This window comes from Ovis aries, chromosome 25 (assembly GCF_016772045.2).
Source record: "Ovis aries strain OAR_USU_Benz2616 breed Rambouillet chromosome 25, ARS-UI_Ramb_v3.0, whole genome shotgun sequence".
NCBI classification, from domain to species: Eukaryota; Metazoa; Chordata; class Mammalia; order Artiodactyla; family Bovidae; genus Ovis; species Ovis aries.
Window position 1 is genome coordinate 836,933 of NC_056078.1, and position 129,376 is coordinate 966,308.

General features: G+C 46.0%; 2 protein-coding genes and 1 long non-coding RNA gene across 20 annotated transcripts; 1 reads left to right on the forward strand and 2 right to left on the reverse strand.

The window, feature by feature from the left end:
* Nucleotides 1-3,738: 3,738 nt before the first annotated feature.
* Nucleotides 3,739-23,830, reverse strand: CCSAP (centriole, cilia and spindle associated protein). 3 transcript variants are annotated; one of them, XM_012105588.4, is made up of 4 exons: nucleotides 23,523-23,830; nucleotides 22,587-22,991; nucleotides 9,633-9,898; nucleotides 3,739-7,578 (listed from the first exon to the last, which is right to left on the reverse strand). In XM_012105588.4, exons 2-4 carry the CDS (start codon nucleotides 22,939-22,941, stop codon nucleotides 7,402-7,404), a joined length of 798 nt encoding a protein of 265 aa, XP_011960978.2. In that variant the 5' UTR covers nucleotides 22,942-22,991; nucleotides 23,523-23,830; the 3' UTR covers nucleotides 3,739-7,401. The 3 variants fall into 3 exon arrangements, with proteins under 3 accessions (XP_011960978.2, XP_060262487.1, XP_042097050.1); XM_060406504.1 differs by lacking the exon at nucleotides 23,523-23,830 and having other exon boundaries at nucleotides 22,587-23,033; XM_042241116.2 differs by lacking the exon at nucleotides 23,523-23,830 and having other exon boundaries at nucleotides 3,739-7,668; nucleotides 22,587-23,033.
* Nucleotides 23,275-79,941, forward strand: LOC132658632 (uncharacterized). Of its 16 annotated transcripts, XR_009598505.1 has the most exons (8): nucleotides 23,275-23,401; nucleotides 23,542-23,646; nucleotides 49,732-49,885; nucleotides 53,978-55,225; nucleotides 70,503-73,358; nucleotides 73,912-74,070; nucleotides 74,765-75,228; nucleotides 75,335-79,941. It is a non-coding gene; the product is annotated as an uncharacterized LOC132658632 (long non-coding RNA). The 16 variants fall into 16 exon arrangements; XR_009598513.1 differs by having other exon boundaries at nucleotides 70,503-75,228; nucleotides 75,335-75,448; nucleotides 75,818-79,941; XR_009598514.1 differs by having other exon boundaries at nucleotides 70,503-75,063; nucleotides 75,157-75,228.
* Nucleotides 79,942-125,018: 45,077 nt separating this feature from the next.
* ACTA1 (actin alpha 1, skeletal muscle) lies at nucleotides 125,019-127,774 on the reverse strand. The gene is made up of 7 exons (XM_004021341.4): nucleotides 127,685-127,774; nucleotides 126,760-126,900; nucleotides 126,330-126,654; nucleotides 126,066-126,227; nucleotides 125,773-125,964; nucleotides 125,496-125,677; nucleotides 125,019-125,410 (listed from the first exon to the last, which is right to left on the reverse strand). The coding sequence occupies exons 2-7, from the start codon at nucleotides 126,886-126,888 to the stop codon at nucleotides 125,267-125,269; spliced, it is 1,134 nt and encodes a 377-aa protein (XP_004021390.1). The 5' UTR covers nucleotides 126,889-126,900; nucleotides 127,685-127,774; the 3' UTR covers nucleotides 125,019-125,266.
* Between the last annotated feature and the right edge of the window lie 1,602 nt (nucleotides 127,775-129,376).

The following is a 129,376-nucleotide window of genomic DNA, read 5'->3' on the forward strand; positions in this document are numbered from 1 at the left end:
GGCTTGTTCTTTTTTGTCAAGCTTGCTAGAGGCTTATCAATTTTATTGATCTTTCAAAAAAACAGCTTTTGGCTTATTTTTGTCCTCAATTTCATTGATTTCTGCTCTTTTCTTTTTCCTTCATTCTTGAAGATGTGGTCTTGCTTTGCTTATTCTTTTCTAGTCTAAGATGGAAGCTTAGATTATTGCTGAGACTTTTCTTAACATAAGCTGTCAATGCTAATCAGTTCCTTCTAAGCACTGCTTTAACTGTGCCCAACATTTTTAAAAACTTCAAAATTACAACATTTCATTTTTCTCCATTTAAAATATCTTCTGATTTCTCTTGAGACCATCTTTTTGGTGGATTATTTATGAGCAGGTTATTTAATTTCCAACTGATTTGAGATTTTCCCTTCTTTACGGATTTCTAGTTTAATTCCATCATAGTCAGAAACATGAGTTGTATGATTTTTAATGTAAGATTATTTTAATAACCAGGATATGGACTTGCCTTGATGATTGTTCCATGTGCAGTGAAAATTTTTTGTTCTTTTTTTCGGTAGTGTTCTGTAAATGTCAGTGAGTTGGTTAATGGTGTTGTCTAGCCCTTCTAACGTCTCTATTAATTTTTTGTCTACTAGTTCTATTCCTGATGGGAGTATTGAAGTCTTTAACTATAATTGTAAATTTGTCTAGTTCTCAGAGTCAGATGTGTTCCTTCATAATATTTTGCCTCAGGACAATTTGCTTTGTAGTTTTAAAAATTTTTAATAGAGTAATAATTTTTATTTTATTGTATAATCCATATTAAAGACAGTGATTTAAATGGCTCCTGTGATGTATGCAGTATTAGATATATCAAAGGCCCTGAGTCCCGGCTATAAAAACCTTAGAACTTGATGACTGGCATGTATTTTAACTATTTATTTTTCCCCTTTTACTGGAAGACCCGTTTATGAGACTGCACTAACAGGACAGAGGAGGATCGGTGACATCCGTCCGCCCGAGCCACTGTGTTCCCTGTCATCACGCTGCTTTCCCCATGCGTGCAGAGAAGGCCAGTTCATCTCGCATTCTGCCACTTTGTAGAGATGCTCTCTGCCATGCTTCCCACAAGAGTCTGCCAGACTTTAGGAACAGCCACACTCTCACTGTTGGCACAGATGCTCATCTCTTTGGAAGCTCTGTAGTTAGGGTCTGAGTGGAAGCCCGCTGCTGTGTCTCCTCCACTATGGAACTCTTCCGCCTCTGACCAACTCTGACCCCAGGTGAGAAGAGGCTTCCCACATATCAAGCAGTTTTTCAGCCTCAGCCGAGTGTCCTTCAGTTCAGCTCAATTCTGACTACATACTTGGAGAGTGGCAGGCCCCACGAGTTAAGGGCTCAGCCCCATGGGCCTGCCCCTGTCCCAGCTTCAGATGCCAATCACTGGTCCAGGCTGTCAGCTGTGCTTCTGAGCAACCACCCCAGACCCCTCCTTGGGTTCAGCTAATTTGCTAGAGCAGCTCACAGAAGTCAGAAAAACAAATTACTTACCTGATCACTGCCTTATTGTAGAGGATATAATTCAAGAACACCCAGATGGAAGACACGTAGGGGGCATGGGAGGGGAAAGGGTGCAGTTTCCCTGGTCTGTGGACACCATTCTCACATCTCCACCTGCTCACTGACCAGAAAACTCCATGAACCCTGGATTTGTGGGGTTTACAGAGGTTTCATCATATAGGGTGAGAGATTAAGTCATTGGCCATTGGTGACTGACTCAATCTCCAGCCCCTCTCTCCTCCCTGGAGGTCAGAGGTCGGGGGTAGGACTCAAAGTCCCAACCCTTTCTTCCCAATCGGTTTCCCTGGCAACCAGACAGTATTCTTAGGGCTGGCCAAAAGTCACTTCAAAACTGTGTGTTGAAAAGGGGGCTTATTACGACTGACAAGGCACTCCTTTCGCTTTCTGGCTCTGGAGCTGTTTCTGGGGCCGAGACGAGTGACCACATTCTAGAGCTGCTGTTCTCCTTCCCCCACGCTCCCAGCTTCCCTTGGTATCACTTCTCTCCTGTCTGAGTACATCCTTTGGCTGTTTCTTTAAGGCAGGTCTCTGGCCATCAATTCTCTTAGTTTTCCTGCATCTGAGAATGTCTTTATTTCACCCTCATTCCTGAGGGATATTTCACTGCATATAGAATTCTAAGTTGGCAATTCTTTTCTTTCAGCACTTTAAGAAATGTGCCACTTACTTCTGGCCTCCATAGTTTCTGATTTAAAAAAATGCACGTGCAGATGAACTGTCCCCCTGTAGGTCACCTCTCACTTTTCCCTGGCTGCATTCAAGATGTCTGTTAGCTTCCAAAAGTTAAGGATGTGTCTGGGCTTGGATTTCTTGGGTTTATTCTGTTTCAGCTTCACTCAGCTCACCTGGAAGGATTTTAGCCATCATTTCTGCAGATGATTTTAAAGCACTACACTCTTCCTCTTCTCTTTCTCTGATTCCTATAACACAACCTGGAAACTTTTCTCCAGCCCTTTTCTGTTCTTCAGATTGGATGATCTGTGTTGATCTATTATCTTTATTTTGTCATCTTCAACCTGCTATTCCGTCTATCCAGCAAGATTTTTTAAATTTCAGTTGGAGTATTTTTCAGTTCTAATATTGTCAGTTTTCCTATTATCTATTTCTCTACTGATAATTTCTGGCTTAATACTTATTTCAAGTATTCATTTGAACTTTTCAATAATAGCTTCCTTCAGGTCTATGATGGCAGCTACTGATGACAGCCATTTCCATGGTTTCATATGCTGAGTAATCTGGAGTGCCTCTCAGGTATTTTGAATATTACATGGTGAAACACAACCAAGTCCTGTGGAGAATGCTGGCATTTTTGTTCTATCGAGTAATCAATCTGTTTAGGCTCATGCCCCAAGTCCTGGCCTGCTGGTTCCAATGCCAGTTCAGCCTTCAAAGCTTTTGCAGTGCTCTTTGGACCTGCCTCACATGTACAGAATTTTGTGGTCAGCCTGAGACCTGAGGAGGGGTCTGCCAGGCAGCCCACTCTCAAAGGTGCTTGGCTGGCTAATTGGGATCAGGGGGACAGTGTGAACAAGGACAGCAGGTGAGGGAAGGCTGGGGAGTTACAGAATGTGTATAGCATTATTCCATATTTGTGCAAAAAAACGAAACAGTGTATATGTACCTCCAAGTGCCTGGAGAAAAGGCCTGGTCTCCTCTAAGAAGGGATGCAGAATGTTGGTGAGGGGTGGTACTACTTGAAGGAACTCTCACTTTCGACTCCACACTTCACTTTGAGTTAGGGCTTCTCTAGTGGCTCAGTGGTAAAGAATCTGCCCACCAGTGTAACAGACTCGGGTTTGATCCCTCGGTCAGGAAGGTCCCTAGAGAAGGAAATGGAAACCCACGCCAGTATTCTTGCTTGGGAAATCACATGGACAGAGGAACCTGGTGGGCTACAGTGCATGGGTTCACAAAGAGTTGAATGCAACTAAACAGCAAATCTCTTTAAGTTTCTTTTGCCCATGCCCTATCCCTAATTTTCAAAGCAATAAGGTTGAGGGAAAGACTGGGGAAAATGTGGAGTTTAATTCAAAGTATATACACAGAAAGTATCTTTTCCTGGATGTAATATACCTTACTGAATATTTATCTAATGAAAAATACATTTAGGAGTCAATATAATCACTGAATTCTCTTCAACCATTAATGTACTAATCAGAATTACTGCCCACAAAACAGAAGCTTAGCCTGTAGTATTAATGAACTTTATTCACATTTTTCCAAGTAACTACAATATTAAATACAAGCTAAAAGCAACACACAGTTCTTAGAAAGCACAGCCCCGAATGCCCACCGCCTGAGCCCTGTGACTGTAGGTGCCTGGCCTTAGTGCCTTCAGAATGGCAAAGTGAGTGCAGTGCTCAAAATAAACAGACAACAACAAGACAGGGGGACAGCTCTGAAACCAGTTCTGCTGATTATAAAGAAATCCAAAAAGAAGCCTCCAGTGTCTTCACTCAGGTGTCCTGACTTTCAAAATGGAGAGAATAAAGGAGCAGCTTTCTCCTCTCACACCAGCAGGCTGGGAGGAAACCTGGGCCTCAACCCTGGACATGGCTCCTCTCACAATTTGGTACTAAGCAAACACTTGGAGTGGACAGCTCCCTATTCAGCCTATTGTACAAAATCCATTTCAAATATTATACATGGTTACACTTTTAGGATCACTTTTTAAATCCTATTTAACTGATCACAAGACTATGGTAAGGACCCATGAGTCAGGCGTTGGTAATTTGATCCCAAACCAACTACAGAATCAGACTGTATAAATATTAGCACCATTTTTTATCCAGTCCAGTAAAATGTAAAACTGCCCACTAAGCTATTTTTCACTGAAGTAGTCAACAGGACAGTTGTTTTCACTTTTAACATATGCTTGGCCCCTCTTCCTCCTTGCCAGTAATACATTTGAATACTTTGATGAGCAAGTACTAACATTTCTGCTGGTAAAGTTTATGTCCAGCACAGCCTCAGCACTCAAAAGCCACCTTTCTGTTGTGCACTTTAGCTGCGTCATGCAAACTCAGCCCGCTAAAATGCACAACAGAAAGGTGGCTTTTGAGTGCTGAGGCTGTGCTGGACATAAACTTTACCAGCAGAAATGTTAGTACTTGCTCATCAAAGTGTTCAAAGCTTTCAAATTACTAGTAATCTATGTCTGATGAATCAATGACAAGGCTTTTCATAAGAAGCACCACAAATGTGTGCTTACTACATTACAAGCAATTCAGATAAACTATACCCTCTTTTACTTTTAGTAGACTTTAAAAGAAATGTATATAGGTACTTGGGAATTTTCTGGCAGTGGGGGAGAACAAGCATTTTGACACCTCATAAATAGAGCAGTCTTTTAGGTTTTAAAAGGAAGAAAAAGGACAGATTCCTATTCTCATTCACCTCAGTCCAGAAGTATTCAGGTGTTACTTAATATTTTATTATTGCTTTTAGTAAACACAGAAAACAAGTTACAACAAACTGTTTTAATTAAGAACTTAAAAACTAAAATTTTAAAAGGAGACTCTTATGCAGCAGTTATTTCAATCTATATTTTAAATATCACTGGATTCTCAGTTTCAAACTTTTCAAAGTGAAAGGCAATTTTAAATTACCTCACTGTTTCATAAGCTGTCTTAAGGAATAAGAACATGATCACAATGACATTAGTGAGAAGGAAAAAAGTAGGACATCAAGTTGTTACAACTTAAAAAATTTTGTAGGTTCAAAAGACCATCTTTACCCCTAAAGAGAAAGAAGAAAATGAAACCCTAACCAACTAATGGCTTGGACACAGGAAGGGGACTCCCAGTTACTTCCTATTGACTCATTCATTGTTCATGCACATTAAAAACACTTTAAAAAATCTTGTTCATTGGTCCTCTACTTAAAAGGGGGGAAATACTGGCCAATATCACCCTCTAGGTTCTTCCAGATCTGCATGTGGAGTTTGCAGTAGTAATTAAGCATATTAAATATAAGTCTGTGTTTTAAAGGACAGAGTCTGGCTTGCTCAGGGCCTTGAGGGGTCGGGTTTCTAAGGCAGTCCATCAGTGTAGACCTGAGCTACTCCCACAGCCTCTTCCTCAGACTGCAGGCTACAACGGGAACAGAGCACTGGAGCTGGTGGTTGGAAGTACACATGCAGGAAGTGCTCTAAAGGAACGGTTTCCACTGCCACATTACCGCAGAAATTTCATCTTCAGGTTCCTGCAGTATTTAAGGGTTATAATAACAGCAAGATTCACCAGAATCCCTAGCAAGGACATTTTGGACAACACATAGACCTTTCTTTTACTAAACATACACTGTAGTGACTAGGAGAGCTCTCTATATATTCACCTCAAAATAATGCAAATATTTTAAGTTTTTTTTAAAAGCTCATGATTCTTCAATAAGAATTTGCAAAGCTTAATATGATTGTGTAAGATGATACTGTGGGAAGATTTTACATGTAATAAAACATTTTTGTAGAAATCAACCATAATACTTCAAAGACCCAGAGTAAAAATATCAAGGAAATGCTCAAATGCACATCAAACACCAAATTTTCATTCACACATCTCTACATGGTAAGCTGGCAAAGAACTTTTTTCTCTCTTATCAGGAATTTAGCATTCATCCTTACTGTAGATTCCTGTCTCTACTAAATGGAAAAAATGCTTCTCAAAACCACTTTCTACCCCAAAAGCAAATGTGCTGGAGAGAAGGAAACACTTCATTGAAACGCTCACATCTATGCCCATACACACAGCAGTATGCCCTCACATTAGCTTCTACACAAAATCTACCAGCTAGGAACCTATGAAGAATGTATTTCAACCAAAAGTCTGAACAATGTACATCATCAAGGCTTTGTTATTGGTACGTCCCATGGAGGAGAAAAGCAGGGGTGGTCCACATCTCTAATCGGTAGCTCAAAATCTGTCCCCCATCCCCAGTAAGCAAGACAATCTCAATTTACTAAGTGAAATTTCAGATTTTAAATTGTAGGTATCATTGCTAAACTCTTCTAGAAGAGGCAAAGTCCACAGTGAGTGAGTGCCAAAAGGCCAGGCTGCAACAAGTGACTGGTACCCCATTAAGTGTCCTTAAAAAATCTTAATTAAAAAGTGAGTCTTTGACTCAAAAGAAACTTCAGTACTACTTCTAAACACTTCATTTACTGGAATGCACTTGAACTAAACTATTAATATGTGCCTAGATGACAATTTAAAGAGAAAAGATGACCCTCACCCAGCCCAGATAGTTCTTAAATATCACAGGCCACATGAAGTGGTACTCGAACTGAAACGCAGAAAACATTTAATTGTTTAGGAACTACCAATGTTCTACAATGCTTTCACTATACATGGAATCAAAGGTAGTGTTGAAACTCACTTTTATCTTGATGTTCAAAGCAAACTACACATAAGGAAAAGGAATCTTCTGTGGCAAGCTGGCGTGACCTTACCAGCTGTAGAATCTGAGAAGCTGTTCAGAACAGGAGGAAAACAGGCTTCACCTAAACTGAGCACAGATACTGAAGTTAAGCATCTGTCAGCCATTTAAAGGCATTTGGTGTCAGTATCTTAAAAGATTGAGATGCTTTAAAACAAAACCCTTATAAGAATATCAAAGATTTAGGGAATTCTCCTCATAAGTAACCAAGTTTCTATGGCTTCAGCTGCCACCCTACTGCTGAGGTAGGTGACCAGGATTCATCGAAAGAGACAATCTTTTGGAAATTCCCCAAGAAAAATCTTGCATAATCAGTTGGTTTCTTAAACCCGTGTCCAATTTCTTTTGATAGTTTTTGTCTTGTTCTTTTCTTTCATTTACACTTTTAAAAAGAGGTTGTCCAAGCAGCTGTTCCTTCCCTCAAGCTCTGGCAGAGTAGCATCTCATATACTCTGTCATCCAAGGGTTCTCCGAGGAGGCAGGCTTGACCCGCCTATTTTTCTCCACATCAGCAGAGTGAGCCCGCTGCCTCTGAGCTGCCAGCCTCCTCTTCTCCAGCTGCCTTCTGCTCTTGGCTCGCAATGCTGATTCATGGATCTAAGGGGAGTCAGAATGAATGAACAGTCACTCAAGTGGCTTTGGCACTAATTTTCCAGAATATTCACAATGAAGCTTCCTCCAGGTCACCTGCAGCAGGGCAGAGGCAAGTCAGTCTCGCCATATTCAGGACTTCTGTGAATAAAAGTTTCTCCAGAAGAGCCATTCCCCTGAGTTCTGTCTTACCCATTGTCAGCAATACAGAAACTAGGCAACAGAAAATGTCCACCAGACTAAATTTCAGTTTAAATGGTAAGCAACTAATCTACATGTGCCTTGAGAAACTGGCTCTGGAAAAGGATTGGAACTCCTTTGCATTAAGCAAGAATAAGGATTCCATTGAAGGAATTTATATATTTTATAGCAAAATACTAGCAAATTTCAAGATTTTACCACCTAAGATGTTTAATGAACCCCATTCAACTTAACTCCACAGGACTGCCAGAGGACAACTCTGTTATCTCAAATATCGCTCCGAACAACACTATCTGCTAGAGTTCAGAAGTCTGTTTGGTAAACTTGGACTGCGGTATTTAATGAGAATTCAAACAGCCTGCACCTCTGCTTCTCTTCACCCCCTCTTTGCTTTGGGCTGGTGGATGCTGTTAGCACTAACACAATCACTGCTGTATGACCCCACACGTGAGGCGCCCTCTTCTGCCTTGTTCTCAGGTCTTTGCCTGGGGACATGCCAGGCCTGAGTCCAAGGAGAACTAAACCTTGGGGGAGGGATGAGCAGGGGACATGCACTCTAATTTAATCCAAAGAGAAAACAGGAGTCTAGATAGTTATGGAGAAACACAGGAGATGTGATCTGATAGACAGACAGCAACAAGGGGCTGAGGCGTGAGATGCCAGTTATCACGTCCAACAGAGCAGGAGCTTCTCAGGAGGCCAGAGGCAAATCCAGACCGGCAGCTGCCAGCCCTGGCTGTGCCCCTCGGCCATACCTCCTGGGCCCCAGGAACTTGAGAGCCCCGTGTCCTGCCCCTTCTCCACCTGGCTCGGTGTCAGTAAAACCTTCCAGCTACCAGTTCAGTTCAGTTCAGTTCAATCACTCAGTCGTGTCTGACTCTTTGCGATCCCATGAATTGCGGCACGCCAGGCCTCCCTGTCCATCACCAACTCCCGGAGTTCACCCAAACTCACATCCATCGAGTCCGTGATGCCATCCAGCCATCTCATCCTCTGTCGTCCCTTTCTCCTCCTGCCCTCAATCCCTCCCAGAATCAAGGTCTTTTCCAATGAGTCAACTCTTCGCATGAGGTGGCCAAAGTACTGGAGTTTCAGCTTCAGCATCAGTCCTTCTAATGAACACCCAGGACTTGTCTCCTTTAGAATGGACTGGTTGGATCTCCTTGCAGTCCAAGGGACTCTCAACAGTCTTCTCCAACACCATAGTTCAAAAGCATCAATTCTTCAGTGTCAGCTTTCTTCACAGTCCAACTCTCACATCCAGACATGACCACTGAGAAAACCATAGCCTTGACTAGACGGACCTTTGTTGGCAAAATAATGTCTCTGCTTTTCAATATGCTGTCTAGGTTGGTCATAACTTTCCTTCCAAGGAGTAAGCTTCTTTTAATTTCATGGCTGCAGTCACCATCTGGAGTGATTTTGGAGCCCCCCAAAATAAAGTCTGACACTGTTTCCCCATCTATTTCCCATGAAGTGATGGGACCGGATGCCATGATCTTCATTTTCTGAATGTTGAGCATTAAGCCAACTTTTTCACTCTCCTCTTTCACTTTCATCAAGAGGCTCTTTAGCTTCTCTTCACTTTCTGCCATAAGGGTGCTGTCATCTGCATACCTGGCTTGGTGTCAGTAAAACCTTCCAGCTACCAGCTAACTCCCAGCAAAACCCCAATCTCTAGGCAGCTAACACCCTGCATCCTGTTTGTGATCAGATGCCCAGTCCTGGGCTTTCCTTGGCCCATCTGAGACCTACCATGTCCTGAAACATCACAGCAACCACAGGTATGATAGCCAGTGACGGCCAGGCCAACCCCACCCTCCAGGGGAAAGCAGAAAAGCCCGTTCACTGGCACCTACCTCGCGCATGGGGGCAGAAGCACAGACGTTGTGAGTCTTCTGGCTTCCTGTATCCGTCTGTTTCTCTCCCCACCCGTAGAGGGCAAACGGGTGCCTGTGTTCTTTTATTCTCGCGGATGACCTCTGGGGACTCTTGGTTCTCCTGCCTCCTCGGGCAGCTAAGGCACCTGGTGGTGGCTGAGGGTCGGTGCTGCTGGCTGCTTTCTCAGGGCCTCTCACCCGGATCTGCCGTTCAGGCTTCTCTTCTACGTCTTTCACTGGCAGCGCTTTTTGAAAAAGGGGATAAGACAGGATGAATGCTTTAAATTCAGGTGTACATATAATTACACACAGTTTAAATATCTGGGATGGAAAATTCACAAAGCCTAATTAAGTCAGTAACTGTTTTACTTACAGCTCGATTCTACACGTTTCACTTAAAATGGACAGACAGAAACAAGTTAGTCTGTCCCATTGTAAAATCAACAGTAAATACCAAGATTGAACCAAGCCTATTCAAAAGTAACAACCATCATTCACATTCTGAGATTATGAGTCTCAATTGAATACTAAAAGCTAAAAAGCTAGAAAACACCAGGGCCTAATAGCTTTCCCCATGATAAATCCAGTCATTTTACCATCTTGCTTCAGGGACAGACCTGGATTTGTGACAATCATTCACCAGCTGCAAAAGGTTAGTTTTTAAGTTACTCAACTAGAGCTTCAGGATTGTACTGCTTTGTCATGCTCCAAAACTATGGAAAATGCTCCTTTCAGCTCTCCCCAACTCGTTATAAGAGCTGGCTGGTGACCTTAACACGAAAAGCCCTCCATCACAATAAGGAGTGTTTTCCATAGCTCCTCACCTCCATGTACAACTGGGTGCACCCAGGGGGAGGAGCCGGGAAGAGGGCTTTTATTCATGACAACATGAACCAGGGCCCCTGGCCTACACAGTCCTAAATCTGGCAGCAAGGCTGGTAAAACTCTGGTGGGGAATGGACTGCACATCTGAGGTGTACTCAGATATTCAGGACACACTCCAGAACATAGCTATTTCCCCTGATTACTCTTTATGACTATCCAATCATTATTTTTATAACCATTTGTATAATCCTATATGATCTGATTATCTTAATGTGATCTTATACAGGTTGTATTCCTTGTGTAAAGCCCTAGTGAACCTATGTTTTATCTCTGTTCTTTGGAAGGAATGATGCTGAGGCTGAAACTTTGGCCACCTCATGCGAAGAGTTGACTCACTGGAAGACTCTGGTGCTGGGAGGGATTGGGGGCAGGAGGAGAAGGGGACGACAGAGGATGAGATGGCTGGATGGCATCACTGACTCGATGGACGTGAGTCTGAGTGAACTCTGGGAGTTGGTGATGGACAGGGAGGCCTGGCGTGCTGCGATTCACGGGGTCGCAAGGAGTCGGACACGACTGAGCGACTGCACTGAACTGAAAGAGCTCCTTGTACATCCAGGGCACCACTTTACAGACCCCCCTTGCTCAAACCTGTAGAAAACCCCTTGCTCCCGAGGCTCCAGAATCTGGCTCTAGGTGGTGATTTTACAGGTTCCTATTCCCAAACCCCATCATTTTTAGGACATACTCATGTCCCTCACTCATAGTGAACACTTCCCTGATGACATCCATGTAATCCAGACACAGTGCACATGTGTGAACCCTGACACATCACCTGCATTTCTGTCTTCAGCAATGACCTTTATCTACCAAATCATTTCCTTTATTATTAAGCATTTTAAGGAGTAGACAGCACACGTCCAGCCCTAGGGTTCAGCGCTTCGCACGGCTCTGCACCATATCTATAAACCCAGCACTCAGGCTGTCTGGGGACACGTGAGATGCCAGTCTTCCACTGAATCCTGAGAACCCAAGTCCCCTCATCACTCACTCTTCTGAGTAATGTGTCCACACCTCATCCTCTTCCCTCCCCTGGATCTAGGTAGAAGGGAAAGAGCCCATCAGGACCTAGACAACGGGAAGTAGAAGGGGGTCCATGCCTGGCGCAGTTACGACACTGAGAGAGGGGGAAACAACTCATCTTCAGGGATTCATTTCCTTCTCTTCCTCTCCAGCCCCCATATGCCTAACTCAGACCTTCCAGGGAGCATGTCCACAGAAGATGATAATGATTTGGTTCACGGGACAAGCTGAAGCCAACCAAGGAGAGATTAGGAAAGAGAATTCCAGCAAGTGGGGAACTGGCTTCTACAAAGACATGAAGAGAAGAAAGAATAATTAAAAATGACAGGTACATAGAGTCTATGGATGAAGGCATGAGTGGGTAGCAGTGGGGAAATAGAGACCTTCTATGCCAAACACAGGAGTTTTATTTTTTCCTAACAATGAAGAAGAATCACTGAAGGATTTTAGGCTTAAAAATGCTATGGTCCTATCTGCATTTCAGGAATGAGGCATCTAGCAACAAACTTTCCCCCAAAGAGGTGGGGGCAGAAAAGATGAAGAGTCCAGGGTAGGGGGCAATGCTGGCAGGGGCCAAACAGGGAGAAAAGGAGAGAGTGCCCACCATACCTGGCTGGTGCTCAGACTCACCTGGGCACCTGTGAACTAGGAGGTGGTACCCTGGCCTCTCCAGATAGCCACAGAGGGCTAGACGGGCAGCTGAGTGGGTGACAGACACAAAGCAAATGCTGGGAGGCAAAGAGGAATCTTGGGCCCCTACAGGGGTTGGGAGTGGATGGTCACACTATCCTCCAGCAGAAAGCCATCAAAGATGGGGAAAGGGTACTTGACGACTCAGGTATGAGACACCCCTGGGACCACCAAGCAGGCCACAGCAGGACCCTTAATCAGGGGCCCTAAAGAGAATGTGGAATTGGAGAGAGTCATAAGCAGGTGGGTGGGGGCTGAGCCTCAGATGCAGAGCAGATCCCCTAGAAGGAACAGAGTCAGCGGAAGGGGAGCAGAGGTTGGCCCCCTGGACACCAGCACCTACTGAGCTGGTAGAAGGGATGAGGAGAGCCAGAGAGGGAGCCAGGGAAAAGAACAGCCAGCAAAGTCTAGAAGCTTCCAGGAGAGAAGGTGGGGAAGGATGTTCAGAAAAGGACAGAGCAATCAACAGAGCCAAATTCTACAGAGAGGGCCGGAGAATGAGGACAAAACAAGACTGGGCATTCTAGGGCTTAAGAGTCACAAACTGCTATGTAAACACGAATAGCTACAAGGGCACACTGCACAGCACAGGGAATACAGCCAGCACTTTGTCTAACTCTGGATGGAAATTGTGGATCACTATGTTGTCCACCAGGGCTTCCCTGATAGCTCAGTTGGTAAAGCATCCGCCTGCAATGCAAGAGACCCCGGTCCAATACCTGGGTTGGGAAGATCCACTGGAGAAGGGATAAGCTATCCACTCCAGTATACCTGGGCTTCCCTGGTGGCTCAGCTGGTAAAGAATCCACCTGCAATGCAGGAGATCTGGGTTTGATCCCTGGGTTGGGAAAATCCCCTGAAGAAGGGAAGGCTACCCACTCCAGTATTCTAGCCTGGAAAATTCCATGGGGTTGCAAAGAATTGGACATGCCTGAGCAACTTTGACTTTCATGCTGTACACCTGAAACATAAATCAAATAACCTCAATAAAAAAACTGGATGGTTAAGTGCTATGTTAGGTGTGCTGCACCACAATTAAATAAAATGAAGGAACATGAGATAAAATATTTACACAAGTTTTGTAAAAGACAGACTTGGGTCTGGACAGTCAGGCTGTCTCACATGACCGAGAGGAGCACAGGCAATAGGGAGAGCCAGGTCGCAGCAGGCTGCAGATCAGGGGGACCCCAGTGATCTCCTCACCATGGATCACTGAACGTTCTGACATTAAAAACACCAGTGTCCACCAGTATCCAACACAAGAAACTAAAATCCTCTCTAGGGAGCCTGGGTCTCAGATTATTCCTACAGATAATTTTCTGAACACCAACAGTGAGTGTCCTGGGGATGATGACCAGTCACTCAGGAGACAAGACAGTAAGGAGGTCCAGCAGGAGCGAGAGACTTGGGGAAATGGGGTTATCACTGACAGATCATAAAACTAACATGTATTTAAAGAAGGAACACAAGCTCAAAAATACCTGTAGCAGGAAAAAAAGATGGAAAACACAGAAGAGAGAGAACTTATTACTATAAAATTAATACTTATAAAGCTCTTGAAACAGTGCCTGGTACAAGATAAGTGTATATATGTTTCAAAATCCTATTCAAAGTTTTAAATAAAGCCATTTCCAGGCAAATAAAAGCAGTGTCATCACCAGTTATGGTGGAAGATTCTAATAGCACCTTTCTCAGTAACTGACAAAAATCAACTCAGCCTTGATTTAGGACTATGCTGTTCATTACAAAAGCCATGAAGCAGAGGTGACTTAAATTTAAGTTTATATTAATTAAAATTAGCTAGAAACAAATTTTCACTTCCTCAGTTATACCAGAGTGCTCAAACATGTGGCTCATGGTTAGCATGTTTCACGGTCCAGACAGAGAAACTGCCCATCATTACAAAGTTTGACTTGAACAGATTGATTTTTTTAAACTATTTGAACAAAATTAACACATTTGACCCAATGGGTACATACAGAATACTGCACTGAAAACCGCAGAATACACAATCTTATCAAGCACATGCGAACATTTACAAGAATTTACCCAGCCAAAGCTATAAAGAAAATCTTAATATAGTCACAAAACTGGAATCATACAGTATGTATTCTCTGACTCCTGTGCAATTAAGCTAGATCGTGCTCATGCTCAGCCACTTGAGTCATGTCCAACTCTTTGCAACCCTATGGACTATAAAGTCTGCCAGGCTCCTCTGTCCATGGGATTCTCCAGGCAAGAAGACAGGAGTGGGTTGCCATGCCCTCCTCCAGGGTATCTTCCCAACCCAGGAATCAAATTCCCATCTCCTGCTCACAGATGGATTCTTTACCGCTGAGCCGCCAGGGAAGCCCTAATTAAGCTGGATACAACAGCAAAAGTATCTTGTACAATCTCCAGCTAGAGGAGAATTCCCCGGCGGTCCAGTAGTCAGAACCCCATGCTTTCACCACTGAGGCTCAGAGTTCAGTCCCTGGTTAGAAAACTAAGATCCTGTGGGCATCGTGGCGTGGCCAGGAGATAAATAAAATCTCCAGTTATAAAATTAACATTTCTGTTTTTTTCTTAAATTGAACTACAATATGGTATTAGTTTTAGGTTACAGCAAAGTGATTCAGTTATATAGATATATTCTTTCAGGTCACTTTCTACTATAGGTTATTATCAGATATTCAATATAGTTCCTTGTGCTATACAGTAAATCCTTGTTGCTTATCTGTTTTATACATAGTAGTTTTTAATCTGTTAATCTCATACTCCTAATATATCCCTTTGCTTAAAAACATTTCTAAATAATGCATGGGTCAAAAATAAATCATATGATTTCACAAAAATGTAAATGTTCTCCATGTCATTGAGCTATACACTTAAAAATTGTTAAAATGATACTTTGTGTTGTGTCTTTACCATAATTTTTAAAAATAAAAAAGTAATGGTGATAGAGAGCATAATCCCATTCTTATTAGAAATATTTCTAAATTTCTTCATTAAGTATGATGCAGCTAAAGCAGTAATCAGAAGTAAATCTAGAGCCTTAAATCAATATATCAAAAAGAAAAAAAGGCAAGGGAAGAAAAAAATAACCAATAATAAGCATCCATCTTAAAATGTTATAAAAAGGGCTTCCCTGGTGGCTCAGTGGTAAAGACTCCGCCTGGCAATGCAGGAGACATGGATTCAATCCCAGTCCAGGAACATCCCACACACGACGGAGGAACTAAGCCCGTGCACCTCAACTGCTGAGCCTGTGCTCTTTAGTCTGGGAGCCCCGGCTGCAGAGCCCGCGTGGGACAGCAGCCGAAGCCTTTGAGCCCTAGAGCTTGTGCCCCACAAAGAGAGAAGCCACTGCAACGAGGAGCCTGCCCACGGCAATGAAGAACAGCCCCACTGCCGCAGCTAGAGAAAAGGCCATGCAGCAAGCAAGAACCCACAGCCAAAAATAAAAATAAATTCAAAATAAAAAAGGATGTTAAAAAATTATAAAACTAAGCACTAAAAAATGAAACTAAGGGAAAAAATCGTGAACTAATAAACACATAATTAACAAAACCGACATGGAACAAAAATGAACAGAATTCACAAACCCCTAGCAAGACTAATACAGAAAGAGGGTAAAAAATAAAAATAAGTAAAAACAGAGCAAAGGAGGTCATCAGGTTAAATGTGCACTGGTGACACAAGATTATAGTCCCTTCCTCTCCAAAGCCACTAAAGGGAAGGAACAAAGGCCAAAGAGGGAAGGGACGACAAGCAAGCAGCCAGAGACACCAGACAAATTTTGGAAGGTGCAAGGTGATGAAGATGTAGAAATGACTCACGGGACTCAGCAGAATGATGCAAACTCCCTGCTGGAGAAGGGCCCACAGGACGCCGTGGAGCCATGCTGTAACTGGCACTGAGGCACCAGACTTCCCAGAAGGCTAGGCCCAGTCAGTGCCCCAGGCCATGTGCTCCAATGACAGCTTAACAAGGATGTGCCCCGGCTGGGAACCAGGGTCCATGCTGCCTGCCCTAGAACCTGGGCAGATTTCTGTGAGCAGAGAATGGGGTGAAAGAGATGCCACATGGCTCCTGGAAATAAGTCATGATGGGCAATACAGCAGCTGCCCAGCTCTCTCTCAGGAATGCTCACTGTTGGAGGCCGGCCTGCCAGCGATGAGAAGGGCCAGGCACATGAAGAAGTCACCTGCAAGTGTCCTAGCAGACAGCTGCAGTCAGCACACAGCAGAGATAGGGCACACCCTGTGCCTTGGCCAAATTCTAATTTACAGAAACCATGAGCTCACAGCTGAGAACGGGAACCTGAAGTACTAGTTTCCAGGTTAAGCCTGTTGTGCAGCAATGATACTCCCTCAACAGTCCTTGCTGTGGTCCTCAAGGCCCGTGGCTGCCGCCCACCCCACCCCATATAGCCCAGGTCCCTAAAGGAGGAGGACCAGCAGGCAGAAGGCACAGGAGAAGTGAGGGGGGGCAGGATGAAAACAGGATGGCATGGTAAAGAATGGGGTTCCTCCTCCTTTCCCCCAGCTCTGTTCCCGGGATGCTGACAGCCAGGCTCGGGCCCTCCCAGGCAGGAGGAAGGAGGAGCAGTGTCTGGTAAGCTGACACAGGAACAGGCGGGTGCTGATGTGGGCAGCCCCCAGAAAAGCAGCCGAGTCCCCCTACAATTTACAGTCACAAGCTCCTCCATGCACACAGCTCTCAAAAAGCCCTTCAAGCTTCCCTCTTAAATAAGCAGATAGGCTAAAAGCAAGCATTCGAGTACATCCTTTAATAAGAAAAAGACCAAAGTATAGAGAAAAAAACTAGGCTTGGACTATAAGAGAGCTCTCAAAGGATATTTATGGCTTGGCGAGGGTGGGTGGGTCAGGGGGGAGTGGAGGGGGAATTAGAGAAAGGGATGCTATTTTTTGTCAATTTTTAATAGAACATTTGGGACAAAAAAGCAATCTCTTTGAAATTAAAAACCAGAATGGTAGAATTTAAAATTTCAACAAAATTTAGAAGATAAAATTGAAGCATTCTCAAAACAAAACCAAAGTTCTAATTTTTCAAAAATAAATAAAAATACTAGAGGTTTGCTCCAGGAGGTATACAAACCAGCTAAAAATAACTATCAAGAAAAAAATGAATAGAAATTTTAAAAAAAGTTTTTAAAATGTCTTTTGGCCTCTCTGAATGGCATGTGGGATCTTAATTCCCCGACCAGGGATCAAACTCATACTCCTTGCAATGGCAGCATTGAGTCATAACCACTGGACCACAAAGGAAGTCCTCAGAACAGAAATTATTTTAAACAGTGCCTGAAAATAGATGTTTCTAGATTTAAAAGGCTCACCAAGGGATTCCCCTGGCAGTCCAGTGGTTAACTCTATGCTCCCAAGGCAGGGAGTATGGGCTCAATCCCTGGTCAGGAAACTATATCCCACACTCCATGCCATGAGGTGTGGCCTAAAATAAGCTTATTAAAAACCTAAATAAAAAGTCCCACCAAGTTATCAGCCCAATGAATGAAAAATGACACATAGTATTTTAGAATACCTATGATAAAGGGACTGTCCTAAAACTTCAAAAGAGAAAAAGGTCACATATACAAAAGAAGTGTCAGATGACATGGTACTTCTCAACAATAAGACCAAAACCTAGGATTCAATATAATACCTTCAAATACTGAAATATCTAACCTAGGACGTCTCTGTCTTGCCCAAATGGCAATCCAGCCTTGGATAAAGGCATTTTTAGACTTCAAGGTGACAAAACCTTTACTTCCCTTTCAACATTTCCCAGGATTTACAGAAGATATGCTCCACCAAAAGGAAGGGAGATTGGAGGCTTCTAGAACAGGGATCAGATAAAGGAGGAAAGCAAAAAGAACACTTGGCAAACATGAAGAGAAGTTCGAGCATGACAGCAGTGTCAGACCTGGACAGCATAAAGTCTAAATTAAAACAAGAGCGTCAAGGGCCCCCCAAAATTACTTCCCCAAGGAGGATAACGCAACAAGTAGAGCACCTAGCGTGCCTGGCATATAACAAGTTCTACAGTCCCCCAGACTATTTCTGGCTACGTTATAAGAGAAAAAAGAAAAGCAAATATACAAGTAAAGCAACAATTACCTCTAGGGAAAACATAAATAACAAAGAAAATGTAATCAAAATGTACTGTATGGATTATCTGCAAATAACACAGAGCCATGATCATCCAAATATAGAATAGTACTTAAATGAAATAGTCATATAGTTAATACTGTGGAACAAAAGAGGTGCTTGCGTATGTCTAGGTGGGAAGAAGGGAGGGTTTGAGGAATAGCTAAGCTAAGATCTTAAACTAAATCATCTCCCATTATGGGAAGTCAATATACAATTTTCAAAATAAAAAAGCCAGCATTAGTCTGAATGAGACAATCATTGGCCACAGCGCTGAAAAGAAAGGTAAAGAGTTACTCCAGGGAGCAAGGGGCATGGGTGGTGAATGGGCCAAGATTACTTTTTCATTTTAAGCATATTTTAAAAAATTATGCATATGCATAAGTGGTTTAAAACTAAAATTTAACTTAAAAAGAAATGTGAAGAAAATGAATTGGAGACATTCTGGACACTCTTGAAAGCGTGTTGGCTACAGAGAGAAGGCATTTCACAGTGAACAAGCATTCCCACACCTACACCCCACACACAGGCAACTTCCCAAAAGCTTTTTAGTACCATCTCTTAAATAAGAACAAGAAGCCAAGAATCATTAGACATTTGAGGAAAGCTGCTAACTTGAAATACAGGATTACAAATTAAATTAAAACACACACACATCCAGATAAAGGGAGGGGAAACCTGTGCCAAAGAAACATGCAAAAACTAAAAATTCCTAGTCCTCAGCAGGACAAGTGAGGATACTATATGTAAAAATCAAGAACAGAATACTATTTTTTAAAGAGGATTAAAAGAAGGAGAGAAGGAAGGAAAACCCAGAAAACAATTCATCAGTTCTTAAGACAGATGGATTGGAAGCCAAAGTAGAAAATTAGAGGATATATTTGTAAAGTCTAGCATCCAACTAAGGAGTTCAGAAAGAAAAGAGAAAAAAATAATAGTAATAAGAAAACAAGAAAACTTCCCAGGATTACAAGACAGAAGTTTGATTGCAAGGATTCGTGAAGCACATTAGAGGAAAACAGGCCTAGACAGAGGATAATTTTCAGAACACAGAGGACAAAGAGAAGACCCTAGAAACTTCCAGAGGAGGGAGTATGTTATCCACGAGGGATTTAGAGTGAGAACGACACGGGAGTATAACAGCAACTGCAGAAGTCCCAGTACCAGACAGCACTGCCTCCAGATTTCTTAGAGACAAAAACTTCCAACCTAGAATTTCATGCCTATTCACAAACTTACTGAATTGTGAGGGTAGAATCTTTTGACATGCAAGATCTCAGAAAATTAAGCCTCTCACACACCCTTTCTCAGGAAGGTACTAGAAGATAATCTCTGCCAGGAGAGGATAAACCAGGCAGGAAGATGATGTGAGACGCACACAACAGAGGGTCCTACCAAGAGGGAAGGCAGGGAGTCCCTGGGGTGGCGGCCAAGAGCCCTCCCGAGACGAGACAAGGCAGCAGGCTGCCAGAGCAGCACGCAGGCCCGGTGGAAGTGGGTCAGAGGCCCCGGGAGGGATGTCTTACGATGGGGAGGGTGGCAGTGAACCTGATGTGTTGGTGGTATTGCAGCAGAAGAAAAGGGAATCACAGCAAACAATGCAGGGTAGCTCTAAGCAACCTCTTCAACAGGCCCTAACTGAATCTAAGTAATTCTATGATGACTATACCAGAAGGGTGAGGACGGACCAGATGTATGGGTTAGGAGACCACTAAAAAGAATTAAGGGCTTCCCAGATAGCTCAGGGAGAAGGCATTGGCACCCCACTCCAGTACTCTTGCCTGGAAAATCCCATGCACAGAGCAGCCTGGTAGGCTGCAGTCCATGGGGTTGCAAAGAGTCGGACACGACTGAGCGACTTCACCTTCACTTTTCACTTTCACGCACTGGAGAAGGAAATGGCAACCTACTCCAGTGTTCTTGTCTGGAGAATCCCAGGGAGGGTGGAGCCTGGTGGGCTGCCGTCTATGGGGTTGCACAGAGTCAGACACGACTGAAGCGACTTAGCAGCAGCAGCAGGTGGCTCAGTGGTAAGAATTCACCTGCCAGTGCAGGAGACATGGGTTTGATCCCTGGGTCAGGAAGATCCCTTGGAGGAGGAAATGGCAACCCACCCCAGTATTCCTGCCTGGGAAATCCCATGGACTGAGAAGCTTGGCAGGTTGCAGTCCATGGGGTTGCAAACAGTCGGACATGACTGAGCAGTTGAGCGCACATACACAAAAAGCATTAAAGCCAATAATAGACGGTACTAAAAACTCAACAACAACAATCAACAAATCTTAATAAAAGCCATGTTACTTGGAAAAACAGAATTACACACCAAGGAAAAACCAGAGGACTGGGAAGTGGTCACCTAAGGAATAGGTAATTGGTGTGGGGGTGGAGGGCTGCTGTATCTCTGTACTAAGCCATATATAACCATATGATTCTATGTGTACATATGGCTTCAGTAAAGACAAGAACTAAAGGTCTATGTTTCATAGAAACTCAAAAGAGTGCTCATCATTCTGTCCACTTAAAAACAAGGACTTTCAATCCTGCCAGACATAGGGATGAACAAAAGTTGTGATAGGCATGAGCAAAGCAAAAGATCCTGGGATGGAGAGTCCTGAAAGCAGAAACATTTTTTCTTCCCAGCTTCCTAAACCAGAAATAATAAGAAATAACTACCTCAGCCAGCCCCTGGGAGGATCCGGTGTCTCTAAGGGAACAAAAATAATCATGAACTCTTACAAACACAAGCCCCATACTCCATACTACAATGCTATCTAAAAACTGCATTTATATACACCTGGAAATAACTGACAGCTCTTTCATAAGCAATGAAGGGGACGAACCAAGGAGAGAGAAAAGCTCATTCAGTCTGATAAAGTGCATCTCATAACTGAGCTAGTAACTCAGTGCCCCATACTCTCCCCATCTTCTGTTATTCAAACTTCTAGCAAAGGTCAGGAATGAGTGGGAATTCACAAGTAACATGTGAGGACGGAGGGGCAGCCCTGCCACATGATGGGCCGAGAACAGCTGGAAACAGTATAACAAGACTCAACTTCCTCTCCTCCTCAGCATCTCACAGACAAGCTAGGATGAGAGTCAAGAGACAAATCTGATCAGAGTACCACTTACAAGGCAGTAAACAAAAATAGTCACCAATCATTGATTCTGAGCTTCTGCTTCTTCATCTATAAAATGGAGGTAAACGAGGTAAAAACAACGGTCCTCCCTCTTAGAATTGTTCTGAGTGTTGACTAAGAAAATATATACTCTAAGATCGGAGACTGGATGCATGACAAGCTCTCAGGCCATTTTAGTTATTTGGCTCACTGGGATCTCTTTAAAACTGAGTGACGTCGGGTGGTGCCTGGCCCAGGTCAGAGTAGAATAGAACCCCACGGGGTTCCTCCAGGCTGTATCTGGGGCATTCATTCAATTGGGCCCTGAGCACCAGCGGCCACTCGGCCCTCCCCGCTCTCCGGGAGCCCGCCTCTGCGACCCTCCGGCAGGAGAGAAGGCGCAGGGCCCCGCCGGGAGCAGCAGATGCACCACCCCAAAGAGCCATTTTCCAGCTGCCGCTCCCCAAGCTCACAGCAGCAGCTGGAGGAGAGGAGGCGAGCAGCCGAGCGGACCCGGCATTTAGAAGGATTATCTCCCAGCAGCCGGCACTTATGCAACAGTCTGTGGAAACACATACAAAATATTCCCAAGGGAAAGCGCGGCCAGGTCAGGGAGTTAACACAGAAAACAACAGCCCCAGTCACAGGACAATGCGCTTAGCTCACAGAGGTTAGTTCCTAACCTCTGGCCGTCTAATGAAAGCTGGGCTCCTCTCATAAAACAAATGAGCGTTCAGAAATAAACAGATGGGAGTTTATTGGTCCAGAGGCCATCAAGGCTACCTGGTGAAAACCTGGACTTCGCCAGCGGCACGTCTACGGCGTTCACAGCTGGCTCAACCCAGAGACACACTTTACGGAAATACAGGGTGGGACGGCGGGTGCGGGGCCGCCGCCTTCCTTATTTTGTCAAGGGTGGCGTATTCTCCGCCTACCAAAAATAGATTAAATAAAATTAAGAAAGAGCTCGCCCTGAGCTCTCACTGCGAGAAACGGCTGAGCGGTTCAGGAGACGCAAGCGCAAATCCAGCCCCGCGCGCTGGCCCCTCGCAGCCCCCTCCCCGGCCCGGTACCTGGCAGCGCCGCGCCCTCTGCGTCCCCGGCGTCCCTGGTCTCCGCGTCCCCCGCGGCCTCCACGCCCCGCTCCTCCGGCCCTGCGCGCGCCTCGGGCTCCGCGGGCGGCGGCGGCGAGCCCGGGGCGCACTGGGGCGCGGGGGCCCCGGTGCCCGACGACGCCGAAGACGCCGAGTCGTCCGAGGCGCCGGCCTGGCCCCAGTCGTCCCAGAGCCAGGGCGCGTGCGCCTGCTCCAGCAGCCGGCGACCCAGGCGGTAGTGGCGCAGCGCGCGGTAGCACGGCCCGAGCTCGTCCCAGCGCGGCTCCTGGTAGCGCTTCATGTACTCGCTCTTCACGCCGCTCCCCGGGGACATGGTGCCGCGCGTCGGCCCCGGGAGCCCGGCTTTCCGCGCCGCGCGGTCGCCTACAGAGCCCAAGACACGACACAGAGGCACGCCCCACCCCTCCGCCGGCCCAGCCCGCCGCGACGTTTAAACCCGGGGCCCCGCCCGGCCGCGGCGGGCTGGGGCGGCGCGTGGGGGGCGGGGGCGGGGCGGGGGCGGGGAGGTGGGGGCGGGGCGTGGGACGGTGGGGGCGGGGCGTGGGGCGAGGGGCGGGGCGTGGGGAGCGGGGGCGGGCGCGGGGAGGTGGGGGCGGGGCGTGGGGCGAGGGGCGGGGGCAGGGCGCGGCCCGCCTGGGGAGGGGGCGGAGACCGGGAGGGCGGCCCGGGGGCGAGGGAGGGCCGAGCGGCCCGCGCTGCAGGGCGCGGGGGTCGCCCGGGAGGGCGGCTCGCGAGCGCAGAAGCCAGAGGCCGCGGGAGCCCGCGGATGGGAGGTGGAAGAGGGAGGCGTGGGCGCGGGGAGCGGCGCGGCCTCGGGGTCTTGGGCGCGGGGAGCGGGGCGGCCTCGGGGTCTCCGGAGCGGGACGTGTGGGCAAGAGGGGCAGCCCCGATTACCTCCTTCTTGTACCTCCAGCCCCGCGGCTCCGGCGGGTCCTCGGCGCGAGTGGCGCAGCAGCCCGGATCCGCCCGCTCTCCCAGCGCTTTCCTGCCGAGCAAGATGTCGCTCCTGCAGCAACCGGTAGGGGAAGGCGCCGCCTCAGCCCCGGGAGCAGTCGTCTCCCGCGCGCGCTCCCGGTCCCCGGCCCCCACCCCTCTCGGCGGGGGCGGCGACTTCGGCGCCCGGCGTGTGATGCGGGCGACTCGGCTGGCCCAGGACCCCAGCCAGGTCCCCGCCCGCCCGAGGCGCCCACGAGCCTGGTTGTGGGAGGCGCTGCCCCGGGCCCCCGCCGCATCAGCAGGCGTCAGGGAACGGAGCCGCCCACCCAGCGACGTTGTGTGTTCTCTTCCCGCCGCTTGCAAGGGTCGCGCTTCCCAGAAACAGCCCCACGTGCGCGCGTTGGCTCTTGCTTCCTTTCCTCTGTTCACAACACCTGTTACTCTGGCTTTAACTCCTTTCAGTGCTTTGGTGTAACTCCTTTCTTGTCTACACCCCCGAACATTTTTTGAGTAAGTGAGTGAGTGAAGTCGCTCAGTCGAGTCCGACTCTTTGCGGCCCCATGGACTGTAGCCTATCAGGCTCCTCCGTCCATGGGATTTTCCAGGCAAGAGTGCTGGAGTGGATTGCCATTTCCTTCGCCAGGGAATCTTCCCGACCCAGGAATCGAACCCGGGTGTCCCGCATTGCAGGCAAACGCTTTACCGTCTGAGCCACCGGGGAACATATTTTTTTGAAGCTATTGATGAAAACTGCCAACCCACCCTCCCAGAGACCCAGGTTCACAGAAAACCTTGGCGGACTTGGTTGCTTTATGCTAAGTATACAATGTTGCGCTGATTGTTACAGTTTCCAGAGCGGTCCCGAGCAGATTCTTCCCCTTTATGAAAAGGAGCCTGGATACATTAGTAACTCAGATTTGAAAGAAAAGAAGTTCAGTTCAGTCGCTCAGTCGCGTCCGACTCTTTGCGACCCCATGAATCACAGGCCTGCCTGTCCATCACCAACTCCCGGAGTTCACTCAGACTCATGTCCATCAAGTCGGTGATGCCATCCAGCCATCTCATCCTCAGTTGTCCCCTTCTCCTCCTGCCCCCAATCCCTCCTAGCATCAGGGTCTTCTCCAGTGAGTCAACTCTTCGCATGAGATGGCCAAAGTGTTAGAGTTTCAGCTTCAGCATCAGTCCTTCCAATGAACACCCAGGACTGATCTCCTATAGGATGGACTGGTTGGATCTCCTTGCAGTCCAAGGGACTCTCAAGAGTCTAATTCTTCGGCACTCAGTTTTCTTCGCAGTCCAGCTCTCGCATCCATACATGACTACTGGAAAAACCATAGCCTTGACTAGACGGACCTTTGTTGGCAAAGTAATATCTCTGCTTTTCAATATGCTATCTAGGTCGGTCATAGCTTTCCTTCCAAGGAGTAAGCGTCTTTTAATTTCATGGTTCACCATCTGCAATGATTTTGGAGCCCCAGAAAATAAAGTCTGACACTGTTTCCACTGTTTCCCCATCTATCTGCCGTGAAGTGATGGGACCAGACTCCATGATCTTAGTTTTCTGAATGTTGAGATTTAAGCCAACTTTTTCACTCTCCTCTTTCACTTTCATCAAGAGGCTTTTTAGTTCCTCTTCACTTTCTGCCATAAGGGTGGTGTCATCTGCATATCTGAGGTTATTGATATTTCTCCCAGCAATCTTGATTCCAGCTTGTGCTTCTTCCAGTCCAGCGTTTCTCACGATGTACTCTGTATATAAGTTAAATAAGCAGGGTGACAATATACAGCCTTGACATACTCCTTTTCCTATTTGGAACCAGTCTGTTGTTCCATGTCCAGTTCTAACTGTTGCTTCCTGATCTGCATACAGATTTCTCAAGAGGCAGGTTAGGTGGTCTGGTATTCCCACCTCTTTCAGAATTTTCCACAGTTTATTGTGATACACACAGTCGAAAGCTTTGGCATAGTCAATAAAGCAGAAATAGATGTTTTTCTGGAACTCTCTTGCTTTTTTCATGATCCAGCAGATATTGGCAATTTGATCTCTGGTTCCTCTGCCTTTTCGAAAACTAGCTTGAACATCTGGAAGTTCACAGTTAACGTATTGCTGAAGCCTGGCTTGGAGAATTTTGACATGACTTTACTAGCATGTGAGATGAGTACAACTGTGCGGTAGTTTGAGCATTCTTTGGTATTGCCTTTCTTTGGGATTGGAATGAAAACTGACCTTTTCCAGTCCTGTGGCCACTGCTGAGTTCCAAATTTGCTGGCATATTGAGTGCAGCACTTTCACAGCATCATCTTTCAGGATTTGAAATAGCTCTACTGGAATTCCATCACCTCCACAAGCTTTGTTCGTAGTGATGCTTTCTAAGGCCCACTTGATTTCACATTCCAGGATGTCTGGCTCTAGGTGAGTGATCACACCATCATGATTATCTGGGTGGTGAAGCTCTTTTTTGTACAGTTCTTCTGTGTCTTCTTGCCACCTCTTCTTAATATCTTCTGCTTCTGTTAGGTCCATACCATTTCTGTCCTTTATTGAGCCCATCTTTGCATGAAATCTTCCCTTGGTATCTCTAATTTTCTTGAAGAGATCTCTAGTCTTTCCCATTCTGTTGTTTTCCTCGATTTCTTTGCATTGATCGCTGGGAAGGCTTTCTTATCTCTCCTCGCAAAGAAGTTGGGGGAAGTCAAAACATTAGCAGTTAAAAAGCAGGCCTAGATTCTGGCTTCCATACTGGATTTCCACCAACTTGCGTCTGTTTTCCCTCCTGCCTCCATGTCCTGTGCCACCCTGCATCATAACCAAAAGATCCATAGGTAGATGCTGCCCAAGCAGGATGAGTCAACCTGTTCTGAGAACTTGAAGGTAGTTGTCCAGAAGTCATTAACACTAATTGTTAATGGCAGTTTTCTGGAAAAACGCTTGTGACCTCCGCTGTTGACACCGGCATGGTGGCCCTGATTTCTCCCCTCAACTTTACCTTATATAGGTTGAAATATCCCAGGAACCTGCTAATGCATTTCTCTTTAAACTGGTTTCCCGTGGCTGCAAACAAAAGAACCTTAATAAATATATTAGTAATGCGGGGGGAATGACGATGTGCAGTTACATTAAAAATTCAGAACACAATCTGTTTTGGTTAGCTTTGGTTGCATAATTAAGTACCGTAAAACTTGTGGTTTAAAACAAAGATGTATTACTTCTCACAGTTCTATGGGTTAGCTAGGCCATTCCGAAGCTGGTTTCACTCTGCTGGTTTAGACTCAAACAGTTGCATTCAGCGGGAGGGAGAACTGGTCTGGAAGGTTCAACATGGCTTTACTCACATGCCTGACACTGGAGCCGGCTGTGGGCTGGGCTGTCTTGATATCCTCCCTGTATTCTTGTCCCCCAGGAGGTTAGCCTAGCTTCTTCACCGGGCCCTTTATTCTAAGAAGTTAATAGCGGAAGTTGGAAGGCCTCTGAAGGTCTTATACATCTCTCTGCTGCAAGCTAATGCTCAAATAAGTCCCAAGGCTAGCCCACATTCAGAGAGCAAGAAACGCTACCTCTCCCTGAGAGGAGTAGAGGCAAACTTACACTGCAGAGGGGTGTGCATACTGGATGGAGGAATTTGTGGCGGTATTTTACAGTCACACAACCACACACACACAGTATATGAGATATGACACCATTTTCTGTATAACCGAAGAATAGGGTTAGGAATGATTTTTTTGTTTTACGTTTCTCTATTGTGCAGATAGGTGCATGCCATTCATTCTATTTTTTAATGTATTATTATTCAGGGCTTACCACTTGGAAGTGACAAAAACCTGATTCAACTAGCTTAAACAAAAAAGGGTATTGATTGGCTCTTGCAAACCTAGACCCAGGAATCCAGTGAATATCATTGGGACTCTGCTTCTCTCTCTTGGTCTCTGAGCTTTCCTCTGGGGGCTAGCCTTTTCTCCCACTACAATGGACTTCCTCTTCACAGCTGGAGAAAGTGCAGCTTATACTCCAAGCTTATGTTGTCTTAGCTGAGGACCACCAGCAACAGACAACTTCTTAGTATTCCAGTTATAGGGAAAGATTCTGGCTGTCATCAGGGGTAGGAGGTGACATGATTGGCCAGGAATGGGTCATGTTTCCAACCCTGTGAATGGGGATAGGGTGGGAGGCTGAAATTGACAGCCCCAGGAGACCCACGGGGAACAAGGAAGGACTGGCTCCCCAGAGGAAGGAGCAGTAGGCAGACAAAACAACATATGTTCATCCATATATTCGTCTTTGTGTTAAAAAAAAAAAAAAAAAAAGCAGGATGAGAAAGATCTAATTTGACAGCATGTGTGGGGAGAACCTTCTGGGTTCTAGTTGACCTAGGTGCAACTGTTAAGACGTTGAATACAATCATAAGCAGTAGCCACAAAGTTGTATTTCTTTATCAGGGCAGTAAACCTTTCCTGCAGAGAATCCTCTGTTCCTAGAGCACTGAAGGACTGCCTGTGTAGAAGACAGTGTTGTTTTGTTTTATAAATAGAATCAGGACCAACAAGCAGAGAATATAAGCTACAACTGTGGCAAATACGGACCTGCAACTGGTTTCTGAAGCAAGAGGGAGACTTTAGGGCTGGCCTGTGGAGCTCCCAGAACAAACAGTAGAAAAGAGACACCAAAGGGATATCAGAGACTGGACAGCAGGGTCCCCATAAGGGTCCCCATAAGGCAGCCCTGGGTGGATCCCTCTACAAGAGAGAGCGGGAGCTGATAGAAAGGAAGGTCAATGCTAGACTCCTGAAAGATCACAGAAAGATAATCGAGATTTGCTACCCGAATGCACAGGTTCCATGTCTGAAAACCTGCTAGTGACTTCATCTGGCGGCCTCACAGAGTGGCAAGCCCCGCAGGCTGGCCTCCTTCAGGGAAGCTGGGCTGGACTTCCTGGCTCCCTGCTTCCAGAGTCCTGCATCCTGAGGCCCCAGGCACTGCCACTCCCTCCCCTCAGAGTGCCATCCCGTCTGTCAATGTCTGTGTCCTTCTGAGCTAAGAGAGACCATCTTTCAAGAGCGCCCCCGATTCACCCTTCCTTCCCCCAGGTGTTCTTTCCAGGAATGCGCCTCCTGCCTTTCCTGACCCCTCCCACCTGGTGCTCCATACCCTCCTCCAGGGGATCTTCCCAATCTAGGGACAGAACCCATCTCTTATGTCTCCTGCATCAGCAGGCAGATTCTTTACCGTAAGTGCCACTTGGGAGACCCGTGGACGCTACAGATGCTGGATATTCTCCATAGCAGCCTTTGCAGCTAGAATGGAGGCCTGTGACCTGAAAGGGAAAGTCTCTCAGTCGTGTCCGACTCTTTGTGGCCTCATGGACTGTACAGCCATGGGATTCTCCAGGCCAGACTACTGGAGTGGGTAGCCTTATCCCTTCTTCAGGGGCTCTTCCCAACCCAGGGAGCGAACCCAGGTCTCCTGCACTGCAGGTGGGTTCTTTACCAGCTGAGCCACAGGGGAAGCCCAAGAATACTGGAGAGGTAGCCTATCCCTTCTCCAGCAGATCTTCTTAACCCAGGAATTGAACCCAGGTCTCATGCGTTGCAGGTGGATTCTTTACCAACTGAGCTGTAAACTCTGCTAATCAGATATTCCTGCCCCCAGGCTTGTAATCAGGGTCTGATGGTGCTGAGAAGGAAGGACCAAGAAGGTTTCTCTTTGGCTGAAATGCCAGTTTCAGAGCCAAGTTCCTGGAGCAGCAGTGGCCCCAGCACTTGCAGAAATGCCTTTGTCCAGAGCCAATGGGGTCAGGGATGCAAGCTCCATTGGTCTCCACTGGTGTTCTTCCTCTCAGAGCCCCAAACCTGTTCCAGAGATTCTGGAAGCCACCCAAGCAGTGTTTAAATATTGATATATGTCTTTTCTCCTAAAATTAGCAGTGTTGATTTCTCTGAGCGAGCACCCTGATGCACTGGACTGTCCTAATTCCTTCCTCCTTGCTGACTGGTATCTGGTTTCTTTGGCAGCTTCCTATTCCTCCTCCTCTGTTTGTTTTCTTAAATGTATCTACTGATTTATTTATAGGTGTGCTGAGCTTTGTTGCGGCGCTGGCTTCTCTCTAGCTGCAGAGAGTGGGGCTTCTCTCTAGTTGTGGCACGCAGGCTTCTCATTGTGGTGGCCTCTGTTGTTGCAGAGCATGGGCTCTAGGGCACACAAGCTTCAGCAGATGTGACTCCCCAGCTCCTGAGCACAGGCTCAATAGTTGTGGTACGTGGGTATGGCACGTGGGATCTTCCCAGACCAGGGATCAAACTTGCGTCTCGCATTTGGCAGGCAGATTCTTTACCATTGAGCCACCAGAGAAGCCCTCCTCTTCCTCCTCTTTTTTAAATTAAGTATTCCTCATTCTTTCTGCACCTCTCCCCACCTACCATCTCTGCACAAGGGACCGCTTGTGCAGAGCAGTGATCACTATGTATACTGTGGCATCAATACCTCTGTGACCCCCAGCCCCCGAGCCAGACCACTGTGCAGCTCACTGGACATTCCCCCTTGGTGCACAGCTTGCCAGAAGCTCATATTCAGTGTTCATATTTCCCATCTTACTCTCCCCACCAATCCCTTTGTCTCTGTTCCCCATTTCGTTAATGGCATTTTCATTCTCCCAGTCATAGAGTCAAAATGTCAGGGTCATTCTAGAGCCTGGGTGCCCACATGCTAGGCTAGGGTGATCTTGTCCATCAGACAGTGTCTCTTGAGTTCATCCCGCCTTATCACATTGGTCAGGGATGGGAAGTACAACTCACAAGCATCAAGCGCCCTTCATGGCCTCGCAGAGAACAAGGACCCGATCTAAACGAAGGGTCTGCTGCAACAGTGGGCCCGGCTGTGTTACTGCGCCCTCAGCCCCACCCCGTGATGACTGCCGAGGGAAGCCACTCCTATGGCCTGGGATGGGATGGGGCCGTCAGAGCCACAAGCTGGTCCAGGCTGCTAAATGTGGGCAGAGAAAAATCACATTTTTAAAAAATCATCAAATACAGCTCAGTACTGTTTAACTGCCCTTTTTCTCTCCTTGTCTACAATGGAGGTAGTCAGGGACTACAATATAGAAAAATATATATGAACAGTTCCTTTTTTGTGGATAAGATCTGGGTGAAACATTTGTTTCACTGGATCAGTCCTGGTGGTCATAACCTTATGTCTGAACGTCGTACCAGCAACAGAAAAAGTCAAGAATACGCATTGAAAACAACAAAATATTTAGCTTGAGTTCCTGCCAAGAAGCCTGGGGAAATACCCCCAAGTTGATAGCCTGGAGCCTGTTCTTGAGAAGAGGATTCCCAAACCGCAAACCTCAACCTGTGTGCAAAACCGGCTGTCTATGCAGCAGTGAGGTTGCCCAGACTCCTCCTTATCTCTGGGGCTTCTGGAGTTGTTCACTTCCCGAGAAGAGGAAAAGAGAGGTTCTGTGCCAGGACCCACTGACTGCAGACCCTGACCTGGGCCACCAGTTGAGCTGTGGCCTGATAGGCTACTCAGCCCTGGGACGGCTCTCAGGTGAAGACGCGTCTCAGTCTGATCAGGCCACTATAACAAAGCATCACACACTGGGCAGCCTATCAACAACAGACCTTTATTTCTGACAGCCCTGGTCAAGCTGCCAGAATGGACAAGTTCTGGGGAGAATCTAGTTCGTCCCTCACAGACTGTGTCCTCATATGGTGAGAAAAGGGGTGAGGGAGCTCTCCAGTATCTCTTATAATAGCAGAATCCCATTCATGGGGGCTCCACCCTCAGGATTGAATGGTCCTCCAAAGACCTTACTCACTTCTTAGAATCATCTCCTTGGTGGGGAGAGGTAGGTTTCAACATATGAACTAGTGGGACAAGGACATTCCACCCATAGCAACCCTCCTCCTCTACTGTTCCTCCTACCCCTTGCTGCCTCTTATCTTTTAGGGCCTTTCTGGAACAGTCCCCCATATCTCCCCCCAACCCTCCCCCTCTCTACCCTTCCACTTCCAGCTGTGCCTGTCTCCCATTCCTTGCTGTTCCCACTCTTGGTTCCATCTAACAGAGAAGCAAAAATATCCCTAATTACCTTGACTACTTGATAATAAGCCATCAAATCCAGAAAAACTGTGTGATTACCATGGCAATTTGTCAGAACATGGAATTCTATGTGCAGCTCTTCTGACAGCATTGGGAACGCCTGTTTTGAGAGTGAGCCCAGACTCAAATTCCAACTGTCTTGCTCTGTGTGGGGGGATGCTGAGCCCAGGGCCACCTAACTGTGTAAATTTCTGAAGACATTCTTGGCCAGACTGCCTGTATTGCATCAGCCCATCACTATGCATGTAAGGATATCTGTCTTTCTCTGAGGCTTCAGAATTTTCATGAGAGGATGACATTCTTAGTTCAGCAGCACAGACTCCCTACATTTCAAGTTTTCTCCCCGGATAACAGAGTCTCTAACTCTGCCAGACTGGGGAGCAAGAAAATATCTGTCCTGGAGGATTCCCTAATGAATATGCACTGTCTCCATGGCTCCAGGATTCCAAAGTCTATTTTCTTCCCTTGCATTCTAGCCAATTTAGTAGAAAACCATGTACTTCAAGAGCACTGCTCTGGCCCCTCACAGAACTGCTTTTACTGAATTGCATCTGGACAGGAAACAGCCAGACAGAACTGTTGGATCTGGAAAGGGAGGTGACCTGGTCCTCACTTTGTGCATAATCCTCTGTGACAACCCATGGCAGAAATTCATCTCAGTCTTATATTGACAAGCTAACTAGTTTTTTACATCTTGAACACTGGAAATTCTGATTTTTTTTTTTTTTTTTTTTTTTTGCTTTGCTTTCCTTCAGCTGCTATAAAGTATAGAGCCAAATTCATGGTGCACTTTTGGGCATTAACATACCAGGGCTGTATTCTTTTCCTTGCTCTAAATTCCTCTCTTACAGATTTGATCTTCTTGTAGCACATGTATTTCAGAAGCTGACTTAAACTCTTTTTTGAAAATTGTTATTCTCCAAAATTCATGTAAAATGTGAACTTTTTAATTCAATGAGATTTTCAGGAAATATGTAATATAAAGCTACACAGATGTCATATTGGTATATAAGATACATGCTGCTGCTGCTAAGTCACGTCAGTCGTGTCCAACTCTGTGCAACCCCCACAGACAGCAGCCCACCAGGCTCCTCCATCCCTGAGATTCTCCAGGCAAGAATACTGGAGTGGGTTGCCAGTGCCTTCTCCAATGCATGAAAGTGAAGTCACTAAGTCGTGTATTACCCTTCGAGACCCCATGGACTGTAGCCTACCAGGCTCTTCCGTCTATAGGATTCTCCAGGCAAGAGTACTAGAGTGGGTTGCCATTGCCTTCTCTGATAAGATACATAAGAGATATTAAATACTTTAATTGGAAATCGGTATCTAAATACACTTGAATCCTGAATATAAATGTATATGTGTGTGTGTATATATATATATATCCACTTATACACGTATATCAGTTCAATTCAGTCGCTCAGTCATGTCTGACTCTTTGCAACCCCATGAATTGCAGCACACCAGGCCTCCCTGTCCATCACCAACTCCCGGAGTTCACTCAGATTCACGTCCATCGAGTCAGTGATGCCATCCAGCCATCTCATCCTCGGTCGTCCCCTTCTCCTCCTGCCCCCAATCCCTCCCAGCATCAAAGTCTTTTCCAATGAGTCAACTCTTCGCATGAGGTGGCCAAGTACTAGAGTTTCAGTTTTAGCATCATTTCTTCCAAAGAAATCCCAGGGTTGATCTCCTTCGGAATGGACTGGTTCAATCTCCTTGAAGTCCAGGGGACTCTCAAGAGTCTTCTCCAACACCACAGTTCAAAAGCATCAATTCTTCGGCGCTCAGCCTCCTTCACAGTCCAACTCTCACATCCATACATGACCACAGGAAAAACCATAGCCTTGACTAGATGGACCTTAGTTGGCAAAGTAATGTCTCTGTTTTTTAATATACTATCGATGTTGATCATAACTTTTCTTCCAAGGAGTAAGTGTCTTTTAATTTCATGGCTGCAATCACCATCTACAGTGATTTTGGAGCTCGAAAAAATAAAGTCTGACACTGTTTCCACTGTTTCCCCATCTATTTGCCATGAAGTGATGGGACTGGATGCCATGATCTCCGTTTTCTGAATGTTGAGCTTTAAGCCAACTCTTTCACTCTCCTCTTTCACTTTCATCAAGAGGCTTTTAGTTCCTCTTCACTTTCTGCCATAAGGGTGGTGTCATCTGCATATCTGAGGTTATTGATATTTCTCCCAGCAATCTTGATTCCAGCTTGTGTTTCTTCCAGTCCAGCATTTCTCATGATGTACTCTACATATAAGTTAAATAAGCAGAGTGACAGTATACAGCCTTGCTGTACTCCTTTTCCTATTTGGAACCAGTCTGTTGTTCCATGTCCAGCTTTAACTGTTGCTTCCTGACCTGCATACAGATTTCTCAAGAGGCAGGTCAGGTGGTCTGGTATTCCTCTCTCTCTCAAAATTTTCCACGATTTATTGTGATCCACACAGTCAAAGGCTTTGGCATAGTCAATAAAGCAGAAATAGATGTTTTTCTGGAACTCTTGCTTTTTCCATGATCCAGCGGATGTTGGCAATTTGATCTCTGGTTCCTCTGCCTTTTCTGAAACCAGCTTGAACATCAGGAAGTTCACAGTTCATGTATTGCTGAAGCCTGGCTTGGAGAATTTTGAGCATTACTTTACTAGCATGTGAGATGAGTGCAATTGTGTGGTAGTTTGAGCATTCTTTGGCATTGCCTTTCTTTGGGATTGGAATGAAAACTGACCTTTTCCAGTCCTGTGGCCACTGCTGAGTTTTCCAAATTTGCTGGCCTATTGAGTGCAGCACTTTCACAGCATCATCTTTCAGGATTTGAAAGAGCTTAACTGGAATGCCATCACTTCCAGTAGCTTTGTTCATAGTGATGCTTTCTAAGGCCCACTTGACTTCACATTCCAGGATGTCTGGCTCTAGATGAGTGAACACACCATTGTGATTATCCGGGTCGTGAAGATCTCTTTTGTACAGTTCTTCCGTGTATTCTTACCACCTCTTCGTAGTATCTTCTGCTTCTGTTAGGTCCAGACCGTTTCTGTCCTTTATTGAGCCCATCTTTGCATGAAATGTTCCCTTGGTATCTCTAATTTTCTTGAAGAGATCTCTAGTCTTTCCCATTCTGTTCTTTCCCTCTATTTCTTTGCACTGATCACTGAAGAAGGCTTTCTTATCTCTTGCTACTCTTTGGAATTCTGCATTCAGATGTTTATATATGAATCGCTTTGCTGTACACTTAAAACTAACACTACATTGTGTTAGGTTGGTACAAAAGTAATTGCAGTTTTGGCCCCATGAATTTTAAATCATTATAACTAGGCTCAAACACATTTTTATTAACCAAAATAGGAACCATTAACATCAGCACGTCTTGCCTATGAGAAGTAAGTTTGTTTATCCCTGTGGCATAAAAATCCATGCTTTAAGATTTGACAAACTCTTGGAAAGCATTTTCTGCCTCCTGCTGGTTGTGGAAGCATTTTCTCTGTGCACCCATGGGTGCTCCAGGCAGAAAGATCGACCAGCCACGACCTGAGCTGAAGAAGAAGCTGTTCAAATGACAGCAGATTTAGAACGAGGATCAGTGACTGAAGCACTGGGTGGTCAGAGCTGTGAAGGCTGTTTATGCGGTGCCACCTCAAGAGCTGGGCATCCAGTGCCAGCACGACTCTGGGAAGAAGCGCAGAAAACTCCAGCAGATCAGGCTTGCCCAGAAGGAGAAAGCAGCCATGGAAATGGACTAGGGAAACACAGCCCAAATTAAAAAGGAAGACCAAAGCCCCCCAGAATGGAGGCATGGAGGACTTTGAAGATAAGAGCTGACTCTGAATCTCACCCTCCTACCAGAGTCTTAGCTGGAGCCAGGAGGACTCGCTGGTTGTTTCTAAAGACTGGGGAAAGCATTGCTCCTTTTCACTCTCCCCTTATTTCTCTTCCCTGATGGCCTACTGCCCTGTCCTAAAGGGATGCAGTGAGAGGAAGAGTGTAGAAAAGAAAGTTTGAAGAGGGAGTTCTAAGCAGTCAACTGCATTTTTAATAAACCCCTAGCAATCTCACTGAGATGTGTGTGATTAAATGTAGGAATGGGGATGGGCCAGGAAAAGGGATGGTGAGCACGGAAACAACAATTGGGAAACAGGACCCACAGTGCTTACTTGAGCAAAGGTGACAAGAAGTTAACCTCCCTGATGGCCCTGTCTCCCCAACGAGTGATACTACAACTTTCTATTTCTGACAAAAATAAAGGTTATTATAGATATGGCAGAGGAGGACAGGGTTTTGATACCAACCCTGCCACTTCCCCTGTGTGACCAAAGTGGACAAGTGACTGTGATTGTCTTTGCTATCTTTGCTGGATTATATTTTTAGTAAAATGAACATTCTTTATCACTAAAAAAAAAAGTTGTCAAGATGCTTGAAGAAATGGTAGTCAGTCAGTTGGCAAACGGTCAGGTGAATATGGCTATGGGGCAAAACTTCGTAACCAATTCATTCAACTTTTGCAGGATTGGTTGTGCGACATGTGGTCAGACAGTGTCATGGAGAAGAACTGGGCCCATTCTGTCGACTAATGCTGGCTGCAAGCTCTGCAGCTTTCAGTGTGTCTCACCGATCTGCTGAGCATGCTTCTCAGATGTAATGGTTTTGCCAGAATTCAGAAGGCTATAGTGGATCAGACGGGCAGCAGGCCGCCAAACAGTGACCACGACCTCTTTTTGCTGCAATTTTGGCTGTAGAAAGTGCTTTGGAGCTTCTTCTCAGTCTGACCACTGAGCCAGTTGTTGTATAAATTCCACTTTTTGTCCCATGTCACAAATTGATCAAAAAATGGTTTGTTGTCCCATAGAATAAGAGAAGACAGCACATCCAAACGATGATTTCTTTTATCAGTCAGCTCAAGTTTTTTCACCTTTTTTTCAAATGCCAAATATCCATAGAATGGCCAACGTTGAGTTCTTGGGCACCTTCTTGTGTAGGTGTAAGAAGACCAGCTTCGACAACTGCTCTCCATTGGTCAGGGTCCATTCTTGCTGGCCAGTCGCTGTGCTCCTCATCTTTAAGGCGCTCGTCTCCTTTGCGAAACTTCCCGAACCACCCGTGCAGTGTGCATTCACTAGAGTTTATGGGCCAAATGCTCTGTTGATGTTGCAAGTTGTCTCCATTGGTTCATGACCCATTTTGAACTTGAATTTTCTTTTTGTCTAGCATCATTTCTATAGTCTGAAATAAATATAAACAGCAAGTAATATATCAATAGCAAAAACTAAAGTGAGGAATGCACATTAAAACGATGCAAAAATCTTAAATGTGTATATATATGTGTATGTATGTATGATTGTTGTTTAGTTGCTAAGTTCTGTCTGATTCTTTTGCAACCCTGTGGACTGTAGCCCAACAGGCTTCTCTGTCCATGAGATTTCCAGGCAAGAATACTGGAGTGAGTTGCCATTTCCTTCTCAAGAGTATCTTTCCGATTCAGGGATTGAACCCACATCTCCTGCATTGACAGGTGGATTCTCTACCACTGAGCCACTAAGGAAGCCCTATATATGTGTGTATATGTGTGTTTGTGTGTATTTGTGTGTATTTGTGTGTGTGTGTGTGTATGCTCAGTTGCTCAGTCATGTCCAATTCTTTGTGACCCAATGGTATATAACCCACAAAGCTCCTCTGTTCATGGGATTTTCCAGGCAAGGAAACTGGAGTGGGTTGCCATTTTCTTCTCCAAGGGATCTTCCTGACCCAGAAATCAAACCTGCACTCCTATGTCTCCTGCATTGGCGGGCAGATTCTTTACCACTGAGCCACTTGGGAAGTCCCGTGTGTGTGTGTTTCTGTATAATTTTTGAATTGTGGATGAGTATAACAAACCACAAGTAGAAGGTAAAAATTAAACACTTTGGTAAATGATGTCAGATTTGTGATCTCTGAAGAAAAAGATTTAGCTTTGGGATGACCAGGGACCAGGCTTGATCACTCAAGAGCTTTTGCTTAAAGCTCAACATTCAGAAAACTAAGATCATGGCATCCAGTCCCATCACTTCATGGCAAATAGATGGAGAAACACTGGAAACAGTGTTAGACTTTATTTTGGGGGGCTCCAAAATCAATGCAGATGGTGATTGTAGCCATGAAATTAAAAGACGCTTACTCCTTGGAAGGAAAGTTATGACCAACCTAGACAGCATATTGAAAAGCAGAGACATTACCTTGCCAACAAAGGTCCATCTAGTCAAGGCTACGGTTTTCCAGTAGTCATGTATGGATGCGAGAGTTGGACTATAAAGAAAGCTAAAGAATTGATGCTATTGAACTGTGGTGTTGGAGAAGACTCTTGAGAGTCTCTTGGACTACAAGGAGGTCCAACCAGTCCATCCTAAAGGAGATCAGTCCTGGGTGTTCATTGGAAAGACTGATGTTGAAGCTGAAACTCCAATACTTTGGCCACCTGATGTGAAGAACTGACTCATTTGAAAAGACCCTGATGCTGGGAAAGATTGAAGGTGGGAGGAGAAGGGGACGACAGAGGATGAGACGGTTGGATGGCATCACCAACCCAATGGGCATGAGTTTGAGTCAACTCTGGGAGTTGGTGATGGACAGGGAGGCCTGGCGTGCTGCAGTCCATGGGGTCGCAAAGAGTCGGAGACGACTCTGCAACTGAACTGAACTGAACCAGACGTATACTTTCGGATGACAGGATTAGTCAGAAGTTTCTTAAGAAGGAGAAACATGTCCTTGAGCAGGATACATTGTTATATAATCATCGGTACAGAGTTTAAGGAAGAAAACATCCTTGAGCAAGATGAGCTGTTTTGCTGTGTAGTCATTAGCTCTGGTTTATCCTTTTCACCTCTCTGAGAACCCCAGACCCCTTTCTCATCCTTGGGGGTCCCGGACTTCCTATCAACCTAAGAACTGACTCTCATTCCCCCCTTTTTCTTTGAGGAGAATTATGTTGCACAGGAAAAGGGGTGGTGTTTTCACTCCATAACTGCTTCCTGCTGGGATGGGGCATGGTCCCTAAATTGTTGAGGCAGCATATTCCCCTAACCCTCACACTGAGTCTCTGATCCAGGGCCCCCAGGTAATAGTTGGAGAGGCTGTGGCACTCACAGGAGCTTGGACAACCACTTTAACTGAAAAGCTTTCGGATGATTAGAAACAAACCCAGTTACACAATTACAGAGGCAGGGAGCAAACAATAAAAACAGAAAAATTAGAATTATTATTAAGATAGTTATCCACCATGGGGAGCTAGTTAATGTTTCCCAAAATGAGGTGACTGAGGCTTCAGGAGTATCCATAGCCTGAATCATCTTGTTCATGTGCTTAGTGAAGTGAGTAACATTAGTGCTCATATCTGGTATATATGTACAACATTGGGTATGAATAATGGCACAAGTTCCTCCTTGTGAAGCCATTAGAATATCTAAGTCCAATCTGTTTTGTAAAACCACCTATCTAATTTGTATTTGTTCAGCATTAAGGGCTGAAATTGATTTTTTGAGAATCTTGTAAAGTCTGTTGAGTAAAGTTAATCAGAGCATCAACTCATAGCATAATATCAGTAGTTCCCAGAGGGAATGAATATTGCAGCCAGATAATCATACCAGTGAAATATAGACCTTGTCCAGTGAGTTTTAAAGTGTGGCAGATTAGCAGGCTTCTCTGGAAACTCTGAAACCATGAAGTCATGAATAAAATCGAGACCTAGGGTGCATCTCCCTGTCCAGCCAGGGGGAGGCCACGCCCATAGGTAAGAGCCACACATCCAGTGGGTCCTGTCAGGAGCAAGCCAGCGTGACTGAGGGATCTGGTCCCAATCAGTGCCTGGCCAGGCAAAAGGAGGACTTGAACTGGGCTTGGAACACATAGGAATGGTTACACTGCTTGTTTCTTGGGGCAAAAATCCCAATTGTTTCTAGTCGTTATAATTAAGTTGTCAGCTAACTTCTGGGGATGGCTCTTTTGGTTCCCAGCATATGGAGGTGTTAGATAGTAGGTATCTCTTTTCAGGAGTTAGCCATATGACCTCATTCCATATTTGATAAACATCAGGGAGAAAACCACCCGTTCTAGACCCATTTACCTATTTATGTGCAGTAAAATAGTCATTAAATCAAGATAATGTATGCTGCTGCTGCTGCTGCTGCTGCTGCTGCTGCTGCTGCTGCTAAGTCGCTTCAGTTGTGTCCAACTCTGTGCAATCCCATAGATGGCAGCCCACCAGGCTTCCCCGTCCCTGGGATTCTCCAGGCAAGAACACTGGAGTGGGTTTCCATTTCCTTCTCCAATGCATGAAAGTGAAAAGCAGAGTGAAGTAGCTCAGTCGTGTCCAGCTCTTAGTGACCCCATGGACTGCAGCCCACCACACTCCTCCGCCCATGGGATTTTCCAGGCAAGAGTACTGGAGTGCGTTGCCATTGCCTTCTTCAAAGATCATGTATAATCCAAGTTAAAGTCAGACAATAAAGTATAAGGATTAGGCACCGTGGGGTGTAAAGAAATCACAGCCTCATTTATTATTCATAAATCTTGAACTAGTCTCCATTTATCATTTGACTTTTCTTACACTCAAAATGTTACATGGACTGTTATAGGGAATTAATAGTCTTTGTTCCTTTAAATTTTCAATGATGGGTTTTAACCCTTCCTTAACCTCAGGTTTCAGTGGATACTGCTTTTGATATGGAAATAGATGAGGGTCCTTGAGCTTGACAAGGATAGGAACAGTATTTTGTGCTCGACCCACAGTTTTTCCATCAGTCCACACTTTAGGATTTACATTTTGTTCCAATAATGGGAGAGAAAAAGCAGGCTCCATATTCATGAAACCAGAAGCCTGGACGTTGCTCAGTATATCCCTCCCCAGAAGGCGTGAGGGAGACTCCAACATGATCAGAAACTCATGAGCCACAGCGTAGAGTCCCAGTTGCAGCTTAAAGGATGACTGGAATAATAGCATTTGGCTCATCCAGACAGTCCCGATAGTGGATCAGGAAGCATGCAGGCCAGGGCCTTCAGTGAGCACAGAGAAAGTTGCCCCAGAGTCCAAAAGAAAATCAATTGACTGCCACCCCCCACCCCCCACACACACACACACAGTTATTAACACCCGGGGTCCTTGGGTGTTATTAGGGCAGGGGTTCATATGGGGACCTCCAGGCACCTTCAGTCCTGATTGTCCTGAGAGTCCAAGCCCTGAGGCCTACGCCTCTCAGGAAGTCTCTCCTCCAGTGTGGTCCTTTCCAGACCGGATAGGGAGCTGGAGCAGCTTAGATGCCTGAGGGCAGCCTCACTTGAGATGCCCCTCCTTTCCATAGTAATAACAAGCCTGTCCCTTTTCGCCTGGGTTCTTCTGGGCATTCTTCAGGCTGTTTTAGAATGGATCTGAAAGCCATTGTCAGAGCTTCAGTCTTTCCTGGGCTTTTTCTGCCTTTTCTCCTCCTCATCCTCCCTACCATAGTAAACTGTCTGCAGCAGTTCATCTAAAGACTGATTTGGTCCGAATGCCTATTTTAGTACTTTACAGTGGATATCCTGAGCCGACTGAATGAGAAATCTCTTTTAAGATCATTCCTCCCTCTGTACGTTTGGGATCAATGTCAGTAAACTTGCAGAGAGCCTCCCATAGTCTATGTTAGGAGTTTCCTTTTCTCCCAGTTCTATGTCAGCCAACTTAGCATAGTTTAAAGTCTTAGCATGTGCTCGCTTGAGTCCTTCAAGAATACATATGACAAAGAAGGCTCTGATCCCATCTTCGTTTAGCCATGTTATAGTCCCAGTCTAGCTCTGCTATGGGAAATGCTCGGCTCCCAGTCGGGAGGAGGGCTATCTTGTGTTCTCTTTTCCCACTTGTCTCACATTCAAGCCATCTCCAAAAGTAGTAGCTTCCCCGAAAACTTGAGCTCTTGAATCAGGAGTCAGTGTCTGTCCCAAGACATATGTTACATCTCTCCAAGTAAAGTCATAAAGTAAAGTTAGTCCCATAAAGGCTTCTATGTATTTTTTAGATCCTAGACCACAGTTGGGACTGTTTGAATTTCTACTGAGTCTGAGGCAACCCCTCCTGGAAGGATGCCCCAGTTCTCAGTCTGTTCAATTGGAAGCCCCAGATATAGGGGCAAAGTAAGAGGATAGGAGGTGGGTGACAGATTCACACCCAAATCTGCACAAGTCTGACATGTCTCATGGAGAGAAAAAGAGCAATACATATGGCACTTCTACCAATTTCCCTTGTTTTCTAAAGAACCAGTCTAATTGTAAAACAATATTATAATCAAGATACGCTTCAACCGGCCAGCGTTCCCCTTCTTCCAAAGGATACTGTGGCTATTCAGTATCAGAGAAGAAGATCAGGCATGTCTTTTTTAAACTCTGGGGATCAAACTTGTCCCAGTTTTTATAAAAATACTTTTTAAAGGAGTAGTTCTTGGAACTGCTAGCTCCCATCTGTAAGACAGAAAAAAGCAGCATCCACAGCCCTGGCTTTTTTTCACTAGAGGTGTCCCTCCCTGCTTTAGATGGGGGTGGAGACAGAGTTTCCAGCAAAGTTTTTCTTTCCTTGTCTGACGTGGTCTGTCCCTTGCTGACACAGACACCTTACTCTTTCCCATCAGCCCGCTCATTCTACCACTGAGGCAGGACAGAGACGCACCAGAGGTAGACCTGATGGCATCCCAAATTGATTTCCTCACAGGCCCCATCTCTCAACGCAGTCATATTGAGGGCTGGGGCTTCAACAAATGCATTTGGAGGGGCACCATTCAGCCCATGGGATATACCTTGACAGTGACGTCCAAGTAGATTCAACTTTCAGCACATCACTGCCCCAAAAAAGTGCACCCCCGAGGCCAGGTAAGCCCAGGAACATATTTTGTTCATTCCTAGAGTGAATCCCAAGTGGTAATAGGAATCGTTTTTTGACTCTCTGCTTCTCTGCCCTCTATCCCTGCCCCATGGTTTTGGTTCTGTTTGAGGTCTTTAGACAAGCTTGCTTTTGGCTCTGATTTGGACGTGGCTAATATTGTATTCCTTGTAGCAATGATTAGGAGTCTGGCTTTATGGTCTAACCATGTAGGGGGCAGAGAAGGCAATGGCAACCCACTCCAGTACTCTTGCCTGGAAAATCCCATAGACAGAGGGGCCTGGTGGGCTGCAGTCCATGGGGTCGCTAAAGTCAGACACAACTAAGCGACTTCACTTTCGCTTTTCACTTTCCTGCATTGGAGAAGGAAATGGCAACCCACTCCAGGTCTTCCCTGGAGAGTCCCAGGGCCGGGGGAACCTGGTGGGCTGCCGTCTATGGGGTCGCGCAGAGTCAGACACGACTGAAGTGACGCAGCAGCATATAGGAGGATACTGATAATTTTTCTCTACCACATGAAATACAGTGGAGACTTGGGTTAACAGTCTTGTTTGTCTATTTAGGAACTCAAGTCAATTACATAAATATTTCATGCACACCATGAAGGAGATCAGTTCTCTGAGCTATGAACTTGCTCTTCTCTAAACTATTAATACAGACTCTGGAAGTTGGATTACAACAGGGAATGACGGTCTTAGGATGTTGGTAGAAAAGATTTTACCAGAAATGTCTAACAATCGATACCTCAAGAAATAAATTTATAGCTTTAGACTTACAAGTTAAAGCTGCTTGGACAGCTCTCAGTCTGAGATCAAGTCAAAATTTCCAAAACTCTTATTAGTGGTTCCCAATCAGTAAGGATGTGGCATTTGCCAATGTCTGCGGACAATCCTGGTTGTCACAAAGGGGAAAAAGTGCTAGTGGCAGATAGTGAGAAGAGGACAGAGATGCTACTAAACACCCTACAAGGCACAAGACAGTGCCCACAACAATTAATCATCTGTCCCAAAATACAGTAGGACCAAGGTTGGGAAACCCTGCTCTAGTGATATGTATCTTGCTTAATTATTGATTAGACATTTTTTAATTGTGTAAGGAAATATTGATGTTAACTTATAAAAATGCAAATGATTTTTTTATCCTGGTAAATACTCATAACCCAAAATTTACCATTTTAAGTGTATAATTCAGTGACATTAGTACATTCACACTGCTGTGCAACCATCACCACTACTCACCTCCAGAACATCTTTATCTTCCCAAACTCAAACTCCATTTACCTTAAACAGTAATTCATCTCTCCTTCCTCCCCCAGACTCTGGCAACAAGCATTCTGCTGTTTGTCTGTATGAATTTTGACTATTCTAAGTACCTCATGTAAGTGGCTCTATAGAGTATTTATCCTTCTGTGACTGACATACCAATTAGCATAATGTCTTCAAAGTTCATCAGTTTCGTAGCATTAGAATTTCCTTCCTTTTGAAAGCTTAATAATGCCCCATGCTTTGTATACCACGTTTTGTTCATCCGTTGACCTATCGATAGACATGTGGGTTGTTATCATCTTTTGGCTGTTGTGAATAATGCTGCTGTGAACATGAGTGTTCAGGTCCCTGCTTCCAGTTCTTTTGAGTATATACCTATAATTGGAACTTCTTCATCATATGGTGATTCTGTGTTTAATTTTCTACACAGCAGCTTCACCATTTTACAGTCCAAACAGTAATACACAAGGATTCCAGTTTCTCCACATCTTTGCCAATACTTCTAATGGGTGTGAAGTGATATCACATAGGGGTTTGATTAGTATTTCCCTACCAGTCAGTGAAAAGTTATGACCAACATAGATAGCATATTCAAAAGCAGAGACATTACTTTGCCGACTAAGGTCCATCTAGTCAAGGCTATGGTTTTCCAGTAGTCATGTATGGATGTGAGAGTTGGACTGTGAAGAAAGCTGAGCACTGAAGAATTGATGCTTTTGAACTGTGGTGTTGGGGAAGACTCTTGAGAGTCCCTTGGACTGCAAGGAGATCCAACCAGTCCATTCTGAAGGAGATCAGCCCTGGGATTTCTTTGGAAGGAATGATGCTAGAGCTGAAACTCCAGTACTTTGGCCACCTCATGCGAAGAGTTGACTAATTGGAAGAGACTCTGATGCTGGGAGGGATTGAGGGCAGGAGGAGAAGGGGACAACCGAGGATGAGATGGCTGGATGGCATCACTGACTCGATGGATGTGAGTCTGAGTGAACTCCAGGAGTTGGTGATGGACAGGGAGGCCTGGCGTGCTGCGATTCATGGGGTTGCAAAGAGTCGGACACGACTGAGCAACTGAACTGACTGACTGACTGACCAGTCAGTGATGTGGAGCATCTTTTCATGTGCTTATTGGCGTTTGTACTTCTTCTTTGGATAAATATCTATTTAAGAATTTTGTCCATTTTTAAATCAGGTTGTTTCAATTGTTGTTGTTAGGTTGCAGGAATTCTTTATAATTCTGAATATTAACCCCTTATCAGATCTATGGTTTGCGTGTATTTTCTCCCAATCTGTGGGTTGCCTTTTCCCTCTGTTGATAGTGTACTTTGAAATGTATAAAACTAAATTTTGATTAAGCGCAATTTGTGTATGTTTTCTTTTATTGCTGTGCTTTCTGTGGCATAGCAAATAAATTGTTGCCAAAACTAATGTTATGAAGCTTTTTCCAGTTTTCTTCTGAGGGTGTTATAGTTTTAGCTCTTACAATTAAGTCTGTGATCCATTTTGAGTAGATTTTTTTTTTTTTTGTATATGTTGTAAGATAAGAGTACAACTTCACTCTTTTGCATAAGGATATTCAGTTTTCTCAGCACAATTTGTTGAGGAGTCTGTCTTTTCTTTATTGAATGGTCTTGGCGTCCTTGTGCAAAGGTTTATTTATGTGAAAAGATTTGTTTGAGAGCTCTCTATTCTAGTTCATTTCTATATGTGTATGTCTGTTTGCCAGTATCTCACTTTTTTTTTTTTAATTACTGTAGCTTTGTAATAAGTTTTGAAATCTGGAATTATGAGTCCTCAACTTTGTATTCGTTGGCTATTCAGGGTACCTTGAATTTTAAGATAAGTTTTTCTATTTTTGAAAAAAAAATCATTGGGATTTTGATAAGGATTTCACTGAAGCTGCAGATCACTTTGAATAGTATTGCTTCCCAGGTGTAGTGGTAAAGAAACCACCTGCGATGTGGGAGACTGGGGTTCAATCCCTGGGCTGGGAAGATCTCCTGGAGTAAAAACTGGCAACCCACTCTAGCATTCTTGCCCAGAAAATTCCATGGACAGAGGAGACTGGCAGGCTACAGTCCATGGGGTTGCAAAGATTTGGACACAATCGAGCATGCACACATTGGATAGTACTGGCATTTTACAACATAAAATCTTTTCAATTTGTGAACAAATAATGTCTTCCCATTTTTTAGTGTATTCTTTAATTTCTTTTAAGCAATGTTTCACAGTTTTCAGGGTACAAGACTTTTGCCTCCTTGATTCTTTATTCCTAAGTATTTTATTTTTTCTGATGCTATTGTAAGTAGAATTGTTTTCTTAATTTCCTCTTTGGATTGTCATTGTTTTTGTATAGAAATGCAACTGATTTTTGTACAATGATTTTGTGTCCTGCAACTTTGCTGAATTCATTTATTAATTCTGACAAGTTTTATGTATAATCTTTTGGGTTTTCTGCATATATGATCATGCCATCTGTAAACAGAGATAATTTTATTTCTTCAAGAAATTGCAAAAGATGAGCATCCTTTTCTTGTTCCTGGTCTTAACAAAAACACGTTTCAATCTTTCACCTTTGGATATGAAAGTTTTCTTATGTGGCCTTTATTATGTTGAGGAAATTTCTTTCCATTCCTAGTTTACTGACTCTTTTTTATCATAAAATGGTGTTATACACAAAAATAAACTCAAAATGGATTAAAGATCTAAATGTAAGACCAGAAACTATAAAACTTCTAGAGGAAAACATAGGCAAAATACTCTCCAACATAAATCACAGCAGGATCCTCTATGACCCACCTCCCAGAATATTGGAAATAAAAGCCAAAATAAACAAATTGGACCTAATTAAAATTACAAGCTTTTGCACAACAAAGGAAACTATAAGCAAGCTGAAAAGACAGCCTTCAGAATGGGAGGAAATAAAATACCAAACAAAGCAACTGACAAAGAATTAATCTCAAAAATATGCAAGCAACTCCTGCAGCTCAATTCCAGAAAAATAAACGACCCAGTCAAAAAGTGGGCCAAAGAACTAAGCAGACATTTCTCCAAAGCAGACATACAGATGGCTAACAAACACATGAAGAGATGCTCAACATCACTCATTATTAGAGAAATGCAAATCAAACCCACAATGAGATACCATTTCACACCAGTCAGAATGGCTGCGATCCAAAAATCTACAAGCAATAAATGCTGGAGAGGGTGTGGAGAAAAGGGAACCCTCTTACACTGCTGGTGGGAATGCAAACTAGTATAGCCACTATGGAGAACCAGTGTGGAGATTCCTTAAAAAACTGGAAATAGAACTGCCATATGATCCAGCAATCCCACTGCTGGACATACACACCAAGGAAACCAGAATTGAAAGAGACACGTGTACCCCAATGTTCATTGCAGCACTGTTTATAATAGCCAGGACATGGAAGCAACCTAGATGTCCATCAGCACACGAATGGATAAGAAAGCTGTGGTACATATACACAATGGAGTCTTACTCAGCCATTAAAAAGAATACATTTGAATCCGTTCTAATGAGGTGGATGAAAGTGGAGCCTATGATACAGAGTGAAGTTAGCCAGAAAGAAAAACACCAATACAGTATATTAACGCATGTATATGGAATTTAGAAAGATGGTAACAATAACCCTGTATGCGAGACAGCAAAAGAGACACATATGTATAGAACAGTCTTTTGGACTCTGTGAGAGAGGGCGAGGGTGGGGTGGTTTGAGAGAATGGCATTGAAACATGTATATTATCATATATGAAATGAATCACCAGTCCAGGTTCGATGCATGATACAGGGTGCTCGGGGCTGATGCACTGGAATGACCCTGAGGGATGGGATGGGGAGGGAGGTGGGAGGGGGGTTCAGGATGGGGAACACATGTACACCCGTGGTGGACTCATGTCAATGTATGGCAAAACCAATATAATATTGTAAAATAAAAAATAAAAAGGTGTTGAATTTTGTAAAAAAAAAAAAAAAAAAAGAAAAGAAAACACAACTCTGAATCAGTTATGATAATCACGTGATTTTTTTCTTTCATTCTATTAATATTTGTTACATTAATTGATTTCCATATGTTGAACCATCATTGCATTCTGAGAGTAAATCCCACCTGGTCCCAGTGTATAATCCTCTTACTATGCCGCTAATTCAGTTTGCTAATTGAGGATTTTTACATCATATTCAAAAGTAAAGGTGTGTGGTTTTCTTTTCTTGTAATATTTTTATCTGGCTTTGGTATCAGAGACATGCTGGTTTCACAGAACAAGCTAGGAAGTGTTTCCTCCTCTTCAGTAGTTCGACGCATGATACTGGATGCTTGGGGCTGGTGCACTGGGACGACCCAGAGGGATGGTATAGGGAGGGAAGAGGGAGGGGGGTTCAGAATGGGGAACACGTGTATACCTGTGGCGGGTTCATGTTGATGTATGGCAAAACCAATACAATATTGTAAAGTAGTTAACCTCCAATTAAGATAACTAAATCTATATTTTAAAAAAGTTTTTAAGAAGAATTTGAGAAAGATTGGTAGAAATCCCAAGAGAAGCAATCTGATCCAGGGCTTTTCTGTGTTGGGAAATTTTAAATTAATGATATAATCTCCTTACTAGTTACAGGTCTATTTAGATATTCTATTTCTTCGTGATTCAATCTTGGTAGGTTGTGTGTTTCTAGGAATTTGTAAATCTCATCTAGGCTATTCATTTTGTTGGCCTGCAATTGTTCCTATTACTTTCTTATAGTCCGCCTTATTATATTCCTATAAAATAAGTAATAATGGCTCCAGTTTCATTTCTGTCTATAGTAATTTGACTTTTCTTCTCTTCCCTTTTTTTCCTAATCAATTTTGCTAAAGACTTCTAAATTTCGTTAATCTTTTTCAAGAACCAAGTTTTGGTTTCACTGATTTTTTTCCATTGTTTTTCTATTCTCTATCTCATTTGTCTCCACTCTAACCTTTTTCCTTCCTTTTGCTAGCTGACGGTTTAATATTGTCTTCTTTTTCTCAATTGTAAAGTGAGGTTGTTGAATTGAAGTCCTTCTTTTTAAATGTGTTTACAACTGCAGATTTCCCTTTTAGCACTGTTTCTGCCACCTCACTTAAGTTTTGACCTAACATAATTATGTTTTGTTTTCATTTTCATTTGTTGCAAGATATTTTCTAATTTAGCTTATAATTTTTTCTTTGACTTACTGGCTGTTTGAGGGCATTGCTTAATTTCCATATATTTGTATATTTTCCAGTTTTCATTTTGTTATTGACTTCTAGTTTTATTCCATTGTAACCAGAAAAGATATTTTATATGTGGTTTAACAGAAATAGGTATAAAATAATTTTACTAATATCACTCACAAATTATTGTTATCCAAAGAACTTTGTCCTATAGATATGCAAATGATTTATAGCTTATAGAAAATAAAACTCCAACAGTTATTATTCCTCTATGGAACATTAACCAATTTGTATGGGATTCTGTAATCTTCCTCCAGCATTCTTTCTGTGCCTATAAATACTTCTGTATCTCCCATAACCCTTTGAACTAACTCTCTCAGCTTTCTTGTTCCTTTAGTCATGAGTTTAATAAATCTTTGGCATATGTTTAATCTAATAAATAAATAAATAATAGAAAATTGGGATATAATTAGATAAAATTAAAATGTTTATCAAAGACAGGTATAACTTGTTCATATTTGGTGAAGAAGAAAATCTGTAGAAAGAAATGGGCTAAAAGAGGGGTAAATGAGACCTCTTGCACAGGCAGAGGTCTTACCCTTAGGAGCCAGAGTGTTGTCCATTTTCTGAGCCTGGAGAGAAGACAAAAGTGGTATGTGAAAGGGAACTGAGTGACAGTGACAAGTCAACTGTAGATTCCGGGGCTGCTGATATTGTTCAGCACCTCATCATGCTTCTTTTCAGAACCCAGGGAATTGGCAACCATGCCCAAAATGACAATACCGGTCAGAAGCCAGACTAAGCCTCTCCCCAGCCCTGTGCAGCCTGTGCTGCTGGCGCGTGTAACATGTAACACACCCGGACCTTCGGCCAGTAGAGAAGACATGGCTAAGACATGGTAAGGTACAATATGTCAACATTAACGCTGGATTCTCTAAGCACAGTAGCCGGTATTCAAAATGCATTTACTGTGGGTGATGTAGTTCACTCTGTTTTGTCTCAAATAGAAAACAAATTTTGTTTTTAAAGAAGACTGTTATTTCCAAGTGTATCTAAAAGAAAACATTTCTGCATGTATAGTAAGAATTTTAACATTCACCAAAAGGAGGGTTGACCTTAGCCCCCATCCCATGGTGGGTAATTTCCAAGCCCTTGGAATGCCATACCTGGTGAGTGTCTTTGTTGACCTGGGGTTTTGGACTGCACCAGAATATCTAACAATGTGTTGATGTGGGGGCTTCTGAGTCATGCAGTATCAGCTCAACCTCCAGAAGGTCTGGAGACTGAGGTCAACCACATGGACAGCTGACCATGGAGCCCCAATAAAGGCTTTGGATACCAAGACTTGAGTGAGCGTCCCTGATCAGCAATATTCCCCTCATGCCGCCTCACATCATTGCTAAGAGGAGTTCGCACCATTCTTGTCTCTGTGGGGGAGGAAGCTGAAAGGCTTGAGTTGGAAGCCCACCACTCTCCAAAGCGCTGCCCGTACACTTCTCTAGTTATCTGCTTTCAGGCTACGTCCTTTGCTGTTATAAACTGTAACTATGCGTATGTCAGCTTTCAATGAGTTCTACCGGTCCTTCTGGAGAATAACTAGGGTAAATAACTCTAACAGAAAATTAGAATATAACTAGGTCAAATAAAAATGCTTTTTAAAGACAGAGGTAAATTGTTCATATTTGGAGAAGGGGAAAATCTGCAGAAAGAAATAGGCTAAAAGTGGGTAAAAGAGACCTCAGGCACAGGCAGCAGTCTTAACCTTGAGAGCCAGAGTGTTGCCCATTTTGTGAGCCGGAAGAGAAGGAGAAAATGGTAACTGAAAGGGAGTTGAGGTCACCTAAGGATGGACTTTGGGGAGCCTCACATTTGCAATTGGTGTCAAAAGGAAGGTGGTTTTGTGGGCTGCGCTCCCCAACTTCTCATTTTGTTGGTTAGTCGCTAAGTCATATCCGACTCTTTTGTGACCCCCATGAACTATAGTCAGCCAGGCTTCTCTGTCTATGGTATTTCCCAGGCAAGAATACTATTGTGGGTTGCCATTTCCTTCTCCAGAGATTCTTACCCACCTAGGGATCAAGCATGCATCTCTGCACGTCTCCTGCATTGGCAGGCAGATTCTTGACCACTGAATCATCAGTTCAGTCGCTCAGTCGTGTCTGACTCTTTGCGACCCCATGAATCGCAGCACACCAGGCCTCTCTGTCCATCACCAACTCCCGGAGTTCACTCAGACTCACGTCCATCAAGTCCGTGATGCCATCCAGCATCTCATCCTCAGTCGTCCCCTTCTCCTCCTGCCCCCAATCCCTCCCAGCATCAGAGTCTTTTCCAGTGAGTCAGTTCTTCACATAATGTAGCCTAAGTACTGCAGTTTCAGCTTTAGCATCAGTCCTTCTAAAGAACACCCAAGACTAATCTCCTTTAGAATGGACTGGTTGGACCTCCTTGCAGGCCATGGGACTCTCAACAGTCTTCTCCAACACCACAGTTCAAAAGCACCAATTCTTTGGCGCTCAGCTTTTTTCACAGTCCAACTCTCACATCCATACATGACTACTGGAAAAACCATAGCCTTGACTAGATGGATCTTAGTCAGCAAAGTAATGTCTCTGCTTTTGAATATGCTATCTAGGTTGATCATAACTTTCCTTCCAGGGAGTAAGTGTCTTTTAATTTCATGGCTGCAATCACCATCTGCAGTGATTTTGGAGCCCCCCCAAAATAAAGTCTGACACTGTTTCCACTGTTTCCCCATCTATTTCCCATGAAGTGATGGGACCAGATGCCATGATCTTAGTTTTCTGAATGTTCAGGGAAGCCCAATTTGTCACTACTGGAGATTAAACATAAGGATACAGGTCATCAAGAAATCCTGATGATAAAGTATACAAAGTAGAGGAAAAGTATCAGAAGAGCCTTCTGATCAAGATTGCAATGTTAAATTAGACTCCCTGTTGGTGAAGTTGGGGCAGTGGGGATGGGATTAGGTATAGCAAGTTTTCATTCACGGGTCCCCTAAAATTCAGAAGCTGTTTAGATATTGGTTACTCCACATCCCATTAGTCTTAAAAACTGAGAGCGCATTTTAGGGAATATACTATGCACAGGCCTGTACTATAATTAACAGGGCCTCTTTGAAAAATAAAAATGACTTTCTCATTACCCCCAGATGAAGGGCTGGGAGCAGTAAAAAGTACATCCTGGAAAGACATCTTGAAAACAAGATGTTGAAATACTGATGTGACTGATGGAAAACCACTAGTGATGTTCCAGAGCCTTGAGGGAGTTGCTGAGAAAGGGCATCACTAGCCGAAGGGCTAAACAAAGTCATGAAAGGCCTGAAGGTTTGACATTGAGGACTGTGGATTGTATATCTTTATCCCCAATCTGAGATTGTAAAGAATAGATATCTCTAGAGCACAAATATGGAAGTAGAAGTTAGCAATAAAAGGCATGTGAGGATTAGGATCTGGGCTTTTGCCTGCGAATGTCATCAGCCCCCTAATCCCCACTTTATTTCCAAGTCTTATTTTTCCTTATTTTTCTGCGGCACCACTCCCTCAGGTTTGTTCATTGTTGGGCTGGTCCTGACACACATTTATAAGATTCTAGTGAAGATTTATAAGGTACTAGTGAGTGTTCCACAAGGTCATACCCTTACTAACAGAGCTGCAGAATTAAATCCTTCATTTGGCTCGTTCACATGTGCCGGGGTCCTGCCCTAGTGGATCCAGGGAAATTCGAAGGAGAGACAGCGTAGGCGAGGAAAAACTTATTTATTTAATTAGAAATATAAAGAGAGAGTAAGAAGAAATAGTGTAGTAGGAAAATTTAGTGGAGAAAAGAGGTTGAATAACTTGGTTTATGTGGAAGACCAATAAAGTTCCAAGACAAGGAACTTGCACCATCTATGTTAGGCCACTGGCGTCCTCTTAAATAGCAGGGGGTGGCCCGCCTTGGGCTCCCTCTTTTGTGGATCTTATAAGCCAGGGCAAGTAAGTAGACATGGCGAGCCTCCACACCCCAGATGGGAATTCAGCCAGAAAATAAAGACACGGGGGAAACCAGTCCAGTGACTGGCCCATCCCCTATTGTCCAGAAAGGCCTTTTATACCTTTTTTTGTACATAGACATCAATGGATAATATAAAATTATGCAGCATCAGCAGCCCTGACTCTTATTGAGACCAGGCTTTCTCTCTGCATACCTAGTTGTATACACAAGTCTTAGGTGATTTACATCATCTTCTGGCCAGAGGGCCAATTAACATTTTACAGCCCTTTTCTGATAAGGATTTGTCAACCAGAAGACTTATTTGTGTTGTTCTTCCCAAAGTCTGGTGCCACTCTCAGAAAGCACTAAATAAAGTTACATTCTTACATAGCAAGGACACAGCAATTTATAACAATGAAAGAAGTACAGTGATTATAACAAAGAGAAAAGTAATTAACTCAAAAGTCTAGTGTTGCTAACATCAAAACTACTATATTCCTATTTCTATATCCCAATTACATTGATTAATATCCTTCAGGTGCCTAAAAGATAAAGAATATGGAGGCCTGGCAGCAGTCATTGAGTCAACAGTGAAAACCCATCACCAATATGATTTTTAGCTCTTTAGAAAAGGCTCTATATCTTTAAGATGCTTCAAGTTTTGTGCCTCTTGCAGTTGGGGGGCTGAAAACAATTCACAAGTTGTAAACAGTCTGGGGGAACCTTTCAGGCAAGTTAGAGAGCCATCAAAGGGGGTTCAGACCGAGACATTCTTTTTATATGCAATAAGGCAGGCAGACTCTGGTTTTGGGGGGTAGGTGTTCAGGAAAACTCAGGGGGAACCCCTGAAGCTAGATCATGCCTTTGCATTTTGTCTGGCTTCCTTCCTCATGACCATTGACATGGGCGGGATTCCTCACGTTGGCTCCCGGCACACATGGAAGAAGAGACTTCTGTGGTGTCCAATGGTTAAGACTCTGCACTTCCACTGCAGGGGCCATGGATTTGATTCCTGGTCAGAGAAGTTCTACATGCTCCAAGGTGCAGCCAAAAAATAAATCAACTTCCCTTTATTCCCACATGGAAAAAGATATATTCTGTGAGAGCCACCTGTTATAAACCACAAAGATGACTCTGAAGAAAACTGTTGTCTATGATTCACAATAAAGATGTTTCAAAATATAATTTACATGTACAATATGTTAAAATAGCAACAAAAGCACAGCACAAGATCCTGAGACCAATGGCAAGCCCTCACTGTGATGCTGGAATGTACTATGTAATACTCATCAGTTCTGCTGTGTGACACCTCTCTCTGCAATGGACAGCCTGCCGGAAAGTCTCCTCTTGCTCTTTCCTTTTCTTGTACAGACCCTTTGCCTCCTTAAAGTGGAAAGATGCATACAGAATATAGTGTAGACGGACAACGATGACTCGTGAATGCTTCATGACTCATTTATTGGAGACCTGGGACTCAGATTTCACCTCAGGATGAAGAACTTTCTGACAAATTAAAATGGGCCAGAAGTGTGATTGACTGCTCTAACAAGTAGACTATGGAAGACCCTTTCTGGGACTCAAGCACTAGTGAAAGTGAAGTGAAATCGCTCAGTCATGTCCGACTCTTTGCAACCCCATGAACTGTAGCCTGTCAAGCTCTTCTGTCCGTGGGATTTTCCAGCAAGAATATTGGAGTGGGTTGCCATTTCCTTCTCTGGGGGTCTTCCCAATCCAGGGATTGAACCCGGGTCTCCTGCACTGCAGGAGCACTAGTGGAGAATAAATTATATCAGCAGAGTCACTTAGCCATTAGGAGCAAAGGCTCCTCAGTCAGACAGACCTGGACTGAGAACCCAGCTTCCCCACCTATCTCCACTGTGCCCTAGGGGAGCCACCTGCCTATGTAACCTCAGCTTTTGAACCTGAAAAATGGGAATGGTAGCAACACCTCTGTCATAGAGTTGTTGGAACATTGCAGCAAGATGTACACTGGGGGATTCACAAGACTTCTAAAACTGTTTACCTCAGACTGGAACTTGAACCCATGTGCCAGAATTCGAACTGAGCCAAGACCCATAACCTTCCAACTGAGATCACAGACCTGGTTTCAGTTCCAAATGAAGCTCAGCTTCTTGATGTCTCATCACAGAAATAATTCAGTGAGAGACAAAGTGATAGCTAAGAAGTGGATTTATTCAGAGAGAAACACACTCCACTGACAGAGTATGGGCCATCTCAGAAGGTGAGTGCAGCCTTGAAATGTGGTATGGTTAGCTTTGATGGACTGGGTAATTCCATAGGCTAACTAGTGGGAGGATTATTTCAACTATTTTGGGGAAGGGGTGGGGATTTCCAGGGGTTGGGCTGCCACCCAGTTTTTGGTTTTTGATGATCAACCTTGGAACTGTCGTGGTGCCTCTGGCTGTGTCATTTAGCTTGCTGATATATTATAATGAGTGTATACTGAGGATCAAGGTCTAGTCAAGTTGACTTGTCTAGCATCTTGGACCCATTTGGTTTGAATCAGTTTATATTGTGCCCTCGGGCTATGTCATTCTTTCAAAGGTTGTGCCCTGCTCCCTTCCCTTCTGTTTCACTTTCATAAATGTGAGGAAATTTCACTGATTTTGTGCCTTTTGAAAAGAGCAGAAGAATTTTAGTATAGACCATCTGACAAAGGGCACTTCAACAAGTGATACAGATGAGACCAAGGTCACAGTCCTCACTCTCTGGAAAAGCAGAGAAGTCTGAGCAAGTTTTTGCTGCCTTTCATCTCATTTGGATAAGATAATAGTCTCCATAAACACTTCCTACTTAGTGTATTAAATAGAGCAAGAAACCACCAGCTTCTCCAGTAGACAAACACAAACATTTCAGGATCTACTACTCAGCCAGAATGAAATAATGCTTTTTGCAGTAACATGAATGGACCTCAAGATTATCACAGTATTACTGAGTACAAGCTCACTCTGCTCACTGCAAAATAGGTCAATGAATCCATGAGGCTGAGGTGTTTAGGCAACGAGTGCAACTTTATTTGAAAAGCCAGATGACTGAGAAGATGGCAGACTAATGTTTCAAAGTAACCATCTTGTCAAGGCCTGCCTGGATGCCAGGTTCTTTTATAAAACAAGAGAGAGAAGCTGTGAGGGACTAAAGTCAAAAGAGAATACAGAGGGAGAGGTAGCGAGGAAGTAAAGAGGGTCTTCAGTCATCTCTGGGAAGGGCCAACCTTTGAATCAGGCCAATGAAAATGAAATTGTGGGCACAGATCAGGCATTTAGCTGTTTCTCCAGCAAGTTAGAAAGGGGTTCCTCAACATGTTCTTCCCACTGCTTTTTCCTCTACCCTTCAGCTCCTCTCCCCATCTATGCCACTGTTTACAAAGTATTGGGCAGGTCATCATCTTTCCATTTCTAAAAGTTGTTCTTGGAATCATTTACCTGAGATTGGGACTCAAACTCACATGGCAGAGACTCTTGCTATGTTTAGTCACTCAGTCATGTCCAACTGAGACTTGAGCCTTGCCAAAACCCATGGTGCCTCGTTTCAGGACCTAATGAAGCTCAGGTTCTCATTGCAAAAAGAATTCAGTGAGACACAGCAATAGATAAGAGGTGGATTTGTTCAGATTCAGAGAGAAGCACAGTCCACAGAGTATGTACATCACAGAGGGTGTATGCAGCGGCCATGAAAAGTGGTGTGGTTAGTTTTTGTGAGCTGGCTGACTTGCTAATGAGTGGGAGGACCATTCCAACAATTGAGGAACCATCCACTCCTTGGTCTTTTGACAGTGCCATGGAACTGTCATGGCACCGCTGGGTGTCATTTAGCTTGCAAATTGAGGATCAAGGTTTAGTTGAATTTGACTTGTCTGCGGTCATCTACAAACTTGGACTTACCAAGAACATTACCAATTACTGATCAACAAAGGCATTTGCCATCTGCCTCTACGGAGATTGAACCTCATGCTGCTACAGCTTCAACAACCCCTGTGGGAGTTCAGGGTGGAGTGAGGCACTCTGTGCTCCAGGGAATCTGGTGGGACAGGTCTTTAGATAGTTGGAAGTTTTTAGGAACGGATTTTATGATCTCAATCCTTGCATCTCCTCATATCTAAAGAAGCACTAAATCCCTTCATGGCGACATCAGATCCTCATGACTAACAGAAACCCATTTGTAAAATGAGTGCTTCATGATATTGAACTCCCCTTCACCAAAACCTTATATATTGACCTTCCCCCCTTCTTCAGCAATCAATGCAAAGAAATAGAGGTAAAGAACAGAATGGGAAAGACTAGAGACCTCTTCAAGAAAATTAGAGGTACCAAGGGAACATTACATGCAAAGATGGGCTTGATAAAGGACAGAAATGGTGTGGACCTAACAGAAGCAGAAGATATGAAGAAGAGATGGCAAGAATACATGGAAGAACTGTACAAAAAAGATCTTCACGACCCAGATAATCATGATGAGGTGATCACTAATCTAGAGCCAGACATCTTGGAATGTGAAGTCAAGTGGGCCTTAGAAAGCATCACTATGAACAAAGCTAGTGGAGGTGATGGAATTCCAGTTGAGCTGTTTCAAATCCTGAAAGATGATGCTGTGAAAGTGCTGCACTCAATATGCCAGCAAGTTTGGAAAACTCAGCAGTGGCCACAGGACTGGAAAAGGTCAGTTTTCATTCCAATTCCAAAGAAAGGCAAAGCCAAAGAATGCTCAAACTACCACACAATTGCACTCATCTCACATGCTAGTAAAGTATGCTCAAAATTCTCCAAGCCAGGCTTCAGCAATATGTGAACCGCGAACTCCCTGATGTTCAAGCTGGTTTTAGAAAAGGCAGAGGAACCAGAGATCAAATTGCCAACATCCACTGGATCATGGAAAAAGCAAGAGAGTTCCAGAAAAACATCTATTTCTGCTTTATTGACTATGCCAAAGCCTTTGACTGTGTGGATCACAATAAACTGTGGAAAATTCTGAAAGAGATGGGAATACCAGACCACCTAAGCTGCCTCTTGAGAAATCTGTATGCAGGTCAGGAAGCAACAGTTAGAACTGGACATGGAACAACAGACTGGTTCCAAATAGGAAAAGGAGTACGTCAAGGCTATATATTTTCACCCTGCTTGTTTTAACTTGTATGCAGAGTACATCATGAGAAACGGTGGACTGGAAGAAATGCAAGCAGAATCAAGATTGCCGGGAGAAATCTCAATAACCTCAGATATGCAGATGACACCACCCTTATGGCAGAAACTGAAGAGGAGCTAAAAAGCCTCTTGATGAAAGTGAAAAAAGAGAGCGAAAAAGTTGGCTTAAAGCTCAACATTCAGAAAACGAAGATCATGGCATCCGGTCCCATCACTTCATGGGAAATAGATGGGGAAACAGTGGAAACAGTGTCAGACTTTATTTTTAGGGGGCTCCAAAATTACTGCAGATGGTGACTGCAGCCATGAAATTAAAAGACGCTTACTCCTTGGAAGAAAAGTTATGACCAACCTAGATAGTATATTAAAAAACAGAGACATTACTTTGCCAACTAAGGTCCGTCTAGTCAAGGCTATGGTTTTTCCTGTGGTCATGTATGGATGTGAGAGTTGGACTGTGAAGAAGGCTGAGCGCTGAAGAATTGATGCTTTTGAACTGTGGTGTTGGAGAAGACTCTTGAGAGTCCCTTGGACTGCAAGGAGATCCAACCAGTCCATTCTGAAGGAGATCAACCCTGGGATTTCTTTGGAAGGAATGATGCTAAAGCTGAAGCTCCAGTACTTTGGCCACCTCATGCGAAGAGTTGACTCATTGGAAAGACTCTGATTCTGGGAGGGATTGGGGGCAGGAGGAGAAGGGGACGACAGAGGATGAGATGGCTGGATGGCATCATGGACTTGATGGACGTGAGTCTGAGTGAACTCTGGGAGATGGTGATGAACAGGGAGGCCTGGTGTGCTGCGATTCATGGGGTCGCAAAGAGTTGGACACGACTGAGTGACTGAACTGAACTGAACTGCCCCCACTTCCCCCACTGCCACTTAGGAGCAGTTTCTCAGAGCTATCTGAGATGCTGCCTCCCAGGACACAGTCTTCATTTTGCCCCAAATAAAACTTAACTCACAACTCTCAAGTTATACATCTTTTTTAGTCAATACTGCCATCTTGGATGGAGAAGGCAATGGCATCCCACTCCAGTACTCTTGCCTAGAAAATCCCATGGATGGAGGAGCCTAGAAGGCTGCAGTCCATGGGGTCGCTGAGGGTCAGACATGACTGAGTGACTTCACTTTCACTTTTCTCTTTCATGCTTTGGAGAAGGAAATGGCATCCCACTCCAGTGTTCTTGCCTGGAGAATGCCAGGGACAGGGGAGCCTGGTGGGGCTGCTGTCTATGGGGTCTCACAGAGTTGGACACGACTGAAGCGACTTAGCAGCAGCAGCAGCAGCCATCTTGGACCCATTTGATTTAATTGATTTATGTTATGCCCTTGTGCTATGTCATTCTATGTCAAAAGTTGTGTCCTGCCCCCTTCCCTCCTGTTTCAAGCTCTTTTCCTGAGCCCCATCCGGGCCCACAATGTTGCCTCTACAATATTCTGGAGGGACAGCAAGAAAATAGTTGGCCTTTCATAAGGAAATACTGTATAATGTCCAAACCCTCTAGAGATTCAGGCCTTCATCTTCCCTGTTTCCTACAACATGTGTGTCAACAGCATCTTTCAGCGAACCTGCGAGGGCGGGTCATAGGCCCACAATGCCTGCTAGAAGTCCATCTGTTGGTGGCATTGCTTCAAGGGCAACTGGGCTTCCAAGGATAATGTTTGCCACTTTGGGAGTTAGCTCTGTAGGCCATTTGGTCCAAAACCCTTACCACCCTTCTCCTAAAGCTACAAACATATCCCCTAGGTCAAATCCCCACTCGGCTTTTATTGAACATCTGGTCTGTTGTCTCTTATCATTTTGTGCTTAAGCCACTTACTAACTCCTACAGCCATGACACTGGCCCTCTGTAGGCAACATCACTCCACCCAGCCTATTACTAAAATACTCTTAATGCCCCTAACAGAGCCAGACAACCCACTCCTTTGTCATTATTCCTGTTATTGCCTAAAGTGGGTCTATGACAATGAAACATTTACCATTGGAAACACTCTAAACTGTTCTTATGGAGGACTAAGGGAAGAAATCAGTGACTTACATTCTCTCAGACCAATAAGAGGGTGAACCTTATGGCTATTTTGCCAGATTCCCAGTCTCAGGGCGCAGGCTTTGAATGCTTTACATCATGGTATCTATTCTCATCCACTGTGGACAAATTGGCAATGAGTTAAGATTACAACCCCTTAATCCTACCCAGCACTAGTCACGCTGGAGACCTTGGGGACACCTAGCTCCAGCCTGGGGATCCCAGGATATCAGCCTGCCCTGATCTGTTGAGGGATCTGGTCCCTGGGAGGTTGTCATGCCTCAACCTGCCCAGGGATCTGCCAGTCCAGGGGCCCAGGAGGTCAACCTGCCTTGGACTGAATCCCCAGGATCTGGTCCCTGGGAGGTTGTCATGCCTCAACCTGCCTAGGGATCTGCATCCTGACCCGGGGATGCCAAGCTCTTGGGTTGCAACAGTACTGTGTAGGATAAACTTCAGAAAGACTCACCCCTAAGGAAGTCCATCCATGGAAATAGAAGGAGGCCATTAGTTGTGGACCTGTGCCTGGTCTCAGCAATAATTCAGGAGCCCAACAAGAACCCCACTGCCCTTCTGGAAAGGCTAAAAGAGGCCCTCCAAAAGTTTACCAATCAGGACTTAGACTCTTAGGAGGGATGGGTGATTTTAATGGACAGATTCCTGTCCCGATGTGCATCAGACATCAGGAAAAAGCTACAAAAAAAGCTACAGCAGCAGCAGGATCCTGCTGCCTCCTTAGATGAGATGGTCCAGGAAGCCACCAATATCTTTTATATCAGAACAGGAAAGGGAGGCCAAGGCTTAGGAAAGGGAAAAAAGGAAAGAGACAAGGCATGCCCAGATGCTGGCCACCCTCCAGGGAAGCCCTACGGCAAACCCTGAGTCCTTGAAGGACAAGGCACAAGGCAAATGCCTAATCTATAGACAGGCAAGACGTTGGGCCAAAGAGTGTCCAAACTGTGACAAGTCTCCTAAAATGGCTTGCTACAAGTGCCATCAGTTGGGACATTGGGTGGCACTCAGCCCTAAGGACACAAGAAACTCAAGGTCAAGTGCCATGCCTTCCCTCAAGATGGTTCAACAGGACTGAAGTGCTTGGCTCCAGCCAGCCCATCTGTCACAGATAACCATCACTGGCTGGAACCAACGGTGAAACTGGATGTGACGATAAGTCCGAGAAGTTCTCGGTTGACACAGGGGCTACCTACTCTGTCCTGACCTCCTGTTCCAGAGCCTTTTCCCCTCAGTCCTGTACCATTTTGGATGCTAGAGGAAAAACAATTACAAAAAGATTCACTTGAGCACTTCTTTGTTGCTGGGATGGACAAATATTTTCCCACCAGATTCTAGTGGTCCCTGAGTGTCCTACTCCCTTATTAGGAAGAGATCTTTCCCTATCTTTGAAATCTTGCAGCTATTTCAGTCCTGATAGAAGATATTTTAAAACTTCCTCTTAGGGGTAAACTATTTTCACTAGCCACCAAATGAAACAACTCCTAAATGGGAGAGACCATTCATGGATGTCTGATCAAAGGATCCTCAGATATCAAGTATTGTTGATGGAAAATCCAGGCCTCACTATATCCCCTTGTGAGGTTATTAACCCAGCTACCCTCCTGCCTACCCCCAAGGGCTCTCTCCCCTTTCACTCTTGCCTAGAAATGGACCACTGGACAAAACTCTGAGAGAGATTGTCAGAAGATCCTCTGGCCAATCCTGAGGAAATCTGGTACACTGATAGAAGCAACTTTGTCTTAGATGGAAAAAGAGCCAGATATGCAGTAGTTTCCAATTTTGAGACCATAGAGGCTAAACCTTTGCCACCAGTTACTTCAGTCCAATTGGCTGAGCTCATAGCCCTGACTCGAGCTTTAGAGCTGGAAAAAGGAAAAAGTAGCTATTTACACTGACTCCAAGTATGCCTTTCTGATGCTACATGCATGTGCTGCTATTTGGAAAGAAAGAGGCCACTTGACCACCCAAGGGTCTCCAATCAAATATGGTGATCAAATCCTTACACTCTTGGAAGCAGTCCATCTGCCCGCTGAGGTTTCAGTCTCCCGCTGTAAAGGACACCAAAAAGGGAGCAGGGAAGTGGCACAAGGGAACCAAGCAGCTGATCAGGCAGCTAAGAGAGCAGCGTTACAGAACAGTGATCTAATAGGGGTGGCCACCTTAGTTCCACAGACTAATTTGCCAGAAACTCCTTCATATACTGAAGGTGAGACTCTTAAAGCTAGGAGTGAGGGCTTTCAGGAAGATCATATGGGGTGTTTCTCAAAAGAGGGACTCCTTTTTCTGCCTGGGAACCTCCAATGGAAGTTGGTTAACTCCCTACATGCCACGACTCATTTAGGGGAGAAGGCCCTCCAAAGACTACTAGAAAGGTCCTTCAGAAGAACAGGCCTCCATAGACTATAAAGCAAGTGGTCTCCTCTTGTCCCATTTGCCAATTAAACCCCCAAGGTGCTCGAAGACCCCAGCGGGCCCAGCCCATCCGATGGCATGGGACCAGGAGAAGACTGGCAGATGGACTTCACCCAGATGCCAGTTTCTCAAGGGCATCAGTACCTACTAGTCATGATAGACACATTCACAGGATGGACTGAAGGCTTTCCCACCCAGACAGAAGGCTGAGGAGGTGATTTAAAAAAAAAAAAAAACTGTTCCATGAAATCATTCCGAGATTTGGTCTGCCCCAGGTCATTACAAAGTGACTATGGGCCATCGTTTACTTCTAAGGTCACCCAAGAGTCTCTAAAGCATTGGGCATTACTTATTACCTCCATTGTGCCTGGAGGCCTCAGTCTCCAGGAAACCTAGAAAGAGCCAACCAATTCTTAAAATCAGCAATAAAAAAGATAACCCAGGAGACCTCCCTGGGATGGAAGGAGGCTTTACCAATAGCTCTCTTCTGCACCCATATTGCCCTTAAGGAACAGGTTGGTCTCAGTCCTTATGAGATGCTATATGGGAGACCTTTTGTTTATGTCAATAACCTCTTCTTAGATCCAGAGGCTCAGACCCTCTAGTCTTATACCATGGCCATTGGGCAATTCCACATGTGGGGTGTCAACCAGGACCCAAAGATTCTAAAGAGCCACCACTTTATTGTCCAGGGACTCAAGTCCTATTAAAGTCTGGAAAGATGGGTCCCCAAAGGCTCAACTCCAGCCCACACAGAAGGGCCCCTACCCTGTAATACTTTCTACCCCCACAGCAGTCAAGGTACCAACACAACTCCTGGATTCACTACTCACAAGTCAAGCTGTGGAAGAAAACAGAAGAGGACACTCAGTATACCTTTGAGCCCCTGGGAGATCTCAGATACCTATTCAGACTACAAATGAGTGCCATTCCAATGAATGTCCCCAGAATTAAGTTTCTGGGGATAAGATTTCTCAGGATAGCTCTGTCTCTTGAGGGGGGATCGTTCGGTTCGGTTCAGTTCAGTTGCTCAGTCGTGTCCGACTCTTTGCAACCCCATGAATCGCAGCACGCCAGGACTCCCTGTCCATCACCAACTCCTGGAGTTCACTCAAACTCATGTCCATCGAATCAGTGATGCCATCCAGCCATCTCATCCTCTATCGTCCCCTTCCCCTCCTGCCCCCAATCCCTCCCAGCATCAGAGTCTTTTCCAATGAGCCAACTCTTCGCATGAGGTGGCCAAAATACTGGAGCTTCAGCTTTAGCATCATTCCTTCCAAAAGAAATCCCAGGGCTGATCTCCTTCAGAATGGACTGGTTGGATCTCCTTGCAGTCCAAGGGACTCTCAAGAGTCTTCTCCAATACCGCAGTTCAAAAGCACCAATTCTTCGGCGCTCAGCCTTCTTCACAGTCCAACTCTCACATCCATACATGACCACAGCAAAAACCATAGCCTTGACTAGACAGATCTTTTTTGGCAAAGGAATGTCTCTGCTTTTGAATATGCTATCTAGGTTGGTCATAACTTTTCTTCCAAGGAGTAAGCGTCTTTTAATTTCATTAGATGGTTAGAATAGGAAAAAGGAGTCCAAAATAGTGATGGCTAAAAGACAAAGATAGAGAAACAAAAGATACTCCAACTGTTCTTGTCATTTGGGAAATTATGTGGGTTTTAGGAGTTCTATGCCTGGAACCAAAGACAGAGACTGTGTGTGTGTGTGTGTGTGTGTGTGTGTGTGTGTGTGTGTGTGTGTGTGTATACATACAAATATCTATGTGTACATATATACATATATATGTATACGTACATATATATATGTATATTCTATAATTTCACAGGAATGGAGGAGACACACCAACTCTTAATATCCATGGCCATTGAAGTGACATACATCATTTTTAGATTTGGTCACATGAACTCAACCAGTTGCAGAGGAAAATGTAGGGAAGCTGGTGGGGTCTATCGACCATGTGTGTGCCAAGATCAACCACCTGGACCTGCAAACACGACCCCTCTTCCCCCTCCACCTGGAGCCACTCCTCTGTTGTCCTGAGCGAGCTCTGAGTTGTCCCTAACTCAACGCAGGCCTTCGTTCTTCCAGCCCTGCACTGCCTCTCAAAGAGACCCTGAGCGTTTCTCCTTCTGGCCTGCCAGGACCTGCCTTGCGGGGTCAGGGCTGTCTCCTCTCAGGGAGGGCACAGCTTCTCCAGGCAGGCAGGGCAGGTTTGTGCATGTGTTTTGACCACATAGCACTGTGGTTTATTTAACTTTCCAATTATTTTTCACATGAATTGCCAAGATGTTTCTCCCACACTTTAAATTTGTTTTGTTTTGTTTTTAATTTTTATTAGAATGTAGTTGATTTATAATGTTGTGTTAGTTTCTGATGTATAGCAAAGTGAGTCAGTTATATATATATACATATATCTCCTTTTTTCATATTTAAAATTTTAAATCTGAAGTCTATATTCTTCATTGGTATTTTATTGATTGATCTGATCTAATTCATACTTTATATTTCATGTTTTATGAAATTGCAGAAATGCTCCTTGGGCTTCCTCTGAGGCATTAGCTGAGCAGCACTACCTAAACAAGTTGGGGTGTGAGGTTGGCATGACCTACCAGCTCTGAACTAGTGCAGACCTGCAGCCATCACTGTGTCTGTTTCGTGATGGTCACAGATCACTCAACAATCAATCCCAGGAGTGTTCTGGGGAGCAATGCCAGGCAGACATACAGTTTCTTAGGATCTATTATAATTTCCTTTAGAAATGCTTTTCTTACCTTTTTGTTTGATTTCTACCATTCTCAATGATTCTTCAAAATCACCAAAGAAAAGGGGGTTCCAAATGACATTGAGGAGCATCTTCAGAAGGCTCAGCTGTAGACTCTCTGGGCCTGGGGTCTGGGTGGTTTAAGCATCATGCTCTGCCCTGGGTTGTGCTGTTGCCTAGAAAGGACAAGGCAGAGGATGGTGAGGCAGAGGGAAACCTGATTTCCACTAAAATATGCGAGAACTGCTCCAAGGGCATAAACAGAAAACGGAGTACTGGAGCCTTCCCAACGCCACTGCCTTTGACAGGTACAGAGTTTTCCAATCTACCAGCTGGGGTCCTCAGGGACTGAATTTCCCTTGGAGCCCTGGTTCCCTCAAAGGCTCAGATGGTGTCCCCGGGCAGCAAGCCACTTGGAATTAGAAAGTAAATGACATCATGGCCAGATTCAGACTGAGGTATCTGTTCCGACCTCCCCAAACTTCATGCTCTGTATGACCCACTTGCCAAGGCAGGCATCATCGTGTGTCACATTTATAAATAGCTCCAAACACCTAGGGGCTTGGGGCCCCTGGACACAAAAGGGATGTCTGTCTTTCTTCAGCAGTTGCTTTGCATGAAATAAAATCAGTGAACCAAGCTGATACAGAATCGAGGATTTTCAGATCAATTCCTTTTTGAAGTTAGATTTGGGGTTTTAGGACAACAATGGTCAGCACCTGACCAGAAGTTTTCTTGGAGGTTAGGGAACTGAGTTTGGGAGATGTGTAAGAACTGAAATACTGAAAAGAAGACAGCTTCCAAAGAAGCTAATGGCTTGATTTCTTCCTGCCTTCCTTCCTTCCTTCCTTCCTGTCTTTCTGTCTTTCTTCCTGTCTTTCTGTCTGTCTTTTTTCCTGTCTTTCTTTCTGTCTTTCTTTCTTTTTGAGAAGCTGGAACCAGAATCTCTGCTTTCTGATCTGATGCTCCTTTCAGTCTGATCCTCTTCGGGCATTGTGGCCAGGAGGGCGACTCTGTACCATCTCACTGATGGTGGCTGAAGGTCCCGATCTGGCTTCTCAGATCCTAAAACAAAGAAACAAAGGTGGACTTGACTGCGGAGTTCATTTGAAGAGTGGCCAGCAGAATTGATTGATTCTAACTGCCAAAATCCTTGCCCCTTGGTATTCTACACAAACTCAGGCAACTTGTAAAGTGCCCAGGACTGTGGTCTGGAACAGAAGCACTTCACCCGTGGAAGACTGAAGGGCCTCAAAGATGTTGAGTGTCCACTGAGTGGCTGCATGGCTGGCCTGTGTGCCCAGCAGAGGCTGCTTGCAGTCCAACCCACAGAGCATGGCAGTTCTGGGTCAGCATCGCAGTTTATCATTGACCACAGCCTCACAGGTGTGACCCAGAGTCGGGAGGGGCACTGAGGTCCAACTGCAGAGGGCAACAGATCTGGTTCTAGCCTGTCCCTTAGTCTTGTAGGAAGCGAGGGCACACCTGGGCTCAATCAGGGTGGGGAGAGGCCCCCAGGGAGGATGCGGCGACCCAGCCAAGGAGCGATGCAGGAGCCAGGTGGATCCAGCTCCCAAAGAACAGGATCCATCCAGTGAGGATCTTCAAGGCCACCCCTCACAGGAGCCGGAAGAAGAGTCTTGATTTCTAGATGAGCATCTGAAATTGCTTTCCTACCAGCAGGTCAGACAACTGGGTTCACTGGGCAGGTAGAGACCAGCAAAACTGCATGGGTGAAAGCAAGCAGCATGGCCTTCCTCTCTCAGGCCCCCCGTCCCCGACGCCTCTGCTTCCACTACGGTTAACGTGTGATGGCCATCCACTTAATGAACTTAGTTCCCAAACCCGCACCATGGGTCCGCAAAAATACCTCCCCTGGGGTCTGCCCCTTATAATCCAAGGTCCCCATAGGGTTCTGATTTCCACTCAGAGCTCAGAAACCTGGCTCTGCAGACCGCAGCAAACCTACTGCCTCCCCACCGCCCCTTCCAGCCTCCACGTGGATTGAAGAAGTAGGAACAGTAGCCCCCAGCCTAGAAGGCGGAGTTCCCAGATATAAGTGTGAGGACCCGCCTTGGAGCAAGAAATCGAGGCCATGAGGGAGCGCAATGTCTCTTGTGAATAGTATCCCACATCTGAGTACCCACGCCTAGGCTGGCTCTGAGGTCAGCTCCACAGTCCCTGCTGCCCAGGCAATGCCCAAGAAGACTCAGGAATCCATCCTGGACTAGATGCCCCAGGTCTCTGCCCTGGAACAAGAGCTCCTCCAGGGCAGGTGCAGTTCTGATGATTCTAGTACTGAGTCCAGGGTGTAGGAGTGGGAGAGGTGCTTTTCCCTACACCACCACCAAGCAGGGCTCTGACCCCAGCTGGGGGTCCTATGAGTCAACTCAGTTCTGACACTCTTCACCTGGAGAGAGCATCAGGTCCCACAGGCTGAAGGCTCATCCCCACAAGACCACCCCCACTTCAGATGCCAGTCACAGGTCCTAACCCTAACCCTAACCCTAACCTGTGCTTCTGACCAAATGCCTATAATTTGGAGGTTCCTAGAACCCCATCCTGGGGCTTGATTAATTTGCTAGAGCACCTCACAGAAGTCAGAGAAACATTTTACTTCCTAGATTCCTGGGTTTTTGTTGTTGCTCAGTTGGCAAGTTGTATCTGACTCTTTGTGGCCCTATGGACTGCAGCACATGAGGCTTCCCTTCCCTTCCCTTCCACCATCTCCTAGCTTTTCTCAAGTTCAGTCCATTGCATCCGCAATGCAATCCAACCATCTCATCCTCTGTTGCCCTCTTCTCCAGCCTGCAGTTTTTCCCAATATCAGGGTCTTTTCCAATGAGTTGGCTAAGCATTGGAGCTTAGATTCAGCATCAGTCCTTCCAATGAATATTCATGGCTAAATGGAGGAGATGCAGATGGCAAGTGAGGCATGGGGAAGGACATGGAGCTTCTCTGCCCTTCAGGAGGGCACCACTCTCACCAGATCACTAACTGTTCCCCCACCTGGAAGCTCTTCAGACTCTGTCTTTTTGAGTTTTACAGAGGTTTCACTCCATAGACTCTATTGGTCAAGCCATGGGCCACTGGTGACTGAGTCAATCTCCAGCCTCTCTCTTTCCAGGAAGTCAGAGTGTGGGGCTGGTTGGTTCCCCTGGCAACCAGCCCCCATCTGCAGGCACTTCCAAAGGCCTCCTCACTGACAGCCCAGAAGTGGTGGAAAGGAGCTTTCTGTGAGTAACAGGACACCCATTTCACCTTGTGGATCAGAGGACAAGAGCCCAAGCGGAACAAAAGGTGCTTCTGTGGCTCTTACTGCGCAGGAAATCCCAAGGGTTTGGGGAGCTGTGAGTCAGAAACAGGGACAAAGACCAAATGAGTATTTCTCATTATGAATCACAGGGTCACAGTGTGCTTTCCTCAAAGCAGCACACATTTACTAAGCACAGAGGTGGCCTTTCACTTTGGGGACCACCCCAGTCGCCTTGTTCCCTATCGAGGCTGCAGGAGGGATTCTAGTGACACTTTCAGAAAGTCAAAGGTTTTGGTAAAATTTGCCAAGTGAGATATTTTAACCACAACTTTCCCAGTGCGCTTCCTTTCGTATGTGATGGGGATGGCTGCTGGTAATTTGGGGCCTGGCTGGTGGGATCTTGAGACATGGATACTTAAGTTAGAGTTGGGGGTGGGGGCTCATGTACTTGATTGCCCCCATCATCGCCATTCATCCCATGGCTCGCTCTGACCCTGCCCTCTTACCCTGCCCTCTGCTGACCAGCCAGGGTTCCAAGGCCGCCGGGTAGCCCCAGGGCTGCACTGTGACCCTTGCAGGCCTCACTGAGCCCAGGCCTGGGAGATGTGGAGCCACAGCCTCGAAACATGTGGCGGTGGGATTTCCCTGGTGGTCCAGAGACTGAGACCTGTGCTCCCAGTGCAGGGGCTCCAGGTTCAATCCCTGGTCAGGGAACCAGACCCCCACATGCCGCAACTCAAGGCCCCTCGTGCTGCTACTAAGACCCGGTACAGCCAAATAAAAGTGGTCTGCGTGGATGTGTTAGGGGTGGGTCAGTCAGCTGGTTAATGTGACTGTACTATTTTCCTGTGTCTTACATACTTGTGGCCTTTGTAGGCTTTTAAACTAAGAATCTGCTGTTTTCTCGTGCTAAATAATTTATTTTGAACCAATTTTTCAAAGACTTTTGAGTTCTTTTTCTTAAAGAGCCTCTTCCAAATCATGCAAGCTTCAGGCCCATGTACCCTGTGCTGACCGTGAACTTAGTGGCTGGCATTCTTCCAGGCTCTAGGGGTATGAGAAAAACAGACAAGCCCCCTGGCCCATAGGTTTGCCAGCACCCAGCACATGCCTAATAAATACTGTCTAAACCCAACTGCACCCTGGAAAGAGTCTGCCCCTTAGCGGGGCCGAGGGCTGACCTCAACCACACTCAGTGTCACTGGGACAGGTTTTCAGAACCGCTCCTATCCCTTGAGAGTTACACGTCCAGGCTGGCTGAGCTGCTCCACCTCTGCAGGGCACACAGTCTGGGAAACCCTTCTTCTGAGGCATGAGCTGGTGGCTGGTGGCCGGTGGCCTGCCCTCCCCGTTGTCCTGTCCCATGACCTGAGACATTTCCTCACAGACTTTTTGTGCTTCTTGGTTTCATCTTGTTTTTTCAAACACTCAACTTCTACATTCAAGGCCCACCATTTAATATGGCAGTGTCCTTGAGAATATATCTGCTGCCTTATTCCCTTAAGAGAAATTCATGAGAGCAAAATCACAGAATAAGAAATTGTCATGGCTTTTGCTTTTACTTTCCCAAGTTGCTTTCTTAAAAGTCTCCACTTACAAGCCCTCAGCTGGGCTGGGGAGAGTGTACCTCACCACTCAGTACTGAATTGGGTGTTTGCTTCCTGAATGTGGCAAATTTGATATATGGAAAGTGGCAATGCTTTGCTTACATGGTCACTAATGAATTAAATGTTTTTCTTGTGTATTTTTCATTTTATTTTCATTTGTAGTCTTTGTGCTTCTATATATTATCTGAAATTATTGTTTACCCATGTCCTTTGCCTGTCTTTCTGTTGATTTTTTTTTATGTCAATTTCCTATTTTCTTAGGTGAGACTGTATGAACCATTTCTCTAATTGTGGTGAGTATTTTCCCTACTGATTGTTAGAAAATGAATCTGATGGCTGGGTTCCATCAGGTCCACTGCCTCCATGGCAGACAGATGGCTGACTCTAGATCCGTTCAGAGTACCAACTGGGGCGTGAAGGGTAGTGGAGGACCTGACCTACAATGAGATGAGCATTGAAGTCTGCAAGGATTTGTCTGCTAGCACAGCACAGAGCTGGCACGTCCAAGGCCTCCCTCTCCAGGTGGGCAGCCACACAAGGCCTGCCTGTGCCTCCTCCAGAACCCACTCCTAAAGGGTCTTTTGCATAAGGCCTTAGCGGGGCTCCTGCTGGCAGTGGTGGGAGCCAAACCCCTAGGCAGGACATAGGAAGCCTTTCCTGCTCTGGCCCCTGCCTGCCTTTCCATCCTCACCTCCTCGAGCCCATGCTGTCCTCAGCCTCAGCATCAGCATTGCTGGCTGCTTCTAGTTCCTTAAGTGGGAAAGACTCCTGCTCAGCCTCCAGGGCTCAGTGCAGGCCTCCTGGCTTCAGGAAGCTTCCCTCCTGCTGCACCACCCTCATTGCACTCACGACAGGGGTTCTAACTGTCTGTCTGTCTCTGCACTTCGCCGTGCACACCCCGACGCCAGGTGCTGCCTCCGCCTCTGCATTGCCCGCCGCACCTGGCAGGCACCCTGTGTATTCAAGTGGGCAGAAGTGGGCGGGGAGGCAGCTCGGGGTCTCTGTGGATCTGGCACTGCAGAATTGCTCTTTAAAAGTGCAAGTACTTTCACACACAAGGGGCACCATCACTGCTATAGGAGATGGTGGTGACTTTAGGGTCATTATTAAAATGAAAGTAGAAATCATCCTCAGGTCCACCCTGGGCAGGCAGACAGCTTTTGTGGAAGATAAAACCATTGGTTAAGGGTGACATTTCTCACTTGACATGAGAGATGAATACATGAAGCAAGGGTGGTGTAATTACACTCTAATTTCACTCTTTTTCTAGAGTTTCAGCAGCCACTAGATGTACGTGCCAAGGGGACCACACCATCTGCTCATGTGATCAGATCCCTACATGGTTTGTCACCTGCTATTTTCAACTGTGGGATCCAGTTCTGGGGGCTGAAGCAGGGCCAGGTCTGCTGTGCTAGACGCCCTGTGGGACAGTGCATCTTCTAGGAGGGGCTGTGTCCTCCATGGAGGGTGCTGGTGCTGCCTCAAGGCAGCATCCTTGGTTAGCAACCAGAGCCCTGCCGGCCAGCTTTGCTCACTTCACCAGCCTCATGCCCTCAGTGAAGGCTTGGGGGATTCCCCTCAGCCTTCCAGGGATGCTCCATGGAACAAAGTCAGGGGAAGAGTCCTTCCCCACCATCTCCCCACCAATGCTTTCCTAGGTGATTTTTCTTTTAGGTGGCATTTCCCTAGAAGTCTTCTTTATGTCAAGACTTGAACTGCTGCTTATTGAAGCCATCCTACAAAGATGATCTCCTGTTTCCAGGAGTCAGAGGGCCAAAGCTGGAGGCCCAGAAGAGAAGGCCATGCACATAGCAGCAGCGCAAATCCGCGGGCCACCGTGACCCCGGCTCTGTCCCAGGGTTTGTGAGTCTTTCTGCTCCTGGAGCAGCTGCTTACCAACATCTGTCTGCAGTAGCATCATTTGGAACTTTATTAATCTGTTGCTGCCAGGTATCCTCCCTAGATTTGGGCTGCTTGGGGCCTAGCCACCTGTGCCCCACCCCCCACCGAGGGGACTCTGATGCTGATCTCTTGAGGACCTGTTGGCTAGAGAGAATGAACTGGAATCTAGAGGGTCAGTACTGAAACTGTGGTCCACTGACCAGCAGCACTGCCTTACCTGGAGTGTGTTAAAAAATGCAATCTCGGACCACCTAGGTCTACTGAATCAGGATCTTCATCTAAACAGGAACACTGGGCAATACTATGCACCAAAAGAATTTAAGACACACCAACCCAACCATGGGGGAGGCAGAACTGAGATAAAGGCAAAGGAGCCCTATAAGTTTCAAAAAGAAACCCAAGTCACCCTGGGGAATGTTGGAGGTATTTGGAGGCACAAAGTGTTTGCTCCCAGGTTGTGAACTCTCAGTCTAGGAGACAGGCAAAAGCGGTGCCTGTGTCATCTGGCCCACAGGAATGAGCCAGCAGTGGTGTTCCCTCCAAAGCGCTGGATACTCATTGTCAAGCACAAACACGCAGCCCAAGGCCTGTGGCTATGACAGGGGTGGCATTCTCAAGTGGCATGCAAAGGAAAATGCAGGCTGATTGCGCTTTTCATCCCAAGCTCACTTGCTTATTTGGGATAGAATACAGGCATCCGATGTCAACCCTTACATCATAAGGTCTATGCTTGTTTGGCTGAGACCCATCCCTAGCCCCATGATCAAGCTTGGGGCCCATTCGAGTATGAGACTCCAATGTCTGTGACCCCATCCCCCCACCACCACCGCCAGCCTCTGCCTCTGGGTCCTCCATGAATGCAGGCTATGCGTGCCTGCTCCCTGGCAAAACTGAGCCTCTGCACCAGATGTTCACTTACCCAGAGCTTTTGGTGAGTTTATTTTTTTAAGATTGGGGATAATTCAGAGAGCTTATTTTTCTCACTGGCCCTTTTCCATCCATCTCTTCCTAGCCATCCCCATTCCACCACCAAACAATACAAGTACTGTTGGATCAACTTGGGAATCACCTTCTGTGGCTTCATTCTACCTGTGGGATTTCATTCTGTGGACACTTGCTTCCAAATAAATACCTGTGCTTCCCTAGGAGAACTTTTGATAAATAATATCTCCTCCACCTGTGCAATGGGATGCCCAGTTCTTGTTAAGGCTGAAGGTGAGATAAGATGACCTGAAATAGATCCTCACTCATTTCTCAGACTAAAACGAAGATTCACCGACCAAGTCTCATTCCTCCTTGCCACCTCCTTAAAAATTAGTTTCCTGAGAGGGAATCAATGCTGGAAGGAGAAAAAGTGAGAGTTCAGGATTCAATAGGACCCCAACTGAGGCTGTTCTGTGACCCTGAGGATAGATCTCAAGGTAGCCAAATGGACCTCTGGCCAGAGGGCCTTCCTGGACTCAGGATATTGTAACCTGGGGCCATTTTTGTGTTACTCACAGTAACATCCAAAATGCCCGAGACTGGGACCTTTCTGTTGAGGAGGCAGGTCGAGGTATGCTGCTCACCCTCCTTCACCTATGCCCTGGAAGAGTAAAACCACATGGTGCCTGGAAAGGGAGGCCACCCTCCCCCACCACAGCCTTCCTGGTGCAGGCCTGCAACCAAGGGTGATCAAGAGTGTGGAAGGCAAGGCTAGGGGACCAGGAATTCTCAGGCTGGGTTTTCCTTTCTCTTTAAAATAATACGGTGTGTTCTTTCTCTGCAGGGAGACTCTGGGAGCAATTTTTTGCAAATGAATTCAAGGAAAATAGCTTGAAGCAGTTAGACCTTCTACTTAGGATGTCTTGCAAGGAAATAGGCCACCCACAGTCTGAGCCAATAATAACCCTCCATTTTCTTTCCTGAATAAGGACAGAGCCCCCAGGTGAGGCGATGCTATCATAACTTCCAGGAAGCATCTTTATTTCTTGAATATTTGCTTTTTCTTTTCCAAGTAGATTTTCTGTGGGGAATTCTGAAATGCAGGAGATACACACAGAGAACAAAAAAGCAGGTGAAGAAAAGGAGATTCTGCATCTCAGGCAGCACTTTCTCTGCCTCCTTGTGGAGCAAAACAGATCCAGTCCTTCCCCCAATATTTAAGCCCCATTGCATACCCCTGCCCCAAAGGATTAAAGGACGGTTCAGTGTATTGACAGCCCTGAGTGACCCCTACACTGTGTCAAGCAGTTGGGACCTTGTCAGATGAATCCAGATCACAGAAACATCTGACAATCAGTTTCCGGAATGTGGGGTGGGAGGAGGGTTCATCTTGCGTCCGCTGGAGTGAAAGTGTTAGTTGCTCAGTTGTGTCTGACTCTTTGCAACCCCATAGACTGTACCTACAAGGCTCCTCTGTCTGTTAATTCTCCAGGCAAGAATGCTGGAGCAGGTTGCCATTTCCTTCTCCAGAGGATCTTCTCGACCCAGGGATTGGACCGCAGTCTCCTGCTTTGGCAGGGGGCTTCTTTACCATCTGAGCCACCAGGGAAGCCTGTTGGATTGAGATGCTGCCTTGGTCTTTTCCATCCCTCTCTACCCCACTCCCCCATCTGTAACTCTGGTTTGTTCATGCACAGGACAGAGAACTCTGACCACCCGCTCCCATATTGCACTCTGAGAAAGCTGAGGCCCACACAGGCCCAAGGAGAGGACTCACTTTTCCGCATGCCCTGGCACATGAGGACCCAGAAGCCACAGGAAAGGTGCCTGAGGAAGCGGCAGGCTGGGCAGGGGCCCCCATGGAACTGGATCGAAGGCTGGAGGCTGCGTGACCAGAACCTACTCAAGGGAGCATCTCTGAGTTAGCCTCCGGGTATGCCAGGGAGAGGCTAATCCCCAGCCCTCCTGGCTTAACTTCAGCCCAAGTGAGAAGGACGTGAGTAATTTTCTGTCTGTACACCCACTCAATCACTTACCACCAGATTGTTTACTCTTAGTGCAACAAATTATACTCAGCCCGCCTACTCAGGACACACTGACCTGGCTGGTGCGGAGAAGTTCTGCCCCCTGCCCCTGCACCGCAAGATGGGTATACAGACAGGTAGGCAAGTGTTGAGGGGGGGTGGGGTGGGTGATGGCATGGGTGTCTGGAGGAGGAGAGGAGAGGTGGAAGGAGATGGGTAATGAGGAGCAAGTTTTGCCTCCAGCAGGGCTCAGAGATATGTATCTGCAGAATTGGAACAAGCCACCTGGGGATTAAAGAGCAGGATGAAGCATCAATTATAACCTCCCTTGGCGCTGCCTCAGGACATGTGACACAGGTCTGGGATTGTCCTTTATGCTGGCCTCTGCAGGATACTAGTGCTCCCACTGGTGGCGGGAGGCAGGGGGCCTGGAGAGGACCACAAACCCCAGGCATTCTCCAGCACCAGTCAGCCCCTCCTCCTACGTATAATGAGCAGGGTGGATTCAGTAGCTTCTGAAACCATTCTAGTTTTAAGATTTTGTGCTTCTGGATCTGAGCGATTTAATACTGATTGATGATTCACACTCAAATCCTAAAGGCAGTTGTAGTCTAGGATGCCCCATTAAGTGTCAGGTAAGTAAAACAATTATTTACCCTCAAAGTTCAGCATTAAGCAACACTGCTAGTGGAAAAAACTTTTAATACCTTTATTGTCTCTGCAAAGCCAAATCGGATGGGAAAGAAAAGAAGAATGGCTGCTTCATCAGAGGGAGAGCAGCACGATGGGGTGAAGCCCTGCCTAGGAGGCCCTGCCCACAGCTGTCTTGCCAGTGCCTGGCATGTGCTAAATGCTCCATCAGTGTTTGTTGAATTAAATTGACTTGAATGAAACACCCCTACATATTTTGTTAGTGCTTATTAGAGATTGCTAGTTATCTCTTTAAATCATTCCCTTTTCTTACATGTTTATAGAATTCCCACTTTTTTGAGCACATGACTACTCAGATTAAAAACTGCTTTTCTTAGTCATCCTTAAAACAATACATATTGATCAAGATTTGCCAATGACATGTAAATGGCAGTATCCACCTGGCAGCCTCCAGGAACTTTCCAAAGAAGACAGTTAGGCATATCCTTTGTTTTCCTCCTTCCCACTAGCTAAATATGTGTGTGATGGACCTGGGCAGCCATGTTGGGCCAGAAAGTGATTGTGTGAAATGAGAAGACCGCGTAGAGCGAGAGAAGGGTTCTGGGTGCCTGAGGACCTTGTGGAGTTGTGGAGCCACACCTCCAGTTCTACACTCTCTACTCCCACAGTTTCATAGGAAAGAGAAATACTTTTCTATCTTGTTTAAGTCACTGATATTTTGTCTGTTACTCCAAAGTGTTGCACAATGTCTTTGATGCCTAGAAATCCTCAGTAGTGTTTACTGAATGAATAAATGGGACAGCAATAGTGTTCATTATGGAAAATTAATTAAAACGAGAAAACACAGGCAAACTATTTTCCTATAAGGACAAAAGAGAAACTCTGAGACTCGTTTGAGTCTTTCCTATCGCTAATAATCAATAACTGGTATTAGTTGGAGTGAAATAGCTATTTTACTAAACACCAAAATATCTTACAGTGACTTCCCTAGTATCTGTGAGCTCAACCATGAAAAAGAACATAATTTTTCCATGAAAATGCTTACTCTTGTCTTGAGCCCCTATTTTCTCTCAATAGTGAAAATAAATTCTCATTTCCAGACAAGCTCTGTCTGTGATGATGGAGCCTTCTGGGGAAGAGTCAAGGCTCTGGGGACCCAGAGAAGTGCTGCAGGTGGGAACAAGAGGTGCTGGCCAAAGCCCATGTCTGCCCATGTGGCCTATAAGTGGGGTCCTCATTCTCACACCTGGCACGCCCCCACAGCCCTGCCATGGTCCTGGATGCCACATCCTTGGCTCTCTAAATGTCTATCCCCACCACCACCACCAGAATCATGATTCTTCCCCAGGCCCCCTGCTCTCTAAATGACTATCCACACCACACCAGAACCATGATCCTTCTACAGAACCCGTGATCTCTGAGTATCTATTCCCACTACAGAAGAACCGTGATCCTTCCCCAGGTACCCGGCTCTCTAAGTGTCTCTCCCTACCCCCATCAGAACGATGATTCTACCCCAGGTCCCTGCTCTCTGAGTGTCTATCCCCACCTCCACCTGAACGGTGATTCCTCCAGGTCCCCTGCTCTCTACGTATCTATCCCCACCTCCACCAGAACCATGATTCTTCCTAGGTACCCTGCTCTCTAAGTGTCTTTCCCCGCTATCAGCAGAACCATGATTCTTTCCCAGGTCCCCAGCTCTCTAATTGTCTATCCCCACCCCCACCAAAACCAAGATCCTTCCCAGGTCCCTGCTCTCTGAGTGTCTATCCCCACCCCCCACAAGAATTATGATCCTTCCCCAGGCCCCCGGCTATCTATATGTCTATCCCCACCCCCACCAGAACCATGATCCTTCCCCTGGTCCCCGGCTATCTATATGTCTATCCCCACCCCCCACAAGAATTATGATCCTTCCCCAGGTCCCCGGCTATCTATATGTCTATCCCCACCCCCACCAGAACCATGATCCTTCCCCAGGTCCCCTGCTCTGAGTATCTTTCCCCACCCCCACCATAACCATGATCCTTCCCCTGGTCCCCGGCTCTCTAAGTTTCTATCCCCACCCCTACCAGACCATGATCCTTCCCCAGGTCCCCGGCTCTGAGTATCTTTCCCCACCCCCACCATAACCATGATCCTTCCCCTGGTCCCTGGCTCTCTCAGCACCTCTTGGACCTCCTGGGGTCTCAGCGCCTTTCCCTGATCCACCCTGAACTCCATAACCTTGGCTACACAAAGACCCTGATTAGATGCTGTTCTGAGCCCTGGTTCATGCTGGTTCCTTCTTAGGGCACAGATCCCAGCGCTCGGTGGCCCCACCAACGTATATAGGTGTCATTATGACTCATTTGGCCTGTGTGTGCCTGACGCAGAGTTCCTTTCTAGAGACTCGCAGCTTCAGTGGCCTTTCCCGCTACACTGTGTGTTCACTCAGTCACGTCCGGGCTCTTCACGACCCCACAGATAAAAGCCCACCTGTCCCCTCTGTCCATTGGATTATCCCAGCAACAATACTGGAATTGGTTGCCGTTTGCTCTTCCAGGGGATCTTCTCCACCCAGGCATCATACCTGCGTTTCCTGTATTGGCAGGTAGATTCTTTACCATCAAGCCACCTAGAAAGCCCCCGCTTGCTACACTACCATCTAATTGGAATGACTCTCTGCCCTGTAGCCCAGAAAATAAGCCTTCCTCCTCTCATTCTGTGGTGGAGAGATTGGGCTAAAAGGTATTCTTTCGGTTATCATTTCTAAATAAAGTCATCCACTCAGCTCTCCACTGTGATCCTTCTGGTCCCCTCACCTCACCTAAAGGCTAGACTCTTGTCATTTGAAATCCTTAGCTTTCAAGACACTCCCTCTGCTATGAGTTTTACAAGCCTATTTTATTTAGAGTCAAGGCTAAGAGTTTGACTCCATTTTCTTTCTCTGGACTTGACCTCTAATGTTAGAAAGTAAGGTCATGGGATAGAAGGAAATACCAAGAATAATAATGATCAGTTAGTATTTCAAATGTTTTCTTGCTACTTATGATAAGATCTACTAAGGCTTGGAAGGTACTCAATGGTGAAGCAAAAGACCCCCAAAGAATCACAAAGAAATCAGGTTCTCCCAGAGCTATGAATTCTGTGGATCTGCCCCAACCTGACCTTCAGTTTCTAAGCCTCTTTCAGTCAGTATTTTATCACTTGCTGCTGAGAGCATCCTAACTGATACCAAGGCATTCAGTTGTGGATTTGCCTTTGAGCCTTTGCTTACACCATGACAAAACATCCTCTTTAAGAGGACTCACAGGAGATAATTACTTCTGGCCTCAATTTTATGAATAATTGTGCTTTTGATCAACTGTCTCTTTTTTTTCTTCTTGGACGCCACAAATCACTGTTGTAAGACTGTGCCAGAGATTTGTTTTAGTCAGGTCTGGTAAGACACACAGACATGGAAACATCTGTCATGAAGAATTTTGCACTCTCACAGGTCCCTGGAAATGAGATTCAGGGCCATACAGGGAAGCCCCATGGTCAGCCAGGAGACTGAGGGAGTGGGGAAAATTCAGCCAAGAGCCTTTATGATGGTTTCCACAAGAAAGGTAAGGAGAGGGAGAGTAAGCTGATTTAATATTGGCTAATTCGATTTTGAATAACTGACTTTGAATAATCTCAGTGAGTTTGGGGACATAGGTGTCTGCTACCTGACTCTGGGTGATCAGGGCAGAGGGATCTTGGCCCAGAGTATGAAAGCCCCTTAGCCAAGTAGGGTTTGGTATTGGCTGGTTTGCATTTGAAAAGTGCCTGAAGGCCAGTTGTTTACTATCTCTGCTCAGTCATGTCCAACTCTCTGCAACTCCATGGACTGTAGCCTGCCAGGCTCCTCAGTTCATGGAATTTTTCAGGCAAGAATATTGGAATGTGTTTCCATTTCCTCCTTCAGGGTATCTTCCTGACCCAGTAATCAAGCACACATCTCTTGCATCGGCAGGTGGATTTTTTACCACTGTGCACTTGGGAAGCCCAGCCTGTCTCTAACTGTTTACCGTCTCTGGTCCCGGGATGGAAATGGTCTTCACAAGGTCATCAAGGCCCCAAGACATCAAAGCACCAGAATAAAAAGACATGATTAATACATATATATACTGACTCATCCTCCTCTTTGTGTAAAATGTTACTAAGCTCAGAATTAAATTTATGGTTCATTTATACCCACCTGTCTAATTAATCTTACTCCTATATTTATCTTAGACGTCCACCTTCCATGGTCCTGTTGCTTTGCTTATTTGTTTTTCTCTTTTATAATCTTGTATAAACTATCATAAATCTTTTCTGGAACCCAAAAGTGTACAAACAAGCATTTCAGTCTCTCGTAAGGACTTTCATACAAATTACTATATGAATGCAAAGTGAAAGTCACTCAGTCGTGTCCAGCTCTGCAACCCAGGCCAGAATATTGGAGTGGTTAGCTGTTCCATTCTCCAAGGGATCTTCCCAACCGAGGGATCAAAGCCAGGGATCTCCCACATTGCGGGCAGATTCTCAACCAGCTGAGCCACAAGGGAAGCCAAAGAATACTGGGGTGGGTAGCCTATCCCTTCTCCAGGAGATCTTCCCAAGCCAGGAATGGAACTAGAGTCTCCTGCATTCCAGGCAGATTCTTTACCAACTGAACTACCAGGGAAGCCCAATGAGAATGGAAGCATACAGCAATTTTATAAGGAATCTGAACTCTACAGAACACTGCCCTGCAGCTGGATCATGAACATATCCTCCTAGTGTACAGGCCATGATATGTATTCTCTATACATTTTATAAAAATACTCTTGCCTGTGAATTTAGCGGAAAGCTTGGTGTAAGGAGGGTTTCCTTGCTTGAAGGGCTCTCTGAAGAAATGGGAATGACAGTGTTCCTTTCCTCTGGATAAATTTCCCTGTAATAAGCAAGTGGAGGCCTTTGGATTCATCTGCTGCTGCTGCTGCTAAGTCGCTTCAGTCGTGTCCAACTCTGTGCAACCCTATAGACAGCAGCGCACCAGGCTCCCCCATCCCTGGGATTCTCCAGGCAAGAACACTGGAGTGGGTTGCCATTTCCTTCTCCAATGCATGAAAGTGAAAAGTGAAAGGGAAGTCGCTCAGTCGTGTCCAACTCTTAGCGACTCTATGGACTGCAGCCCACCAGGCTCCTCTGTCCATTGGATTTTCCAGGCAAGAGTACTGGAGTGGGGTGCCATCGCCCTCTCTGTTGGATCCATCTAGTTACACTTAAATCTGCCTCAGAAATAAGAACATTCTTTCCAACAGCAAACTTGTTTGGAGCACATGACTTGGAGGCCTTAAAAAGACTCAGTCATGATGATTGGCAGGTATTGGAAGCTTTCTTGCCTGTTATCACCTGCTCTTGAACAACAGGCTCTTTAAGGGTGGTCTGACCTATCTCACACCTGAGAAAACAGGCTGGAGGCTTTAGCCTCCTGCACTTAGGACCAGGATCACAACCCAGGCATCTATGCCTTTAACCACTAGGTAGCTGCCTGGGTACCAGGGACAGCCAGAACAATTTCAGGTGAAAGTGACAGAAACCCAGATGAAGCTAACTGAAGCCCAACAAAGATGGGAAGGAAGTAGATTCTCATTACTGATACCACACAGGCCCCCCCTGTGGGGGCTCCTGGGCACAAGGCCTTTGTATCCCTCGTTTCTTTAATTACAGGAAACAATGTTCATTCAGCCTCCATGACCTTCCCTGAGTTACAAGAGGCAGATTCAAACTGTTGTTAATCAGGGAAAGGAGGGGATGGGAGAGCAAGGAGAAACAAATGATCTAGAGCTGCCGGGAGCCAGCATGAGGAATCCCACCCGTGACAAGGTCATGTGGCAGAGCTCTGATGGCAAGGCTAATCAGACCTCAGGTTTTCCCCCTGGTAGTTCCTGAGCATGTACCCCAAAAAACAAGAATCTGCCTGCTTTTCCACTCTTCTGATATTCTCTGGAAAAAGTCAAATCAGGGCTTTAGTCTTCTGCATTTGAAAGGGATGTTTCAGTTAAACCCCTCTGATAACACTCTAGCTTGCCTAACAGGTTCCCCCGGACCTCTTACAGCTTGTAAATTGCTTGCAGCCCCCCAACCACGAGAGGCACAAAGCTTGAAAACATCTTAAAGATACAGAGCCTTTTCTAAAGAGCCAAAAATCATATTGGTGACAGGATTTCACTGTTGACTCAATGATTGCTGCCAGGCCTCCATATTCTTTATCTTTTAGGCACCTGGGAGGATGTTAATCAATATAAATGGGATATGGAAAAAGATATATAATAGTTTTGATGTTAGCAACACTAGACTTTTGAGTTAATTACTTTTCTCTTTGTTACTATATCACTGCACTCCTCTTGTGTCCTTGCTATGTAAGAATGTAACTTTATTTAGTGCTTTTTGAGAGTGGCACCAGACTTTGGGAAGATCAACACAAATAAGTCTTCTGGTTGACACCCTTATCAGAAAAAAGGCTGTAAAATGTTAATTGGCCCTTTTGGCTGGAAGATGATGTAAATCACCTAAGACTTGTATGCAGAGAGAAAAGCCTGGTTTTGATAAGAGTCTGGGCTCCTAATGCTGCATAACTTTGTATTACCCATTAATCTCTATGTATAATCAAAAGTATAAAAGGCCTTTCTAGACAATAGAGGCCAGGCCAGTCATTGGAAAGACTGGTTTCCCCGTGTCTCCTCTTTACTCTAATTTCAGGCTGAATTCCCATCTGGGGCGTGGAGGCTCACCATGTATACTCACTTGTCCTGGCTTCTAAGATCCTTCTAAAGAGCCTAAGGCGGGGCACTCTCCAATATTCAAACGGATGCCGGTGGCCTAATGTAGATGGTGCAAGCTCCTTGTCTGGAACTTTATTGGCTTTCCATGTAAACCAAGTTATTCAGCCTCTTTTCTCCACTTGATTTTCCTACTACACTATTTCTTCCTAATCTAATCTTATATTAATAAATAAGTTTTTTCCTCACCTACTCCATCTCCCCTTCGAATCACCCTGGATCCACCGGGGCTGGACCCCGGCATAGAGCAGCTTTGCAGCACAGCCCTATTTCCCCATCAACAGGGACATACAACAAAATCTTTGAGCTGTTTTGCAGCTACCTGAAACCCTCCAGGTGGGAGAAGTTAACAATCAGTGATGGTATGCTGCCCACAAGCATGTAGACCCCAGAGAAGTTAGACCTGAAGGTTGCTGATGCTGACTCCTACTTATCTTACCACCAACCCGTCAGAAGAATGTCAACAAGCTGATCATGACTTCTTTGAACCGTTACTATGAAACTTGTCACTATCTTCCCCAGGTTGGGACACTTGGTTTGAGGGCTGAGCTCACTGTGTCTCCCTTTGCCTGGCAAAGCAAGAAAGCTCTCCTTTTCTACTTCCCCAAAACTCTGTCTCCGAGATTTGATTTGAACCAGTAAACAGAGAAACTGATCCTTTGGCATCATGACTCAAGTAATGGGAAGGGTTACAGGTATGGGCTGGGTCCTCAGACCCAAACCCAGTGCTTCCAGCCTGTCTCTCTGTCTTCCTACTCCTGCTCTGGGTGTGTGGGACCCTAGCCACATCGGACTCCCACCCAGATCTGGGACACCCAGATCCCACGGAAGCAGCCCCATCTCTGCCCTCTGCAAACCAGCCTGAGTGAGGGCTCTCCCTGGACCATTTGATCACGGGTTCATCCAGGACTGAGTGCTATTTCTGGCTCATCCTGGGTCATGTGCCTGGTCCTGGTTTGTGGGGATGGGGGAGTACAACAACGTGATTGATAGTGCTGGGCAGCATCGAGAGCCAGTCCCCAGGAAGACAGAAGGGTGTGGACAGATGCCTACCACAAAGCGTCCAGGCAGCTCAGCATCCTGTGCCTGCGCAGCAGTGCCTTCTCCCTGGAGGCCTGCACAGCAGTTCTCTTGCCCCAGGGAAGCCTCCATGCTGGGAATGTCGGCACTCAGATCCTCTCACTAAGTCTGAGCAGCAGGGATGGGGCAGGCATTCTGCTAGCAGCCACCTGCCATGGTGAGAAAGCTTCCCTTACAATGTGATGCAGGCGTGATTCAGGCAGCTGCCACAGGTCGCTTAGAACCATGAGTTTTGACATTGAACCAGAAACACATTGAGAGTACAGCTCTCTAGCTCTCCATCAGAGCTGAGAGGCTGCCTGCACAGCTTCCTCTAGGGAGGGCAGCCTCCGGGGTCCAGGAGGGCTGATGGAAAGCAGGCACCCAGTTACAGCACAAGCCTGGATTTGCAGTGCAGAGGTGGTTTCAGTTACATATGGCTGCTCCAGGGATCAGGCCATGTATCTCTATTTCCTTCCAAATACATGGATGCCGACAAATGGCCCTAGGTGATGGAGACTTGGTTTGAAAGTCATCAAAGTCCTCCAGGACCACAGCAATATCTTCTCACCCACCTGCTTACTCCTTGGAAGAAAAGTTATGACCAACCTAGATAGCATATTCAAAAGCAGAGACATTACTTTGCCAACAAAGGTCTGTCTAGTCAAGGCTATGGTTTTTCCAGTGGTCATGTATGGATATGAGAGTTGGACTGTGAAGAAGGCTGAGCACTGAAGAATTAATGCTTTTGAACTGTGGTGTTGGAGAAGACTCTTGAGAGTCCCTTGGACTGCAAGGAGATCCAACCAGTCCATTCTGAAGGAGATCAGCCCTGGGATTTCTTTGGAGGGAATGATGCTAAAGCTGAAACTCCAATACTTTGGCCACCTCATGCAAAGAGTTGACTCATTGGAAAGACTCTGATGCTGGGAGGGATTGGGGGCAGGAGGAGAAGGGGACAACAGAGGATGAGATGCCTGGATGGCATCACTGACTCAATGGATGTGAGTCTGAGTGAACTCTGGGAGATGGTGATGGACAGGGAGGCCTGGCGTGCTGTGATTCATGGGGTCACAAATAGTCGGACACGACTGAGCGACTGAACTGAACTGAACTGACCTGCAATCCCAGGGCTAGGTGCTCCTGTAAAGAAATGAAGCTTAGCACAGTCTATTGCATGGAATACACATGGGCCAAGTGAGGTAGATCTGTGATCAGGCTTCCAGTGACGCTGGTTCTGTCCCTTGAACTCTGATGCTGGTTTCACATGGAAAGAGGGTGCCAGCCCTGGGGTGGAGCTGTGGTAGAGCTGACACTGGGGCTCTGGTCCCCGTAGATGTTCCACATGGCTCTAGAAAGAGAGACATGTATGGCTTTTCAAAACTATGAGATCAAATTCATTGATTCTATCTGTCAAGGCTAGGTTCAGAGGCAAAAAGTATTTTGAAATGAAAAAAAAATTATTTGCAAAAAACGCGAAGGAATCATACATCAATAAAACCGATTAAAAAAATCCAACAATATCTAACCCCCATAAGATCATCATTTTACATCTATCTGTTCATGGTGGGAAAAGATCAGCTCCTTACATCCTGATGTTGTGTACAGCCTCAGACATTAACCCAAAGCCAGGATGATGTGGCTCCTGCTGAGAGTCCTGGATTATAGGAATTGCTCAAGATTTTGTTCTTTGCAGAAACCAAAACTAGACAGAGTGGCTGTGTTATTTTTATTTTGTATGAGGTGCTTTTTCTCCCTACTTGTGGGAAATCAGCTACACAGTGATAACAGGGCTGAATCAAGTGCTGATTTCCTCATGATGAAACTTATTTACATTTTGATCCATTTCTCCTTATTACAGTATCATCCAAACCCTTCAAAGATGTAATCGAAATCAGTATCACTCCTAAGAGTGATCAGGAAGTTCCTAGCGTGGTGAGGAAAAGTGGCTTCAACAAACACAACAAGTGTCATTTCACATTGAAGAAGTTAGACAAAGTAGGGCCCAAGTTGCTTTGTTCTATTTCTTTCTGTTTTTTTTTTTTCTTATTTCCTGACCACACTCTGAGACACATGGATCTTTACATCTGTTGATCTCGATGAAGCAGAATATCCTGAAATGTCATTCTTCTCCGCACTTCCTCTCTATTCTGTGACTCTTTCATTGTTCAAGAGGCTGCTGTTTGATGCATCAAGAAAGGCTGAGTATCTTTGGCTTTGATTGCTAACTTTGGTTTTGTGTTGATATTTTTTAGTATAATTTTTAAAATTCTTTAAATTAATTTTTGTTGGAGTATAGTTGATTTACAGCGCTGTGTCAGTTTCCGCAGTACAGCAAAGTGAATCAGCTGTGCATGCACCTGTATCCACTCTTTTCCTGCAGAGGTCATTAAAGAGCACTGAGTAGAGTCCTCGGTGCTATCCCGTAGGTCCTCATTAGTTACCTATTTTATATATAATAGTGTGTATACATGAATCTGAGTCTCCCAGTTTTATCCCTCACCTTCTTTCCCCTTTGGTAACCCCTTTGGTTTTTTTCTGCATCTGCGACTCTATTTCTGTTTTGTAAGTCAGTCCACCTGTACCGTTGCTTTAGATTCCACATATAAGCAGTATCATATGATATGTCTTTCTCTGTCTGACTAACTTCAGTCAGTATGATAATCTCTAGGTCCATCCATGTTGCTGCAAATGGCATTATTTCATTCTTTTTATGGCTGAGTAATATTCCATTGTATATATGTACATCTTCCTTACCCATTCCTCTTCAATGGACATTTAGATTGCTTCCATGTCTTGACTATTGTAAACAGTCCTGCAGTAAACATTAGTGTGGAAATAGTGACAGATTCTATTTTCTTGGGCTCCAAAATCACTGCCGACAGTGACTGCAGCCATGAAATTAAAAGATGCTTGCTCCTTGAAAGGAAAGCATTGACAAACCTAGACAGTATATTAATAAGCGGAGATATCACTGTGCTGACAAAGCTATGGTTTTTCAGTAGTCATGTACAGATGTGACAGTTGGACCATAAAGAAGGCTGAGCACAAAAGAATTGATGCTTTCAAATTGTGGTGCTGGGAAAGACTCTTGAAAACACCTTGGACTGCAAGAAGATTGAACCAGTTAATCCTAAAGGAGATCAGTCCTGAATATTCACCGGAAGGACTGATGCTGAAGCTGAAGCTCCAATACTTTGGACACCTGACACAGAGCCGACTCACTGAAAAAGACCCTGATGCTGGGAGAGATTGAAGACAGAAGGAGAAGGGGGCGACGGAGGATGAAATGGTTGGGTAGAATCGCTGACGCAAAGGACATGAGTTTGAAAAAAACTTGGCAGATGGTGAAGAGGGATGCTGGCGTGCTGCAGTCCACGCAGTCGCAGAGGCAGACATGACTTAGTAACTGAACAACAACATCGGCAAACACTGGGGAGCATGCACTGTGTCAAAGTGCAGTTTTCTCTGGATAGATACCCAACAGTGGGATTGCTGGGCGATATGACAGCTCTATGAGGTTAGGTTTTAGGGAACCTCCATGCTGTTCGCCACAGTGGCTGTACCAATTTACGCTTCCACAGAGTAGGAGGATTTCCTTTTCTCCACAGCCTCTCCAGCATTTATTGTTTTTGTTTTATTTGTTTATGGTCTTTTTAGATGAGGTCAGTACTGAGGCCCAGAGAAATTCTGGTTCTTGCCCAGAACTTTCTGCAAGTCAGGAGGCCCCTGTCCCTAGCTCTAAGTTGCCAGCATCATTCTCCCTGTCACCCCATGACTATCTGCTGTTCCCCTACCTCACCCAGAAGCAAGGGTGTCACAGAGCTGCCCAGCCCACCGGAACTCTCCACCCTGTTCAGCCACACTCCAGAGGAAGCAATTTTATCAGTGCTAGTGACAAAGAGCTTTTCTCACCAGTGTTAAATTCAAAACCAGACTAGCCTATATGTGTGATCCACACTGATAATGCGTAAATACCTACAAGTCTCAAAATGAGGAGCGCAAAAGAAAAAAAAAAAAAAAAAAAGACCACAATATATAAACTGTCTCAGAAGCTGGAGTGAAAAGTCCTTTCAGGAAACTGGATGTGTTTTTCAACAGGCCCATCACAAAAGGTCAAGTCTGGCCCAGTGAGCATATGCCACACACATGCCACAAAAACAAACTTCAACTCACTAGTGAACAAAGCAAATGAAGTCAACAACCAAGGCCTTTATTCCCCATCAAATTTCTAACGGAAAAAGTGATGCTACCAGTGTCAGGGGGGTCCCCCAGCCCCCTTCTGTCCACACATCTCCCTTCTCCCTCCCTCGCATTTATTTATTCCTTTTTTTTTTTTTTTTTTTTTGCAGCTGGGAGTTGGAAACTACATATCTCATTTTCTTCTGGTTGCAGAAGTCGCTTACTTGGCTCCCCAGCCAAGGGGACTTCGTCCATGTCTAGGGAAAAGCCAGCTACACATTAGGCCATTGTGGAGGGCTGGGTGGTCAGCAGCTAATTCTGTTGGGATTAGCGCAGCATCACTTCTCAGCAGAGACCTGGTCTAGAAAACAAGTCAGCTGGAGACAACATATCCTTTTAGCTGAAGTACAAGCTTTTCTCTCTTGATGCTTTCAAAGCAAAAACTGCCCCCAAAAGTGGGGAGAGGCGTTGATAAGAAAATATGACATGGGCTCCAGGTGTGCCTGCCTCCTTCAGCCTGCAGTTTCCCCTCCAGGCACCACTTTAGCATGAAGTCATGGGTGGGAACATTTGTCAGAACATTTGGGAGATTTGACAGTATGGGAAGACAGTCTCCATTTCAGGACTGCCAGCCACTAAGACCAGTGTGTCCCACTTAGGGAGAAAAAAAAAAAATCACACACATATACAATTAGGGCCTTAGTAAAGGAGTTCTTAAAATTTCAGTTTGCCAAAGCAAACATAATTTCATTCACTTATTGATTCACTATTGGGTTTCTACTAAGTGCTAAACACTAGGAATACACAGGTAAAAACAACAGACGTGGCCCCTTCCCAGAGCCAGCATCTAGCGGAGGAATCAATGGGAAATACCACGGATGCTGTATGACTGAATCTCTCTGCTGTACGCCCGATACTAACACAACGTCATAAGTCAACTATACTTCAACATAAAATGAAAATTAAAAAAGAAGGAAAGAAAATACATTAGATGTTTTTGGCCTAGGAAGGCTTCTGTGTAACAACGTCTCCTATTTTCTGTATTCTCAGACTTTAACATGTGATGAATACCTAGTTGCTGTTGTTGAGTCGCTCAGTCATGTCCATCTCTTTGCAACCCCATGGACTGCAGCACGCCAGGCTTCCCCGTCCTTCACCATCTCCCAGAGCCTGCTCAAACTCATGCCCATTGAGTCGGTGATGTTATCTAACCATCTCATGCTCTGCCAACCCTTCTCCTTTTGCCTTTCCTCTTTCCCAGCAAACACTGGAGGGGCTGCCAATCCCCAGGGAGAGTTAACTTACCCCAGGAGCAAACTTTTAAAATGCAAAGCAGCCAACCCAGAGCCCACCCTACTGACCAGCTCCTCTATGTGAGTCCAATCAGGATCCCCATCCCCTGCTCAAATGGCTCCTGGACCACAGGACTAGGGACCCCCACACCCAGCATCCCCTGAATGGTCCAAACCAGCATGCGTGGAGGCTGCTGACCCAGCCTTGCCCTCTCCTTCCCATACAAGCCATAAATAAAGCCTGTGCCCACATCTCCCCTTGTTCCCCTACCTCCTGACCAAACGGTCTTCCCCTTGTGGCCTTGCAATGCTCGGCACCTCCTGTTTCTAGGGAACTTTGGTATAAAAATATTTCTTCTTTGTGGCAGTCATTTCCAGGTTTGAGTGGCTTTCCTGATAAAAGAAAGCACATCAGGGTGGGGTGGGGGGCTTCTGCAGGGTGGAGGTTTAGCTGCTCCCTGAACCAGAAGGAGTTATTATATCAGAGGTGGGGGAAGGGGAGACATTGCAAGCATAGGCCTTAAGGCAGGATGAGACTGGCTTTCTGAGGACCTGGAGGAGACTTTAGGGGCCAGAACCTGGGGAGCAGGGCAGGGGCCCCGTTCACAGGATGCGTCCTCTATGAGCACTTTCTGTTCTGAGGCCTGGGAGCCTGTGGGGCCCACGGCTCCTTCTCAGGATCCTTGACATGAGGGGCTGCGGTACAAACGCAGACAGAATGTCCTCGTAGGGTTCGAGGGACCCTAGTCTGAACAGGATGTGGCCTGAGCTCAGGTCACAAACAACTGGAGAAAACACTCTGTGAACTGCCATAAAAAGGGTTTAAGAGGATATTTGATCAGTTAGCATAGTGTTTAATAAACAAGGCAGAAAGAATCCTTCAAATACTAAAGGCTAAAGCCCATTTTCCATGTGATTTCTCATAAAATCCTTCCTCAGTGCATTGCCTGGTGCATCTTCATTAGGATTTGACAACTGGGTCCCATCTGAGGACTGAGCTGTGGTGTGATGTCTCCAGTGGGAGCAACAGAACCCTCTTGAGAATCAGCTCAGCTACTGGTGAGAAGGAGCCATGCCCGCCTCCCTCCCAGAACCGTGCTTCCGAAGCAGTGAGGGAGCAGGCCCAGGAGTGCAGTTCGGGGCTATTGACATGTCTGAGGCCCCAGGCACTGTCTGGGGCATCTTTTTCTTTTTTAGCTTTTTACAGATCTATAATACACATCCAGCAAAATGTCAGATGGTGAGTATGCATCTCAATGAACTTTCACATTCTGAATTCACTTGTATATTCCACACCCTGATTAACAAACAGCATCACCAGCAATCCCGAATCCCCTCAGAGACTCACTTTGGTCACTGTACGCTCTGCAGGCAATCACTATCCTGAGTGTTCTTACTGAGATAAAATCGATATGAGGTCAAATTAACCATTCAGTGTCACTTAATAACAGTTCAGTGTCACTTAATCCATTCACAATGCTGTGCAATCATGCCCACCTCTGTTTAGTTCCAAAACACTATCACCCCAAAATAAAGCCCCTCACCCAGGAAGCAGTTCCTCGTCTGAAACCTACCTCACCTCAGCTCCTGGAAACCACCTCTCCGCTTTTTGTTCCTAGATTTACCTATTCTGCGTATTTCATACAAAAGGAGTCATACAGCATATGACCCTTCATGTTTGGCTTCTTTCACTTAGTGTAAGGTTTTCAAGACTTATCCACTTTATAGCGTGTATCAGGGCTTCATCCTTTGTATTGCTGAACTATATGAATGGGCTACATTTCTTTATGCATTCATCTCTTGATGAGTTATTATCTCTTTTGGTCTATTATGAATAATATTGCTCCAAACATTCATATACAACTGTTTGTTTTAGTACCTGTTTTCAAATGTTTTGCATATATATCAAGAAGTGGAATTTCTGAGCCATAAGGCAATCCTATGTTTTACTTTTTGAGGAACTGCAAAACTGTCTTCCAAAGTGACTGCACCGTTTGACATTCCCACCAGCAATGCATGAGAATTCCAGCTTCTCCATATCCTTGCCAGTATATTTTGTATTTTTTTGCATATCTGAGTGGGAACAAAGTGGCCTCTCATTGCATTTTGATCCATGTTTCCAGAAAGACATTGACCATCATGTGCTTATTACCCATTTGTTTATTTTTTCTTCTGTAGAAAAGTCTATTTAAATCCTTTGCCTATTTTTAATAAGGTTACTCATTTTCCCATTGAATTTGGGAATTATTTTTCTTTTCTGGACACAAGTTTCCTATCAAATATATGATTTGCAAATATTGTCTTCCATTCTGTAGGTGGTCTTTTCACTTTCTTGATAGTATCCTATGAAAAACAAAGGTTTTTAATTTTGAAGCTCTGATTTCTCCTTCATATTTGAATGAGATCCTTGCTGTGTACAGTAATCTGGGCTGTAGGTTATTTTCTTTCATCACTTTAAGTATGTCTTGCCATTCCCTCCTGGCCTGAAGAGTTTCTATTGAAAGATCAACTGTTATCCTTATGGGAATCCCCTTGTGTGTTATTTGTTGTTTTTCCCTTGCTGCTTTTAATATTTGTTCTTTGTGTTTGATCTTTGTTAATTTGATTAATATGTGTCTTGGGCTATTTCGCCTTGGGTTTATCCTGTTTGGGACTCTCTGGGTTTCTCAGACTTGAGTGATTATTTCCTTCGCCATTTTAGGGAAGTTTTCAACTATTACCTCCTCAAGTATTTTCTCATGGTCTTTCTTTTTGTCTTCTTCTTCTGGGACTCCTATGATTCAAATGTTGGGGTGTTTAACATTGTCCCAGAGGTCTCTGAGATTGTCCTCATTTCTTTTAATTCATTTTTCTTTTTTCTTCTCTATTTCATTTATTTCTACCATTCTATCTTCTACCTCACTTATCCTATCTTCTGTCTCCGTTATTCTACTGTTGGTTCTCTCCAGGGTGTTTTTGATCTCATTTATTGCATTATTCACTATATATTGACTCTTTTTATTTCTTCTAGGTTCTTGTTAAACCTTTCTTGCATCTTTTCGATCCTTGTTTCCAGGCTATTTATCTGTAACTCCATTTTGTTTTCAAGATTTTGGATCATTTTCACTATCATTATTCAGAATTCTTTTTCAGATAGACTTCCTATCTCCTCCTCTTTTGTTTGGGTTGGTGGGCATTTATCCTGTTCCTGTACCTTCTGGGTATTCCTCTGTCTCTTCATCTTGTTCATATTGCTGTGTTTGGGGTGGCCTATCTGTATTCTGGCAGTTTGTGGAGTTCTCTTTATTGTGGAATTTCCTCCCTGTGGGTGGGGTTGGATGGGTGGCTTGTCAAGGTTTCCTGGTTAGGGAAGCTTGTGTTCTGGTGGGTGGAGCTGGATTTCTTCTCTCTGGAGTGCAATGAAGTGTCCAGTAATGAGTTATGAGATGTCAATGGGTTTGAAGTGACTTTGGGTAGCCTGTATATTGAAGCTCAGGGCTATGTTCCTGTCTTGCTGGAGAATTTGTGTGGTATGTCTTGCTCTGGAACTTGTTGGCCCTTGTTTGGTGCTTGGTTTCAGTGTGGGTATGGAGGCATTTGATGAGCTCCTATCGATTAATGTCCCCTGGAGTCAGGAGTTCTCTAGTGTTCTCAGGATTTGGACTTAAGCCTCCTGCCTCTGGTTTTCAGTCTTATTCTTACTGTAGCCTCAAGACTTCTCCATCTGTCACTTCCAAGGCGGTTCCCTCTGTTTTAGCTTCTTCTGTTTGCCAGTCTCTTCAGTGTCTAATTTCCCCCCTGACACAAGAGGGCGGTGGTGGACACTCTTTTAGGCTCACTTGTTCAGTCGTGCTGTAGGGATGGAGGAACACTGCAAACAAATAACACTGGAGTCTGCGGGGAGTGCTCACAGTGTCTCAGCCACTGCCACACTTGGTTTGCCCCCATTCAGGGTGTGTGTGCTTTCCCAGTCTACCTCAAGCTCTAGGTTGCTCTGCCGGAAACTGTCTGAGGCCACCTCTGGGTTGTATGCATTTCCCAGGTCTAAGCCGCTCAGGTTCAGGTGCTCAGGTCCTCCACTAAGGCGCACACTTGGTTGGGCCTGCGTTTTGTGCCCTTCCCAGGTCCGAGCAGCTCAGGTGACCAGGTGTTTGGTGAGCACTGTCGCTGCGACTTATCACCTCCCCCGTCCCTGCCGCTGGGTTTTCTGGGTGTACAACTGGCACACCTTCTCAGGCGGATGTCGACCGTCCAGAATCCCAAGAAGTCTCGGTTAGCAACGAAACCTGTTTGCAGTTTGGTAGACGATGCCTCTCTGGGGCTGCAATTGCCCCCTTCCAGCTCTGGCTGCCCTTGCCTGCCTGTCTCTGGCAGGGGATGGGCAGGTCCACAGCTAGCTAGCTCTAGTCAGTCCTTTGTTCTGTGAGTGGGTCTGGCAGTGCCTTAGGTTACGGCTTTTCGCCTTTTCATGGGATAGCTATCCCACAGTCTGCTTTACGTTAGTTCCCTCGGATTGTCCTCAGGGCATTCAGGCCTGCTCCTTACTCTAAGGAATGCAGCCCATGGCTCCCTGCCCTGTGCCCACTTGCTAGTGGGTTTTAGTTATTTATTTTTCCTCCCAGTTATGTAGAAGATATTAAGAAGAGGTGGCTAGAGTACACAGAAGAACTGTACAAAAAATATCTTCACAACCAAGATAATCATGATCGTGTGATCACTCACCTAGAGCCAGACATCCTGGAATGTGAAGTCAAGGGGGCCTTGGGAAGTATCACTATGAACAAAGCTAGTGGAGGTAATGGAATTCCAGTTGAGCTATTTCAAATTCTGAAAGGTGATACTGTGAAAGTGCTGCACTCAATATGCCAGCAAATTTGGAAAACTCAGCAGTGGCCACAGGACTGGAAAAGGTCAGTTTTCATTCCAACCCCCCCAAAAGGCAATGTCAAAGAATGCTCAAACTACTGTACTCATCTCACATGCTAGTAAAGTCATGCTCAAAATTCTCCAAGCCAGGCTTCAGCAGTATGTGAGCCGTGAACTTCCAGATGTTCAAGCTGGATTGAGAAAAGGCAGAGGAACCAGAGATCAAATTGCCAACATCTGCTGAATAATCAAAAAAGCCATAGAGTTCCAGAAAAACATCTATTTCTGCTTTATTGACTATGCCAAAGCCTTTGACTGCGTGGATCACAATAAACTGTGGAAAATTCTGAAAGAGATGGGAATATCAGACCACCTGACCTGCCTCTTGAGAAACCTATATGCAGGTCAGGAAGCAACAGTTAGAACTGGACATGGAACAACAGACTGGTTCCAAATAGGAAGAGGAGTACATCAAGGCTGTATATTGTCACCCTGCTTATTGAACTTATATGCAGAGTACATCATGAGAAATGCTGGGCTGGAAGAAGCACAAGTTGGAATCAAGATTGCCAGGAGAAATATCAGTAACCTCAGATATGCAGATGACACCACCCTTATGGCAGAAAGTGAAGAGGAACTAAAAAGCCTCTTGATGAAAGTGAAAGAGGAGAGTGAAAAAGTTCACTTAAAGCTCAATATTCAGAAAACTAAGCTCATGCCATCTGTTCCCAACACTTCCTGGGAAATAGATGGGGAAACAGTGGAAAGAGTGGCAGACTTTATTTTGGGGGCTCCAAAATCACTGCAGATGGTGACTGCAGCCATGAAAGTAAAAGACGCTGTTCCTTGGAAGGAAAGTTATGACCAACCTAGATAGCATATCAAAAAGCATAGACATTACTTTGCCAACAAAGGTCCATCTAGTCAAGGCTACGGTTTTTCCAGTGGTCATGTATGGATGTGAGAGTTGGACTATAAAGAAAGCTGAGTGCTGAAGAATTGATGCTTTTGAACTGTGGTGTTGGAGAAGACTCTTGAGAGTCCCTTGGACTGCAAGGAGATCCAACCAGTCCATCCTAAAGGAGACCAGTCCTGGGTGTCCACTGGAAGGACTGATGCTAAAGCTGAAATTCCAGTACGATGGCCACCTCATGAGAAGAGTTGACTCATTGGAAAAGACTCTGATGCTGGGAGGGATTGAGGGCATGAGGAGAAGGGGACGACAGAGGATGAGATGGTTAGATGGCATCACCAACTCAATGGACATGAGTTTGGGTGAACTCCGGGAGTTGGTGATGGACAGGGAGGCCCGGCGTGCTGCGATTCATGGGGTCTCAAAGAGCAACACTGAGCAACTGAACTGAACTGCACTGATGTTGCCCTCTGAGATTCCGAGGCTCGCCACAGATTTACCAGTGAGAGTGTTTCTTGGTGTTTGGAAACTTCTCTTTTTTTTTTTAAGCCTCCCTTCCCAGGATGGATCTCCATCCCTACCTCTTTTGTCTCTCTTTTTATCTTTTATATTTTTTCCTACCTACTTTCAAAGACAATGGGCTGCTTTTCTGGGTGCCCGATGCCCTCTGCCAGCATTCAAAAGTTGTTCTGTGGAATTTACTCAGCGTTCAAATGTTCTTTTGATGAATTTGTGAGGGAGAAAGTGGTCTCCCATCCTATTCCTCTGCCATCTTAGGACTGCCCCCTGATCTTTCAATAGAAACTCTTCAGGCCAGGAGGGAATGGCAGGACATATTTAAAGTGATGAAAGAAAATAACCTTCAGCCCAGATTTCTGTATCCAGCAAGGATCTCATTCAAATATGAAGGAGAAATCAAAAGCTTTACAGACAAGAAAAAGCTGAGAGAATGAAGCACCACCAAATTGATTCTCCAACAAATGCTAAAGGATCTTCTCTAGACAGGAAACACAGAAAGGGTGTATAAACTCGAACCCAAAACAATAAAGTAAATGTCAACGGGATCACACTTATCAATAATTACCTTAAATGTAAATGGGTTGAATGCCCCAACCATAAGACAAAGACTGGCTGAATGGATACAAAAACAAGAGCCCTATATATATTGTCTACAAGAGACCCATCTTGAAACAAGGGACACATACACACTGAAAGCGAAGGGTTGGAAAAAGATATTACATGCAAATAGAGACCAAAAGAAAACAGGAGTAGCAATACTCATATCAGACAAAATAGACTTTGAAACAAAGGCTGTGAAAAGAGACAAAGAAGGACACTACATAATGATCAAAGGATCAATCCAAGAAGAAGATATAACAATCATAAACATAAATGCACCCAACATAGGAGCACCACAATATGTAAGAGAAAAGCTAACAAGCATGAAAGGGGAAATTAACAATAACGCAATAATAGTGGGAGACTTTAATACCCCACTCACACCTATGGACAGATCAACTAAACAGAAAATTAACAAGGAAACACAAACTTTAAATGATATAGTAGACCAATTAGACCTATTTGATATCTATAGGACATTTCACCCCAAAACATTTTTCTCAAGGGCACATGGAACCTACTCCAGGACAGACCACATCTTGGGCCATAAATCTAGCCTTGGTAAATTCAAAAACATTGAAATTATTCCAACCATCTTTTCTGACCACAATGCAGTAAGATTAGATGTCCATTACAGGAGAAAACCTATTAAAAATTCCAACATATAGAGGTTGAACAACACGCTGCTGAATAACCAACAAACCATAGAAGAAAATTAAAAAAGAAATCAAAATATGCATAGAAATGAATGAAAATGAAAACACAACAACCCAAAACTTATGGGACACTGTAAAAGCAGTGTTAAGGGGAAGATTCATAGCAATACAGGCTTACCTCAAGAAACAAGAAAAAAGTCAAATAAATACCCTAACTCTACACCTAAAGCAACTTGAAAAGGAAGAATCCAGGGTTAGTAGAAGGAAAGAAATCTTAAAATAGGGCAGAAATAAATGCAAAAGAAACATAAAAGACCATAGCAAAACTCAACAAAACCAAAAGCTGGTTCTTTGAGAAGATAAATAAATTGACAAACCATTAGCCAGACTCACCAAAAAACAAAGGGAGAAAAATCAAATCAATAAAATTAGAAATGAAAATGGAGAGATCACAACAGACAACACAGAAATACAAAGGATCATAAGAGGCTATTATCAACAACTATATGGGAAAAAATGGACAACTTGGAAGAAATGGACAAATTCTTAGAAAAGTACAACTTTGCAAAATTGAACCAGGAAGAAATAGAAAATCTTAACAGACTCATCACAAGCATGGAAATTGAAACTGTAATCAGAAACCTTTCAACAAACAAAAGCCCAGGACCAGACAGCTTCACAGCTGAATTCTACCAAAAATTTAGAGAAGAGCTAACACCTATTCTACTGAAACTCTTCCAGAAAACTGCAGAGGAAGGTAAACTTCCAAACTCATTTTATGAGGCCACCATCACTCTAATACCAAAACCTGACAAAGATGCCACAAAAAAAGAAAACTACAGGCCAATATCACTGATGAACATAGATGCAAAAATCCTTAACAAAATCCTAGCAATCAGAACCCAACAACACATTAAAAAGATCATACATCATGACCAAGTGGGCTTTATCCCAGGGATGCAAGGATTCTTCAATATCCGCAAATCAATCAATGTGATACACTGCATTAACAAACTGAAAAATAAAAACAATGTGATTATCTCAATAGAGGCAGAGAAGGCCTTTGACAAAATTCAACATCCATTTATGATAAAAGTCCTCCAGAAAGCAGGAATAGAAGGAACACACCTCAACATAATAAAAGCTATATATGACAAACCCTCAGCAAACATTATCCTCAATGGTGAAAAATTGAAAGAATTTCCCCTAAAGTCAGGAACAAGACAAGGGTGCCCACTCTCACCAGTACTATTCAACATAGTTTTGGAAGTTTTGGCCACAGCAATCAGAGCAGAGAAAGAAATAAAAGGAATCCAAATTGGAAAAGAAGTAAAACTCTCACTGTTTGCAGATGGCATGATCCTCTACATAGAAAACCCTAAAGACTCCACCAGAAAATTACTAGAGCAAATCAGTAAAGTTGCAGGATATAAAACCAACACACAGAAATCCCTTGCATTCCTATACACTACCAATGAGAAAACAGAAATAAATTAAGGAAACAATTCCATTCACCATTGCAACGAAAGAAAATACTTAGGAATATATCTACCTAAAGAAACAAAAGACCTATATATAGAAAACTATAAAACACTGGTGAAAGATATCAAAGAGGACACAAATAGATGGAGAAATATACTGTATTCATTGATCAGAAGAATCAATATAGTGAAAATGAGTATACTACCCAAAGCAATCTATATATTCAATGAAATCCCGATCAAGCTACCAGCGGTATTTTTCACAGAGCTAGAACAAATAATTTCACAATTTGTATGGAAATACAAAAAACCTTGAATAGCCAAAGCAATCTTGAGAAAGAAGAATGGAACTGGAGGAATCAACCTGCCTGACTTCAGGCTCTACTACAAAGCCACAGGCATCAAGACAGTATGGTACTGGCACAAAGACAGAAATATAGATCAATGGAATAAAATAGAAAGCCCAGAGATAAATCCACACACCTATGGACACCTTATTTTTGACAAAGGAGGCAAGAATATACAGTGGATTAAAGACAATCTCTTTAACAAGTGGTGCTGGGAAAACTGGTCAACCACTTGTAAAAGAATGAAACGAAAACACTTTCTAACACCATACACAAAAATAAACTCAAATTGATTAAAGATCTAAACGTGAAACCAGAAACTATAAAACTCCTAGAGGAGAACATAGGTAACATACTCTCTGAAATAAATCACAGCAGGATCCTCTATGACTCACCTCCCAGAATATTGGAAATAAAAGCAAAAATAAACAAATGGGACCTTTTTTAAAATTAAAAGCTTCTGCACAACAAAGGAAACTATAAGCAAGGGGAAAAGACAGCCTTTAGAATGGGAGAAAATAATAGCAAATGAAGCAATGGATAAAGGATTAATCTCAAAAATATACAAGAACTCCTGCAGCTCAATACCAGAAAATAAATGACCCAATCAAAAAAATGGGCCAAAGAAATAAATAGACATTGATCCAAAGCAGACATACAGATGCTCAACATCACTCATTATCAGAGAAATGCAAATCAAAACCACAATGAGGTACCATTTCACGCCAGTCAGAATGGCTGCTATCCAAAAGTCTACAAGCACTAAATGCTGGAGAGGGTATGGAGAAAAGGGAACCCTCTTACACTGTTGGTGGGAATGCAAACGAGTACAGCCACTATAGAGAACAGTATGGAGATTTTCAAAAAACTGAAAATAGAACTGCCATACAACCCAGCAATCCCCCTCCTGGGCATACACACCGAGGAAACCAGAAATGAAAGAGACATGTGTCCCCAGTGTTCATTGCAACACTGTTTATAATAGCCAGGACATGGAAGCAACCTAGATGTCCATCAGCAGATGAATGGATAAGAAAGCTGTGGTACATATACACAATGGAATATTACTCAGCCATTAAAAAGAATACATTTGAATCAGTTCTAATGAAGTGGATGACACTGGAGCCTATTATACAGAGTGAAGTAAGCCAGAAAGGAAAACATCAATACAGTATAATTCCCTGGTGGCTCAGATGGTAAAGCATATGCCTGCAATGTGGGAGACCCAGGTTCAATTCCTGGGTTGGGAAGATCCCCTGGAGAAGGAAATGGCAATCCACTCCAGCACTCTTGCCTGGAAAATCCCACGGACAGAGGAGCCTGATAGGCTACCTTCCATGGGGTTGCAAACAGTCGGACACGACTGAGCAACTTCACTTTCAGTTCAACGCATATATATGGAATTTAGAAAGAAGGTAACGATAACCCTGTATGCGGGATAGCAAAAGAGACACAGATGTATAGAACAGTCTTTTGGACTCTGTGGGAGAGGGTGAGGGTGGGGTGATATGGGAGAATGGCATTGAAATATGTAAAATATCATATGTGAAATGAATCACCAGTCCAGGTTTGATGCATGATACAGGGTGCTCCGGGCTGGTGCACTGGGATGACCCAGAGGGATGGGATGTGGAGGGAGGTGGGAGGGGGCTTCAGGATGGGGAACACATGTACACTCATGGAGGATTCAAGTCAATGTATGGCAAAACCAATACAATATCGTAAAGTAAAATAAATAAATTAAATAATTATAAATAAATAAATAAATAAAAATAAAACGACGTGCAAAACTCAATAGCAAACAAAACGGGCAATGCAGTTTGAAAGATGGGCAGAGGATCTGAATAGACATGTTTCCAAAGAAGACTTATAAGTACATTAAAAGGCCAACAGGTACTTGAAAAGATGCTCAACATCACTAATCACCAGTAAAACGCAATTAAAGCCACAATGAGATATCACCTCACACCTGTTGGAATGTTTATTATTTAAAAGACAAGAAAGAGATCCCTTGTGCACTGTTGACGGGAATATAAATTTTTGCAGCTACTGTAGTATGGAGTTTCTTCAAAAAATTAAAAATAGAATTGCCATATGATCCAGAAACTCCTATTCTAGGTATTTGTCCAAAAGGAAACAGAAACAGTAACTCAATAAGATATATGGACCCCCATGTGCCTTGCAACATTATTTACAGTGGGTAGCATGAAAGCCACCTAAGAGTCCATCAATGGATAAACAGAACGTGAATATTATGAAATTATGGAATACTATTCAGCCATAAGAAAGAAGTCAATCTTGCCATTTACGACAACATAGATGATCTTTTGAGGGCATCGTGCTAAATAAAATAAGTCAGGCAGAGAAACAGAAATACTGTGTGGCCTCACTTAAATGCGGAACGTAAAAAATAAAATGCAGAACAAAGTCGAACTCATAGATACAGAGTACAGACTAGTGGTAGCCAGAGGCAGGGGTGTGAGGGGTAAAAGGTGAAATGGATGAAGGCAGTCAAACAGTACAAACTTCTAGTTGTAAAATAAATAAGTCCTGGTGATGTAATGTACAGATGGTCATTATAGTTAATAATGCTCTATTGTATGTTGTAGATCTTAAAAGGTCTTGTTACAGGAAAAAAAAGTAAATATATGTAAGTCTATGTCCATTACATCTCAGTTAAAGAAAAAAGAAGACACAGAACTTGGAAAAAAGTTTTCACTTTGATGAAGTCCAATTTACCTATTTCTTTTGTGGCTTGTGCCTTTGGTGCCATATCTGAGAATCTATCACCTATTCCATGGACACAAAGATCTATTGCCATGTTTCTTTCAAGATTTTTATGATTTTAGCCTTTGCATTTCGATTCATGTCTGATTTTCTGTTAATTTTGTGTTGGTGTAAGGTAGGGGTCCCTCTTGCATGCAGTAGTCTTGCAATTTTGTTGAAAATTAATGAAGCATCCTTCAGCCAAAAAGGATTCAAGACACAAGGTAATCCAGATTGAGTCATAGGCTCCAGGGTGAAGCAAGTGAGGCATCTGACAACCACCTGGCTTTCGACCAGAAACCTGCCTCACCACCGCATTAGACAAGGAGCCCAGTTCAGTCCCTGCCATCTCTCTCAGAGATGAAGAAGCAGCTCTCAGTTGTGAACTGAGAATAGGTTTAAGATGCTATATGATGTGCAGGGCTGCTGTCTGAGCGCCATCATGAATGGCAGGGCATGGGGCATGGGCTATGCTGGTTTCCTCATGGCTTGTCTGTGACATGCCCAGGGTCCTCCATCTGTGGAAGGTTCTGCCTGCAGGGAGCACTCCCCAAAGGGATGTACTCCTCGTTAAGTGTGAAATCAGCTAGAGTGCACAGAGAGTAGTGGGTTTGTTGTTTCAAGGCTTCCTCAAATCTCGTGGGAAATTCAGTCCATCTATTTCTGGAGAGGTAAGAGCATATGACACCCACATCCTCACATACACGTGCACACAGAAATGTCACCATTCTGCGTGCCCGGCTCCAGCGAGCCATTCTCCCTTGAGACACTTTGTTATTGAGAAGGGAAAAGCAATGTGTGGAAATAAGTCCTCAGGCAGCAGAGGCTCTGCCTGCGGGGTATTGTTGTCATCCTGATATTCAGGAAATGAAGAGGCTCTGAATAGCAAAGGCAGATAATTACTACCTTCAAAAGGAGAACAGAAAGCAAGTCTGCTTCCATCTGAGTAAAGTAGATGCACATTATCAATGTGCTTCTGATGTGGAGGTGGTAGGAGCTCAGTGTCAATCCCTAACACAGACCCCAAAGAAATCAGTCCGCTTCACAACACCATCTCCATCACTTCTGTACAACCTGTGGTCCAGGCTGAGAAGGAGGTCAGCCCTAGGAAGGGTCATTTTTCATAAAGCACCTGTGTTAGTTTCCTATCACTGCTGTAACAAATGCCGTTTGGCATTTCTGGAGGCCAGAAGTCTGAGAAGGCTGTCAGCAGGGCTGCGCTCCCCCTGGCAGGAGCGGCCGTTCCCCTAGAGGCGGCCTGCCTTCCTTGGGTCCTGGTCCCCTGCTGGAATTGCCTCACCCCCATTTTCACTCGTCTGACTCTGAATCCCCGCCTCCCTCCCGTAAGCACTCCTGTGACTACACTGGGCCCAGTCAGACAATCCAGGATAACTTTCCCTTCTCAAGGCCCTTTCCCTAGTCACAACTGTGGTCTCCTTGGACATATACAGTACCAGGATCACAGGTCCTGGGGATTCGCACATCTTTGGGGGCAATTTGTCCTCAGTATCACCCTACTGTAGGCTTTTCTGCTTCCAAGGGAACAGGTCCCATTTGCCTGGCCTGCCGCTATTTGAGGCAAAAGCAGAAGGGCCCAGCACAGGGCATGTGCTCCTCCCTTCACGCCTCTCTGAAGATTCCCTGGGAGCTTGCAATGAGAGTGGCAGGCAGGGGACCTTGGACTCGGTCTCCAGGAGGTGGGCCCATGGAGATGTCCCTGGCCAGCACCCCTACTAACACGGTGGTTTCCTGCGCCTCTTTCCTTCAGAAACAGTGGGCTCTTTGGGCAGGATGTCTCTTCTCCCTCTGCCGTCTCCCCACCTGGTCACAGTGCCAGGTACACAGCGGGTGCCCAATAAGTGTCTGCCACCTTGCCTTGCCTGCGTCTGATTCACATCCTGTTTCCCTCCCTGGGAGCTCTGTTCCCTCTGGGATCAGCACTGATGCAGCCCCAGCCGGGAGTGCCTTCCGCCAGCCCCACCTGCAGCAGGTCTGAAGCAGAGGGAGTTATAATCCATTTTACAACAGTCGTGTTGCTTGCTCTCCCTTCAGTCTTGGTGCTCCCAAGATCTCTGTGTCCCGCGTAAACTTCAGATGGGCCCTCTGTCCCGACTTACAGAGGGGACCTCAGGCCCAGGCAGTGCAGCCCTTCTGTGCCCATGCAGAGGAGGGGGCTGGCAGCAGACTGGCCATGTGGCTGGTGACTGGGCGTTGCCAATGTCCCAAGAGGTGAAGGCACAGGTCCGCTACAATGGCAGAGACAGACAGGAATGTGCTGGGCGAGAGCCTGGACTAGGCTTCTCCTACAGAAGTGAAGACCACACTTTTTAGGATCCTGGGGTCAAGATAGCACCTTGTGGGCCCCTCCCTGTAGCCTCTAATGACCTAGCATCCTGAGCTTTATGGAAACTTCATCATAAGTTGTCTGTCTATGTGTTAAGTCGCTTCAGTCATGGCCGACTCTTTCTGACCCTGTGGACTATAGCCCGCCAGGCTCCTCAGTCCATGGGATTCTCCAGGCAAGAACACTGGAGCAGGCTGCCATTTCTGATGGGTCATCAACTCCACTTTCAGCTCTTCTCAATGGGGGATGGGGCTGACAATTCCAGGATTCTCATCCTGCCTGGATCTTGCTGGTGACCCGCCCTTACCCAGGACCCAAAGTCACCTCACTAGAACAGAAGACACTCCTATCACTCAGGAAATCACAAGGATCTTAGAAGCTCTGTGCCAGGAACCTATGGCAGGGACCAAAAATACATGTATTTCCTACTATCTTATCCAACCTGAAAGAGTTTCTATTGCCAAATTCAGAAGGATTTGAACAACAGAATAAAAAATATAGTATTAGATTACAACCCAAAGTACAAAATAACTATATATACATGCACATATATATATATATATATATAACCCATACTAATGAAAATCATGATTGAATAAGTATATAAATGGGTGAGAAGGGGCCGCTTCTCTTTACAAAGGGTTTCTTACAGTATATAGATACAGTGCCCACTCCAAGGGGCTGGTGCTTCACCCCTCTCCTTTACGCCTGGGAGCCAAGGAATATTGTGGGGACATTTGGAACAGTCCCCGGGGTGGAGAACGCTGTCGGGCAGCCCTCAGCCATGTGCTATGCTTTTTCCAAAACCCATAACCCAAGCCTAATTGTGAGGAAAACACCGGCATAACCCAAATTGAAGCACCTTCTACCAAATACTTGACCACTACTCCTCAAAACTGTTGAGGTCACAAGAAACAAGAAAAGACTGAGGAACTGTAAACAGACCAGAGGAAATGAATGTGACAACCCTGTGCGACGCACTGGCCGTCCTGGAGCAAAATGAGGGCAGCAAAAGCAGAACAGGAGAAACCCAAAGAAAGCCCGGAGTGGGTGACAGCGTCGCACTAAGGCTGGTTGCCAAGACTGACAAATGTTCCAGGAAACAGAAGCGTAACCAGGGGGAGGAGGGAGACATGATGCATGGGAGTCTATGTCCTCCCAGGGAAACTTCCCTTCAGAGCTAAACTGTTTCCAAAATAGAAGTTCCTTTTTGAAAAATCTCTAATTGATAAATCCCTAATACATTCAGCAACCATGTCTGTTGCACTTACCCGCTCCAGGATGCTTTTCTCCGGGCGGCCCAAATACCACCTCTCCCTCTGACACGTGGTGACATGGTGGCCCATGCTGGCAGGCAGAGGACAGAGGACACACAAAGGCCCCTGGCCCCGGTGCTGCGAGCAGGGAGCGGGGAAGATCTCCTCCCTAAGGGCGGAGGGTCCACCAGGACTGCCATAGTCGAGAGGGCCTCAGGAGCCCACTCAGTCCTGAGCTTGGAGTCGAAGAGCAGGCAGGATTTCAGGGCTGGGCTGAGAGGCCCCGGGGAGTGACCGCGGTGCCCCTTGTTTACAGACCCTGAAGATAAGACTACTCAGGGGCTCAGTCAGGAGGGACTGTCCGCAGGAGCAAGGGGCAGAGCCCACATATGTGTCCAGGCCTCCCTGGGGCCAGTGGCCACATCTGCGGTGGAGGGTCCTTGGGGGAGGTGGGGCCTCCGGGGCCATGAGAGCCCAGGGGAGACTGGCCCCTGAGCTGCCTGCTGTGGGGGAGGTGCCCTCTGAAGAAAGACTGCAGTTCTCACCCTGAGCCAACCCCTGGGAAGGGGTCTCACCACGGGCTCAGGCAAGGGATGGGCGTGAGGCGCCCACCCTGAGGGGTGGCTCCTCCTGCAGCTCCCGCCTCAAGCACCGCCTCCCCGGGCCAGCTTCTCAGCTACGCTCAAACCCAGGTGAGGAGAGAAGATGAGGATCAGATCTCCTGGAGAATTCCAAGAGCCAAGCAAACTGGACTGAGTCAACATCAGAAGGTGACAAAACCTGGGATGTAACTGGGAGCTGCCATTCTGTTATGGCTGCTTTTAAAACTTTTGTTCATGAATCTGATAAAATCTAGATCTCTAGTAGTTTTAAGTCCAAGCCTCCTGGACACTGCAGTTCTTTTCACCCTTTGCTTCAACAATTCACTCTCCACAGCTCACTAAGCTGAAGAAGCCTGGGAATAGACCTTGAAACAAATGTTAATGAAGTTCTTTGCCTGTAAACAAAAGATTAATGATAATAATGATAATCAAATCAAACTAAACTTGCCCACTGGCTCTGAGCCCCCAAGGCAGCGGGCAGTGAGCTTTCCTTGTTGAAAGCAAAGAGTGAGGGGCCTGTCTCTCCATCCCCTTGATGGCAAAGCTGCTCAGCTTCTCCCCTCTCATAGTCATTGTGGAATAGCGTCCAGGCATCCGTCCCTTCTCAGGACTCAGCAGCCAGGCCAGGCCTGGGCACGGGGGTGCCTCTGTGCCCACCAGAGCAGTGTGGTCCCAATTTCCGAAACTAACTCTCCTTGTAGAGTCACGGCATCAATTGCCCCAGTATTATCAGGGAAAGAAAACAGTGAAGCCTCCATCAGCCATGAACTAGTTTATAGAACAGAAACCGGCCCCTGGGAGGCAGTGGGTGCAGGGGGGATGGCTGAGCATCGGGAGCTCAGAGACAGGTGGCAGAACAGCAAGAAAAGGTGTTGATAGCTCCTGAGGCCCCTTCTCAATCTGCCAGCAGGAGCTGGTCTGCCTGTCCTCTCAAGTGGGCTGGAGGACCCCCGACAAAGTCCAAGTTCCACGACACGTTCCCTCCACAGACAGGCTGGGCCCCACCCTCCGAGGATCGCCCAGGACTGCAGGAGTCCTGAGACCTAATAATACACACAAATCAGAACACGGGCTGCGGGCCCTGGCCATGCAAGGACAGAGAGAAAGCTGACGCCCAGCCCGGCCCGCTGGCCTTGCCCTAAAGCAGCAGGGCGCCCAGCCTTGGAAGCAGGCCCCCGGCTGTGCCAGCAGCCCCTATATCGAGAGAATGAGCCCGCCGAGGGGAATGGCAGGCATGCGGCCCAGCTGTCGCTGAGGCGGCCCAGAAAGCCAGCTTCCCCCACACCCTCCTTCCTGTCCCCAGTCTGTGGCCCAGACTGAACGGTAATGAACCTGTGAAATGGCAAAGCAGGAGCACAGAGCGCAGAGAGGCCGCTTAGAAGAGGGAAAAACAGCAAATCCATTAAAGGAGGTGGCAGCTTTGTCCTCAAAGCTAACTCTGACTGAGGGGATGCAGGAGGGTCGTGCCCCTTTAGTCTTTCCGCGTAAGGACCCTGACTGTTTCCAGGGCTGCCCCAGACTTGCCCACCATCCTCACCACCACATTCCCCCATGCATCCTAGGAGAAATAACCAGCTTCTATACACAACAGCAGCCTGGGACTGTATCATCACCTCTTGGCCTTGACTTTCCAATCTGCAAAATGGGAAAACTTCTAGCTTTCCTCTGGGGCTGGCAGCTCCTTGACACAGGGGCAGGGGGCAGGGAAGACCTCCCAACCCCAGGTCACCATGGGAAGAGACCCAGCGCTGGGCCAGTGGAGCCCCAGAGCCAGCCCCCTAGGAGGAGTGGCAGGGCCCCCACTCCCGAGGAGCGCCTGAGATTAACGAGACGGTGGCCAGGCACCTGAAGCCAAGGACAGCCTTGAAGGAGCTCAAGACCCGACTGCCTCTCCCTGGCGGCCATGCCTTGCCCACTGACTGGGGCCATGGGCAGAACAAGCTTTCCAGACACCCAACAGGAAGGGGAGGGCACACAGTGCCCAAGGAGAAAGGGAAAAAAAACTGGCCACTTGTCGCTGCCCCTCTGCTTCCTTCTAGGGTCAGGTGGAGTGTGTGAAGGGGAGGACAGCTGCCGGCCCTGGAGTCCCCAAAAGGTGAGGCTGTGCCAGTGGCCAGGTGCCTGCTCTGCCGCCGTGACCTTTAGGGCTCTGCGCTGCTCCGGGTCAGGGTTGGCCTGGCTAGCTCCAGCCTCAGGGCACAGGCAGGCCCAAGGCCTGGGCCACCAGGTTCACACTTGGAACATCAGAGGGGAGACCCGAGACTCATGGCTGTTCACCAGGCCTGGAAGCTGGGGGGCTGGTGAGGCCGGTGCCCAGCCCACAGAGCAAGCGAGACGGAGCATTGTTCCCAGCCTACCCCTTCACTGCCAATGAGAGTCAACCCTGATTCCGTCTTCCAAGGGTCTCTAGACCCAAGGCTAGCAATATTCATCCTGTGATTTGATGCAAACACCTAACTTCAGGAGCCAGGAACCAGCAGCAGCCTCTGATTGGATGCACCAAATAAACAAGAGATTGAAAGTACAGGACCTCAGAGAAGCTATGACCTCTAAGAGATGATCTTGTTCTACCTGAGTGCAGGCTGAGCCCCTGCTGCTGCTGCTGCTAAGTCGCTTCAGTTGTGTCCGACTCTGTGCAATCCCATAGACGGCAGCCCACCAGGCTCCCCCGTCCCTGGCATTCTCCAGGCGAGAACACTGGAGTGGGTTGCCATTTCCTTCTCCAAAGCATGAAAGTGAAAAGTGAAAGGGAAGTCGCTCAGTCGTGTCCGACTCTTAGCGACTCCATGGACTGCAGCCCACCAGGCTCCTCCATCCATGGGATTTTCCCGGCAAGAGTACTGGAGTGGGGTGCCATTGCCTTTTCCGAGGCTGAGCCCCAGAGGGGCCCAAAGGGACATGGCAGAGCACCTTTAGCCCTTGACCCCTGCCAGTGACCTCAGAAAGGCTCCTGTACCCGTCACAGAGCTAGGCTAGTGCGCAGAGCTCTTCTCAAGACACAGCAAAGAGGAAGAACTAGTGATTTGCTGAGATCCTCCCACCCTGCTGGGCTGGGCTCGCTGCTCCCTCGCAGAGACCAGAAGGGGGCTCACAGACGCCATGGGTTTGAAGGAGGTGGCACTGCCCAGAGGAGGGAGGCTCCTCGGGCATCTGACTGCCGACCCCAGGCTCCTGCCCGAGTTTCTGAGGGTTTCTTAGGGTCTGTTATCCACCGCTGTTCACTGAGGCCGTCACGCCGCCGGGCGGCACAATTTCCACCCAGCCCCCTGTGCAGCTGCCACCGTGCTGGATTCGTTCACTGCCAAACCCAGGCTGGTGTCCGGGGTGACTCTGTTCTGTCCCCACAGCTCTGATGGCCTGGCAGGGTCACCGCAGACCAGGGAAAAGATGAAGATCTCGCAAGAGAGAGGGATGGCTTCATAATTCCCCTCCACCACTGGGAGGCTGATTCAACCCACTAGATACGAACAGGCACTGATATAAAAATAGAGGCAGGTGGTGGGGGTTGATTCCTTGCGGCCGGCGGGCAGGGCAGACAGCTGCCGTCCCTCCCCTCCCCCTCCTTCCCTCCTCCACCCCGCCCCCCAGGCCCCTCTGAACAAACCCTGGATAAAGCAATGCTATTTGAGGCAGGTTTCTGCGAGGCTCATTTATCATTTAAGATTTCCTTGCTTCAGTGCCTAGCGATGGGAGGAAAACAGCACAAACCCTCATTCTGTGGTTTTTCTGAATTTTCTATAGAGAACGTTCCAGAATGGAAGGAGAAAAAGTGCGAGGGGGCAGCCCATAGCACACTCCCGCCTCAGGACTCAGACTGTATACCCCCTTCTCAAGGTCCAGGCTGCAACCCCATCCTGGGACCCAGCGTGTACCCCGTCTCAAGGCCTCGGCTGCACCTCCCCTCAGGGTCTAGGCTGCATCCCCTCAAGGCCAGGACCCCTCCTGCCTGGGACCACCAATCTACCTGGCTCCCACACGAGCCACAGCTCACACACTCCAGGAGCCATTGCTTCAGTGGGCATCCACGGGTAAGTCAGAGGCCCAAGAGGCATCCTGGAACCCCTTCTGCCCTAGCAATGCAGCTTCCCCTTCTCTCTCTGCTTGAAACAGTTTCATGGTTTTCCATCATTCTTAGAATAAAGAGAAAATCTACACTCAGAGGTGGTGGATCGTCAAGCTGCGTCTACTTCCTCTGTATCCTTGCTGCCCACTGCTCTTCCCCACCCCTACCCCAGCCACAGCCACCTCTCTGCTGGTGGAGAAGCTCCAGCCTCCCCAGTTCACCTGCCGCCTCCTCCTCACCTTCAAAGTGCCTCACAGACCCAGAGAGATGATATGGGGAGGGTGATGGGAGGCGGGTTCAGAGTTGGGAAGTCATGTACACCTGCGGTGGATTCATGTCAATGTATGGCAAAACCAATACAGTATTGTAAAGTAAAAAAATAAAATTAAAAACAAAACAAAACAAAAAAAACAAAGTGCCTCACAGATGCTTGCTCAGGAACCCATCCCCCTTGGCGTCTACATGGTCACATGCCATGCCTCTTGTAGCCTGTGCCACACGGACAGACTCATATCCATTTGTATCATAGTCTGATGAATTCTGACCTGGGAATCAACCCTGAATATTCATTGGAAGGACTGATGCTGAAGCTGAAACTCCAATACTTTGGCCCCCTGATGCGAAGAGCCAACTCACTAGAAAAGACCCTGATGCTGGGAAAGATTGAAAGCAAGAGGAGAAGGGGGCGACACAGGCTGAAATGGTTGAATAGCATCACCAACTCTATGGACATGAGTTTGAGCAAGCTCCAGAAGATATTAAAGGACAGGGAAGCCTGGTGTGCTGCAGTCCTTGGGGTAGAAAAGAGTCAGACATGACTGAGCGACTGAACAACTGATAAATTTGGTCTCCTACACGGGCTCCCTGAAGCTAAGGCCAAGACTGTCCAGTTGGCCTCCTTGTCTCCCAGCACAGTGCTTGCACATAGGAGAAGCTCAGCAAATGTTTGCTGAGTAAACCAGCAAATTGATTGATAGCTGCAGGGTGTGCCAGAGGGGAGTGACAGAGTTCTGGGTGCTTTTGGAAAATGAGCTAAAGAATAATCAAGACTTGATGTTAGATGTCTTGGCTCCCCCAGCTGAGGGACCAACGGCCCCACGCCTTTGTCCTTGGATAACCAGGAAGACAAGTGGAGAAAAAGGACACTTCCCTGGCTGTGAACGAACCGTGACCCTGTGCTCTCCTGTGGCCGGAAACAAATCTGTTTGCCTCACAGTGCCTGGATTGCCCTTTGGAAAAAACATGACCACCCAGTGCAGGGCTGGGACTAGGAGGCAGCCAGGGAGGTGCTGGGGAGGGGGCACAGAGACTCGAGCAGGTTCGGCTGTGAGGGCACCTCCAGCCCCGCTGGAGCACTGTGTGTCCTCCCTTGGAAGCAAGATATGCCCTATAATTTCAGGGCTGCTAGATCCCCAGCTTTCAAATTCCTGGCCTCCACAGCCAGGGCAGCGCCAGTGCGGGTCAGTTCAGTCGCTCAGTCGTGTCTGACTCTTTGTGACCCCATGAATCACAGCACGCCAGGCCTCCCTGTCCATCACCAACTCCCGGAGTTCACTCAGATTCACGTCCATCGAGTCAGTGATGCCATCCAGCCATCTCATCCTCTGTCATCTCCTTCTCCTCCTGCCCCCAATCCCTCCCAGCATCAGAGTCTGTTCCAATGAGTCAACTCTTCGCATGAGGTGCCCAAAGTACTGGAGCTTCAGCTTTAGCATCATTCCTTCCAAAGAAATCCCAGGGCTGATCTCCTTCAGAATGGACTGGTTGGATCTCCTTGCAGTCCAAGGGACTCTCAACAGTCTTCTCCAACACCACAGTTCAAAAGCATCAATTCTTCAATGCTCAGCTTTCTTCACAGTCCAACTCTCACATCCATACATGACCACAGGAAAAACCATAGCCTTGACTAGACAGACCTTTTTTTGGCAAAGTAATGTCTCTGCTTTTCAATATGCTATCAGGGCAGTGTAGGAAGAAATAAATAGTTTCTCTGGGAGGAGGCAAGTTCTGGGCGCCCCTGGTGATCCCAGCATGTGGGCTGCCTGGGGTCTGGCTTTCCACCTGCCTGCCCTGCACCCAAACTAGAGGCCAAAAACAAAGCTTAGAGGAAAACCTAGACTCCAGAGAACCTTTCAGAGCTGGGAAGCATCTAAGGCATCCTTTTAAAGCATTTACTGGAGAAGTTCAAGTGCAATGTAGTTACCCCACACAGTACCTTTCAGTGACTCAATAGAAGAGACACTCAATAAATATGTGTGGTTGAATGGAGATGAGGGAGCAGAATTGTGGGTGCTCTGGCTTCAGAAGGGCAAAGTGCAAACGGAGACTTTTCAGAACTTCACAGAGAACTTGGAGGTGAAGAAACTCTTTAGAGCACTGGAGTCTCATCTTCTTGGTTCATCCCCTTCTCCTTCATCCTGAGGGCTTCAGAACAGCCTTCCCTTCCTGTCCCAGGGGTCCCAGGCAGGAGGAGTTGGAAGGGAGCAGGATTGCAGGCTATCAGAGGAATGGGGACCACCTTGAGCAGAGCTCCCCATTGCTGTTACCCATGGAAACCAAAGTCATCCACTGAGCCGGGGCTGGAACTCAGAGATGCTTTTCCCAGTGCTATCTGCCCAGCTCACTCAGGAGCTGAGACTGAAGAAATGGAAGAAACAGGTTTAGTCCCTTTAGCAGAGGCTGCCTTGGGATCATGCTGGACACAGCCATCCTCTGACTCCTGGCCCAGCCCAAAGTCCTAAGCTCCTCTGTCGGGCTCAGTTTCTCTGCTTCCCATCACTCCTTTGGGTGCAAATGCATCTGTCCAAACCTATATCTGCTGCTGGGAATACCATTCAGGGCTGTGAGTATGGAAGGGCCTTTTCTCTATTAACTTTTTTCATTTTTCACTTAAGTATGTTTAATATTAACATAGCACATATATTTTGGAAAAAAGTTAAAAAAAATAATGAAGTATAAAAAGCAGAAAAAAATCACCTGTCATCCCCTCTACAGAAAGCATCATGGTGATTTATCACTTTGAGCGAGTTGCTTTGATCCTTTGCCCTTTATTTTCCCCTGGCCCAGTGGGTCCCTGCTGACACATGGCACATTAGTGCTGGGGTTCAGGGCTCCAGGCAGCTCTGCCTCCCAGTTGGTGCCCTGTCATCCTTGGCAGTTTTCAGACCCAGTGCATTTTTAGGCCAGGGGAAAAATAAATAACAGCTTTAAAAATAAGGCAACAGAATTTGGGGCAAAATTTCTTAAGCCTATGTGTGAGATTTGAGCTGTATTTCAGGGGTGGCCAAAGCCAGGCTTGCGCAGTGAGAGATGTTAAGTTCTATTTTTAGGGAATATTACAGGCTGAGTTCTTGGAACAACACTCCTGTGGAAAGCAACTAAAAAGTCAGATCAAGTATTTTAAACATCTTACAGGCACTGAAGAGTTGACAAGGAAGCAAAAAATTAGTCCAGAATCTGACAGGAGCCAGCAAGGCCAGTGATTCTAGAAAGAGCTCTTGCCCCAAGAATGTTTGCTTATCTCATTTACTTTGCACTTGAGGGCTAAAAGTTTGCCAAAACTTGGTACCTCCCTCATGAAGCTGGGACCCTGAAGCCTACACCATGGGTAAGCGTAATGGAGTAAGCCAGGAGTAAGCCCTGCCCGTATGGAACTCAAGGACCTGAAAAGCCAGTGGCCTTAGTGCTGAGTGCGTGCTAGTGGCATGGGGGCAGATTCCTGGGGAACTGTAAAATCAGGCTGAGCTGTCTCATATATTTGCAGCCCATGTCACCTACAGGGGCCAAGAGACCTATGGATTTAGTTTCTCATCATCTCAGATTAGTAGTATCCTAGGAGCAGAGACATTACTTTGCCAACTAAGGTCTGTCTAGTCAAGGCTATGGTTTTTCCAGTGGTCATGTATGGATGTGAGAGTTGGACTGTGAAGAAAGCTGAGCGCTGAAGAATTGATGCTTTTGAACTGTGATGTTGGAGAAGACTCTTGAGAGTCCCTTGGACTGCAAGGAGATCCAACCAGTCCATTCTGAAGGAGATCAGCCCTGGGATTTCTTTGGAAGGAATGATGCTAAAGCTGAAACTCCAATACTTTGGGCACCTCATGCGAAGAGTTGACTCATTGGAACAGACTCTGATGCTGGGAGGGATTGGGGGCAGGAGGAGAAGGAGACGACAGAGGATGAGATGGCTGGATGGCATCACTGACTCGATGGACATGAGTCTGAGTGAACTCTGGGAGTTGGTGATGGACAGGGAGGCCTGGCGTGCTGTGATTCATGGGGTCGCAAAGAGTCGGACACAACTGAGCGACTGAACGGAACTGAACTGAGGAGATCCCTGGCAGAAGCAAATACGATCCTTTCTGAAGACGATCATCTTTGTTCTGGGTTTCTTCAAAGACACTGAACAGAGCACTGTCAAGTACACACAGGAAAGGGTAGCATGAGTAAGAACCAAAACAGTAAGTAGCAGACAGACTCCAAGACTTCAGCCACTGGGACTGGTAGATTCACACACTTGCTCTGTTAGAGAAGCAAGAAGAGAGGTAACAGATACCCACAGGAAGCAGAAAACTGTAAAAATATGGCTCAGTTAATTTGAAAAGTAGTAAAATAATTTTTAACATTTTCTAAAAGTTCTATGGCTGATTCATGATGACATATTGGCAGAAGCCAACACAATGTTATAAAGCAAGTGTCATTTAATTAAAAATATACAAATTTTAAAAAATTTTTCTAAAAGTTAAAAATTCAATACCAGAAATTTAAAACTGAACAAAAGGATTTAACAATAGATTAAGTAAGTGAGAAGAAGATGGAAAGATCAATAAGAGGAAATTATCCTATGTAACTCAGATGTAATTCAGATATACATCCTAAAAAGAAAAATACAAAACAAAATTAATGTAGAAAGTATCAGAATTTCTGACATTCTATTTTTTTGCTTGCAATTGTTCCTTTTGGTTAAAATGTACATAAAATGAAACGGACGGATCTTAATCATACAGTCACTGTATTTGACCTTGGTAATCCCAACCTGTATCAAGATATAAAACATTTCCATTATTCCAAAAAATCTCCTCATGCCACTTTTCAATTTCCATGCCACTCGCAGAGGCAACCATTGCTCTGATATTTTGCTACACCATAGACTAGCTTTACCTTTTCTAGAATACTATATAAATGGAATATCACAGTACATATTTGATGAGCAGTTGCCAAGTTATGTTCAACAGTACACACGTTTCTGTGTAAATTTCTGTTTCACTGAGGACGCTTTAGAAACCCATTCATGTTACGTGCATCTGTAGTCTGCTCCTCTTTATTGCTAAACAATATTCCATTATACAGCCGTACATGATTGTTTATCCATATGTCTACTGATGGACACCTGGTCTATTTCCAGATTTTATTGCTATGAATCAAGTTGCTAATAGCATTCTTGTGTAAGTCCTTTTGTGACTATATTTTCAATCGTACTGGGTAAATTCTTAGGAATAGCACTATCAGGTATAGAGCAGGTGTATGTTTAGTACTCTTGCCTGGCAAATCCCATGGATGGAGGAGCCTGGTGGGCTGCAGTCCATGGGGTCGCTGAGGGTTGGACACGACTGAGCGACTTCCCTTTCACTTTTCACTTTCATGCATTGGAGAAGGAAATGGCACCCCACTCCATTGTTTTTGCCTGGAGAATCCCGGGACAGGGGAGCCTGGTGGGCTGCCATCTACGGGGTCACAGAGTCGGACACGACTGAAGCGACTCAGCAGCAGAAGCAGCAGGATGTTTAGTTTTATAGGAAATTACCAAATGTTCCCCCAAGTGGCTGTACCAGTTTGCAATTCCTAGAGTATGAATTCCAGTTGCTCCACATACTTGACAAAATTTTAGTGCCAATCTTTTTCATTTTAGCCACAATGATGAGTATAGAGTAGTATCTGATTGTTCTTTTATTTTGCATCTATCCGATGACTAAAAACATTGAGCACTTTTTCATATGCTTATCATTTTTTCCAACTGTGGTAAAAACATATAACATTAAATTTAGCATTTTAAATATCTGTAAGTGTACAGTTCTGCACATTATATACATTCACATTGTTGTATAACCATCACCACCATCCACCCACAGGAACTTTTCATCTCCCCAAGCTGAAATTCTGTTCCTATTAAATGATAATTCTCCATTCCCCTCTCCCCAGTCCCTGACAGTCACCATTCTACATTCTATGAGTCTGACTCCTCTAGGGACATCCTATAAGCAGAATAGTACAGTATTTGTTCTTTCATGACTGGCTTACTTCTCTTAACATAATGTCTTCAGGCTCATCCATGCTGTAGGGTCAGAACCTCTTTCCCTTTTAAGAGTAAACGATATCCCATTGCACATATACACCGCATTTTGTTCACCTAGTCTTCTGTTAACAGACACGGGCCACTTCTACCTTTTGCCTATTGGGAATAATGCTGCAATGAATACGGGTGTGTAAATCACTCTGACTCCCTGGCTTTTATTTCTTTGTATATATTCAGAAGTAGAATTGCCATGTCTGATGGTAATTCTAACATTAATTTTTTTAGAAATTGCTATAACATTTTCCATAGTGGCCATACGGTTTTACATTGTCATTAGCGATGCGTGAGGATTCTAAGTTCCCCGTATTCTTGCCAGCACTTGTTATTTTGTTCTGTCTGTTACAATAGTCATTGTAATGAGCATGATTATATGCTTATTTTATCATCCATTTATATGTTCTTTTGTGAAGTGTCTATTAAAAATATTTTGCCCGTTTTATTGCATTTTAGTCTTTGTTATCGAATTTTAGATTTTTATATAGCCTGGACACCAATCCTTAGTCAGATATATGTTTTGCTAGTGAGTGGTTTGAATGTTCATTTTCTTAGTGGTGTTATTTGATGAATAACTATTTTAATTTTGATGAAGCCCAGTCTGTCAATTCTTCAGAGTGAGAGGAGAGAAAAAATGGAATTGAGGCAATATTTGAAGAAACACAGGCTGATAATTTCCCAAACCTGTTGAAAGACAGGAATCCACATATTCAAAAGCTCAGGATAAGTAAAAAGAAACCTACCTTTAGGTACAACATAGAGAAACTGCAGAATATCAAAGACAAGGAGAAAAGAAATTAAACTGGACTGTGAGGCAAGGGAAATGCAGATTCCCTCAAAGAAGGTCCAGACTGACTGCTGACTTTTCACCAAAACGATGGCACTTGGAGGGCAGAGAAATGTCATCTTCATTACAACAAAGACACAACCATTATCCTGAAATTCTATGTTAGGAAAAAAGTGTCTTTTAAAAACGAGGGTGAAATAAGAACATAAGTAAACAAGCAAACAAAAACTGAAATATTTTGCAACCAACACTTTATCATGAAAGGAAATTCCAAAGACTGTGTTTCAGTCATAAGGGAAATAATCTCCCTTGGGAGGGACCCATAGGAAGAAGAAATGAGTAGAAAAAATTATTGATATACAAGGGAACCTCAAATTTATAAAACAATTACAGTCTTTGAGAAGGTTAAAACCATGACTGATGTATGATAAATAATCATACACAGGGGTTTATAAACATAGAATAAAATATGCGACAAGTCAGAAGGAAAGCAAATAGATGAATTAGCAGCCCTCAAAGGGTCCCAGTGTGGCTTCCCTGGTAGTTCAGCTGGTAAAGAATCCACCTTCAATCAAGGAGACTCTGGTTCGATTCCTAAGTTAGGAAAATCCCCTGGAAAAGGGATAGGCTACCCACTCCAGTATTCTTGGGCTTCCCTGGTGGCTCAGCTGGTAAAGAATCTGCCTGCAATACGGGACACCTTGGTTCAATTCCTGGGTTGGGAAGATCTGCTGGAGAAGGGAATGGCTACTCACTCCAGAATTCTGTCCTAGAAAATTCCATGGACTATTCCATGGGGTTGCAAACAGTCAGACATGACTGAGCAACTTTCTCACCCTCACAAAGAGGGTAAAGATATTGATTAATTTTTAGATTTTTAACAGGGTGGGCTCATGTAAAATGATAGCTTTAATCCTAAATATGCCAGTAATCACATTAAAGATAAATGAACAAAGTGTCTCAATTAAAAGACAAAATTGCAGGCTAGAAAAACTATTCAACCTTATGCTATTTATAAGAAATATATATAAAATATAAGGATAATAAAATAAAATATGAGGGTACATCAAAATTGAAAATGAATAGTTTAAAGAAAGAAAATAATAGAGTCAGGAGTTACAAAAGTCTTTGCTCTGCTACTTTTACTAATCTATAAACTTAATTTATAAACTGCTTATAAATTTGGGCAAGTCACTGAGTCTTGAGACCTTACTGTTACCATTTACAAAAGCAGAATAATAATCCCTGTCCTAGCTACCTAAAAGATAAAATGAGCTAATGTGTTTGAAAGTTCTCCATGCAGCACCAGATACAATATTAACATAAGTGACGCATACACCAATGAAATGAAATGGTAATGGTAACCTCGTCTATAGTGTTGCCCCTATTGTGGGCCAGACTGTGTCATCACCACCCCAAATTCATATGCTGAAGTCCTGACCCCCAGGATCTCAGAATGTGACTGTATTTGGAGACAGGGTATTTTAGTTTTTTCAGAATGTTATATTATGAGGAAGTGTGGACACCCCCATGGTGAGAAGGAAGAGGCTTCTGGAAGCCAAGGAGAGAGACCTCAAAAGGAGAAAACTCAGCTTAGATTTGGGGTTCTAGCACTCAGAACTCTGGGGGACATAATATTCCTGTTGTTTTAAGCCACCTAGTGCTTGGTAACGCAGTGCAGGTCCTCTAAAGGGAATTAGGAAGGATGGGGTGGACAAGCATCCAGGGTTACTGCGGCCCCCTTGGCTCATGATGTAGAGTGACCACTACTCCTGAGGCCAGCTCCTCTGGCTCAGTGACCAGAACTCTCTACATGGGAATAATGCTCAGGAAACCCCAGTGATTGTCATGTGAAAGGCAATCCTGATTCCACGGGCACCTCTGAGAAATACAACATCTCTTTGGCACATTTCACAGTCTTTCTTTCACGTGGTCACCACCCCCAGAAACTGTTTATTATCAGTGCTACTGAACTGCAGTCTGACGCTCATCATCGAAAGCTAATATTTCAGAGGCAAGGATTAGTAGAAAGGAAAGCTTGCTTTATTCTGGAGGCCTGCAACCTGCAGAGAAAGCACACTCATATCCAAAGGCCAGTTCCCCCGTGCCAATCAGATGGCAAGAGCTTTGAAAGGGGAGCTTCAGGGATGCACAGGCAGAGAGAGAGGTTATTAGGTTGGTGCAAAAGCAATTGCAGTTTTGCACCTTGAATTTTAAATCATTATAACTAGGCTCAAACACATCTTTATTAATCAAAACCATTACAATCAACACATTTTTTCCAACAAGAAACACTTGTTTATTCCTGTAGCATAAAAATCTGAGCCTTGGGATTCGATGAACTCTTGGAAAGCATTTTCTGCTTCCTTCTGGTTGTGGAAGTGTTTTCCCTGCAAAAAGTTTCTGAGATGCTTGAAGACATAGTAGTTGGCTGGCGAGAAGTCAGTGAATATGGCAGATGAGGCAAGACTTCGTCGCCCAATTTGTTCAACTTTTGAAGTGTTGGTTGTAAAATGTACGGTTGGGTGGAAAAGAATCGGGCCCTTTCTGGTGAAGAATGCTGGCTGCAGGCATTGCAGTTTTCAGTGCATCTCATTGATTTCCTGAGCATACTTCTCAGCTGTAGTGGTTTCACCGGGATTCAGAAAGCTGTAGTGGGTCAGATCAGCAGTAGTAGACCAGCTGATCTGCTACTGATACTGGTCTGCTGACCCAGTGTCACAGTGGGTCAGCTCTAGTGGATCAGCAGATAACCAAATAGTGATTATGATCGCTTTTATGATGCAAAAAGGGTTTGGCTTTGGGAAGTGCTTTGAAGCTTCTTCTCAGTCCAGCTACTGAGCTGGCCATTGCTGGTTGTCATATAAAATCCACTTTTCATTGCACATCACAATCCAGTTGAGAAATGGTTCATTGTTGTTGTGCAGGATAAGAGAAGATGACACTTCAAAATGATGATTTTTTTTAAAATTTATAGTCAGCTCCTGAGGCATCCACTTATTGAACTTTTTCACCTTTCCAATTTGCTTCAAATGCCAAATGGTCAAATGGTCAACGCTGAGTTTTTCGGCACCTTCTCATGTAGTTGTAAGAGGATCAGCTTCAACGATGGCTCTCAACTGTTGTTTGTCAACTTTCAATGGCTGGCCATTGTGCTCATCAAGGCTCTCATCTTTGCAAAACTTCTTGAACCACTGTACATTTGTTAACAGTTCCTGGGCCAAATGCACTGTTGATGTTGCAAGTCGTCTCTCCTGCTTTATGATCCATTTTGAACTCAAATAAGAAAATCATTCAAATTTTCTTTTTGTCTAACATCACTTCCATAGTCTAAAATACATATAAAATAAAAGAAAGTAGTAAGTCATTAGCAAAAAACATAGAGCAAGAAATGCACATTAAGATGGTATGTAACATAACTGCATTTATTTAAGGAGGTATTCCAATATTAGATAGCAAATTTCAACAATGCCAAGCTGCAATTACTTTTGCACCAATCTAATACATGCAGAAACAGCACGACAGGGTCAGATAGTCATCTTGAAATCAGTCATGCAGTGGTCTGATCAGTGTCATCTTGATTGTTTTCAGTACAGTTCATCTTTGGTTCCAGGGTTGATTTGTACCCGATTCTTGGAATTGTGGCAGCTTATGTCATAGCTACAGTCTGGTCGTCATGTAGTTAACTTCTTCCACCTTCTGGGACAGCTCACAGAACATGGGTCAGAATATTACCTATAATCCTAAGGAGGACCTATAGTCTTTGACTTTGTTTAATGGGTCCAGAAAAACATCTATTTCTGCTTTATTGACTAAAGCCCTTGACTGTGAGGATCACAATAAACTGTGGAAAATTCTGAAAGAGATGGGAATACAGACCACCTGACCTGCCTCTTGAGAAACCTATATGCAGGTCAGGAAGCAACAGTTAGAACTGGACATGGAACAACAGACTGGTTCCAAATAGGGAAAGGAGTACATCAAGGCTGTATATTGTCACCCTGCTTTATTTAACTTATATGCAGAGTACATCATGAGAAATGCTGGGCTGGAAGAAACACAAGCTGGAATCAAGATTGCCAGGAGAAATATCAGTAACCTCAGATATGCAGATGACACCACCCTTATGGCAGAAAGTGAAGAGGAACTAAAAAGCCTCTTGATGAAAGTGAAAGAGGAGAGTGAAAAAGTTGGCTTAAAGCTCAGCATTCAGAAAACGAAGATCATGGCATCCGGTCCCATCACTTCATGGGAAATAGATGGGGAAACAGTGGAAACAGTGTCAGACTTTAGTTTTGGGGGCTCCCAAATCACTGCAGATGGTGACTGCAGCCATGAAATTAAGACGCTTACTCCTAGGAAGGAAAGTTATGACCACCCTAGACAGCATATTCAAAAGCAGAGACATTACTTTGCCAACAAACGTCCATCTAGTCAAGGCTATGGTTTTTCCTGTGGTCATGTATGGATGTGAGAGTTGGACTGTGAAGAAAGCTGAGTGCCGAAGAATTGATGCTTTTGAACTATGGTGTTGGAGAAGACTTGAGAGTCCCTTGGACTGCAAGGAGATCCAACCAGTCCATTCTGAAGGAGATCAGTCCTGGGTGTTCTTTGGAAGGAATGATGCTAAAGCTGAAACTCCAGTACTTTGGCCACCTCATGTGAAGAGTTGACTCATTGGAAAAGACTCTGCTGCTGGGAGGGATTGGGAGCAAGAGGAGAAGGGGACGACAGAGGATGAGATGACTGGATGGCATCACGGACTCGATGGACATGAGTTTGAGTGAACTCCTGGAGTTGGGGGTTGGTGATGGACAGGGAGGCCTGGTGTGCTGCAATTCATGGGGTCGCGAAGAGTCAGACATGACTGAGCGGCTGAACTGAACTGAATGATTATTATTACACCATCCTGTCTGACTACCTTCTTTGCTTCTGCAATTTCTCACTTCTCTGATTAAATTTATTCTTTGGCTGAAGTTTTTTCTACAGACAAGAGGCAGGCAGATAACATGTGGTGGAGAGGGCGGTGTCTGTTCTAGGAAGACGCCATAGGGTCCTGCTGTGTTTCATCAGGATAAGCCATTAAGAAAGTGACCAGAAGAGGCTGGGCCAAGCAAGAGACCCAGGACTCTGCACCCAGCAACAGAGCCACCCGAAATGAGGGGCCCTTGCTGTCCATTCACGTTGGCTAACCTCTAGCTGCTTTTGCCACCCTATGCCAATTCCAGAAGTTGCAGCCCTGGGCCTGCTTGGAGGAGTGGCTCTGATTGTAGGTGACAAGGATGCAAGTGGACCCGGAGCCCTGGGAATCACCATGCTGCTCACCTCAACAGAGTGCCAGCAAAGCAAATCTTTTCAGCTTCTCTCTGAGCTGCAGCCCAGACACAGAGCATCGGCTTGTGGAAACTCCCCAAATGAACTGTGACATATCAACAGTGCTAAAGGGGATAACTTCCAAGGACAGTACCAGGCAGAGAGAAAATAGAAATGACAAATTAGGCAAGACAGAAAAGGAGAAAAGCATGCAGGTGGGCTGGCCACATGAGTGCCCTCAGAGGCAGGGCTGGTCTATGGCCTGAGCCCTCTCTGCCTTCTGTCCTCAGGGCAGAGGTACTGCTGGTGGAGAGGTGGCGTACTCTATGTCCTTCTCTAGTACAATGAGGGATGTTTCCCCACAAGAATCTAAATTTGGAACCATCCAGCCTGTCAGAGGACAATGCTGCATGGGAGGGAAGCCAGCCTGCTGGTGGTGAGAGCACAGCATCCAGTGGTCATGCTTCAGGGTAGCCTCCCTGTTTCCTGCCAGCTCCTCCAGCAAGTCTTATGGTGATCCAAGGCAAGGCATCGGTGCCCTGTGGTGGTGGAGCAGTGACAGCAAACTCCCAGGAGGGAACCACATCTTAGCAGGAGGGAACCACACCTTGCACATAGTAGATGGGCAATAAAATATTGCATGAATCCCCTTATGGGTTCTGTCATATCTGGGGACAATTCAGGAATTAATGCATCGAGGAGGGACCCTGAGAGTCCACGGTCTAATTATATTAATCACTTCCAATGGTTTAAGTTATGAAGCCTCGGTGTACTCCAATCCCAGATTCTTCTATTTTTTCCCACTCAGTCTAATTCTTCTTTTCAATCCTGACCCTCTCTTCGCATTTTCTTCTTTGTCTCTTGTTTCTTCAACTGAGCGCCAGTAAAGTAGATTTGGTGTGAATAAAAATTGTGGCAATTTATTTTGATAGAGGAAAATAACTGCAGTTAGATCCCTGATAAGACTTACCAAGTCTAAGGGGACACACCATAAGTGATCATCGGGAAGTTTTTTTGTTGCTTTCAATTCTCTCACAGGTCCAAAACTTGGAGCTCTGAGATGGCTTCTCAGTGGGAAACCAGCCATAACACTATTCCCTCTAGTGTGAGTACACTGTTGCTGCACAGCGGCTTCTCACTTCTTCCTACTGCAAACACACTTCGTGCTGCTGGAAATAGTTATTTCTCTCCTCTCCCAGCACAGAGATGTGTATGTATTCTATACACAGTAGGCATGTGCATTTCACATGTGTAGTGTTATACATATATATAGATGTTTAGTGGATAAGTTGTGTCTGATTCTTTCTGGGGCCCCACGGGACTGTAGCCCGCCAGGCAACTCTGTCCATAGGATTTTCTAGGCAAGAATACTGGGATGGGTTGTCATTTCCTTCTCCACGGGATCTTCTTCTTGACCCAGGGTGCTAACCCTTGTCTCCTGAATTACAGGCAGATTCTTTACTCCTGAGCCCCAAGGGAAGCCTATCCCACCCAGGGCATATATATAAAGTATTTACTACTTCACACCAGAAATCTTCGCTCAGGTCTAATATAGGTAACACAATTTACCAAATAACTATAATCACGAACTACTTGACAGAAGGAAAGATACAGAACACTAATGAAATATGTGATGCTTATTGCTTTTTAAAGAAGTACCAGAAAAGGAAAGGTCATTTGGCACACTTCCAGTGAAACCACACAATTTCTAAATTTTGTACATCCTTTCAGAAGAAAACTGTCAAAGATGAGGCAGGAGGAAAACTTCTGTCAGTCGCTTGATGACTATGATCAGAGCAGAAATGGGTCATTACTGCCTTAAATTTCTTACTAAAATTCTAATTAAGAGACCTGGGTTTTGGTTAAAAAAAAAAAAAAAAAAAGATTTAAACTGCCAGTTAGCTGACTCACGCAATTCTGATATTTTTCAGTACAAGTTGGTTTCCTCTGAAAGACTAGAATTTAGCCCATTTTTAAACATGTGTCCACCCCGGGTAGATAGATGGTTTTCAATGGATTTGGTATCATATACTTGTCTTTTTAAAATCCTAAGTTCTACTGAATGACTGGTTCTCTTGATATCTGGGTTTGGCAGTATTCCTACCTTGGAAGCTTCAGTGATTCCTGAAGCTTCTCAGTGGGCCATAAAAGGAGAGAATAAACGTGGAAAGGTGGCATATGATATAGCTGTATTGTTAATTCTTATAAACATATTTCTGAATGAGTGTATCACCTTCTTTGAGTCAAAATCTATTTCATTTAGGAAACACTTTTCCCGGGAATTTTGACTAGGAAACATTAGACTACTTTAAAATGTAGAGATGCTCTGTTGTCTCATAGAAATACAAGCTGGTCCTTTGTGTTGTGTCTTTCAGACTCTGCCGGAGTGGAGTAGGGTTGCTTCCTCTCCGTTGCTCGCCTTTGCTCAGCACTGTCTCCGCTCCCTTCCCTGAAGGCATTTCCTCGCTGGCCCTCCCCCAGCGCCTGTCCCCGCTGAGGCCGCGCTCTCCTTCTTGTGGAGCGTTCACTTGGTCCTTTCTCGCCTCCTCCCACCTCTGGGCGCGGCTCTTTCCCCTCCCCACTCTGGGAAGGGCGCTTCGTCACCCAGACGAAGCAAAGGCCTTCCCGAGAAGTGGTTATCTTCACTTAACAAAGGAGAACTGGTTCCTCAAATGCAGAACGCACACCTTTCGGTTTAGATCTCAGATGCAGGAGGGAACCCGGCTTCAGTAAGGCCGCGCCCGCCGCGGGTGGAGCGGGAGTGCGCTTTTCGCTCGGGACCCCGGGCCAGCACCACGGTCAGCGCCCTGCCTGAGGCGCGCCCTGGCCGCCCGAGCGCCGCCCCGGCGCCTCCGGCCGAGAGCCCTGCACAGGGGACACGCCGGAGGTCAAGTCGGGCCACCGCGCGGGTGCCAGTCTGAGGAATAGATCTGAGCCAGAGGGGAGGGCCGTGAGCTGCGGAAGACTGAACTCAAGGCCTTGTAAGGCCTGCACTCATTTAGAGTATTGTGAAAAGTGACGGAGGAAGACGGAGTCCCTTTTACTCCCCTACCCCGCAGCTCCCCGCCCCCGCAAATAAACACAACAGACAACTTTACGCAGCAAAACAGAACGGCTGAGTTTAATGCTTCAAGTTTTCCATTTCCTTCCACAGGGCTTCGTTTTAAAAATAACAAAATGAGGTAAACAATGTATGTACACATTATAAACAGTGTGTCAGTTTGCGGCAGCGGCAACGCTGATGGTTGGAGAGCAGCTGCGCGCGGTGGCTCGAGGTCAGCCGCCTGCGCCGCGAGCAGATTCGTCGTCCTGGGGAGAAGTCGCGGCTGTCGGAGAGGCGTCTAGAAGCATTTGCGGTGGACGATGGAGGGGCCGGCCTCGTCGTACTCCTGCTTGGTGATCCACATCTGCTGGAAGGTGGACAGCGAAGCCAGGATGGAGCCGCCGATCCACACGGAATACTTGCGCTCAGGTGGGGCGATGATCTGTAAGACAGTGAGGACCTGTCAGGGGCGCGGTCGCGGCCGGGAGCCCGTCACAGGCCGCGGCTTGGGCGAGGGCGCCACCCACCTTGATCTTCATGGTGCTGGGGGCCAGGGCGGTGATCTCCTTCTGCATGCGGTCGGCGATGCCCGGGTACATGGTGGTGCCCCCAGACATGACGTTGTTGGCGTACAGGTCCTTCCGGATGTCGATGTCGCACTTCATGATGCTGTTGTAGGTGGTCTCGTGGATGCCCGCCGATTCCATGCCTGGGGGCCGCGGAGGGGAACGTGAGACAGAGGGCGGGAGGCCCGGGGGGCCCGCGGGGCTGGCACGGGCCGGATGGCGGCTGCGCGGGGCTCACCAATGAATGAGGGCTGGAAGAGCGTCTCCGGGCAGCGGAAGCGCTCGTTGCCGATGGTGATGACCTGACCGTCGGGCAGCTCGTAGCTCTTCTCCAGGGAGGAGGAGGAGGCGGCGGTGGCCATTTCGTTCTCAAAGTCCAAGGCCACGTAGCACAGCTTCTCCTTGATGTCGCGCACGATCTCGCGCTCAGCTGCGGGGAGCGGGGCGGGAGAGGAGCCCTCAGCGCGGGGTCCCGGGGGCAGCGCACCGTCTGCCGGCCCACCCGCCTGGGGAGCCCGCGGCGCCGCGCACCTGTGGTCACGAAGGAGTAGCCACGCTCGGTGAGGATCTTCATAAGGTAGTCGGTGAGATCGCGGCCAGCCAGGTCCAGACGCATGATGGCGTGCGGCAGCGCGTAGCCCTCATAGATGGGCACATTGTGGGTGACGCCGTCGCCGGAGTCGAGCACGATACCTGCGCGAGGGTGGAGTCGGAGGTGAGCGGCTGCGCTCTGCTGGGCGCTCGGGGAGCGGCCAGGCGCTCGGGAAGAGGGGGCGGGGGCTCCTGGGCTCTCACCGGTGGTACGGCCGGAGGCGTAAAGGGACAGCACTGCCTGGATGGCCACGTACATGGCCGGAACGTTGAAGGTCTCAAACATGATCTGGGTCATCTTCTCGCGGTTGGCCTTGGGGTTGAGGGGCGCCTCGGTGAGCAGGGTGGGGTGCTCCTCGGGGGCCACGCGGAGCTCGTTGTAGAAGGTGTGGTGCCAGATCTTCTCCATGTCGTCCCAGTTGGTGATGATGCCGTGCTCGATGGGGTACTTGAGGGTCAGGATACCCCTCTTGCTCTGCGCCTCGTCTCCCACGTAGGAATCTTTCTGCCCCATGCCCACCATGACGCCCTGCGGAGCGGATATACCAAGCTCTCATTACCGAGGTTCCCAGTGGAGCGGGGCTAGGCCGCGTGGGGACCCGGCCTGGCTCCCTCCGGGAACCGGCAGCCTGACCTGGTGACGAGGGCGGCCCACGATGGACGGGAACACGGCCCTAGGGGCGTCGTCGCCGGCGAAGCCGGCTTTCACCAGGCCAGAGCCATTGTCGCACACGAGGGCGGTGGTCTCGTCTTCGTCACACATGGTGTCTGGTTTCTGCAAGGACAGGAATGCCATGGAGACGCTCAGTGTTTCAGGCACGAGGCCCCGCTGGCTGGAGCGCCCTCCCTCCCGGGGGACCTATGGACACCTCCAGCCTCCAGCCCCCAGCCCGGCGCCATCCTGCCGGGGGAGCAGTCAAAGCCGCGCGGGCGGAGCTTCGCTGCTGGGAGCTCTACTGCGAGGAGACCGCAGAGAGCGTTTCTCCACCTGGGAACTCAGGACACACGGACCCCAGAGCTCTCTGCCTTCGCTGCAGGCACCGCCCTCTCCGCCCCTCCCTGGCGTCGCATGGGGGTCAAGGTCCGTGAACCCTGATTGCTGGGCCACTGTGAGGGTGGAAGGAGACGCCGTGGAAAGGGCGTGGGTACTCCGCCAGAGCACGAATGGCTTATTTTGGACCTCCATGGCACTTCAGACTCACAGCCGAAACGCCCTTGGCTGTGATGGCGAGCCAGGGGATACTGTCCCTTCTACTGCCCTTTGGTTCTGTTGGGAAGGAACTACCCTGGGGAGGACTACAGCAAAACCTTTCATCTGCCTCGGCACGCACGAAGTGTCAGGGAGAGCTGCCCCCAAAGGGCTGGGAATAAATTTGGAGATCTTTCCAAAGGACCCGGCCTCCTGTCTCTTCTTTAAAGCACACGGGGCTCTGGGGCCAGAGGCCGGCTCACAGGGCGCGGGGCTGGGGCTGATGCAGTGAGTGGGCCGCACTCTACCCGGAGTTCTCCCGGCTGCCGCGTGGGGCCTGTCCTCCTGTCCCCACCCCGCCCCTGCCTACCTGGGCGGGTGGCTACACCTGCGGCTCTCCGGCTCCGGTCCCGGTCACCGTGGGAAGGAAGCGAGACTTCTCGGCGCTGTCCGCTGCGGTGGCCGCTCGTCCCCCTGCTCAGGTTTTATATAGCCCTCGGGCGCGCCCCTCGCGCCGCCCCGCAGGAATGTCGCTCCCCTTCTCAAGCCATATTTGGGTGTCGGGCACTAGAGCCCCCTCCCCTGACCAGTTCGAGGCCTGGGTCCCCGCCCGGGTCCCCTGCGCTGACCAAAGAAGGAGAGGCCTGGCCTGAGCCCAGGTAACGCGGGCCGGGCCGTATATGGAGCGTCTGCCCGGCGGTCGGCCCCGCCCGCCCCCGCCCCGCCGCCTGGCGGAGGGGCTGGGGTGCGGCGAGGGTCACCGAGCGAGCGGGGCGCGCAGTGGGCCTGCGCCCGGGCTGCACCTGTCCGCAGCCGCCCCGCCCCCGGCCAGTCGGGGCTCTCGGAGCCTCGGGAAGGTGCGCCCGCATTTCACCTCTGCTTCGTTCGGGTTCTTTACCCCCCAACTCAAGTGTGACTCCACCGAGGAGGGCTCTGTATCCTAGTGGTGGGGCCAAGAGGACCGGAGACGCGGTCAATCCCGGAGTCCCGGGCAGGGGAGGCAGATTCCCCCCAGATTCCCAGCGAACTCGGCCTCTCCCCCAAGCCCGAGCTCCCCAGCCCAGAGGGCTGACGCCGCCGGCCCCCACCCCCACCGGAGAGGGCCACCAGCGGCCGGCGGGCGCGCAGCTGTCGCCAGGACAACTGTGGAGAGTCGGGGAGGAGGCGCTGGGCAGCGGCTCTGGGCTCTCGCAGCCTCTGGCACTGAGCCAGGCCCCCCAGCGCTGCCCGCCTCGGGGACGCGCTGTGGGCTCGGGAGCTCAGGAAGGGAGAGAAGTTGAGTGACTACCTGCCCGGCTCCGGAGTATGGCAGGCTGAGCCGAGCACCCCACTCCCGCATCCTTGGCGGGGCTCACCGATGCCCCAGTCCTGGGCAGGAAAGGCAAGTGTCACAGCCCTAGGGTGGGAACTGAGAGGTGCTCTTACTAGACGACGCCTCACCAGTCTCTCCTCCCTGTAAAGAGGACAAGGGCATCGCGCTCTAGGATGGGCAAAACCTTTCCCTTCTGCAAAGGCTGAACAAACTCATCGTTATATTTAGAGGGTGATGCCCAGCCAAGGCCAGCTGATTCCCAATCCACCTTGGAGAGTCACCGTCCACCAGAGCCTGCTGAGCGATTCTATTTATACCGCTGATACACTGATACACGGGGGATCTGTCTTTCTGATTTTCTAGAAGGATTTGGATCTACTTATGGTAAAGGTGGAGTAGGGGTCAGAGGAGGTTATTAAGTTGGTGCTTCTCACTGTTTTTTCCCCTGGGGGGAACAGTTCTAACCTTGCTGTGGAAGGTACAAGGAGGAACAATTTTCTGCAATGAACTCAGGGACATGCTTTAAGGGGTACATCAGTGATGTGGTGTGAGCCAGAATGGAACCACTCATTTTTCTGATGTGCTCAAGTGTTCCCAGAATAGGAACTCGGTGGTGGAACTCAGCAACTGGGACAGGTGTGGGTCCTCCAAGAGGGATATAAAAGCACATGCAAAACCCTCGTCCCCAGCCACACACTACTGCTGCTGCTGCTGCTGCTGCTGCTAAGTCGCTTCGGTCGTGTCTGACTC

Excerpts from the sequence above, each read along its gene's own strand:
- ACTA1 (XM_004021341.4), bottom strand. The coding sequence starts at position 126,888 with ATGTGTGACGAAGACGAGACCACCGCCCTCGTGTGCGACAATGGCTCT. Across the intron at positions 125,965-126,065 it reads CTACTCCTTCGTGACCACAG|CTGAGCGCGAGATCGTGCGC; the intron begins GTGCGCGGCGCC and ends CGCTCCCCGCAG. Across the intron at positions 125,411-125,495 it reads CCAGCACCATGAAGATCAAG|ATCATCGCCCCACCTGAGCG; the intron begins GTGGGTGGCGCC and ends ACTGTCTTACAG.
- CCSAP (XM_012105588.4), bottom strand. The coding sequence starts at position 22,941 with ATGTCCCCGGGGAGCGGCGTGAAGAGCGAGTACATGAAGCGCTACCAG. Across the intron at positions 9,899-22,586 it reads AGAGGGCGCGGCGCTGCCAG|CGCTGCCAGTGAAAGACGTA; the intron begins GTACCGGGCCGG and ends TTTTTCAAAAAG. Across the intron at positions 7,579-9,632 it reads CTTCTGCCCCCATGCGCGAG|ATCCATGAATCAGCATTGCG; the intron begins GTAGGTGCCAGT and ends GACTCCCCTTAG.